The following is a 107,530-nucleotide window of genomic DNA, read 5'->3' as shown; positions in this document are numbered from 1 at the left end:
CTATGACATAGACAATGGGATCCAACGCACCCCTCAGATGATCAAGGGGCTGGAGCACCTCTCCTATGAAGAAAGGCTGAAAGAGCTGGGGATGTTCTGTCAGGAGAAGAGAGAGCTCCAGGGTGACCTCAGTGCAGCCTTTCTGTATATAAATTTTGCTTTTAAAATGATGAACAACTTTTTGCTAGGGCAGACAATAATAGAACAAGGGGGAATAGTTCTAAACTGGTAGATTTAGATTAGATGTTTGGAGGAAATTCATGCCTTAGAGTGTGGTGAGGCACTGGAACAGGGTGCCCGGAGAGGTTCTGGATGCCCCAGCCCTGGAGGTTTTTCAAGGCCAGATTGGATGCAGCCCTGGGCAACCTGATCTAGTGAGTGGCATTCCTGCCCATGGCAGGGGGTTGGAAGGAGGTGGTCCTAAAGCCCCTTCCAATCCCATCCTATTCTATAATTCTAGATTCTATGATTCATTCCAATTCCATTCTATTATTCTATATTCTGAACTGCCGATCACAATGCTTTCCTAAATGTCCTAATTTTTTCCTCAATGTGCAGCCCTTACACAGATTTTATTTTAAAACATCACAGACCATATTTGTCAAAAACAAACAAACAAAAAAAAAAAGCATCCCCCCAAGCTATGGCCAAATGCTTGGATCTGCCAGCACATCTGGCATATATTATTTGTGCTTGTGCCAAAGTAAGGTGTGCCATGTATTGCTATACACTAGTTGTGCAATATGGCTTGGCTAACTTATGTACACATAGGAATACACTACAAATAATGTGGCAAGTGATGAAAACATATGTATATAAATTAATCACTTAAAATTATCAATGAAGCTGCCACTAATAAGTAATATTACTGGGCTTAACATCCTAAACATCCAGTATAGTGTAAGAAATCGAAAATATATGCACTACACAACCATAGGGCTAAAGAAAAGGGAGAAAGGAACAAAACCACAGGCGAAAACTGCAGTATCTTACAGTAAAAGACCTGTATGTAAGCATTTACTTCAAGGCAACACTGTTTTTGCCAACACCCAGTATAGGAGTGATTTCATTCTTTATTTTATTTATATTTCACTAGCCTGGGAAGGTATAAAAACAGTTAAATGAAACAAAGGAACCCCTCAAGGCCAAAGGCATCTAATAGGAAGCAGAGCAGTTAAGCAGGCAACTGAGAAACTTCCTAAGTCAGAAAGGTTCTACAAACTGGAGTGTGATATATCCAGAGGCATTGAACTTACACAGTGTCCCATGGATTTTGTTCTGAAACAAAACTTTTTTCCCCTCAAAAAAAGAAAAAAAAAAAAACAACTCTAAGCATTCTGTTGTCCATCAGACCTCCCAGAAAAAATATCTGCAAGTAAATACATATCTCCCCCAATGTCATGCTAATTGACTGATGAATACAGTCACCTTCAACAAAGCTTAAAATGTTATTATTTCAGTTCTGTTTATTTTTATTTTTTTCTGGCTCCAGCATCAGTGCTATTTTTCCAGCATACTTAGAAGTCTACAGGCACTATCATTATGGTCGTATGTTCTCAGTGAGAAATGCATCACAGATGCAAAAAACAAATCTGAAACATGGAAATGGACATGTCTGAAAAACACTATTAGGACTTGCAAGGTATTCTTAAGAAAAGACAGACTGATGGCTACTGTAAGCAAAAAGGAGCAGCTTCTGCAGGAAAGGCTTGACTGAGATCAAGATTATCAGGTAAAGAAAAAAAAAGAAATTTGATATGGTTAATACAAAAGGAAACAAAATGAAAAGAGGAATTTTCTAAATGACATGTTTTCTAAATACTATATTAATAAACCTGTTAGGAACAATGTTGTGCTATGGGTAGTAGTATTTTTTTTTTTTTTGACATTTGTCCAAGTTTAGAAATAACATTAAATCATTAAACATAAACAAGTATAGTTCTTCCATATGTGGACTTTTTTTTTTTGCCTTTTTTTTTTTTTGCTACTACTGTTAAAAACAGATATATTATTGTATTTCGTTTTAAATGCTCTTCATCTGTGACAAGTGAAAAAGAAGATTCACACAAACTAACAGCATTTGGGGTACTTCTCCCTTATTTGTCACTCTCACTAAGTCACTAAGGTCTTTCAGGTTGCATTCTACCTTCAGCTGAATTTGTGAAACCCTTCAGGAGGACAAATCAAAACCAAACACTTGGACCACCACACTGACTCATATTTAGTAATTTCAGACCCAGGAAAGAATCTGACACTCACTACTGTGGTTATCCAAAGAAAGATTTTTGGTTGCTTTTGTGTTAAACAAGAAGCACTTTAACATTACTTAAAAAGCAGCCTTTTAACTCAAGTTGGTGGAGAATGTACATCTGCAATCATAAAAAAAAAAATCAGAATTAACTACATTGAATATATCTTGACATTTTCCTATAAAACACTATGTTTTACATTAAGCTGCTGTGGGAGGTTTATTGAAAGACAGAAAAGCAGAGCCTTGTTTTTTGATGGAAGTGATTGAACTGTGTGGGATCAGGGTCTAAACAGTCATAGCCAGACTAGTGCACCAGGGTCACCTGATTTGTACAGTACTAGAATAGTCAAAGTATATAACTCATTATTTACATACTTTAACTGGAATTATTGCACTATTTTTTTCCACATCGATCTCTGGAGTTTGAAGAAATATTACACTTAGATGGAAAACCATCAAAAACAAGAAGGTGAAGCATGTGTTACAAGCAGGCCCATCTGAATGAAATATGAACAAAGCAATTACTGAATGTCTATAAGTTAATCAGTGTTATAAATTATTCCATTTTAATTGAGTTATAAACAACTTGAGAAATAAACTCTTACCTACCCCACACTGCATGAGAACAAATGTTAAAATACATTTTCAAGGTGGTGATAAATCTTAATGCTTCATCATCAAAAAACTACTGACATAAGCGTATAAAAACTACTCCCAAAAATATTATGACTGAAAGATAATCAAGAAAAAAAAACATAGAACTTTGAGTCAGTCTCCAAATTCGTTTTATCACTATTTGTCAAGTTCATTATTTAAACACAGGATTGTATTTTGAATATACATACTTGTACAATGGTTTAAATTAAGGCATAATCCAGCTGGCTGATATTTTCAATAAAATGTCTCTGTTGCTTTTGAATCACTAATTGGTTCAGATTACCCCTGGCAAAAGTAACATAGTCCGTTAAAGAGGAGATAAAACAGAAGAACAAAAATAACCCAGATCTCTCTAATCCTACTATCTAATCCATTTCCTACTATCTAATCCATTTGGGCCATTCATAAATTAATGTGGTGCAGGCCTTAGGACTCAGTAAGCCTTTCAAGAAACTCACCACTAAAAATCAATCTATCAGACAGGGCTTGAAGCTTTAGGCAGAAGCTGGTAAAATCCTGAACCCATGGTGTGGTTTTACAGAAAGCCTTTCACATTCTGGAGAAAGAATATTGTCCACCCAATGCAAAACAGATAAAGAGAGGTTAAACACCCAAAAAATACACGGCAAACTTTTGGAAGACCTAGCCAAAGAGATAATGGCTGAAGTTTAACAGACAGACATTCAAAGGAGAGCCTTTCAGCATTCAACTCAACATGCCAACTGGAGACTCTTAATTTAAAAGCATTGCCTCAGATCATGACACAATGATGATACTTTTGTAAATGACATTTTAGGCTCTTGAAATACTCTGAAAAGCATTTCTTCCATGCAATTTGGAATCATATTCTATATGTGATATTCAAATCATATTGCCTTTTTCAGCTTTAATGTAAAATATTTGAATTTTGAAATTTTAGGGAATTGCAATTTAAGTGTAGAACACAGACACCTTTGATGAAGCCAAGTGTTCTTAAATTGAATAAATGATATGCAAATCTCATCATCTGTGTGTATCAAAGCTGATGCGTAAACGGTTCAACCATGTTATGTAAGAAAATGCACATTTTCAGGAATATAAATTAAGACCAGCTGTACCTCAAATAGTTTTGCACCTCAAATAGTTTTAAATTCATCAATTTAGTCTTTCACAATGTCATTTAGCAAGAGGGGCAAAATAATAGGCTAGATCACAGCCTCATTTTGGAACCTGACAGGCCACACTTAGCTACTCTTGGGACAAAACAAAACATTCTTTGAAGCAGCTGATTAGTTACTGAGCAGCAAGAAACTCTAAATCACGAGTGACTATAGCACCATGTGTGTTCCCTTGGGAATGAAAACACCCTTTTCTTCAGAATTAATAATCACAACTATATTCCTTAAAGTTCAGCAGTTTGGATTTTTGAGCTTTTACTGATTCTTTTTGCTGTTTTACTTTAACGTTTTTCCTAGTGAAAATACTGCCTATTAAGCTTCGTATATAACGCTTATATAATTACCTATTTTCTTATTTATCTGGCTTGTATTTTATTTCTAAAGCAAACATTCTTAATACACTTATTCTGTGACAAACACTTTATTTTCAGAGACAGCCCCTGGAGTTCATAGGAGTGCTTAGAGAGCTTCCTGTAGCTCCGTTCATCCTGCCTTTTTAAACTAGACTAGTAGCCAACACAGATACCTGGAAGTAAAAACAAAGACAAAAAAGTTTAAGAGATGCATTTAATGCACCACGGTAGTATAAATCCTTTCAGAGGCTGGTAATTTAACCATCCTCTGCATTTCCTGAATGTCAGCTTATACTAAAGCATTCCCTTGCATCAATGGCTTTGACAAGTAAAACGTGACAGTAGGCAAAGTGCTAAAAACCTATGTTTCTCTCAACTAAGCATTGTAGCAGACTTGTTCAATGCTTTTCCTCCGTGTTAACCTACACTATGCTAAAGCAGCAATAATAGCCACACAAGCACAGAGTACTGTGTAAAGAAAGACTCTTAATACTACCCCGGTATAATGAAAATGCATCAGTCAAAGGCATTCACTTATAAAATGATCGCTGAAATCCATACATCAGAACCCTTGTAGAGCACCATATTTCTGAAATATATTTGAAGTGTATAGCTGTACCGAAGCTGGAGGCAGAACATTCTGCATTGTGTTTGATGATCAGACTCCCAATGAGGTTCCTCAATGAAGGTGAATACTACTGAACCAGTCTAAATACATACTGGCTTTACATGGATGTTTGTGACAGAAGATACGGAGTTCCTATCACATTGTTTATTCCAGCTGTTTTTGCTCTAGGTTTAGGCATTTGCTTTCAAGGTCGTCCTTGTTATGCCCAGCTGGTTCCTCACTCTGTGTGATAGAAATTTCTGACTGTTCCGTCTTTGTGTCATTATCAGCCAGCTCCTCTGCAGTCAAGGTGGGGCCATGCAGCTCCTTCACATGGAGGGTGGGATTGGTCATTTGCTCTGTCTCTTGTTGAGAGGCTGGTACATTGCTATCTTTGGGAAGCTCAGGGCAGTTGACAGGAGCTATCACCAAGGGAGGCTGAGGTAGGTCTTTCTGCAAATGGAAGACCACAGTTAGAATGAAGAAAATCATTAATTGTTACACTGCTGTCAAGAACGGTATTAACTGTATATAGAGATACATTAGGGTTTGCAAAAACTGTATTCAACTGCGTCCAGTTATCAGGTGAAGTGGTCAGATCAAATGGTCACACAAGGTGAAGATAAAAGGCACTTCTCTTACTATTCTTCAGCAGTGGACACATGCATAATGTGATCCTATTTTTGCATTATGCATAATGTGATCCTATTTTTGCATCTTAAAATGCACAGGAGTTTTTTCTTCCACGAACTTGTCTAATAATTTTTAAAAACCCTGTAAACTTTTCTTATTCACAACAATTTTGGCAAAGAATTTCATGTCTACACAGAAAAAAAAAAGTTACTAAACTTCTAAAAAAGGTTTTGTTTTAAACTGTTGTTTGAATTCATGACTTCTAGTCTAAACCTTCAAGACAATTTTGTTAAGGCTAAGGAAGGGAAGGTATTATTACATGAGATGGTCCTAAAGAAATAAAGAACAACTTCCAGATGAACATTTAAAAAAAGTCAAAATATATATTTCTAAGAATGGTAAGAGGTAGCTGCTTGCTATGCTATACATCTGCATTGTACTTCTGGTAACCTTGTATGTTAAAGCTCTAGCTAGTCATCTGCACAATGGATTTTTTTTCCCCCACCACCTTTTTATAAGCTCCAAATTCAGATATGTGGCTACAATGTATTGGCACCCTTAATACTATTAAAGTGTCTTTGTGCTAGGTTGCTAACGCAGAACAGTAGTGAAATGCCTAAAAGTTTTGTAACCAGGAAATACTATTTCTCTAAATCAGAGTTGCAGGAATTTCTGAATTATTTTTAAGTGTTCTCTGAAGAGGAAGAACTTTTATTTGCTAAGATCCTCCTGGGTCTCTTGCTATCACATGTCCGTAAGAAACTGACAATGCCTTTCATTTCTTTGATTGCAACCTTTCTGTCACATATTAGTAGCGGTTTTTAGTCCCTATTTCTTGATTTATCAGTTGTGACAGTGTTCCAGAAACATGACCTGTGTGAGGCATACAAAGGACTGCAATCCCAACTCAACTAACTTTTAAGGAGTTACTTACCACAACAGTAATAATACTTTCAACAAAGATCAAACCACTAAAAATTGTGTCAGAATGAAGGACAGACAGGGTCTACTTTACTTTTCACTAGCTAGTTTACGTGGCCATTAATATTAACATTAATATTAAAAGAAAGAAAATGAAAACATCACTGAAGCAAAAAAGTGTGTAAAAAAGAAACAATCAAGCAAAACAAAAATCTTTGGTTTTGGTGGATAATACTACAATATTTTACTCAACTTTAATTCTAGTTAGGTTTTTATAATAATAGTATTTCTTGAAGACACTCATATCAAACTGGTATTCACCGCAAAGCCGCTGCCTGTCCAGAACATTGCAAGCTCCTTTCTCCAAAGAGCCACAGCAAAACTCGTGATTAGAGTGCAGGGCACCAAGTAGAGGAGAGCTGGCTGGCCCATCTGCATCAATGCCAAGGCGACAAAGGTCACAAGAAGGCCTATGCCATATGCTGGAAGGAAACAAAATAAGAAAAAAAATTCAGCTATAGCTCTGCTGAATCAAAAACAATTAAATAGCTAAATAAGCATTTTAACAGGATTTTTATTTTTTTTTCCCCAGTAAGTACATAAAGCAACTTCTCCAAATTTTTTTCTGGCTTTTAAACAGAAGCATTATATATACACTATAAACTTCGACTACCTACTTTGAGATACTACTCTCTTTCTATTGGTAGTACAATGTGAAAGTAGTGTGATTGACCTAGTCCATACTGTGTGATTAAATCAATATCTTAAACAGTTTTAGAGAAGCAAAGTAAACAAATATTTTATTTCTCCTATTATATTTATGAATTCAGATAGAGACAATTATTTTGACCATATTATATTATATACTTGGTTTGGCTTTGACTGCTTCTTACTACATGGCAACATAACTTAAAACAGATGTATAATTTATTATTTTGTTTCAAATTACTGCTTGTATTCTGCAGAAAAGCAGAACAGAAGCATTTAGGATTTTATGTTGTAATTATTTTCAATTGCATTTTAAGAAGGAAGCTAAAACTAACTGATTTTTGTTCACAAGTAAGATTATTGGAATACTCAATAGTTTTATCCATTTTTTTTTTTTTTTAATTATTGATAGTTCTTTGTATTTGGAGGTATTACATCCATTACAAAATAATTCATTACATCATAAATCAGATTTTTAGAACACACAAAAAGAACAAAGTCAATATCCTTGAACCTGAATTTTCATATGCCACCAACTCAAAATCTTTAATCGAGAAGCTAGAATGAGTAGCTAAGCACATGTAAGAATACATGTAGGGGTTACAGTTACACAAATCATGATCAGAAGTAGTTTCCTTTATTTATGTCAGACAAGGCAGCTCAAAAAAGTGATGTCATAGTTCAGGAGTAGAAGGTCTAGCCTTTAAAGAACAAAGGAGTTTTATTTGCTTTATTACTTCTGTTTAATAATGAATGGAGCATAATGATCAAAAAACAACGCAGTATGAGATCAACAGTATGCTTTTGAAGGGAGTGACTCCTCTAGATATCATGTTTAAGTGTCAAACATACCTATCGTGCAGGCTACAAAATAGACTCTGGATGACTGGACCTGAATATCAAACCTATGACAGTAGGCTACCAGTAAACCTAGGAAAGGAAAGAACAATTACATTTTCAACCCATTCATGCATTGAGATAAATGAAAACGTATATCAAATTATCTATGAACTTTTAAGATTTTTTTTTTCTAATACTTTGGTACTCCACTATTTAAGAACCATGGCAGCATCATTCAGTAAGCCCCACAGCTTACAGAACAGTTACATAAATAGTCAAAGTTACCCTTAACTTAATACTTTTTATTAATATGCTTCTGCCTTTCCCTCCTGTGGGAAGGATCCCTCTCCATCCCACGCCATTTAAATAGATTTTTTTCCATGAAACTTGTAGGAATATAATTGTCTAAGGTTTTGCTGAATTTTGTTGAAACCAGGGATTGCAGAAACTTTGGTTCTGTAGAAATCAAAGCTAAATGCACAGTACTTTTGTGTGCTTTTTTTTTTTTAAAAAAAAAGAGTTTTTGATTAAAATGAAACAAAGTAAGTTTCAAAGCAATGCACATGAACCTGTTTGTTCATGTATTTTAAAGAAAACAAGAAACAAAAACAACAACAAAAAAAGTAATTGCTCTGGCATATCAAATGCAGCAAGAGTTAACAATTGTACCACAGAAGATTATGCAGCTAGTGAAAAATAAGTTATTCACAGAAAGAATGCTGCTAGATGAATTGTCCACAGTATGTTTCATCACTAGAATGTAGATAATTCTCTTAATCTCAGATTATCCAAGTTCCTTGGATAATCAAGCTCCTTATGTAAGATTTAGTTCAACTCTTAACTCTGAAGCTTGGAAATAAATGATCCCGGGGACAAAGAATTAGAAAGCAGGCAGAAGGGAGGTCACAGTGCAAATGGGAAGCACTTCTTGAACTCCAATTACTGGTGAATTTCTTTTATTTTCAGGTGAATTGTCCATAACATCCACATGTACCCAGAGATGAGTTCTGGAGCTTTTCAAACCAATAGCAACTGCAAATCTACTCTGCCAAGTGCTGTAGCATATTGAGATGCTTTTGAATTGGCATAGTACTGGAAGAAACATGGACAGAGCACTCAGTGGCAGCTAATGCACAGTAAAGGTGGAGACAGCTCTCTGATGACTGACCACATGACAAGAGATGGCTCCAACCTAATGTTCTAAATGTTAATGTTGTAAATTGCTGTCGTCACAGCCTGTTTTGCATTTTAGCAACCTATGGATGGGGATGGCTTCAAGTGGCTTCCTAGATCATCAAGCTGACAAACTGGAAGCTTCATTTTAAGAATACAACCTTTAAGAACCAGAGCAGTCTTCAAACAGACCATTTTGGTGCTGGCGATGCAGGTAAGTAGAGAAAGTGAGGTAGTAACAGTGGACATTCATTGTGTGAATAACAAAACAATGAAGTTTTGAATAGTGAGGTATATGTGCACTCAAATCACGGGCAAATGGGCAAGTCACTTCCTCTATGATCTCACTATTAAAAATGTTTATGTTGTAATACTAGCTGCTGAATTAATTCTTCAGTTTTCTCTACATTTCTCAACTTGACTGTGTGTGAAACTGAACCATCAAATTAGTAGGCATTTAATTTCTTATTGAAAGAGTAAATAGTGCAGAAAAAAACCAGAAAGGTATACTTACAAATATATCAAGTTTATACATGTCAAATCAAACTTCCCACTTGAAGTGGAAGCAGAAGAATAAGCTAATATGACAGTGCAACAAGTACAATTAACACACTAAACAAGAAATACCTGGAACTAAAATGTCTCCAAATCCTAGGAGAGAAAAAGGCCTGTCACACAGAGCCAGTGGTGAAGAGTTCAGTCGTGGAACCTTCAGGACCATTGGGAGCTTAGAAAGAAAGAGACATAATCCTTATGAAAAGCTTTCTTCTCTACATACTGACACCAGAACTTGTTCCTGTTGTACTAGACCTAAAGGCTACACAGATATAGCAAAACATTTTATTTTTATTTTATTTTTTTAACATTATACATCTCATTACTGACAACAATAAAAATACAGTTAAGATGGGAGTGAAGAAATACTATTAAAAACAAATGGCCAAGACAACTTGTAGTATGATGCACATCTCAAAATACTCTATATTAATGTCAAAGTCCTCACATGTAGTAGGTATCAACTCTGGTTTAACTGTAGAAACAAAATTAGACAAGCTGCCACATGTATAAGAAATAGCTTTATATTTGGTTCTACTGGTTGCAATGAATGTATCAAAAGAGCAAAGACTTGGGAAACCCTTTAAAAAGTAATTTTTCCAATCACTTTGAGACTTTTTTTTTTTTGTTGTGTGTGTATTCTAACATTTCTGTTTATTACATAACTTGCAGTGTTGAGGCACAGTATGACAAGATTCAGTGCAGACATTTCTATATTAGACTATTGAAGAAAATATATTTTGCTTATATTAAAATAATTGTATCTACTTATAGTATAATTATTCTTCCATAAAATTAATTGTGTGTAAAATTTGAACTAAAGTGGGAGCAAAAGACTAGAGTAATTTAAAAAAAAATGGTTTTCCTACAGATTCACTTCATATTTATTTTCTACACTGTAACTCATCATTTTCTACATCTCACCTACTTTCTTCCTCAACTCAGCCACATCATGTTGTACAGCTCTGTGCATGCAGCTGGCTGTAGTCAAAGGGTACAGAAGTGTTGAATTCTGACTTCTGTTTTCTATCTCCAGTTTGTGTTTCTCTCCTTTGCCTAGCTTCAGGTTTTCATAAAACAATTGTCAAAACTCGGGGGGACTGGATGGTAGGAAAGAGACATCATATGCATTTAATCTCTTCAGGTTAAAATGGATATGCTTCATTAGAAATTCTATTTACAAATATGCTCACATACTTTTATGAAACTGAGCTAACCAGCTTCCTTTTACTGAAACTTCTACTGGAACTCTTTAAAAGCAAGATAAAGGAAGACCAAAGCTATCATGAAGAGTCACTAAAAGTCTGCTTGGTCCTGTTTCTCTTGTAGATTTCCAGAGAGCTTAGGAGTGCTTATTTCCATGCAAAATTCTTTTTTGAGTGGCATATCCATTTCAGACCCAGTGTCTTTGAATTTTACAGAAGTTGAAAGCTTAATAGCTAGAAGTTAATGCCATACTTTCAGACTACGTACAATACCTTTTCATGAGTGGCAGAATCAGATGGGCCCGCAGCTACCTCCACCATTATACTCTCCCCAGTCTAAAGAAAAAAATGGCAAAGTTTTGAATCAGCACATCAATCAGCAGGCCAGGGATTATTTAGGAATACAGTGAAACATATCATTACCTTTTGCTCTGTCTGCAGCAGTCAACAGAAAAATATTTTACTTACCTTTGTTAGAAAAGGTGTGATAAATACAAAGAATACATCATAGACAAAAAGAACCAAGAGGAGCAAGGTGCAACCCTGGAAGAGACAAGATACTTGGTGTGTATTTATATACTATGCATTAGTTAGCAGCAGCATATAATCAGCAACTTGAGTATTCAGAATAAAAAAAATAGGACTAAACAAGACACCCTAATTTTTCTCAATTCCTGAATATTTTAAGTGGAAGAATCTCATTTTGCATGCAGCAAGAATATAATTATCGGATACAAAGTTATATATTAGTCCCTCAAATTCTTTATCCTGTAAAATCTGAAAATTATGTTTCAATTTGTTAGGAGATACTAAAAACTTATGCATTTTCTCTGAATGATGCTAGGCATAGTTTGAAACAGCATCTACACTATCTCAGCCAATTTCTACAGGGGACCAGACTTATAGGTGAAGATAACTTGGAAAAGAGTTTGAAGAGCTGCCTAAGAAGCAACTAAATGACTAACGCTAATTTTTATTTTAGAATACTAATTAAGTTCAAGAAGATTTGAAAATTAGAACATTGCATCCATCTTATGTCAAATTAAGGGAAAAACAAAACAGAGTGGTGGAAACTACTCATATCTGATTTCCAGCAAAATGACATTGAGAAGGAGTGAAAAATCACAGCTGACAGATCTCAAGAAACAAGTCTTTATGAAGTAATCACATTTAGTAAAATCCGAATCATATGGTGCCTCAGAACTTTGTGTGTTTAAATCAAAGACCTGTATCATGAAATCATCACTGTATGGATGAGAAGTTCACTGGTTCACACTGCTGTAGTAGATAAAGTAAACCATTTTAAAGTAAACCGAAATTTAATATCTCTTTAACATCCATACCTTAAATGTAGGCAGGCGAATTGTTTTCAACATGTAAAGACAGAAAGCAATTCCTAAAGCATCTTGCAGAACCCAGGCCCACCTAAAGGAAGAGAAAATTTATATTTTTGCAGGAAGCAGCAGGACAGTCAGACCAAGCTGTTTTCACTAAGGACCTGCTTGGGGAAAAAAAATAAATCAAACAACAACCACCAAACCAAAATAAAAATTTTATTACAAGCTCTTGTTTGCAATCAACATTGTAGTCATCATGGACTTACAAATATGAAGTTGTACTGGACCATCACCTAAAGAAATAAATTAGACAACTTGTACCCAAACTTCTATACCACTTGTGGAAAGCTGCATGAAACCAGTCAGAGTATTGGCTGGGAATCCAGAACCAATGAATCCTGAATTTTATGGAAGAAACTCAGGTATAGTGAAAGACAGTTTCCTGTAACTTAGACCAAGGCGAAAAAGATGAAGTACATCAAGAGCAACTATGAATTTTATATCTAATTTTTTTAACACTTAAAATTACTCCGTAACAAAATGAATTAACGCAGATGGTACGCATCTTTCACAGCTTCCTCAGAAATATGAGAATGGAAGTTCCAGGGTGTTAAGATTGCAAGTTTTTTCTTTAATTTGACAAAAAGTAATCAATAGAAGTCTAATTTCTTCCAACTCCTAGATTCTGGATAGGTTTAAGCTTCTACAGATGGCAATAACATAGTATAACATAGATTATGGTCTTCTTGCATAGAAATTAAAATATACACTTACTGATCTTCATTTCTGAAGATTCCCCAGACTACACTGACAGAGATACAAAATACTGCCAACAGCAACATCCGGACCTGTGGACGCTTGTGAAAATAAGGCAAGTTGTTGTCTGGGATTCTGAAAACGAAACACAATTGGGTACAGTTACATATGTAGTTGCCCTCCTCCTTCATAAACATTTTGAAACACAAAATCACCCTGTAAATCCCTTAATTACCCTATACTATAAATTTAAATTTTCCCATTAAAGAACTTACAAGTTGTCACATACCTACACTTTCCCAAGGGAAATCTTCTTACAAAAGGAGACAGGCAACTGTAAAGTCCAATTGAGGCAGCCAGGCAGAATATTCCTATGATAACATAGACTGACAAATAAAAAATAGTAAGTCCACAAAGGATAAGGTAAGAGATGCTTTCTTTCAATCAAAAAGCCTGAATAAGGCTTAAATTTCATCAATGAAAATTAAACAGACTTCAAATAACTGTTGATTAGATTTATGCTCTTTAAATATCTAATTGCAGGTTAGTTTACTCAGGTACTTTATGCAACAGCTGCTTTAACAGATCAAAAGCTCCTGGCTACTATTTTTAAAGTAAGATTTAAATCAGAAGCCAGAGACAATTTACTGTGAAGTGTTCATCTTTTCACAATTGGTACACATAAATGTCATAAGGGAACAATTAAAATCACTCAGTAACAAAAGAATCAACACAGATGGTATGCATCTTTCATAGCTTCCTTGGAAATAGGAGAATGGAAGTTTCAGGGTGTTAAGGTTGCAAGTTCTTTCTTTAATTTGATAAAAAGTAATCAATAGATGCTTACCTTACGTATAAAGCTAGAAAAATCAACTTGAATAATAATAGAAAGGAGAGTATAGGTTTGAGAAATCCTTTGATAAAAATGCAGACTTAGCGTCTTACACCTTTATTCTACTTAACAGATTTTAATATTTGAAAGAAGTGCTATGAATACCAAATCCAACCTTACTAAAGTAGGTACAGAGGTCTACTCTGAGGATTTTCTTAAAGTGTTTAAATCATATAGCAATGAGAAAAGATGGTAGAAGACAGCTGTTTTGTAATCACTTCTACAGTAAAATTGTTCTTGAAGCAATGGCAGCCTAGTAGCATTGAAAATGTATCAATAGAAATATAACTTAAGAGTACCTAAGTGGTCATAGAAGAAATAAAGGAGGACCAGCATTGAGCAGCACATTACTACAAATACACAGATCATTATTGGAGTCACATCAACTGTTTCATCATCATGTTTCTCTGCCCCATCATCACGTTTGTGCTTCATGTATCGCCTGAAAGAGTAATATGGCTATAATCAGACCATTACTTCTGCAAGAAAATGGCACTGAAACTTCAGTAAGAGTTACATGGACTTGGAAAAGATGACACTACACCAACACCTGCACGGATTTCCACTGAAGTCAGTGGAATTCAACATTTTACATGTATGTATGAACACCAGAATAATCTGGTGTAATAGTAATCACAAAATTGTTATATCAAGAGTACTATTTTTCATTCACTTACAACTCTGAATCTTGAAAATTCCCACAGAATACACTGCTGACTTCAGAAGAAATCCTGAAATCAGCTTGCATGAAGTAAATGTTGGAAATGCATAGCATATATTTCCTCCCCATCTACTTGCTAAAAGTAACCATAAAATTTCAGTAAAACATTTATAATAAACATCATATGTTAACCATCTGTTTTACACTATACTAGTGAAATCAAATCACTATAATTTTCATAAAAGACCTTTAAAAATGACTCTTTGCAAAAGCCCAAATAGCCTATTCCAATCCAATTTCCCTTTCAAGTTTTTCAAATGCTTGGCTTTTTGAAAAAAGGCAAAACACTCAAATACTGTACATGAAAATTATACACCACGCTCAAGGGCTCTCAGATGTTACACTAGTATCTTCCCATTCCAGTTATGGAGAGCCTCCAATCAGCTGCACAGCTACCAGGATGTCTTTAGAGGACACCACCACCGTGGTTCCATCCCGCTCCCATCAAAAGCATAAGAAGAAGAAATCTGGCATATTATATTCCCCATACTCACTTTTTCACATCTCTGCTTCCCGCCCAGTAGCCTCCAATTGCAACAGTCCCCACGGCCATGACAAATATAATCACCATGTTATAGTCAAGCACAGGCTCATTTGGTGCATACATCGCCCCTTTCACTGACCTGCCGAAACTCTGCAGAGGCAAGCACAAATTCAAAGGAACTTAGTGACCAGTCTTCAGTTAGAACTACCCTGTTCTTTAAATCTCCCAAGTTTGTTTTTGATATCACTTTTTCCCAGGAAAGGTATTTTAAAAAAATAAAAAATAAAGGCTATATGTCAAGGGAATGCAAAGAACACCTTCAGAGATTCCAAATATAAACACAATTTAAGGAGACATCTTTCTCTGTGATCTAGAAGTACTACAGACATCTGCAGTTCTGCTTCTGCAAAACTGCCTTGGCACATCCAGGTCTTCCTCTGCTGCCTCAGTTCAAGAGAAGATAGAGATAATGATACTACAACAGTGAAAGAGCTTACACATGCTTTACACACGCCTGTTTTCTTTTACACCACTAACATACTTGTGAAGTTAGCTTCCTCATCACACATGGTTGAACTCCTTCCTGCTGAAGTGAACCAAGGTGATGTGTTCCCACTGCCAACAGGTATTCAAAGTACACTACCAGATTGCAACTATTCCAAAGCAAGGCTCCCCAAAATAAGTACAGGATGGACACTTCATAAAACATAACTAGATAAAACATAATATAACAGTCTTTGCAAGTATAACTCTACAGATCCAAAGCTCCTAAGATGAGCTTCACATACTGTTGACCAATAACTCATTTGAGATGGTATGAAATAGAGTATTTAGTATTGAGCTTACCTTGCCAATATCTAACATATCAGAATAGCTCAGCAGAGCAACAGGAATATCAATCTCTTCATACTGACTCCTGTTACCCCCAGGAGGAACCTGAAAGACAGTTCAGATCAGGCAAAAATATATTAATTTCTGCAAAGACTACATCAAAAGGGTAAAGTTTTTAGAATATTTTCTGAATTAAAAGGAAGCAAAAGGGGCAAAAAAAATATAATTTAAAATTATCTTTACACAGGCAAACCACAGAAGAAATAACCCAAAACACAACACAAAACAAAAAAATACTGCTAATGCCTTATCAAAAATCTTAAACCAACTATAAGGATGCTGCACTGGGGCCACGTGGCAAGGGCTTAGTAGCAGGAGGATGCAGCGGTGGCCTCTGTGAGCACAGCACAGCAGCTGCCCCAGGTCAGATCAGACCCAGTTCCAGCCAGCTCCAAAAGGGACCCACTACTGGCCAGAGCTGAGCCACGTGTGATGCTGGTTTTGCCTCTGGGAGAGCACGTTGCAGAAAGGGGAAATACTGCTGTGCAATAGCAGCTGAGAGAGAGAGGAGTGAGAAACAGCCCTGCACACACCAATCCTGAAGACCTCACCAAACTGAATGAGTGGGAAAAGATGGCCAATTCACTTTAGCACAAATATAAAGTAATGCAACTTGGAAAAAGTATTATAAACTATGCCAGTATGTTCCTAAACTCTGAATTGGTGGTTACCACTCAGAAAGAGATCCTGAAATCATTAACAGTTCTCTGAAGTTAGCAGCTCAGTATGTAAAGGCACCCAGAAAAGCCAAGAACCATAGAATGGCTTGGAATCTTTTTGATTCCAGTATTTCATAAGATGTGAGGAAAATTCTAAGCCTTTGACTTCATGTTACAGAGGCTCTATGCAGCACTCTGCCTACTTAAATTAATATATCCTCTTGTTTCATTAATATTTTCTTCAGCTGTATTATTTCCACACATGGCTAGGCAAGGCAGGAAGATGCATGAAAATAAACATAAATAACATGTGCGTATATTTAAAGAGGAGCATCTGATACCAGCAATAAGCACTGAAAATAAGACAGCATCTAACGCTAGAGGAGCATCAGTAATCTACAAAGACAGAAATAGACTTACCAGCCTCTCTCTGCTAACAATCAGCAGCCCACGAGCTCCATTTATCTGAGCAAGCCTCACTTTCTCATAGAAGGTGCAATTCCCTCGCATCACCATGGGGATTTGATTATTAAATCCCCCGTCAGGTACATCAGAAGGAGAACACAAAACAGATGCTGTCTGATCCTGCAGCTGCAAGAGTGACTGAAAAGAAAAAATATTTTATACATATATAAAAAAATAGAATCAAGAGCAAAAAAGCACAGGGTTTCTAAAAGACAACTTGGAATTTACAATAAAGTGAGAGTATTCTCAGAGAAGCAACAGTGTTGTTCTCTCTGTAGAGAGAGCAGGTAATATAGCGGGGTGGCTCTGTAACAGAGGGGCAGGATTGTACAGAGCTTGTAAATTGACAACCCAGCAGAGGGCCTCTTAGTAAGGATTAAGGGAAAAGCAAACAGAGAAGATGTCATTGTGGGAGTCTAGTATAGACCACCCAGCCAGGATGATGACACCGATGATTCTATAAGGAACTAAGGGATATCTCTAACTGCCTTTGTCCTTAAGGGTGACTTCAACTTGCCAGACGTTAAGTGGGAATACCACACAGCTGCTACAACAGATCCAGGAAATTTGAAAAGCACGTTGATGGTAACTGCTTGGTACAAGTACTAAAGGAGCTGTCTAGGAACGCTGACCTTCCAGATTTGTTGCTTGTAAACAGCGAGGGTCTCATGAGTGAAGTCATGAGAAGTGGCCACCTATCACCACCGAGTGGGAAAAAAAAAGTCATCAGCTTACACAGCTCTGGATAACACAGAACACACGTGACAGTTTGTATTTATTCCTAAACTTAACAGAACTATGAATTTAGGATATCAGGAAGGTCATGTGGTATCTTTTTGTATCACACTAGCATAAAAACTTCTTTCTAAGTACAGGTAAGTTCTATTCTCATTTAATTGATCATGTGCAAGAGAAGGATTGAACCTGAAATAGTTAACTCTCTGCATGCTGCTTGGAAAGAAGTACCGCCATCACAGCACTGTCTAGGGAGATCTTAACAGACTGAAAATATTTTTCAAAGCACAGCAAGCAAATTAGGTGTTTCAGATTCTACTAAATCCAAGATAGGAATTAGAAATTTCCCCTATAACAAAGGCATTTTTGTATATATTCTTTTCTTAATACTTAGCTAGGTACTTACAGCTTTACCCAGATCATGTGGCAAATGGGCCCACTGTGAGTTGAAGAGGATACAGTAGTCTTTTCCTTTGCTGCTCCCCTTCTCTGAAAGGACATGTACCATTCCATACTCACAGTACACCTGAAAGTATAACAAAATTCAGCACAAGAAGTTTGGGTCACATGAAACAGCTTGCTGTCAGCTCATCTGCTTTTTACTTAAAAGAAAAACAGAAGACTCTAAGAAGTTTCCAGGTCTGTGCGGGGAATACAGTGGAATTCGTTATCACTTCCATCATACTTCAAACAAAGAATTCAGATACATAAGGCAGATTCCCTCCTACACAGGAACTGGTCAGAGAATCAAATGAAGCCTCCCTGAATATGGCTTTAAAAACAACAATTCCACCACCAGGAGATTCTGTTCCCCTCCCTCTTCCTTCTGTGCCACTTCATGTCACACTGACCTTCAGTGAAAGGAAGTTGTGGGGAGCTGGGGGTCGGCCTCTTCTAATAGAGAACTAGTGATAGGACTAGAGGGAATGGCCTCAAGTTGTGCCAGGGGAGGTTTAGGTTAGAAATGAGGAGACATTTCTTCTCGGAAAGAGCAGTCAGGCATTGGGATGGGTTGCCCAGGGTGGTGGTGGAGTCACCATCCCTGGGGGTGTTCAAGGAAAGGTTGGACGTGGTGCTTACGGACTAGCCAAGTTCTGACCATTGCAGTCCCTGTAGAAAGCTTTAAATGCTTCGTTCACATTCAAGAGACTTTTTGTCCTGCTTTCTGAACAATTCACTTTTGATTTTTTTTTTTTTTAATTAAAATGCACAAATCCAGATCAATGCCTCTTTTTGAAGCTGGAAAGTCTTGATCTTTAACTGCTGCTTCAGGCCTTCAAGCACTTAAGTTTCTCTGCAAGAGGACTGTGAAGTACTGCTGCCAGGTAACAGACTATAAAAAGATTATGTGCATTGACACTGCACTGCTTGTACAAACTCTTAAGTGCCCTGAAGGGAAGGCAAAAGCATGGGGTTGATTTCCCATCACATAGCTGTGGTGGGCTGACCTCAGCTGGCAGTCAAGCCCCCAAACAACTGATCATTCACTTTTCCCCTGTAGCATGGGGGAGAGAACAAGAAGGGCAGAAATGAGGGGGAAAAAAAAAAGGTAGGTCAAGCCAAATACGGTTTAAGAAGCAGAGGATAAAAAGAGAAAAAATACAACTAAAACCAACAACAGCAAAGACGTGTGATGCAAAAGCAGTCACTCACCACCAGCAGACCAAAGCCCAGACAGTCCCTGAGCAGCAGCTGCTTTGGAAAAACTCTCTCAAGTTTTTTTGCTGAGCATAAAGCTAGATGGCATGGAACAACCCTTCAGCCAGCTCAGCTGTCCCAGCTGCATTCCCTCTGAGCCTCTTGCCCACCCCCCCAGCCTAGTTGCCAGGGATGCAGGATGGTAACAAACAGCAAAGGTCTTAACACCATGCAAGAGCTGATCAGCAACAGCTAACACCTACACTGTTCTGATCACAGACCTAAAATGCAGCTCCTCAGGGGTTTCACAGAAAGTGCAGATGCAGAGCAGGAAGAATGACTGGCAAGACAAAACCCAAAAGCCAGCATGACAGAAGGAGGAAAGCTAGAGACACTCTCTCCCTTAATCCAGCCTAGCAGTGCTTTTATAGCCCTGTGCTGAACAACTCAAAGCCAACTCATTTTATCTTCCTACCAACTGCCTTCATCTCCTACTACCCCCTACCCAAAGACCCAGCTCCTCTGTTCCCATTCTTGGCTATTTTTTCTTGTCCAGCACTCTATGAGCAGAGCTTTTCCAGCAGCCTGTATATTCACAAGATCCCTCCGTGTAGATACCCTAAAATGTGCCTCGGCATCTGAAGCACACGTGTCATCTGGAAGACCCTTTCTCTTTTAAACTTGGATGCATTGAAAGATTTCAAGATTATGAGAGAAACTCAACAGACTATCCCTAACCACACTGCTGTGCTGGTTTAGACTAACAATTTTAGATAGAAAGGTGTTGACAGATGAGCCTGTCACATCTCCTTCTAACATTCATATGTTAAACAAATTAATGGTTTGATAACAATACGCTTGTACAAATACATCTTATACATTTGTGTCTTAAGTAGCTGCTGAGAAACAAGATGACAGACACCTGGAAGCAAAGCTGAATCTTAACGTGCTTGTACTAAAATTCATTGGAAGAATCCCTCAGACATTTCTCCCCATTTATTTCAAACCTACTAAGTGAATGCTCCGCTGCACCCCTGGAAAACACTTGCAGCGAGCATGCTTTCTGGAACACTTTGAAGAATTGTCTTTAATTGTAAGCGAACTCCAAATTGCCTGGAGAATAAACTATACCATTTGACAGCAAAGGGGTAAAGAAAAAATCAACCCCAAATATGCAGGATGTAGAAATATTTGATCTTTAGCTCTTATGTATAATTAACTTTGGATAACTGATGCAGCAGTTTTCTTCTTCAGTATTAGTGTTCATTCGGTTCTCTAAAATACACCAGATTTGTCCTGAAGTGTGCTGGGCATAGCAGGCTACGCTGCCTATTTCAGTGCTGATTAAGGCCCTGCTGATTAAGACCAAAGTGCAAGTTTCAAGGCACAGCTGCTTTGGAAAGGGAGATATCACCATGCAGAATGGTGGTGGAAAAAAAAACAAACATATTTAGCAAAACCAAACAACAAGAAAGAGATACCTACTTGTCAGTGTGCTTCTTTAGCTCATATCTGAGCTATTTAACCACAGCACCTACACCACTTTCATTTCAACAAAAGGAAGCATCGCTAAATAATAGCCCACAGTCATTATCTTGAACTTGTCTTGCACGAGTAACATGCCACAGAGACCCTAGTATAGATATAGAGATGACCAGAACAAGAGTTCTTCCTGCTTATTGTTACAGAAACTGTCTGGGTTTAAAAAGGACTGCTGTGGTTTAACCCAGCAGGCAGCTCAGCACCACACAGACATTTGTTCCCCTCACCCTACCCCAATGGGATGGGAGAATCAGAAAGAGGTAAAACTCACAGGTTGAGAGAAATGCAGTTTAATAGGACAGAAAAGGAAGGGAAAATAATAAGTAATAAGAATAAAAGAATATAAAAAGAACAAGTGATGCACAACACAATTGCTTGCCAATGCCCAGCCAGTCCCTGAGCAACAGGGCCCCATCTCTGGCCAATCTCCCCAGTTTCATTGCTGAGCATGACAACACATGGCATGGGATACCCCTTTGGCCAGGCTGGGTCAGCTGTCCTGGTTGTGTCCCCTTCCAGCTTCTTGTGCACCTCCAGTCCTCTCACTGCCAGGACAGCATTAGAAGCTGGGAAGTCCTGAACATCATTAATTTTCTTCCTAGTAGCTGGCATGGTGCTTTGCTTTGGATTTAGGATGAGAATAATTCTGCTAACACACCAGTGTTTTAGCTATTGCTGAGCAGTGCTTACATGATCTCATCCAAAACCTGGACAGCTTGGTTTTGAATATTACATGCACAGCTATCTCTAAATGCTTCAGGCAGTTTTGCAGGTGCTAGCCACCTGCAGCAGGATGGCTTTATGCATTTGAACAACCATCAGCTTGTACAGTTAAAGATCTGGCATTTATAACAGAAACTACACATCTTTAAGAGGAGAGAATAGGCATAGGGTGCGTTGCTCCATTTCCATTTATATGACTGGAACTCATGAGAATCCCCAAGAGCCACACTGAAGACAGCAATACACAGGCTTTCTGAGCACCTTAATGGTTCTTAAAAGAAATACTAGGGGAGTAAAAGGTTCCTACTGTGCAGTGCTCAAAACACTTCAGAAAGCTGTGCACTTGTGTGCCAAAAGACAAGTAAAATCAAGGATGAGGGGAATTAAATTGAATATGATCAAGGCTGAAAGCAGAAGGTGTAAGGAGTTACAGATTGTCCACAGAGGACAGAAATGAACGGGGATTAACAAACATTTTTACAATGCAATTATCACTTAGCATCAAAGCATAGTTCTGGAGTCTGTTAACAACCACTTCGATCCTGTTCTCATTCTCTTCCACCTAAGGAGAATCATGGGCATTAGGGTTTCTTTTTGTCAGCACTGTAGGGCTTTGATGCTTCCAGTTTTGTTTTTGTTTACATCACTAGGCATCACATTGCCAGAGGAAGTTCAAAGCAGTGAGGTTGATGCACTGGGACAGCGGCAACCTTTGTTACTGTTCACGGTTCCTAGAGATCACTCCATATCCTGGATTAACCTATGAGGAAACAATCTCCTCCACAGATCCTGTACAACCTTCCCACAAGCCCAAGAAGCACTTTTCCAAGGGTTTTGGAAAAGGCTGAGCTTGATATCCAAATCTGCAGGAAAAAAATAACAGCTGGTATGATAAATTGTTTTCAGATTCTTGCTTCATACAGTACATATGATTTAGAAGATTGTGACAAGCTTAAAATGGAATAGGCTTCTTAGCCTCAAATAGAAGTAACTCCTCCCAGTTCAGTAGGGAATTATCCATTTTCCATATGTAAATAAAGAATGCTTGTATGGTAACAGAACATTTACAATCAGACATCCAGAGATCCCCACAAGCAAGATTTCTGCAGAGATGGCAACCTGCTAGAATGGTGGCTTTCTGAAAACTGCCCTACAAACAACAGAATTTACAATACAAAGCTGCAAAACAAGGTAAAGGTTCTCACACAGAAGCATGAAGTCTGCAACATGAGCAACTGAGCCAACCTATGGGCTCATTCTCGCTGTTTGCTCGTCTTTGCCATGTCTCCAAACTCACCTGGGCACCCCATACACCTTTAACTATCTAAACCTTTGTTTTTCCACAGAAGGAAGAAAGAGTCACAGCAGGACAATACAGCCTGTACAACGAAGGGATTACATTTCATGGTGAAAGTGTAAGGCAACACAGAAAAGGGCAAATTATACTATAAGGAGGTCACACAAGTCTGGATGCACATAGAGAGGTTGTTTTACAAGACAGGGCTATAAATTTGTACGGCAGTTATCTAGAGGAGAAGACAGGACTTATTCATGATCTGCCTCTGATTTCACAGCCCTCGCAGTTCTGCCAACGTAACAGGCTGGGGAGCTAGGCTTGAGTCAGGTCACTGAAATAATCAAAACTAAGAAAAAAAATCTCTAGAGCATTAAGTTTATCATTCCAACACTCCAGTTTCTAGCATAATCTAGTAATGCCAGCAGAAAAGAATGAGGCAGACCATGGTACAGGAACAGCAAGTTATTACCTTGCCCTTGCCTTAGGGACACTGGTTCATTGAGTTACATCATAAGCAGTACCTTGGTCTGTATAAATATATGGTTATATCTTGGTCTGTGTAAATATATGACAAGTAGAACTAGCACACAGTAAATACACACAACTCATTGTAAGAGCTGTCAGCTTTGTCCTCCTGGAATAATCCCATCCATTGGTCACTCGTGCTCACTTCAGTACAAGTGCATCACAGCACTCTTCCCTGCCTCCAGCTGAGGATGAGGTACTAGCTAGAACTCCTACAGGCAAGTACAAGAGATGTAAAGCACTGCAAAATCAGAGCTCTTCAAATAGTTTTTGAACAAGCCAGCTTGGACACCTGAAACATTAGTAGCTTACAATAGGTAAGTGACAGGTGTCACTTTTTCAAAGGTGATGGTGAACTCCATGCCAGACCTCAACCCCTTCTTATACCTTATTAATCTGTGGGCCTCATGTTGGCACTACCAGTACATGTGAAGCATTACTAGAAACTGCAAAATGCACAAGGCAGGTGAAAAATGAGGAGGAGAAAGTATTATGCAGATGTAAGAAAAAAAAGTACGTTAACTGGTAATCAGCTCATTCTGTAACCAAAGATTGCTTACAAGGAAACATTAAGGAGACAGTAAGAGGGAAAAATCAAATCATCACATTAAGATCTTGCACCAAGAAGACCCAAGACAAAATGCTGCTCTACAGAGTACCTGTAAGCATTTAAGATATCTTAATGATACTTTCAGAATGCAGAACACCCGAGCTTAAAATACACAAACTACGTACCATGCCACAACACAACAGCTAAAAAACCCATTCTCTCCTGTGTCAGGATTACTTGCACGACTTGTCACATGTGTTTGTAAGACCTGGGAAAGTTTGTCCCACAAAATTTATTTCTACAGGAGAAGAACGCAGGGATCAAAGCTCTCTGTGGGCTCAGGAGAAGCCCCGTTTGTTTTACTACGGGGGATTTCTCAAAGAACCATCGGCTGGGATGACCCCAACGCCAAAACCCACCCTGGGGGAGACCCCAGCCCCAAACCCATCCGCTGCCCCGAGCGCTGTTCCCAAGGGGCTGCCTGCAGAAGGCTCGGGCTGAGCAAAGCCACGACGCTTTAAGAACGATAAAGAACACGCTGACAACTGCGGAACAAAGTAATAACGCACGGACACTGATAGCTCACAGAGAACACACAGCACATAAGGGGGGGGGGGGGCTGCGGTCACGGCCCCTTCCCGTTATCTACCCAATGCCCCTACCCCAGCAGGGCACCCCCAGCAGCAGGGAGAGCCCAGGACGCTCTGGGGGCGGCCACCGACGGCTCACCTGAGGCAGCAAGAGGAGGAGGAGCCGGGCCTGGAGCCGGGCCCGCCGCGCCGCCATCCCGGGCCCCGCCGCGCCGCCGCCCGCTTTTGTTTCCGCCCGGGCCAGGCCGGGCCCCTTCCGCACCGGTTGCCTAGCAACCAGACCCGGAAGTCCCGCCCCTCTCCCCGCGGCCAGCCAATGGGTGTTTATCCGGGAGGCGACGTCACTTCTGGCGGCGGCAAATGAAATGGCGAACGTCGGCGGGGGTGGCGGCGGCGGCGGTGGCGGCGCGGGCAAGATGGCGGTGAGGAGGGGGCTGCGCCGCCACGGGGGGCGCTGGGCAGCCGCTCCCCTCGCTCCGCGCTCGTCCGTAGCTGCCTCGGGGTGATTTCCGTAGCGGTGCTGTAAAGAGGGTGGTGTAAAAAGCGCCTGAGTTGACCGGGAGGGAAGGGGGGTTGTGGGGGGTTGGGTTGGGGGAGGCTCCTCTTTAACCCAGCTTTGCCTTCGCTCCGCTGCTGTAGGATAAGGAGAAGAAGAAGAAGGAGAGCATCTTGGACCTCTCCAAGTACATCGACAAAACGATCCGGGTGAAGTTTCAAGGGGGGAGAGAAGGTGAGCCGGGTCCGGGCACAGGTACCCCCAGGGTGAGGTTCTCTGTGCATCTCCTCACGTTATGACTCCCTTCGCTTCTGGGGCTGCGTTCTTCTTTCCTGCTTTCTTTCAAGGAAAGGCAATGGATAACGGGTGCTTTCATTCATTACAGTTTGCTATTTACTAGTCCGAAGCGTATCTCCTTTGATATTTCTGTTAATTCCCTGGCTGAGATTTTATCTCTGTATTTCATCTGTGCACCTTTTTCCATTTTCTGTTAGTTCTCGTTCCTTTTTCCTGACTCCTTACATTTCAAGAGTGCTTTTAAAGCAGCAAAGAAACATTCTTAGGTGTTAGGATTCACACACCTGTCTTCCCTCTCATCTCTTAGCTTGCTAAAACGTGCCTGGAGTTCTTAGATTGTTTCAAGGTATTTCTATGTCTCTCCATCACTTCCAAAGCAGTTATGTTTCCTTCCGTATTTGCTCCTGTCGTATTTACAGCTATCCATCCGTGAGCATCTGATAGTGCCACCTGCAGGCCACCTGTTTGTCTGAAAGCTAACAAAATGCTGCGTGGGAGATGCTGGACGTTAGCTTTGCGAATTTGCAAAAATCTCATTTAAAGTCTGGTGGGCCCTGATACTTACAGAGTTTTGGAAGTTATTTGTACTCTACTGTTAAGTGGGGGGGTGGTTTTTTGGTAGTTTTTGAGCAGCGTTCAATTCTGTTGAGTCTAATGGTTTAGATTTTCTTCTCAGAAAAATCATGCTATTACTTTTATAATCTTCATTTAACATCTCAGATACAGGAGTCTGTTCCTTGGTTTGGGCTGGTAGCAGTGATAGTAATGCTGATAATCAAGTATTTTTCAATAAGAGAGATCTATCTGTGTAGTCCTGCAATTTTAGTGACCAGTCTTGAAGAACTGTGTTCTGTTTTAGAATAGAGCCACTGACTGCAGTGCATTCCTATAAAGCTAGTGCTTTTGCTGAAAAGGTTACATCCCAGAAAAGCGCCTAGAAAATAGATTGTCTGAGGGAAGATATTATAAGTTTTTCCTCCTTTTTGACACTCCACTTCTGTAAGGGGTCTTTGTTTTATTTATTTTATGTTTTGACTTTGTATTGATTTGTTACGCTGAGATATTCTTAAAATGCTCATGACACTGGCTGAAAACTCAAAATGATCTTTAAGGCATTAACACTTCTGTAATTAGTTGTAAAAACTGGAATACAACACAGGCTGGGTTCTCACGCTTCTGCATTTTGATAAAGTGTGCTGTTTAATATCTGTCACTCTTTTGATCCTCTTGCTTGAGGGAGGGAATGTATCTGGAGAACTGAGTGAGTTCTCAACCTCCTGCGTTTCTGTGTTCCTGGTTTTGGTCTTTAATTATTCTTTTGTGTGTGGTTTTTAATAGCAAGTGGCGTCTTGAAAGGATTTGACCCTCTACTGAACCTTGTGCTTGATGGTACCATTGAATATATGAGAGGTAAGTAATACACTAGCTCTGTAAAGCATCTTTCCCCCCCCACAATGATTCGCTTAACAGAAAACTTACGGCTCTGTGGGTGAATAACCAAAAATTGCAGGTTTAACATCACCTGAATAGAGAGTCGTTGACAGGAATGAAGCATGAATGGATGAAATAACACAGGTTAAGCCTATTTTCTGTTGCAGAGCATTGTTAGTTTTTGCTTGAGCTCCTGTATAACTCATTTGGTACTCCTGTCCTATAAAGCTGGAATGAAGAAGGGTTCTCTTTCAGATAGGCAGAGTGCCTTTGACCTGGAGGGTTGCCAGTCTTGCACAAAGCATGAGAAGCATTTTTTCAGCAAGAATTAGTATTTTATAGTCTTATAAACTGTACTGTAAATGCAATCTCTGCATACCCATGGAACTAAAGTCTTCTGTAGCTTCTTAGAGTTAATAGAGCTATGATTTTTTCAGAGTTATAGGATATTCTGAGTTGGAAGGGACCCGCAAGGTTTACCAAATCCAACTTCTAGCTCTACACAGGACAGCCTGAAAATCAAACCATATGTCCACGAGCGTTGTCCAAATCTTCTTGAACGCCAGCAGGCTTAAAACTGTGACTGTTTCTTCAGGGATCCTGTTCTAGTGCCTGACCAGTCTCTCAGTGAAGAACCTTCTCCTAATACCCAACCTGCCCCTGAAGCAGCTTTATGCTGTTCCTCAGGTCCTGTCACCCTTCCGGTCCCCATCATGAGGAAGCTATAGGCCACTATGAGGTTTCACTTCAATCCGCTGAAAGTGTTTGTCTGTAAGGTCATTTGAAATGGTATCAGGATCTTTTTTTTCTTCCTCTTTTTTTTAATGTTTGTATCTATGCTTTTGGTTAGGTGAATTAAAGAGTGAATTTGTTAAAAGATAAATTTGTTGCTTTGAAAGCTAATAAAGCAATAATGTGCTGAAAATGTCAGATGCTGCATTATTTCTGTAGTCTTCTGTGCTCAATTTAAAAAAAAAAAAAAGCAAGCTTGAAAGTCTGGAAAAATAACATCTGTGCTTCTTGAAGTTGAGGGAATTTGGTTTATCTTCCTTATGTTGCCATTGTAACTATGGATCTCTTTTTTTCAGACCCAGATGATCAATACAAATTAACAGAAGACACGCGTCAGCTGGGACTTGTGGTCTGCAGAGGGACTTCTGTGGTTCTCATCTGTCCACAGGATGGCATGGAAGCAATTCCAAACCCTTTCATTCAGCAGCAGGATGGCTAATGGCTTTGTGCTTTCTCTGAAGACTTCGGGGGGTACAAATCATGGAGGAAACTATCAGTGTATGTGAAGCTCCCTGATTTGTGGGAGGAGTTTGAACATGTGTTTGTTAGTGTGGAAAAACAGCTTTTATTTTTGTGGTTTTCCATAAGTGCAGGAAATGGTGTGGTATGCAAGAAGTTCTGACTTTTTTCAAATAAATGTGAAGCTCTACAGTGTTTAGAGCTGACAGGAGAGAATATGCTGTCTAGGAATTGTCAGAAATCCTCTTGATATTGTGAATTTTGAAACAACCACATTAAAATTAGTAAAGAATGCCCCAAATATTGTTTATATGTTGTGCATCTTTAAATACATTACAACTGTTTTTAAACTAAATGAATCTGGATAGATTAGAATGTGTTTTTCTTCCTCTTAATTTTCAGGACTCAGCTGGGAAGCATTTTGTGTTGTTTTAGTCTTCCTTCTTTAGATTTTGGTCTCTTTCCTGCTTGTTCCAGTGCATGCAGGAGAAATACTTCCATCATATGATACCTTATCACCTATACAAGCTACATAGCTAAGAAGATATTTTCTAGCACTTGTTGCACAGATCACAACCCAAAAAATCTGCAATTGGAAGGCTCCCACGCTTCTGCAGGAAAATTGGACTAACTTGTCACATGATTGTGTCTCAGCTGATTGATGTGAACCTTATGGAAGTGTCTGTTTGATAGTTGAAACTTTAGAGGAAGCGTGTTCAGTTGTAGGCAGTGTCTGGAAATACTGCTGATTTTTATATAACAGAACCACGAGGGAATGGCTATAATAATTTGATTTGTAAGTAAACACTTTATTTCTTTTATACTTCAAATAGCAGGACTTGTGAGTGAATAAATGCAAATTAACTTGTTTCTAAATGTCTGTTTGTTTGAAAAAAGGGTCTACATCTGCCATTGCAACTTCTCCATATTTCTAAACCTAAAAGACATTTGTTCAAGGGGTGAACAAATGTCTTTTGCTGGGCGAACACAGCAAAACAATAAAAGAAGTGACCAGATCAGAAATAGTGTTCCATTCTAAGGCAGGAAAGCAATGAAAAATGATAGCTTCAGGTCCCTTATGTGAATACATCTGCATTTGTTAGGCATTTTAGATTCTCTTATAGAAGATGCCTGCATCTAGCCTGTAGGCAACCTGCTTCTGCTACTTTCTGTTTCCTGTGGACCCTTTACAAGGAGGTTGTAGCTGGGTGAAGGGTTTTGGTGGCAGCAGGAGTCTTGTTCCTGTGCATCTTTGAGAAAGCATGGCAAGGGCAGGCTGTACTGGCTGTTCGCTTTGGCAACAACAACCTGTTCATGGCTTTTCCTGGGTCAACTCTAAAATGATTGGGAACTCGTAGTAGGTCGATCCAAGTTCAGTATATCAGAGTTGTCCAGGGAGCTGTGACAGTAGGGACCATTTGTCTAGTGTGATATAAAACCCTGTATAAACAAGTGCTTCTGGATTTTCAGCTCCTAGGGGTTAATTCTTCAAGTGTTTTCCATAGCTGTCTGTAGAGTCATGCTCATTCCAACATATTTTTGTAATACTGCAAAACAGAATAGTTCAGTTGGAAGGGACCTTCGAAGATCATCTAGTCCATCTGTCTGACCTACTCAGCACTAACCAAAAGTTAAAGCACATTGAGGGCATTGTCCAAGTGCCTATTGAATGCTGACAGGCATGGGCCATCACCAGCTTCTCTAAGGAAGCCTATTTCAGTGTTCAACCACCCTCACAGTGAAGAATTTTTTTCTTACATCCAGTGTGAACCTGCCCTGGTGCAGCTTTGTGCTATTCCCTTGTTCTATCATTGGCACTTCCCCCTGCTTACCTGCAGAGGGAAATAGGTGTACTAGATCCATGTAGCACTGTTTTGTCTGTTGAAAACCACTAAGGTAAGTAGCCCTAGTTCAAAGCCAGGGTGCAAATCTCTCCACTTAACAGCTTGGTCTAAATGCTCTGGGAAATCCACAGTGTGGAATCTGAGTGATCTGTTGCTCATTCTATGACTATTGGTTTAGTGCATCGAGGTTGAGGCTGGCTAGGTATGTGGCTGCCTTTGGTATTTGCGTGGGGGCTCATTCCTTCCCCTCGTGTCTTATTAAAGCTAAATATTTAACAAATACTGCAAGCAATCTGGAATTTGATATTAAATTGGTGAAGGATCTAGCTTTGGGGAAATTGTTTTTCTTGGAAAGTCTTAAGTTTTTGTTTTTCAGAAATAAAAAGCATTGTAGTAAGTCATTTTTTACTTCTACCAGCAGGTTCAACGATAATCTATAACTTCCTTAGGTGTAGTCAGTGCTTGGGAAGGTTTTGATTGTTTTACCTCCCTCCTCCTCCTCCTAGTCTAGGCTTTTTGCTTGGAGAACAGCTCCCCCGATTGACTTTGGTATTGCCTAGCAAAGGTGGGTGGTAATTAAATCTTTCTCTTTGTAGTTAAACAGCTTTCCTGCTATTGCTGCTCTGAAAGCAGCGGGAAAGGCTGAAAAGCAAAGCAGGAGGGTGGAAAACATATTCTATTTTTAGGCTAAGGTTGGCTTATCTTGTATTTATCCTGGAGCTGGGCGGATAATGTTTCCAGAGACCTCACATGAGTAAAGACTGCGTAGGGACGGAGTTAATTTTAACTGGTCAGCAGTCAACAGACATGGAGTCCATGCAAGAAGCGGAAGAGCTGGGACCTCAGGCAGAAATGGTTGCAGACACGGTTCTTGAGGTTGGAGAGAGACTCTTTCAGGTCAGCCGAAGGGCACTTTCACTGCACAGCCGTTATTTTGAAGCAATGTTTTTTGGGGGTGCAAGAGAGAGCACCGAGCACCATATAGTGATCAGAGGGATCGATGCAGCACCTTTTCAGGCACTTCTTGAGTTTACTCGCACAGCCCAAGTGCTAATAGGTCAAGAAAATGTGATCAGCTTACTGGAAACAGCTGATTTTTTACAGTTTGACAGGGTGAAACTGTTGTGTGAGAAATTTCTGGAGAGGGAGCTGCATGTTTCCAACTGCCTGGGCCTGATGACCTACTCACAGCAATTTGCCTTTGTAGAGCTGCATGCATCTGCTATGAATGTAGCTCTCACCCACTGGGGGGATGTGATGTGTCAGGAAGAATTTAAGGCTCTACCCAAAGAAACGTTGATGCACTTCCTAAAAAGTGATGAGCTATTTGTTCCTCGAGAAGATGTGGTTTTTGACAGTATTGTGAGGTGGATAATGGAGGACCCAGCAACGAGGGAGGAAGACTTTTTGGATTTGGTGGGCGAAGTCAGGGTCGCTTTTCTGAGTTTGTCCTTCCTCGATGTCTTGGTGAAACGCAGCAAGCGCCATGGACAGTCAGATACCTTCTCCAGACTAATAAAGAAGTTAGACAGCTGTCCTCCACCCAGCTGGCAAAATCTGAAGCTGTGTCCTAATGCTGGTCGGAGCTATGACACCTTATATGTCCTGGGAGGAAAGCATGACAACGAACAACAAGAATTATTTCTGTTTCAACCTAAAACAGGGACCTGGCAGGCTTGTTCTCCATTGCAGCGCAGAAACCTCACACAATACGCAGTGGCAGCAGTAGGTAACTTGCAGACCTGTACCTCAAGTGATGCCAACAAGTGGGACTGAGCAAACGCAAAGAAAAGCTGAGGCTTATTTAGAGTCTCAAATGCAGCAAATTCAGCTGCTTTTTCCTATAAAATATAGCATTGCCAAAAACCTCACTTGTGTTCAAGGAATGGCCTTGTTTTCCATAGCCCTTGAAGATTGTTAGGCAAAGCTAAATTATTTTTTCTTATAGCAGGAACAATAAAGGTATTGGATTCCTCACATTAGTTTTATCTGGAGTGAGTCTAACGACTCTAAGCATTTTTTTTGGCCTTGGTTTTGACAGGTGGTGACTGCTGATTAAGATAAATTTGCCTTATCTTAAAGTTGCCTTTAAGATAAATTTACCTGTGAATGTTGTGATGTCTTCATCCTTGGAGACTTTCAAGACAGCTCAAAAACCATGACTTCCCTTACTTAGTGTTGATGATAGTCCCGTTTCAAGTGGAAGGCTGGATGTGAGATCCCCAGAGGTTCTTTTCTGCTGTTCAAGAGTGGGAACCAACTTGGAAAGAGTTGCTTCATCCTGTGGGCCCAGCATATCTGGGCAGATGAGGAATCAAATATTGCCTGCTAATACAAAGAGCAGTCGTTTTCTTTGCTCATCCTGCAGCCTACTGGTACAGCTCAGAGGAAAAAAAAAATAATAATAAAAAGAAAGCCCTCAGGACCAATTTTTAGCCTTTGTGTAACTGATCCTTTTCTCTGCTGTCTTTCCAGGGAACTTCCTTTTTGTGACAGGAGGATATTTCCGGGATGAGTTTGTGTGGTATAGTGTCGATTGGGTGCTGATCTACAATTGTTTGAGTAATAGCTGGCTGGAAGGGCCTGCCATGAAGAAGTCTCGCAATAGCCATTGTGCAGTAGGAGCAGGGCTCTACCTGTATGTACTTGGAGGGAGCACAGATGAAGGGATAATCGCAGAAGTGGAGCGCATGGCTTTGGTGGACCCACAGTGGGAAAGCATGAGTCCTATGGTTCAACCTGTGGAGAGAGGAGATGCGGTCAGTGTGGGGACCAGGATCTATGTGGTCTGTGGTTTGGATGAAAATGGACACGTCTATGGCGGAGTGCAAAGGCTGAACACGGAGACAGACAGCTGGGATGTCATCTCATTTTCCCCACTTCCAAGGTAAGAAATCTGGGACCTGATGAGGAGAGATGCTCGAGAGAGAGGGCTGTTATTGTTCCCCTCTGCACCAATGAGACCACCTGGAACAGTGGCTAGCTTTGGGATTCCAGTACAAGAGAGATGCAAAGAACCTGGAAAGGAGTCAGTGGAGGGTTATAAGATGGTAAATCCAGCACAGATGATGATATACTGGAGAAATGTAGATTAAAGCCTGTCAGATATATTTTTATTTATATTGATTTCTACAAACATAAAGCAGCTCTGCTAGAATTTGAAAGAGTCAGAGAGATTCATGCTGTATTCCCCCATACCTGCAGGGGCTGCATGCAAAGCTACACGCTGGGTTTTGACAGCAAGGATTGAGCCCACAGCCTCAGGTTAAAGCTAAATTATTTGAGCAAGAGAAACGATCCACAGACTGTGGAAAACAGCTTAAAGTCACCCATATTTGAAATATATAAAGCTTGAGGCAGAGCTTCCTGAAGCCAGTGGCATCCTTTGCTGCTTTGGCTGCCAGGAGATGACCGGTTCCCATCCCTGAGCTCCGGGATCCATGGTAAAGGGCTGATGCAGCCACAAGTGTGTAAGAGCCAAGCTCTCCGTTACATCTCGAAGCAAACTGTCCCTGTCCTCCCTCCTTCCCCTGTATCAGCACATGGGACAGGAGATGGATGTTCCCACATCACCCATTTCCAGTCGTTTTTTGTGTGTGCAAGAAATTCCATTTCAATGGAAGACTGCTGGAGTTGTCCACTGTCCATTAGTCTGGTGGTGGGGATTTATTGGCAAGATATGGAACTATTTCTAGCAGCTTGCAGAAAAGCAATCAGGAGTGTTTTTTCTCAGTCAGGTCTAAGTGGGTATGTAGCTGAGTGAACCATGGCATCTCCTGGTAGCCTGGGTGCTTTTCTGGCCCTGCGGGACCCATCTGTAGCTGGTGCTGCTTTGGATGTTTTGTCCAGAGCCAGCACTGCAAACATTCTGCATGCTGCAGCAGGAATAAAGACACTTTCCAGCAAACATAATCCTGCATTATCTGCAGTGCCTCTGACTTCAAGTCTCCCCCTCTTAGTCTCTACTTCCTCCTCCACATCTTAAGAATTATCCAGGGGAGGAGGTGGCTCCTGACTCCTCTGCAGCTGCCTGGTGGCTGCCTGGGACCCTCCTGGGTGCTGGGAGCACACACAGGACGTCGCTGGTCGCTAGCTGGCACCCTTGAATCCTGCAGCTAATGCTTTCTTAATTTGCTCATCTGTAAAGTACTTAACATCCATCCACTGAATTATGGTTTAATTGTGCAAGCTTCCCTGATAATGCCGTTCACTGACATGAGGCTTAGTATAAAACGTTGATTTCTTGCTTGCTGATAATTGTTGTAATGATGCTCCGTAGTCATAGGACAGTGGCTGTGCTTTTGGGCAGGAGTAGGAGCACTTCATATCTTTGCAACCTGAGTAAACACGAGTAGGTAGTGTTCCTGCTGTCACCGGAGATGGGGAGACTGGGGCAGGGGATAGCTGAAGCTAATGGTGTGTACTGTGGATACTGATTATTTGGGAAGAGGTCTCAAGTCCCTAGACCTCTAGAGCCTCTGAGCAACCCTAACTGCCTTCTGCCACGCGGGGGCCACTCCATCACAGAGCCTTGCTGAGGTCACAGTGGCCACCACTGCCCCGTGGGCCCTATAAAACAAGCCCCCTGCCACTGGCCCACCACTCGCTCAGCGACTAGCTCTTCCGGCAGCCAGCGAAAGCGGCAGGAGGACAACTAGAAGCATCAAAGCGAGAAGCGGCCCTTCTTGGTGTGTAAGGATAGCGATGCCGTCCGAAACAGCACCAAGAAGGAATGCAGCTAATATGAAGGAGATGCGTCGTGGGTGGAGGGAGAGCGCCAGCAGCACAAGAGACATCAGTGCTCGAGAGACCTCTGGCGCCCACCCCACTGACAGATATCGGCGGTACCATTGGTACCACAATGACGCGGGGAACAGGCCGGCCCCTCAAGCAACCACCAAAAGGGGACCTGGGCCTTCCCAGAGGCGTAACGGTGGCATGGGGCAAAATCAGGAGCATCGAGAAGACAGCCACAGGGAGCAGAGGCGTGCCAACAGTCCAGAATGGAGCGTGGGACCCAGGCGTGGCCATCAAACTGTCAGCAGCCTCAAATCCATGCGTGAAAATCAGGCTGACAGCGGCATGGGACCTGCGGGCGGAACTGGACGACCACCTGGCTCGGCACCCTGGCCTGAAAATATGCGGAATGGAAGGCAACTTGTTTGGGCGGTCCCGGGCAAAGACTGGCTTGACCTTCAGCCAAGCACTGTCGAGCCCATGGAGCTGGGTCCACAAGAGGAGGTGGAGGAAGAAATGCAAGTGGATCCACCTCCACCGGAACGGACCTGGGACTGCCGCAGCCTGTCGTTGCTCTCTTCCATCCATGAGCACCAACATCAGCGCAGGAGTGCCCGCCCAGCTCCCTACTCGTTGCTCAGGCGCCATCCCAAGCGTTAGCTTGGGGCCACCGAACATCACGGACATCCCGCAGGCTCACCTGCAGGATGTCCCGGCAATAAACAACTCTTGCCGATTCTCAGAGTTTGCGTGAGTGCTTCTTTCCTATCCCCCAGCCCTTGTGCGAGAGGTGGCAGCCCTTCTGCACAGAGCCTCGAGGAAGAGCACGAGAGAGGACTGAGAGGACCCAGCTTCCTTCGGGCTGCTGCGCTGGGGGGACAGGAGGAGTCCCCAGAGGCCACCATGTGCCTTTAACATTTGTGAAGATAAACCGAGGGGTGAAAATAGTAGTGTGTGAGCAATTATAGGTGGCTAATTTCTTCTATTAGGAGTGAGTTTCAATAGCTGAGTAATTGGTAACGACTGACATGCAGAAGGCTGAGGTACTCAACAACTTCTTTGCCTCCATCTGCACTGGTAGACGGGCTTCCCAAGTCTTTCATTTCTGTGACACCATAGATGGAGGCTGGGGGATCAAAGTCCCACCCACTGGAAGTGAAGAGCAGGTTCAACACCACCTGATGCCTCTAAACAGGTACAAGTCTATGGGTACTAATCTATTTCCTAATGACATGTATCTCAGGGTCCTGAGGGAACTGGTCGATGGAGTCACCAAGCCTGTCTCCATCTGAGTTGAAAAGTCCTGGCATTTGGGCAATGTCCCTGGTGAGTGGAAAAATGGAAACATCATGCCCCTACTCTTCAACAATTTAAACAATTAGGAGACATTTCTTCTCAGAAAGAGTGGACAGGCATTGGAATGGATTGCCCAGGGAAGTGGTCAAGTCACCGTCTCATGGGGTATGCAAGGAAAGGTTGGACTTGGTGCATAGGGACGTGGTTTAGTGGGTGACATTGGTGGTCGGGGGATGGTTTGACCAGATGGTCTTGGAGTTTTTTTCCACCTTTAATTTTTCTGTAATTCTGTGATTCCCTCTCAGGTATGACCTCTGCATCACATCACTGAATAGTGCTCTGTACACCATAGGAGGGGGAGCTTTTCGATTTGATGTGGAAACAGATGAATGGACTCGTGTGGATGAGGAATGCTTGACCAAGAAGTTCTTCATGGGATGCAGCACTGTTAATGGACAAATTTATCTCCTTGGACAGAGAAAGGGGAACAGTGCCCTCCCCATTGTAGTCCTCTTTGATCCCTATGTTGATATGTGCCAGGTCATAGAAAACAAACTGCCTTGCCCCCTTCCTATTCGTGGCTGTGTCTCTGTGCGAAGGTTTGATACATGGGTATGAGTGATACCAGATCCAACATAACCATAAAGAAAAAGTCATGTGCTTTACAGATGACGGGAACTGCGTTGTATCAAATTTGATTTGCGATTTTTATTTTTTAATTTTTAATTTTAAAAATAGATCTGTTTCATTCCTAGCTGTTCTGTTTTCTACTTGGCAATTATCTTGAAGCAAAAGCCAGTGAAACCTTTGCGACTACATGTAGTTTGCAGGTTGTTACTGGAAATAGTGGTCAGTGTACACAAGAGTACACAAATGCCTCAGCGTTGATGCTACACAAAAGGCTGCTCTGTCCTCTAACTTCTCTAGTTTTCTGTCCTTTGAACAGTTGGGAGAGACAGGAAAGTCATGGCATCAGATAAAAAAAAAATAAAAATTGTAGGAGTATATGACCTGCATATACCCTGAATTAAAGATCGCTTATGAAGAAGAGGGGATTGATGGGCAGGACTAAGGATTTAGCACTGCTGTAGGAAACAGCAGGACAAGAGCATGTTGGCTCCAGTTCCTTCTGCCTTTCTCTCACATATCTTTCCTGAATTATTTATGTTTTTCTTTGATGGGTCAGATCTGGGAGGTAGACCACGGTTCTTAATGATAAAGTGTTCTGGGGACACCATCCTTCATTCCCCACCTCTTTGCAGTTCTCTAAAATGGTTTAATTTTCCCTAATGTTTGTGCAAAATATATCAGACCCCTTAGAAGCATATTCGAAGCCTATGTAGAAAACAGCTTTTAAAGATAGCATTTGTAGGTTTCTATATATTGCTTGTAGACAAACGTATAAGAAGATACATTGTCTGTCTGTAGTTTTTGGGCCTTTGAATTATCAGTGATATCAGACCTCTAGCAGGTTTCAAAGATTTGCTGATTGACACAAGAGCTGACATTACTGATATTTCAAAAAATGATGATAAAAAAATCTGCATCATGCAAAATCAAGGTAAAATGGGCTTGTTTAGGTGTAATAATTCATTTCTACATAAACTTTAAATCCAATGTTATACTATAAATTCTGAAAATGATATCAGATGCAATATATTACAAAGTGAAGAGTCATCCAAAATAGAGAAAACCCTTAAAATATCCCATTAAAATGTTTGCATTGTAGCACTTATTTTCAGAATTTAAAAATGAAACCTCAACAACATTAATACATCCCTATGGAAAGTTTCCATTTAGACTAGTAGAAAAGTGTGCCTTGAGAAGAATTTCAGTTGCTTTCAGTTTTATGACCATTTTCTCTAAATATGCATTCAGTTAGCAAAACCTTTTAGATGCATGAGCTATTTTGTATAATTCACGCAGCAAACACAGCTTGTCTCACTTGGCCAGGCTTTATGTGTGGAAACGGTCTGTCCTTGCCCCCAGACCTGACAGTTTTGGACTCTACAACTAGAAGCTTATTTGGCAGTTAAAACAAGTGGTTTTTACATGCAACTTTTTTCATAAGGTGGTTAGCACTGACTGCCAACATATTCTGAAATTGTGGTTCAGATAAATGTTCAGCAGTTGTAATTGATTATTTTATGAACCTTTTGGAAGGTTTTGAGATAACCACAGCTAAGTGTTATAACTTCAGCAGATTGTTTAATCCCTCTTACCCTGTTTTTAGTGAGAGTGTGGCTGATTGACAATTTTTTTTCTGGATAGAGTGTTAGTAAAGTGATGTTCCCAATAGGAGAGGTGAAGAAAACATCTCCTGAAGTTACTTGTTGCCTGGAAACTCTATGATGAAATTTTCTTTCTTCTAGATGTTGGATGATGCCTCAGATATACCGCTGCAAAGGGATCTGTGAGCCTGTCTGGTCTCTCCCTCGTGGTCCTGTTCTGCCTTCCTGCTTTTGAGAGTCTGTCTGGCTTTTTTATTTTGCAATGAGCCCCACATTACTCTTTGCTCTTTGTCAGATCTTCTGCTTCACTCCTGTCGCTTTCCTCGGTGTCACTTCTTGCGTCTTTTCTTTTCTGTAGGAGAGAAAGATGATTTAAATAAGCTGCAAATCTGATGTCTTGCTACATTAAAGGGGACTGGTTTTGCTTTCATTCAGAGCACTGGCATGTTAACCTGAGAGGTAAAATAAAAACAATAGCTGAGATCGTATCCTTGAAATCAGTGTGGTTGTCCCTGAATTTGGGAGATTGACTTAAACTACCTGGAGTTTGTTATGTGTTTTCCTGACTTTTGAATATGTTTTGTTTCTTTTTTTGGTGATTATTATAATAGTCTTGTAATGTAATTACAATTCTAATTAATTAATTCTACATATAGTTATTCCGCATATATGCCTCTCTAATTTTTTAATGCTGAAGCTCTGAAAGTCAATATGTATTTGTTCAGTCTACTGCTGCCCTGTGCTGAGGGCAGTTGGTTATTTGGGAAGGCGATAGTCATGGCTACTTCTTGTGCACTGAAAACTGAATTTTAATGACATCCCATAAACAATGGTATCTATACAACTCTCACCATGTGCCTTCAGAAACTTTTGGGCTGTTTTTTTTGAGTAGTCCCACTTCTCCCACCCCTTCCCTGCAGGCATGCAGGGACCACTGTGGATCTCAGGGTTGCTCATGAGTAATGGTGGCACAGAGGAGAAAAAGATTTTTCATACCGCACCGTGGAGGATGACACCAAAGACCATCTGGAGGATTAGATAGGACCAAAAAATGTGCAACAACTGCAGGATCATCAGGAAAGCATTTATCAGACAGCTTAGGAGGAACATCTGAAATTTTGTCACAAAGTAATAGTATGTGCTGTGGGAGAGAGAGAGAGGGAGAGATGAGTTAGTCTGCATGTCTTCACAATTACAAGGCTCAAAAGACTTTCTGGGCAAATAGTTGGCTCATGGGTTCCCTGGGAAGAACCAGTCTGTGCTAGGCCTGTGCAATCATGCTTCACGTCAATGACTTCTTGCTCTGTCCCAGAAAAAGACTTCACCCATCTTTCACAAAACATATCCCAGGTCTCAGAAGACCTGGAGAAGACCTATTAAAATTGCCTACCATGCAATAGTGTTTTCAAATAGGTCTGTTTGCAAAGCGTATCTGCAATTCTTCTGAGAAGCAGCAGGAAGCCACCATCTGACAGCGGTCCTCCCTGGGCCAGAGACAGAACTTGGCTTCCCAAGACCTTCACAGAGCATTCAGGGTTCATATTTTTGTACCCCAAGGCATTGCTTTTATACATACGGGCTTGACCATGCATGCAGACACGAACCACCCTGCAAGACCCTCTGTTCACATGAAGCTCTCTCTGCAAGAAGTCATGCTCCTCACCTGCAGAATCTCCAGCCCACTTCCACGGGTCCCTCTTCATGGGCAGCACTGGGAGGTCAAAGCACTGCCTCCATCATGGGGAGAGGCCAAGGGCAACTTGTAATACTGGCTTTAAAAGCTTTTCTGTGAATGTAGTAGTCAGAGAGACTGGGAGGAAAATATTTGGAGTACTGTGTCTAGTTCTGGGCTCCCCGGCACAAAAGACAGGGATCTCTTGGAAAGAGTCCAGTGGGGACAAAGATGATACAGGGCCTGAAGCATCTCCCCTGTGAGGAAAGGCTGAGAGACCTAGGTCTGTTCAGCCTTGAGAAGAGAAGACTGAGAGGGGATCTGATCAATGTTTATAAATATCTGGCTTGGAAAAGGAAATCAGACAGAACAGAACAGAATTTGGTGCAGGATGGAAATAACAAACACTGGCATGTGCGCTCCTCTGCAAGTATCTATGACATGAAATCTAAGATGTTACAAGCTGGGAAACATTTGGTGGATATAACATCTATTTGCTCTGCCTTTATGCTCCTCCCTAAACATCTGCTTCTTGCTGCTGTTGGAAACAGGGTCTGACCTCGACGGACCCTTGGTCTGATCCTGAACATCCATCTGCTTTGTTCTTCCATTATAATACAGCACGTCACTGGGATTTGTTTGACTTCTTGTAGACAATAGAAATCAGTGTTATTCAAGCTTGTCAGGAAAGTTGCCTCAAACTTTTAGTGCTTTTCCCTTTGAGGGAGCTGTTTCACTGCCAAAGAATCGGGGATTTGTTATGCAAAGTCAGCTTCACAGGCATCCAGACTTAAAGGGAAGCAGGACCAACATTCAAAACTCAGCATAGTCAGTGCTGGTACAGAGCCAGGGCAGGAACAGAGGACAGCAATGCAGACTGGTCCTTATGCATGTGTAACATGTCCCACTTCTTCTAGGCATACTAAGAAAAGCGTTTGGTTTTTGAAGAAAACTGAAACCTTAGACTATATATAATGCATGTATTGTGGAATGAATTTGTGGGAAGGTAAGTGAGATCAGCTTTTCTAGGCAAATTGGAAGTCGTAAAGAAGGGGGAACAATTTCAGCATAGTTAAAGGCTGGGAGCGTGGTCAAATGTGTATAGGCAAACACCGTTCTCCAAGACTGGTGCCTATGACTTCTGGAGATAATGCTGCTCTTACACTCCCAGCATGTCCGGTGTCTGACCTCCTGAATCCTGAGGTTGAACTCATCACTTCCCTGTTTTACTTCAAACAGATGCAGGGTCACCTTAAATTCCTACTTTTTTTTTTTTTTCTTTTTCTTTTTTTTTTTTTTCCCCTATATTAGTTTTATCTTAATAATGCTTTAAGCAGGACTTTCTTAGTCTGTAAAGAAATTCTTGGGAAATTCTAACCAGCATAATTTGTACCTTCCTTCTCTTGTACGAACCAGTGTTTGCAATAGAAGGAGGCCACTTCCTACTTGCTGGAAGAGTCACACCAGGTCTTGAGCAGGATTAGAGGAGATGAAGGATTACCCTCAGACTGTGGTGGGTGTGACCTTACAAGGATGGAGAAAGGTAGTCATAAAAAATTCCCAATGCTATGATAGCTCATGAATTGTCAGTTGCTGTAGCTGCATGTAGACATCTTATCCCAGCAAGAGAGACAGCTCCAGATGAGAGACAGTCCCTGCCTAGGAGACAGTGAGAGCCTGGAAATGGAGAGGCAGAGACTATGACTCCAGATTAATTTACATGTAAAAACCCTGGCTTTTTCTGGGGTTCCTCAGTTCTATCTGGATTCATCTTTGAGCTTACCTGTAGTGTCCTGTTCCCTGCCTTTCCTGCCCTCACCATGGAGGGTCATCTCTCCTGAAGTACAAATAGTCCATGACACCCATGGTAAGAGAACATTAAAATGTAACTCACATTAACGGGAAAATGACAAGCCGGGAACTGATGAACACCACAGCAAAAACAACAAAGACTGCTTCACAGACCCGCTTCCATTTCATGTAATGGAGCATCTTGGCCAGCTGTAGAGAGACAGATTGCCATTTATACCATGTGGCTGTGTTCTTCTTCTTCTATTACCACTCTCCTGAGAGGCTTCAGGGATTTCCCATGTCCTGCAAGGGTTACTGGACTTGTTGGAGATTGTCCCAGCCCTGTGCACTCACTCACTTTTCCCTAAGAACAGTAAATCTGATACTTCCTAAATGCCCTGGCACTAGAACACACATGTGTCCCACCTGTGTGGGTCAGCACAGTTCCCACCACTACTCACAGACAAGAGAATAGATGAGCATTTCTAGGCGAGGGTAACTCACCTCTAAAATATAATCAGAGGCATCATGGACCAGCATGACTATCATCCCAAATCGTATAAGGTTGGCACAATAGGAGACAAAGATCAGGGTGATGGTGGCGATGTGGTGGATGATCTGTTCCTTGAAGTCCTGGTATGAGAAGAGAGGTTGTGTCAGTCATTGAGCTTGACCTGGCAGCACCTATTCAAAGATGCTGCTGGCTTGCTAGGACATGGCAAACAGCAGTGCTCCCCACTGTTCTGTGGTTCTCTAGTGTTATGCATAAAGCCAAGACAAAGGAACAGCTTTACATGCAGAAATGTAGATAAATACCAGTGAGGTACACATAGGTGCAAGTGTGCTAGAAAACAGATTTTCTGTATTTTCCATGAATTAAACTTTCCTTACAAAGCTCCTCTCTCAATACTCTGAACCAGAGTCCTCTGGTTCAGGCTGCACTTGGGAGCAAGGCAGGGAAGGGCCACACTACCATGTCCACCTAGTGACCATCTCTTGGTGTCCCTTGGCCAGGCACAGGGACTGTCATGAGATGCAAAGGTGGGATACAAGAGAGTGTACGTGGCCTGGGGCCTTGCCTGCCTTGAGGCCTGGCAGAGCTCCGTGAGTCCCTGGGGTGCTGATAGTGGGAGGGGGGAGCCTCATGGTGGAGGCTGACCGAGCCAGCGGGTTGCTGCTGTGCTGCTGTCACTCACCTTCCTCTTCACATCAAAAGGCAGGGTGGCAACCAGTGAGCAGTAGAAAGAGAGCTCCAACAGGTAGAACCAGCCCAGTGCAGGCAGGAGAGGCTGCAACACAAGCAAAAGGCAGAGTGACACGCTTGCTTAGCCTTGGGGAGCAGGAGAGGGCAAATCTCTTCCCAGGCAAAATGTATTCATGAAAACTGCATCTAGGTCAGCAGGGCTTGGTCATGTCTAAATTTTCCTGTCCTTTGTGACTGAACCATTTGCTGGTGTGCTGGCAGCCTTCTCCAAAGCCAGGACAAGCCCCAGACTCTCTCAGAGGGACTGAGAGGAGCTGAGATCTCCCCTCTACAGTGGGTCAGACCCCTCTCATCTCTCATTTCTCTTCCTGTTCAAGAGTTCAAGGGATGTCCTGACTGCCAGGTCCCTTTCAAGGCCTCACACATGGAGCAGCTTCCAGCCAGGCTTGTATTACAGAGAAACTCTTTGAGGGGACTGTTCAGGGCAGAGAGAATCTCCCGCTGCTCTTTCATATGGACCGCCTACAAGGAGCTGGCCAAGGAGACAGTCAGGCTGTTCACATGGTGCATGGTGGTAGGATGAGAGACAGTGGGCATGCTTGGAGCCAGGAGGTGAATATTATGAGAAGCTTTTTCATCATGAGTGTCACACAGTGTCACACATCACGTGAGTCACACACTGGAATAGGTTGCCCAGAGAGGTTCTGCAGTTTCCGTCCTTGAAGGACTGGACTGGAAAAGACCTGGGTGACCTCGTCTGACCTCACAGCTGACTGCTGTGAGCAGGAGGTTGGACAAGAAACCTCCTGAGCCCCCTTCCAAACTGAATTATACCACATACATGCAGCTCACCTGCTGTGGAAAGCTCAGCCAGCACACGGTGTGGTCCCAAAACCAAGGCTTCTGTGCAAAGAGAAGGCAGCAGTAAGAACCCATAGCCATTATAACATATAATAAAGTACTCTTTCATGTTGCCATTAAGTAAACACATGATGTCAGTGTACCTGTGGTAGAGCCAATCTGCCTTTGAACTTTGTGAAAGTGCTTGGCAAAATGCATTTGTCGTCAGTGAATGTACAGAATGTTCCACGGAGGGTGTTGATACACAGTGGGTCGGATGAAGAAAACCATGGTCACATTACTGACACCTAGCCAGGTTTGTACCTGGATAAGGGGGCTGCTCTGCTGGATTTAGACTGGGTATGTTTCCATACCACATCCCTGAAATTTGTCCTTATTTGGTTCTGAAGCCATGGTCTAGCCCCTAGTCATGGCCACAAATGGTCAGTGGGTTTCTTGAAATGGCCAAGGACCATCAGACTTATTTTCCATGAATGAAGAACTCTGGAAAGGTGTCGCGTCACAGTGTCTCCCAGCTGACATACTTACATCATACAGAAGAGCCAGCGCAGAGAAGAATGATGTGAAATAGAATATAAATCTCCAGCTAAAATTGAAAAAGAAAAACAAGCAAACAAACAAACAAAAACATGGGCAATTAAAACTTCCTCCAGAATTGTGATAGCTCACCAGGCTGTGCCCAGGCCACTGCATCCAGCACCCAACTGTGTGGAAGTGGCTAAACTTGACACATTTAGGCACAATGGCTGCAGGCCAGAAACAGCTGGAGAAGGATGAAGTGCAGACAAACAAATGTGGTATCATGTCTTCCCAGGTGCTCTCCCAGCAGCTGCAGAGCCCATGGGAGAGCCTACTCGTTTGGATAAAGATTTGCAGTACCTCAGCTATATATGCACATGCACAAATGTGCTGTTAAGGCAATGGGGTATCTACAGCCCACCCAGGCTCCGCTGTGGTCCATGTTGTGCCCAAATTCCTGATGTCAGAAGGAATTTGGCCATTTTAAAAGTTCCTCTCCCAGCATTATGGCATGCAGTCCTTGTTGGAGGTTTCCGTGATCAAAAGCCTCAGCTGGCTCACCTACCTTGCCTCACAGAACTTCTTCATCAGTCTGGGACGGTCCTGGGCCCGCCGGTGCCGGAACCAGGTCTCCACTTTTTTAACTGGGAGGTCATTTTGCTTGGCCAGAGAAATCAGGTCCTCCTAGAAAACAGGTCAGGAAAACAGGACTTAGCCTTCCTGATGCTTTCTGCCCCCATGTGGGTGGAAGAGGCCACCTCTACCCTGTGGGCTTGTGTTTCCCTGAAGACCACATTGCTTTGGAAAAAAATTAGATCAGCTGTATTTGCAGTTGTGAGCTCCCAAATCATTTTGGACATTTTAAAACTCCAATCCAGCAATATGTAAATACAGGTTCAGAATTTACCACAGGCTCTCCCTGGTTAAATTTTGCTAGCTATGCACAATGGGATTCAACATCTGCGGTAAGAGCCTAAATACCTTTTTTTTTTTTTTTTTCATCTCTGATGTATGTTTAACATGATTATCGGCTACAGATGACAAATGAAGATTAAAAAAAGTTTTGGTTTGTGATAAGGAATCACTTGGTAATGTCAGATAAAACATCCAGCTGTTTGATCAACTGTGTATTCAGTCTCAAAAGCACCATTTCCATCATGCTCTATTTTATGCATAAAGTCCAAATAAAACTACCTAGTCTTATGATTTATAAACAGTGATTATGAATTAAGTTGACAAAGCTTCATACCTATTTAAGTCAATAATTATTTAAAAAATCCTGGAACATGCAACAATGTGAATAATGATTTGAAGGACTTGTGGTTCTGCTAAAAAGGAGTCCTATCTATAGGCACTACTCAAAATGGCTCGTTAGGAAAGCCAGCACCTCTCACACTATCTGCTCTATCTGATAAACTGTCAGTCAGGTGATGCCGAGATTGTAGCTGTTCAATATGTTGGAAGGTGCAGAAGTATCTGCTTCTTCCATAGCATGGTGGTTAGCAGTAACTGTGATGCCTGTGTGGCTGGTGTGCTTGGGTTGGGGTACCTGTAGGGGAAGAAGGTATTGATTAGCTGGGCTCTTGGGACACAAGCGACACTCACCTCCTTTGGGGTCCTGCCAATCAGATTGTAGAAGTCTTCCAGCGTGGCATTGGGCTGAGCTTTGCGCCTCGGCTTGTTTCTCACACCCAGCCTCCTGCCCAGGGGTAGAGCTATGGTTCTAGAATAGAAAAAGAAAGTTCAGAGAGGAGAGGATGTGGGCACCCTCACTGTGAGCTAGGGCCAGCCCACAGCAAGATTGTGCCAGCTCCGTATCCTGTGCATGGACCCCAGGGGTTCAGCACTGCTCTGGCTGCACACACTCTGCCAGAGAAGTCCAAAGCCCCACTGGGTGCAGACCTACCCAACCCCAGGGGTCCAGCACCGCTTCAGGGACACATACAAAGCCTAGTGCCTCTATTGGGTCAGTGCTCTTCTTTGAGAGACACAATGGCACCAAGGCAATGCTGAGGAATGCTGGATGTGCAGTGGAGACAACACCAACAAATATAATCAGTGTTGATGCCAGTTTTGTTTAACATTTTAATCAATGATCTTGATGAGGGGATTGAGTGCACCCTCAGTAAGTCTGCAGATTAAACCAACTTGGGTGGGAGTGTTGATCATGAGGGTAGGAAAGCTCTGCAGAGGCATCTGGATAGTCTAGATTGATGGGCCACATCCAATTGGGATGTGCAGTCAACAAGACTAAATGTTGGATGTTGCACTTGGGTCTTAAGAACCCCACACAGTCCTATAGGCTGAGGGAAGAGTGGCTGGAAAGGTGCTTGGCAGACAAGGATGCTGGTTGACAGCTGGCTGAACATGAGCCAGCAGTGTGCCCAGGTGGTCAAGGGCATCATGGTCTGCATCAGAAATAGTGTGGCCAGCAGGACTGGGCAACTGATTGTCCACCTGTACTTGGCACTGGTGAGCCCACACCTTGAGTGCTGTGTTCGGTTTTGGGCTCCTCACAACAAGATCTTGAGTTGCTGGAATGCATTTAGAGAAGAGCAATGAAGCTGACTAGAAAACAAAACATGAGGAGAAGCTGAGGGCATTGGGATTGTTTATATGGAGCAGAGGAGGCTGAGGAGAGACCTCATGGCTTTCTATACCTCCCTGAAAGGAGGTTGCTGTGAGGTGCATGCCAGTCTCTTTTCTCAGGTGACAAATAATAGGACATGAGGAAATGGTCTAAGGTTGCACCAGGGGAGGTTTAGATTGGTATCAGGAAGAATTGCTTCACAGAAAGTGTGGTTAGGCTGCCCATGGAGGTGGTGGAGTTGCCATCGCTGGACATATTTAAGAGATATGGGGATGTGGTGCTTAGGGGCAAGGTTTAGCAGTGGACTTGGCAGTTAGATGGGTGGTTGGACTTGATGATCTTCAGGATCTTTTCCAACCTAAATAATTCTATGATACTATGATTCTACGATACTATGATTCTATAATACTACAATTAATAACAGTAAGCAATAATTAATTATAATAATTATTGACTTGATACCAAGGCGGGGGAGGGATGGGGTTGCTACGCTCTCATTGTCTTTCCTTATAGCTCTTAAGACACTCCACATATGGAGTTAACCTGGAAGTGAGACCCTGTTTAGGAGTGCAGTGCTGGCCATTGGCCAGACTTCAAGATTCTTGAAACCCACAAATACATGGGGTTTGCTAAGCCATTGCAGGCCTTCAGGTAGCGGAGAGACGTTTTGATAATCCCCAGGACAGAGCTTTCCTTGGGGTCTGACTGCTTTGTGTTTCCCTGGCTCTTCCTACAGCCTGTTTTGCCAGAGCTTCTCACAAAGCTGAACACAGCAGCCAAAAGCCAGCTCTCCAGAGAGGTGGGACAGTGCTTCCCCAGCTCCCCCAGCTTCTCTGGGCCACAGGAGAAGGCCCATACTCCAGCCGAGGGCAGGTTTGCTGAGCACAGCCTTCCTGCTTCACACACACCATTGTCCTGTTCTGCCTGGCTGGCAGCATCTTGGCAGGCCTGCCCGTGTCAGCACCTGCCCTGCTTTAACTGATAACCCCTTGATTTCCTCTGGGTGAGGGCTGGACCTCTCCACATGTCAGTCTCACTTTCTGGAAAAGGGGCCCAAAACCCAATCTGGATCCATCTCCTGCGCTCAGCCATGTGGACCTGGATTGTTCCCACACGTAGGTTCCGAGGAGATGCCTGTCAGTTTGCAGGGTCCCCTTTGGGAGTACCATTTCTCTCAGCTGGGGAGGTGTGAATGCCCATAGCTAGGGCATTGTAGTACATGAACTGGGGACCTCTGGTGCCAGGAGGAGCGAGGAGGGCAGAACTGGCTGAGGGGAAGGAGTGGTGTGAACAGGGTGGTCCTACAAGAAGCTGCAGGAGCCATGGCTGCCCTCTCCTTCCTCTATGCTGAAGTTGGGGACTCATGCAGCATCTTTGGGAGTACCCTCTAAGACCAGGCTGAAGCCTGGCTCATCTGGGGTCTCCCAACCCTGATGTACCCAGCAAATTCCTTATCCTGTGCTGCATGCTCCCAGCTGGTCTCTCAAGAGCCCAGATCTGTCTCTCCCGGGGGAATTCCCCCACACAGCTGAGGTACAGCTGAGTGACTTTTCACTCCCAGTAGTACAGGTTATGTTACGGGTACAGGAATGAGAGATGGCAGGGCAAATTGCTGACATACAAATGCTATAAATCACAAAAAGTAGAAAGCTTCAGTATTCCTGGGGAGAATTCCCTGCCCCCTTTGTAGTGGTTAGGAGGTGGGTAAGAAGTCCAGAGCAACCCTTCAAGACACCGATGACAGCACAGAAGAGGCTGGATTTGCTGCACTCACCTTTCAAAGATGTATCGGACAATGATCAGGATCAGGGCACCAGGGATGCAGAGCAAGAGGTCCTGAGGTTTTGGGTAGCGAACATCAGCAGAATCCTTCATGTCTTCCCAGGTAGCTCCAGGTGGCAGCCAGTACTTGTGGTGCCAGAACTCCTCTAACAGTCCCATCCTGGTCTAGATTGTGGGAGCACAGCAGAGGCTCAGGGATTCAAAAAACAAATACAGCTGAGACGTAAAACTCACTCCCAAGCCAGGACTCCAGCGCTCCGGGACACCCAGCCCCACAGCTCGTCACTCACACTCCACACCTTTCACTCCAATCCATGACTACGACTTTAAACTAGTTGAAATAGCATCACTTGTTCTGACCTGCCCATGAGCTTAGAGGTGGAGTAAGATGTCCTAGTACAAGAAAGTCATTCAGTGGGTGTCAAGGAGGTGGCTGTCTTCAATTATACTTCAGTGCATAGACAGCTGAAGTCCCTTCCTAGTGACAATAACAGCAGGGGCATCTATCTCACCCCCTCTTCATACCAACCTTTTCCTTCCCAGGCTGCAAAGCTCTCACCTATTAATCAGCTCCCCATTTATGGGGCTTCTCTAACAATCATAATTGCAAAAAATTTGTTGGTCTCTCATGGTAACCTGGGGTGGATTTCATTAAATCTCTGGTGAGACATCTTTCCAAATGCCTCTGCAAAGCCACGCACTATCAACAGGTTTTCTCCTGTGCCTGTGTTCACTGACACTTTGGGATAACTCCAGTAAAGACATGATCTCCTCATACACGAACCAGGAGGATTTTTTGCCATAATGTCATGTTCATACACGTTTCCTATAATTCCATTACTCATGATATTTTAACCAATCTGACCAGTACAGGTGTCAAGCTACAGATGTCAGAAGCTCCTCACATTCCCACTTGGGACCTCCCTAAATTTTGGACAACAAGATGATTTGAAACAACAACAACAACAAAATGGCACTCCACAATGCCTGGTTTAACTTTTTCTTAAGTTTCCTCTTGACACTTGAGCAAATACCACCCAAGCTGGAAGGCTTGCTGTTACTCAGTTACTTTGCTATATAACATCTTCTCACCCATCAGTTTTGGATGAGTCCTCTAGAGACACATCCTCAGCAAGAAGACATCTGATATTGGCTCCCCTCTGCTTCTAAGCAGAGAAGTCGCAGGCAGCACTTTTTATTCTTTTTTTTTTCTTCTTTTTCTAGCCTGATCTTGTCTCAGCTTTGATAATCTTATGATTCCTACAGTCTTTCCAGTGTTTTTCAGAGATTGTCATTGCCTTTTAAGTTGTTTCTCAATATATTTCTTGGCCTGCTTTACTGCCTGTTCAGATTAATCTGCCAAAGTTACAGGTCCTTTCCACTTCCCGTGTTTAGACATGACTTTGACTTTTTGAACAATGCCTTGCTGTTTCTTAGGGACGCCCTTACCTGCAGGCACTGTGTCTGTTGCACACGTGCAAATGAGAAAAGCAATGCTGTTCAAAGTGTAGTCATCCAAGTAAAGGTTCCCTTGGGCATATGTCTGAATGATAAAAACATGGTGGATGCACATCGCCCATGTTTCCTGTGTGAAAGGGGAAGGGAAGGCATGAAGCAAACTGCTCTTAAAACAAGATCCAAAACAGTACTAGATACCTGTGTCACTGGAGTTGGTAGACCCATGTTAGCTGCCAGCCCTGGGGGCCATGCTTTGCCAGTCCTTGACACTCTTCAATGCATCTCTTATAGCTCACCTGCTGCTGGAAACCCCATCCCCACAACTGCTTGATGACATTTATGTGATGCACACCTTTCCTGTGCGCGTGGATGATTAAGATGCATTGAAAGTAGATCCTGCTCTGGTGCCCACTGCTTTATCTGCTTTGCTGGTTTCTTTAACAGACAAATCACAAGGATTCTCGCTGCAGGTTTTTACAGCAGCTTCTTTGTGCAGGGGGCTGTGATACTCCAAGAGGAATCAGCAGGTGATGGTGGTGGCAGTGAGTTGTTACGCAGCACTCATAAGCTTCCCAATACCAGAGCAGACGTAAGGAAAGAAGGTGGAGCCATTGTGGGGAGCAAACTGATTGCACACAGCTTCTTTAAGCCATAGCAAATAGCATAGGAAAGAAAACAAATTTTGCAGTGTGATCTGCCCTGGTGACTCATCACTCATACTCAGTTATTCAGTTAAAAACGTTTTTAATTAACCCCAACAGCCCTCCTGAATCCTTGATGTATCCTTTCACAATGAACAGATTTACCTACTAATGAGCCTGGCAAAAGCTTATCTCCATCTTCAGGGGGATAGCATAGCCCCGAGGGTAAAATTCAGCAGACATTAGTGTATATTTGTATTGGCTCTACAGTGCATCACAGAGTCTCTGGGAAACATTCTGCTTCTCAGGTGAGATGTGGTTTTACAACATAGATCTTTCCTACCCTTCAGAAACCTCATTAAAAAGAAGGCCAGGCATTCTTCTCCCTTCCCATGACCTTGCAGTTCCAAAGCATCTTCCCAGTGCTGCAGTCATGGACTTGCAATTGCCTTGGCAGTGCCAGGTAACCTGGACTGCCCCTAGCTTTAATGTAGGGGTGCCCCAAAGTGTCCTGATCCAGGGCCACACGCAGCTTTACCTAGTAGGAGTGAAAATAGGCAGCTGCTGTTCTTCACTGGCATGACTTACTACGGCTGAATGCTCTGGGTATGCAACATCCTCTCCATGGATGTGTAAGAGCCATGGCAAAGGAATCCGTATGTGTCTCCTGTGTCACTCTCTCATCCACCCAGGTGGTGCAACTAGCCAGGTTACCCCCTGCTAGTCAAAGAAATAGAAAAGAGCACAGACAATCAAACTTTTCAAAAGTAATTTATAAAGATCTTTTACATTCAGAAGTACAAAATGATACATATCCATTCCTCCTGAACACATCACCTGCAGAGGAGTGGCAAGATTGTACGTATGGATTAAGGAAACATGACAGTAATACAGAACATATACTTTGAACTTTGAATTAGCCCAACATTTCAGAGGGAAACTATCTTCAACAAATATGAATTTAAACGATGATGGTCTGCTCCAGAGCATGTTGCTGCCCTGGCATCACCTGTGCTAGAACCACTTTCTCCTCTGAAATTATCCAATGCATTTTGACTAAAATGTAAGATCAAAGGCTCAGATCAAATCTTTCCTGCATTTCAACTTGGTGGGCTGCTGAAAATGCTCTTGTCCTTCTAGACTGTCATTTGCCTCTTAACTTTAACAATGTGCACCATCTCCTTGAATCAGGCATTTTCTTGGTCCGTGTCCCCCCATTAGTGTTGAACCTTACCAGGTATATACAGGGAAGTATCCGCATGGCCTTGGCAGTCTAAGTCCCTACTCTCATAACAGTGAATCTGTTAATACTTTGGTTTCATAGTTTAATTGATCTATAAGACAGAAATCCATGCCGTACTAATTTAACTCTTTTAAGAGATTACAGAATCAAAGATCTAGTACTACACTGGATGATATAAAATACAGAACAACTAAAGGAACTAAATCAGAACTGCATCATAACTTCATGGTCCACTGCTTTAAACTTTCTACTTTTGACACATCTAGACAAAGGCCCTAGACTTAGAAGGCTAAGTTAAAGCATTATTTCATGAAGTTCAGCAGATCCTCTCTGGATCCTTTTTCCTCTGAGGACAGGGGTAATCGATTCCCTTCTTACCAAGCTGACTCTGTAAACATCTTCCACTGTGCCAATTACACTAGATAAAAACATGAGCACTTAATCAGTGTTGTCTTCTAGAGCATCTAGTTTCTTGTCCCCTCCCTTGTGACAGTGTTCCTTTCCAAGACAGGTTTAACGGATTACCTGGCAATTGAGACACAGCTGCCTGGATTTTCCAGCTCTTCTAACCGTGACTTGGGTGGGAACTGTCATCAGACTGGGCTTTGGAGTTTCCATCTTTGAGACAATAGAAGGGACTGAGTTCCATACAATTACAAAACTGGCACATGTACATGGCACACAGGAGCATTTCCTGTCAGAAAAAAAAAAAGTTTTCTCCTATGTCTTCCCAAAGCTTTTATTCCACTATGCACAGTTTCAATTTTACGAGTAAGTATGGGGCACTTGTCTTCTTGGAAGAGGTGTTCCTATAATAAGATTTAGAGTTTCACACTTACTTACTTTCCATAATCATTAGTGGCAATGGGCCAGGGCCTCCAGAGGCTGATCAAGAATAAACAGATTCCTACCAAACAACATTAGGCAATTAAGACTTGACATTGCCAAAGTTTATCCACTGTTGTGAGTATTTTTCAAGATTAACACATTTAACAGCTATTATGGTACAGTCTAATACAAGTCAAACCACTTTGATCCCTTTCTATCTGCTTCAAGGCAACAACCTATAGTAAGCTTTTATTGAAGAAAGACCAAAAACTTCCCTCAAATATCAGTGACTATAAACAATTATGTTTACAGGAAGCAGGAATTCAACTATGATACTGCAATGGCAATCCTTTATATCTACGCAATCAGCAGAACATTTTCTAAAGACGGTGGACTGGATTCATTAAAGACCAGATCAGACAGAACGTGAGCAGTAGCTATCTTTCCTTGACGTGGCCGTTGCTGAGATGGGCTCTGTTGGTCAGTGTCTCAGACCCATTCCTCTGGATATAATTGCTGCTAGTGACATTGCTGAAACACGTGATCCCATTTTTCTCCTTTTCCACGATCTTTTCTCTTTCTTCATCCTTATCACTTTCTTCTGTGTCACTTCTCATGTCCTTTTCCATCTAAAGAAATATGTAAATGAGAAACAATACAAATGCAGAAGTCTGCACAAGAAGCTGTGCTAGCTGATACACAGGCTAAAGACTGCAGCTGCTACTTCAGCCACCTGCCTTTGGCACACATTTCTATGATGTCTTTTTACATCACCTTTGGAAACATTTTATTTTCATCTACCTGACTTCTGTCTCAGTGGTATCTTAACTGTGATCCTGATAAACATGAAGAACTACTATACAGGTTGAGAAAAAGCACCAAATCACATATGCCCAGGACTGAGGACAACTGTATACAGCTGAGGAGATTTATGTTGTCTTTTGCATACAAAAGAAGGATGGGAAGAAGGAGTTAATCGAACTCTTATATTTTCCAAAAGGGACAAGGAGCTAGATTCTGGGTGGCTGCAAGTTGAGCACTCTGGTTTGGACAGCATATGCTTTCAAACAAACCAATAGCTCAACACAAAGCTGCTCGACTCTACATGTGGTTTTATATTCAGGTTTTTCCTCTTGCTATGAAGAGATCAGTAGTCCACTTTTGTGAATACTTAATTCCTTGCCTTAAAAGGAAAACAAAAAAGAAATAATGCAGTAAAAAGGCAAGTTAGAGAAAGCAGCTTAACACTTGCTGGCTTCTCAGGCTGTTTCTACTCTACAATACAAGATGACAAAACTGGGAACAAATTCACAGTGTCCACACCCATTGTTGGAAAGAACACGGAAGGAAAGCAGCAAACCCCTTCTGTGACCTGAGGCCTGGAAACTCCTCAGGAGCTTGTTAGTTCTGGATGTGATCTGTAGTCTCCATTTATTATATACATTCTTCTGGGGATAGCACTTGGATCATGTTAAGCAGACTATTTAGTCTGATGCCTTTTCTAAAGATCACCACACCCAAAAGCAGATAGGATTTGTAAGAATGTGAAGTTGTACTCAAGTCAAACTGCCTGCAAGGACAATAGAAACGGCAGATGACACATTTTGTGAACAACCTCGATCCCAGGTTGTTCTAGAATTGGCAGTTCAGAAACTATGTACGAAGACTCTTGCTCTGCAGCAGAAACACAAACAATAATCAGTATTCCTAAGTGCCTTTAGAATATGGTTTAGGTCTTAAACCTAGCAAGATTCACAAAGGAACTAGATAGCTGCATGAATTAAAAAGACAGCTGCCTCTACAAGGAAGTGAAACCCCTTACTTCAAGATCAAGGCTGAACTGTAAGTACTAGGGATTAGGAAACATCAAGTGAGAAGGTGGTGCAGATAATCCTGTAGTCAGGGAGGAAAATTACAGAGATCCGAAAGACCTATCAGAACAATCTGAACTTCTGACTGGAGTGAGAATTTCATTGCTCTCAAAAGGGAAGAATGTTCTGTATTTCTGCTGATACTGCTTTGGGCTACTAAATGTCTTAGAATCATAGAATATCCTGAGTTAGATGGGACCCACAAGCATCACTGAATCAGGCTCAACACAGGACTACATAAAAATTAAGCCATATGTCTGAAATGATCATGAAACATCTGCCTGGGACTGTTTTTCTTTGCTACTTATAGTTCAATATAACTCAAATATATATATTCTGCATCAAATATGGCAGATAATTTATTGTCATGGTTTTTGGCTTGAATGGAGTTAATTTTCCTTGTAGAAGCTCATGTGATGCTGTGTTTTGGATTTTTGATGAAAGTAGTGTTGATAACACACCACTGCTCTCAGCTGTTGCAGAGCAGTGCTTGCACAGAGCCACAGAGCCAAGGACTTTCCAGCTTCTCATGCTGTCCTGCCAGTGAGGAGGCCAGGGGTGCACAAGAAGATGGGAGGGGACACAGCCAGGACAGCTGACCCAGACTGGCCATATGCTCAGCAATAAAAGCTGGGGTAAAGAAGGAGGAAGGGGGGGGCAGGCATTCAGAGTGATGGTGTTTGTCTTCCTAAGAAACTTACACGGGATGATCCCTGCTTTCCTGGAAGTGGTTGAACACAGGCTTGCTGATAGGAAGTAACAAATGAGTTTCTTGCTTTGCTTTTAAGTGCAGCTTTTGCCTTACCTAATAAAACTGTCTTCATCTCAACGCACAAGTTCTCATACTTTTATCTTTTCCATTCTCTTCCTCATCCCATGTTGAGGGGGTGAGGGAGAGTGAGCGAGCGTCTGTGAGGTACTTAGTTGCTTGCTGGGGTTAAATCACAGCTTTTATAGATAAAATAAGAAAAAATCTGGATGTGCTTCAGTATATTTTTCCTGATGGATCATTTCTTTCTAATAACACTATCCACTACCTCATCATTTGACACTGGAATAACTGCAATGGAAGCTGTGGACAATATGGATGAAGATGAACCTTTCCTGCTTGTTCTCAGTTCCCATAAGACAGAATTTCCCAGTTGGATAGTAATAAAACAACTCATCCCAGGCTATGAGGTCAACTCCCACAGGGCATGGACTTGTTTCTGCTGGACTACATCCTTGGCAAGTGGCCACATTATGTCATGACTTTGATTCTGAGAATAATTTCATGCTGAGCAGCAGTTTGGTTTCACAGCAGATACTACAGGCTGTAGTCAGAAAGAGTCGGGTGCATGTCACTTCAGTTTATACAGCTGCATCTCAGATATCTAAGGTTGCTCTGTTACTGATAGCGACAAACAGGCAATGCCTGGCGCAACGTTGAATGGAGTATGCTTAGGACATGCCTGTCTGCTAGTATGTAAGGAGCCCAGACAGCTAGTTTAGACAAATGCATCTATTCTGCAGACATCTAAAGTACTGGAAGACAACCCCCATAAAACATACTTTAGTGACAGGGCAGAGTGCAACCTCAGCAAGTTTGACAACAACACAAAACTGGGAGGAGCGGCTGATATGCCAGAAGGTCATGTTTCCATGCAGAAGGACCTCAGCAGACTGGAGAAGTGAGCTGACAGGAAACTCATGAAGTTCAACAAAGAGAAGTGCAAAGTCCTGCACCTGGGGAGTAACAACCCCATGTGCTAATACATACTGGGGGCTGCTCAGCTGGAAAGAAGCACTGCAGAGAAGAACCTGAAAGTCCTAGTGGACACCAAGTTGAGCATTAGCCAGCAATGTACCTTTGCCGCAAAGAAAGCTAACGGTATCCTGGGCTGCATTAGGAGCAGCATTGCCAGCAGATCAAGGGAGAGGATCCTGCCCCTCTAGTCAGCACTGGTGAGGCCATGTTTGGAGTACTGCGTCCAGTGCTGGGCTACTAAGTACAAGAGAGATGGACATACCGAAGAGAGTCCAACAAAAGGGCCACGAGGATGATTAAAGGACTGAAGCATCTCTCCTGTGAGGAAAAGCTGAGAGAGCTGCAACTGCTCAACCTAGAGGAGGCTCGGGGGGATTTTATCAGTGTATATAAATGTCTGAAGGGAGGGTGCAAAGAGGATTGGAGCCGGGCTTTTTTCAATGGTGCCCAGTGCCAAGACAAGAGGCCATGGGCACAAAGTGAAATACAGCAGGTTCCATCTCAACATTAGGAAACATTTTCTCACCCTGATGGTGACTAAACATTGGAACAGACTACACAGAGAAGTTGTGGAATCTCCCTCCTTGAAGATATTCAAAAGCCATCCAGACATGGGCTTAGACAAGCTGCTCTAGGTGGCCCTGCTTGAGCCAGGGAGGTTGGACAAGACCTCCAGAGGTCCCTCAGCCATTCTGTGATTCTGTGACGTTAGTAACACTGTAATAAAAAATCCTGTACTGGAAATCCCCTGGAGAAGAAACTATAGGAAAGCACTTTTGCACTGGCCTCATCAATTGCAACAACACTCCCTGCCTTGATTTTTTAGTTTTGTTACAAATGCAGTACTGACCCAAGCGTTGGGATCCTCACTCAGATGTCACTGGCTTTGTTCATAGAAATCTCCCATGGAGTTCAATACACATTTTTTTCTTGAATACACACTTCATAAGTGAACCCAAATATTATATCAACTCATAAAAACTTTACTTCTTTTGTCAACTTTCACTAGTATCGAGTGACCCTTTTACCTCACTGTTAGGAGTTCACATGTATAATTTTACTAGGACAAAAAAGAATCCATCCCAGATGTATTCCCTGTGCTCCCAAGCAGTCTCAGGGGATCCTCCCTCCCCATATGATGTACAGGGGACTACAAACTGATTCATACCGTGCCCTGGAGGATGAACTTGTAGACCATGTGAATAATTAGGCAGGACCAGAAGATATGGAGCAGCTGAAGAGTTATCAGGAGAGCATTCACGAAGTAGTATCCAAAGAAGGGTTGGAATATCTCCATGGAGTAATAGTAGGTGTTATAGAGCACTCTGCAAGAGAGACAGAATTGCACTGGAGAGAGATTGTGGCTGTAAGCCCCCAAAAGCTATTGTCACAGAAGTTTCACTTCAGTCACTCTCTTCTTATACATAACACGTTAGACAACTCTCCGTTCCCCACTTGAAATGAGCAGAGTAGAGTTGTAAGCCGAAGACTCCTCTGCAGTATATTTCAGGTCTTTGCTATTACTCTCTGAACTCCAAGGAAGACCACCCTTGTTTAGCCCAAGGTAGGTACAACAGCCATGTGGCAATGCAGCCTATGCAGAAGGCAGGGACATGAGCTCAAGAATTGAAAAGCAAAGGCCACAGCAAAAGATTTAGCCCACAGCTGAATTATCCTGCCTCTGAGAAGACAGTTTTTTCATTTCCCTTGACTGCAGCAAACTCACGTGTAGGGGAAAATGATCAGGCGGCTGATGAGGAAAACAGCTGCAAAGATCATAAAGAGGCTGTCACAAGTTTTTTTCCACTTCATGTAATTGAATATCTTAGTTGGCTGGAAGGAGAAAGAACAATAAAACAAAGCAGGTCAAGATAGTGCATCTGCATATGCTCCAAGATGCTAACAAGCCAGATATGATACAATCCACATGCAGGTATTCATGTCTCCTCCTGGCTCTCTGTAGGGCACCCTAAGCTGGGTGAGGAGATCATCAATGAGTTATCAGTGAAACCCCCCAATGATTGTCCCTCATTGTGCTAGATCAAAAGACAGCACTTGGCTAAAGATCGCCACTGCCAACTAGGCCTTGCCAGGCACTTAACCTGTGGAGCTCACCTCTAGGAAGCAATCAGAAGCATCATGAATCACCAGCACCAGTGTCCCAATGCGGATGTAATTGGCACAGTATGAGAAACTGATCAGGAAGATGGTTGCAGCATGATGGACTATCTGCTCCTTGAAGTCCTGATGAGAAAGGGGACAGCAGAAAATACATTGCACTTTCTGTTCTAGTTTGAGCATGCTGGTAGCTAAAAAATGTGTCTACTCAATGGGGCAAGAAACCTCCCACTGTAAAGTTTTATCCACATTAATCTTTAACAAAATGCATGCCAAAATGTAGGCAATCAAGGAACCCACGAATTACGAGTTTATGGAGTAAACAGAGGATCTTGAGCAAAGAATACTCTGCTCTCTACCAGAAATGGTCCGGTGTTAGTGCAAATTGTAAGACAGAACCATGAGAGCTGATGATTCAGTACAGACAAACATAAAAAGAGCTTCCTTTCAGTCACAAAGCAATGCCCATACTCACCTCTGCTCCAGCAGAGGAATTTCTGCTTGGGGAAGTGAACCTTTTGAATTAGTTTGCTCCTTTCCATGTCAAGGTTTGTGTTCTCCACCTCCCAGAGGAGAGGGAAGACAGTGACTGGTAATGGAAATTCCTGGGAACAAGCAAGGACGAGTCCCCTGAAACCTCAGACTAGCATTATACACACTATACAACCTTGGAGAACACTCTCCTGAGTGTTAAGCTTGGATCATGTTTGTGCTTCATTTTTCCCAGGGGTTGTCACTCACCTTCCTCTTCACATCACAGGGCAAGGTGAAGACCAGAGACCAGTAGAAGGAGAGCTCCAGCATGTAGTACCAGAACAGAGAAGGCTGGAGAGGCTGTAAGAGCAAGAAAGAGACAGTCGTATACCCATCAGATAAAGTAAAGAAAGGGCTGGAAATTAAAACTCCTACCTATACAAAAACAACAAACAAACAAACAAACAAACAAACAAACAAACAAATATCAAATAAACCAAAATGACAAGATCTGGTTCCTGCAGCTTCATGGGGTAAATCCTCAACTGAACAGTCTAGTCACTTACCAAACATCATCTGTGCTCAGGTAAAAGCAAATAGCAGGGGAAACTCCACTTTGCCATACCATGTGAAACATTTAAAGAACCAGGGGGAAGATCCTGAATATTTTCAGGCGTTCTTCTGGGAAAATTCTTGAGCAGTCACTGTAGATCTCAGTGTGAACAGTAGTCTGTGCTGTTCTGGCTAATTTTTCTGGGATTTTACAGCTGGAAAACTAAAAGCTTAGACCCACTCACCAAAGACATGTGCTAGTTAACAAGTAATTTTTCTGTTGTGGCACTAGATGGCATCTTTAAACCAGAACCTATTTGATTAAAAAAAAAAAAAAGTACTATGACTACAGAGGCTTTGCAACAAGCATTTCCAAAGAATCTTGCAGTATGGTGCTCCGAAGTACCAATTTATTTAGGTTTCCTTTACCCAAAGTGCTGATTTCTGTCCTTAGAAGATAGATTTTAGTTTGCTTTTCTTTGATGCACCAGTGATTAGCCACAAGAGGAAGCATGGCTGGATGCACTTTTCCTACCAGAGGGGATATTAACATCTCGCAGGCTGGTATGTGCTGTTCATGCTCTGGGGGTTATCCAAATGATCCTCTGGATCTGAAGGGATTTTTTTGTTTTTGTTTTTTTCCAAAGATAGATTAGGTTATTAATGTTTCTTTTACCCTTGTCTGTAGCATACGACATGGCTTGTTTGGTAGAAATTGTGTTTAATATATTCATTGTTCCTGCTGTGCCACAGGTATGTTCTTGACCTTTTCCAGTGGGATGTTACCAGCTCTGGTTTGGGCATTTTCTGCTTACTACAGGTGTAGGAAAGTGTTCTGTTACAATGGCTTAGATTTCTCTGGAAAATACATGGAATGCAAATGTACAAAACAGGAAATAAGGACCCAAGAGATCCTCTCAGCCTTACATTCCTATTCAAACACCACCTGTTTGTATGAATCACAGTTAAAAACTGTGCATTACAATTACAGGTTTGCAAATCTTAATGTAAAATCTGAGGGTCTTGTTCTAACTTTGACTACCAGACCAAAAAGCCCTAAAGGTAGTTTTCACTTTTTTTTTCCAGGTAGTTTTCACTTTGTCATGCTACTGTGATCAAGCTGTATCTCAGCCTCTTCTTCAATTAATGAAAGATTAAATTCCCAGCCAGGAAATTCTAGTATTGTAAAATCCTGTGCACAGGAGATCCATGCATGATACTAGGAGAAACTGCTATCCTGCTAGAAACACTTACCAGGCTTTTGGATTGGAAAGGGCAAATACAGAATCATCACAGTCATAAAACAGCTTGGGTCGGAAGGGACTTTTAAGATCATTCAGTTACAACCCCTCACTAGAGCAGGTTACCCAGGGCCTTCTCCAACCTGGCCTTGAACACCTCCAGGGAGGGGGCATCCCCAGCTTATCAGGGCAGCCTGTGCCAGCGCCTCACCACCCTCTGAGCGAAGAATTTCCTCCTAACATTTAATCTCTATCTACCCTCTTTTGTTTTAAAATCATGATGCCTTGTCCTATAATTACAATCCCTGACAAAGAGTCCCTCCCCAGCTTTCCTGTAGGTCCCTTTTCAGAACTGAAAGGTTGCAATGAGGTCACCCCGGGGGCTTCTCTTCTCCAGGCTGAGCAGCCAAAGCTCTCTCAGCCTTTCTTCATAGGAGAGGTGCTCCAGCCCCTTGCTCCAGCCCCCTGATCACCTTTGTGACCCTTCTCTGGACCCATTCTAAAAGATCCACATCCTTTTTGTGCTGGGGACCCCAGATCTAGATGAAGCACTCCAAGTGGGGCCTCACAAGGGCAGAGTAGACAGGAACAATCACCTCCCTCCACCTGCTGGACACTTCTCTGTTGATGTAGCCCGGTGAAAAATGTCCGTTTTTAGAGCAGGAATGAAATGGTACCCAGGATTTTCATCAATTTATTCATAATGCTAATTAAGCCTGTAGAAGGCAGCTGTTCTAACATGATAAGGAATCTTTTCCAAAGCCAAAATCAGATCTTTCACTTTAATGACATTTATCTCTTTGTAATATCTTATATTGGAAGGCTGCTGCTATACACAAGTCATAAAAACATAAGGGGGAAAAGTAGAGCAGGTAATGGTTCCTGTGTCAGTGCATGAAGACCCATTCTATGAAGACAGGCTGAGGGAATTTGGTTTGTTCAGCCTGGAAAACAAGAAGGCTCCAGGGAGACCTTATAGAGGCCTTCCAATAGGCATGCAGACCTAAAGGGAGCTGAAGGAAAGCTGGGGAGAGATTCTGTGGAGTGCAGCAGTAGGACAAGGAGCAATGACTTTAAACTAAAATAGGGTAGGTTTAGATCAGGTATAAGGAAGAAATTCTTTACTCTGAGGGTGGTGAGACACTGGAACAGGCTGCCCAGAGAAGTTGTGGATGCCCCATCCCTGGAAGTGTTCAAGGCCAGGCTGGATGGGGCTTTGAGCAGCCTGGTCTGGTGGGAGGTGTCCCTGCCCATGGCAAGGGGATTTGGAATTAGAAGACAGAATAGTGATGGAGGCAGCTGGGTATACAGTACTAACAGTACTTCACTTTTTGTTGCTGTCCTTGTTCCTTGATGACCTAGGAGCATATTTTGTGCCTAGCTGGCAATTTTCTTTGAGTTTATTTTGGAGCGTATCACTCAGAGCATGTCCTCTGCTCTACAGGCTTTCCACCGAAGTCTTTGCTTCTCCTCTCTGGACAAAATGTCCTACTCTAACCAGTCTCCTCTATAAACTAAACTTGGAGCATCCCTATTTTTTAGTTTCTAAGGTCACCTGGTCAGAAGGCTTGCTTTTCCTTTACTACTGTAGAGTCGTCTTCTGCTGTACTGACTCCTCCTCTATTGTGTCTAGAGTAAGCAAAACATTAAGATGTTCTCTGTTGATAGGGATCTGGTTTTGAATTCTTATGGCTTATCAATCTGACTTTCAATCAGTGCCCTCTCTTTTGTCCCTAAAGTAATCTGATTTTGAAAAGATATCTAAAGAGAATACATGATTTATTACAACAATTTTCACTCCTGGACGACTCACCTGTTGTGGGTATCCTGTCCAGCACTCTCTATGGTCCCAAAACCAAGGTTTCTGGAAAGAAAATATAACATGAATGGGAAGATCCCAGACGAATTCTCTTATCAACCACCTAATTCCTGTAGCTTGTTACTACTCAAGATTTGTTGTGTTTTATTGGAAACAGAGAAATAGAAAATAACCTTTTATTTTGATGTAAAGAATCAAAAAGCACTATAGGTGGGATTTAGATACCTCCACTCCACTGCTAGCTCATCCTGGAATCTGCAGACTCACAGAGTGCCTTAAATTCTGTCTTAAAAGTTGCTAAGTTCAATGCTTCTTCAGCTGTTACAAAAAAAAGCAGGTGCAAGTATAGTCTATGCCTCCTGTCTTGGGATCAGCAGATTTTCCATTATTTACCATATCAGGTCTTGGTGTAGAATATTTTTGCAAAGCCCACCCAAGGAATTGGGTTCAGCAAAAGAGCCAGGGTAACCTCTAAAATACAACCAGAGGATAACAGGTGTCCCTTGTCCCAGCTTAGTGACCACAGGTCTAGATTAGAGCATATGGTATACCTCTTCTGCCTCAGAGATTCAAACTCATATCATTCAAGTCTCAGTCTTCTGTTGAGGCTGTTCCATTTGTATCAAGAGAAATCATTATTTATCAAATCAGAGAAAAGGCAGAGGCATTAACCTCACCCTCTCACGTCTTGGGTAAAGAAGAGGAAACACATACATAAAATTAATAAAATGCAGACCATGCTCCAAAGGAAGCCTAAGCATTTTACCTTAAACAAGTACTATATACAACACAGAAACAGGCCCTGCAGCTCCTGTCTCAGATAAATGTTTTATCTCCCATATCACAGAAATGTATTTTTACAACTGCTGACAGCATCTCACAATCCTAGTTGTCTACTGCATTTCCACAGGAAGAGCAAAAGTCTTGGTTTTGAGTTGGAGTTCTTAAAGTAAGCATGATTCGATATATTTATGTTCTCAGAAGATTGTGTGCTGTGCAGAGGACAAAGACATGATGGGAAAATCTCTGAAAGAAAGTTTGAATGCACAGGTTTGGCAACAAAATCTGCCATTCCTGCCGGCACTCCCTGGAGAACAGCAGGTGGCACTGTTTGCATACTCACGTCGTGCAGGACAGCAAGTCCAGTGAAGAAAGCAATGACGTAAAATGTAAACCTCCAGCTACAAACAAAGAAAGTGTGTTAGTACCCCATTAGCCACAAAGCTACAATTCTGTGTACCACTTTTGTTCAAAAAATGACACTACTAAATAAAAGAAAAACATCAATATGCTCAAAGTTTGTGCAGATCACAACAGGAACTTTTTTTTTTTTCTTTTTTTCCATGCTGGTACATTCAACAGATTCCATGAAGAGCAATTCTTCTGCTTTAGACGATAGAAGCTATGAGAATATCTCTGAATAAAGTTACCTAGATAATCATCCCAACTCTTCACAGTACCAGTAGAGGCACGTGTAGATTGAAACAGTGCCAACTTCACTCATAGGCTTTTGGAGATCAGGCATGCTAAATTCATTATCATGTAAAGCAATTGATTACTGTCATGTTTCGTCTCAGTCAGAGCTGCTAATGATTTATCCACATTAAATCCACACAGAAGTACTTATAAAATATGTTTGCCATGTCCAGTGGACAGAAACCCGTGGTACTGAATGTATACACATACATTAAGAAATTAGAGGAATTTTACCCCAACAGAATAAATGAGTAATAATAGATTAAAGACAGGAAATCTTTACAGGAGTAAAAATGCCTGCAACAACCCTTAAATTACCAAAAATCTCCATAACAAATCAGAAGATACAACATTTTTAGAGAGAGACTCAGTCTGTCAGTGAAACAGGAGCTTCAAGAAAGACATAATCAGTGAGAGCAGAAGTTCTGTTTGTTTTGTTTTTTTTTTTCCATTAGGGTCTATAGGCAGGATTTTTGAATTAGAGGTTGAATATTAAATGGACAACGAGGTGATTAGCTCAGAAGTGATATCTACCCTATAGGTACGCACTTCTAGTCAGATGAATGACACTGTAAGTATTCTCTTCCTTCATCTCTGTGGCCTTCCTGGATGAATCTACTTCCTTACAAGCATAGCAGAGCAGCCACTCATAAGTAAGGCACTTCAACTAAGATCAGGAGAATCCTTTTCCTCTGTGGAAAGCTGAGACAAAACTAACATTTCTAAGAGGGGCCAATTTCTGAATTTTTATCAAAAGATTCTTGACATTCCTCTGAATGTAATTCTGTACTATGGGTTAATTTCTACTTCTACCAAACCCCAACATGCAGGAACTGCTCTGACTGTTGTGCAGCACACCAGTTGCTGGGTGATGGTCTACTATGTGATGGGATAGAGATCTGTAAAGACCTCAGGCTGCGATTTTAAAACACTGCCCCAGCATGAGGACCTAGTGGGGCCCCCACAAGGGATCTGGGAATTACAGACTCAGGTAACTATCTGGGACCTGCTCACAAGGGTATGGACATTAGTGTAGACCATTAGTTTACTGAAGAGCTTTGCAGACTTTGATTTCTTGGTGTAAAATGACCCTGACAGTGACTCATTTGGCGTCTTGTGAGGAGGTAATCCCAGCTCAGAAAGATTGCGCAGGCACAGGAATAAGGACCGACAGCCACAGAGCTACAAGAGCTTACAGCTCAGTTGTACAACAGGCTGTCAGGGGTCATGTCACCACAGCCTCCAAGTGTTGCACTGAACAAGTAAACGTGTGTCTAGATGAAGTCTATCAGGGTTATTGCTCTGCAATATCTGTGAAAAGCTCAGTCAAGATTAACATTTACAGAAGTGGCTGACGTGAGATTTTTTTTTTTAATCTGCAGAAGTTAAAGTACTTAAAAAGTGAGGAACCCAATGATGATCTGCTTTTGTCAAACCTTCTTGTGCCTCCATATAATGAGGATTTCCACACAGCTGTTTCCAAGTTTTGCTCCCAGGAAAAGATTTCACATAGGCTTTTCTGCTATTATAAAAGGGTTCTGTTCTGTGACTTTCAGGGAAGCTGAAGTCAACTGACAGCAGAATATAGTCTAGACCAGTGTCTGTGACATTTAAAAGCAATACAAAGGAGAACAGTTGCAAAAAATATGTAGCAGAAAGAATCAGCTCACAGAGAAGCAAAGAGAGAAAGAGAGAGGCAATGGTAGGCTGTTTTGGAGGCATGGAAGCAGCAGCAAAGCAGCAGGAAGCAGTAGGAAGCAAAACAATAGGGAGTTTTTCAGATAGGATAGTGTTCTGAAGCAGAGCATCAGTCTTACGAAGTCAGAAACCGGTGTTCTGTAAGGATTAAGGTGAGATAGGAGTAAAAGGAGCCTTAGGAGTGAAAATAAAGGGGAAAAGCAAGGAATGATTCAGTAATAGAGAAGCAGCAGCAGAGCCAGAGAAAAATCAGGTAGGGCAGGGAAGACTCAGGATGCTATCTGTGGAGGAGTGCAGGGCAGGCTGGGAGGCAGCAAACTGCCCGCAGAGCTCAGTGCCACTGAAAGGCCCCTGCAGCTGATGGCTTCTGCTCCTGCTCACCAGGCCTCGCAGAACTTCTTGGATAGGCTCGGTCGGTCGGTGTTCCTCCGGCGCCGGAACCACCTCTCCACCTTTCTCACTGGCAGGTCGCACTGTTTGGCTAAACTGATCAGCTCACTCTGGAAAACAGGCGAGGAAGCAGGGTTCAGATTCAGGTTTGAAAGTCATCATGGGGACACGGCCATCTGGTTTGAGCCACCACAGAACAATCAGTGGAGATTCCCAGCAAGCCCAAATTTGTTCAAGCTGAAGCATCTTTCAGAAAGCTGTCCATCCCTACTATAAAGATTTCAGATAATAGAAAATCTTTCATTTCCCCTTGTAAGCAACTGGTTATTAATACTAAATGTTAAAACTTTATGTTTTATTGTTTTATGTAAACATCTCCAGTTTCAACTTTCAAACTCTGGTCCCTTCTCACAAGTGTTTCTTGTTCAATCACTTCTTCCCTCAGCCTTAAGAGACTGAGTCCCTTACATCTGTCACTCCAAGAAAGTTTTACTGCAGCTTAAATAACTTTTGAAGTTCTACACTGAATCTTGTCATGCCTTTCAGTATTCTGACGCAATATCAGGGAATAACCTGACCAATGTCATGAGCAGAGGCAACACCATTTTCCTACCGGATATTATCCTGTTGTGGTAAACCTGTAGGGATAATTTTTCAACAGGTTATTCAGAGAAATACTGCAATTACCTTCCTTCTTGTCCTTAGGCTCTTAAAGAATTTGGCGCGTGACACAGAAGAAGTCATCATGTTTTATATTCCTTTCTTAAGTGTCATCAATGATAATCTTATTTTTTAAGTAAAGCAATAGGTTTTCATGGAATGTGTTTACTTTAATGGTATCATTTGACAGTGATTTACATACTCTGAGAGTGCTGTAAAAAAGTGTGCCCATTAGTCATTTTCAGATATACTCCTTTCTATTTTTACTTAGTGACTTTTGTTCTTGCGGTGGAGTCAAGTGGAGACATTGATTTATATTCTCCAACTGCTCCATAATGCGGTATTCCTCCCAAGGAGATGGCTGCTGAGAAGAGCAAAATCACATCTTGTAAAAGCTGAATCATAAGCAGGAGTCTGAGCGCTCACAGGAGAGGGAGGAAGCTAAAAGACCAAGATGCAACCAGTGAATTGAGTCAGCCAGCTGCACAATTCTTTCTCCATGTCAGGAAGTCAGAATGATGTCAGAAGTCTCAAAGTCAGGATTCACTCTGATATCCTTACATTCAATAGGATAAAAGTGCAGACTTCTGCTCCTTCAGTGCAATGTGAGTGCAGGGACAGCTGTGTGGAAAGCCTGCTTCCGAAGGTAGGCCTTGAGTTAGATCTCTGCAATGGGAGTAGGTCTCTTGAGAAACTTGTGGATCGCTCAGACAGGCAAGAGGAAGATCAGGGACTATGGCAAGTGTTCTGAGAACATTCCTTCCGTCTGCTAAGGAAAAGGGCTGGCAGCACAACCAAGATGAATGCCTTCGTTTTTATTTTAGCCTCTATTCTTTTACTTTTAAGCAGGTACTGAATGTCCCAGGGCTCCACATGCCCCACTGCAGTATGAAACATGCTGCACCAGCCTCATCAAGGCAGTTACTTGTTTGTACTAGGACTGGAACCCCTGCTCATATGTCTTTGGTAGTGGCTAATAGCTTTTGCTTCAAGGCCAAAAAAGCCTGCAAAAAGGCACTGAAAATAAATGTGATTGCACTGGGCTTACGTGGCAAGGTTTTGGTAGTTGGGGGGCTGCAGTGGTGGCCTCTGTGAGCAGAGCCCAGCAGCTGCCACAGGTCAGATCAGAGCCAGCTCCAGCTGGCTCCAAAAGGGAACCACTGCTGGCCAGAGCTGGGCCATGAGCAATGCTGGTTGTGCCTCTGGAATAGCACATTGCAGAAGGGAAAAAAAAAACTACTCTGCCACAGCAGTTGGGAGAGAGGAGTGAGTGACTGTAACAACCCTGCATACACCAAGGTTGGTGAAGGACACCAGGAGGTGCCCCAGGAATGGAGCAGAAGTTCTCCTGTGGCCTGTGGAGAGGCCCCTGGTGGAGCAGGCTGCCCCCTGCAGCCCATGGGTCCCACATGGAGCAGATCTCCATGCTGCAGCCCATGGAGAAGCCCCCTGTGGAACCTGAAGGATGTGCCCTGAAGGAGGTTGCGACCCATGGAGAGCCCACACAGGAGCAGGCCCTGAGCCAGAGCTGCAGCCCGTGGAGAGGAGCCCACGCAGAAGCAGGGGGTCTGGGGGGAGCTTCCGCCCATGGGGGACGCATGTTGGAGCATTTTGCTCCTGATGGATGGCCCCCATGGTACGGAGCCATGTGGGAGCAGTTCTTGAAGAGCTGCTGCCTGTGGAAAGCCCATACAGGATCAGTTTGAGAAGGACGGCATCCCGTGGGAGGGATCCTACGCTGGAGCAGGTGAAGAGAGTGGCTGTGAAGGAGTGGCAGAGATGGAAGTGTTACAGACTGACCACCTCCCTGTTCCCCTGCGCTGCCTGTGAGGAGGAGGTAGAAGAGGTGGATGGAGGGAGATAATTTTAGTGTATTTTTGCGCTGCTCTAGCCTGTTAGTAATAGGTTATAAATTACATTTCTCTCCCTCTGTTGAGCCTGTTTTGCCTGAGATGGTGGTTGGTGAGTGATCTCCCTCTCCCTGTCCTTATCTCACCTCTTGAGTCCTTTTCCATCATAGTTTCTCCCCCTGTTCTATTGAGGAGGGGGAGTGAGAAATTGGTGGGGTGGAGTTTAGCTAGCCATCAGTGTGGAATCACCACAGTGATTCGCTTACTTACCACAGTGGTTACATCCAGGGTCTCCACTGACAAGGCTAAATCCAAATTCAGCTTAACTATATACTATCCTTCCAATGCTTTTTCCCTCAGCAGCAGCCATTATAACTGAATTATACTGCCAAGATCTTCAAGATTTATTTTTTTCTCCCAAGGGAAAACTACCTACCATTTGTGTTTGCAGTTTTCTAGCGCTCCTTACTTTGTCTCTAACGACAGACAGGATTTTAGTCGGCTTCCTAAAAGGCCAATCTCAAACTGGTGGATTGCACAGCAACAGAATGACCTGCCTCCCTGAACTAAGAGAATTACGCAATCCACATGTGCTATGCTTCAAGGACTAGCAACAAGGGAAGTCACTTCAAGGGAGTTGATGTGACAGTGATTTGCTAATATATGAAAAGAAGGCAAACGAACAAACAGGAGTTGTCATTATTTCCTTTGGGAGAGGAGTTTCCTGTCCAAACAAGTTCGAGATTTAATTTTTTGGAGTGCTATCTGTGGAAAGCTGTTATTCCCACATGTTCAGAAGCAGAGCTGATGGCTGATGGCATTTGCAGGAAGATCACCATGCCTAGTTGGTGTCAGGCGGCCAGTGCTACAGAGGTTCCTGCTGCTTTGTTGAGTTTCCAAGTGGCATCATCAAACTTCAGGATTCCAAATGTGATGCTATTTAGGTAAAGATACAAGGGCTAAATCTAGAGGAAAGCAAAGAAGAAAGACTCACTTCTTTAGGGTTCTTGCAGTGCGTACTGTAGAATGTTTCCAGTATGGGGTTAGGCTGAGCATTTGGTCTCTGCTTGTCCCTCACACCCAGTTTGGCACCAAGGGGCAGGGCTATGGCTCTGCAAGAGAAAAGATTCAAGGTTCAGCCCAAAATAGAACAGTGATTTCTGATACTGCAGCACTGTACAACATGGTGTAGTACATTAACAGTTGTGTCTCACAGTTATCTCCCACAATTTTGGGTCTAAGCACAAGTATTGTGTCAAGCAGGTAAGGAAAATAAAGAAACTTGAGTAAAAAATGTTACAATAGAAACAGTGGGGCTTCTATGCTATGGGCCTTGAGCTCAGTGTTGCAATACACAACACTGACTGAGGTTGGAAATGCTACATCCTGCTTTGTCAGCTTTCAAATCAACTATGTTTGGGCGTCCCAGATTATGGCATGAAGCCCAGGCTTGTAGAGACAGCCGTCATACCTGCTGTTGGTCTTTGGCTTGCTTGTAGCTTATGCAGAGTACCACATTGATGACAAGGCCTCAACACTGTTTAGTTTTCATGTTAAACATACAGAGGACCCATGTGAACTACAGACTTGGCTCAGGATCAAGAGGATCAATAAATATCCTGATAAAACAGGAGGCCCCTGTGGTGTTTAGCTGCCTAGCACGGTAAAACCACCACAGCCCCTTGGTCTTTACTGGAAAAACTTTCCTCAGTTTCTCTTAAAGCATGCCAGACAGTGGGAACATAAGAGCATAACAACTAAAAACATAACCACAAGGCATAGTTGCTTATGTTTGCTGTGCACCTTTAGCCTTTCATGGTGAAACAATGCAAAGAAAAATATCTGCATAAATAGAAAAAAGTTTCAAATGGGTGGCAAGACTAGGCATAGAATTGTTGTGCTCAACTAAACTTCTCCACTACAAACCCTCTTTTCCTCCTTAACCATAGGAAATAGCTTCATAAATGGTGTGAAGTGAGGTACCACATGAACACTGCACAAACAGGAAACTTGGCAAATCAGAATTGCAAAAAAGGCCCAGTTTAACTGCCTGCTCTTTGCATTTCTGGAGAATTAGTTCATAGTATCATAGAATTAGTTGTTTCTTTTAAGTCACTACCGTTTACACATCGCCACTGGCATGCAATTAATCTCATTAGCCAAAAAGAGTGGAGTGTCTGCCTAGAACTTTTCAGCACTGCTCATAGAATCCCAGCATGGCTGAGATTGGCAAGGATCTCTGGCCTACAGCCAGTCACCCAGGACCATTTCCAGACAGCTCCAAGGAGGGAGACTCCACCACCACTCTGGGCAACCTGGTCCTGTGCTCTGTCACCCTCACAGTGCAAAAGTGCTTTCTAATGTTCATACGGAACCTTCTGTGTTTGGACTTGATGATCCTTGTGAGTCTCTTCCAACTTGGGATTTTCTACAAGTTTATGATTCCCCATGTCCTCCTTCTTGCCCTTGTCAAGGACAGGAGTGACATTGCTTTCTTCTAGTCTTTAGGCATTTCTCCTAGTTGCCACAATCAATCAAAAAATATTGAAATTGGCCTTGCAATGACATCTGCCAGCTCCGCTCGGCACTTGCAGGTGCATCACATGAGGTCTTACGCATGTCCAGTTTGGTTATGTTTCCCCTGGCCTGATCCTCTTCCACCAAGGGCATATATTCCTGCTCGTGATCATCATACATGCAAAATCATTGGAAAACCTTCTCTCTGCATTTTGGAGAAAAAAGAAAATTTTGCTCTAAGTGCTAACAGCTCCCTTGAACTTAGCAACTGTAAATTGGCATTGAGGGTGGTTACGAGCTGATGAATACCATGCAAAGGTAGAGAGTGCTGAGATGCAGGCCTGCTCTGCCTGGTTCATCTTCATTCTGTACAAGCAGCAGCTCTGATCAGTTATCCCTAATAATTCAGAAACCAAACAACATTTTTTTTTTCATGGGAGCAATAAAGTTGTGGAAGTTACATCATTACATAGGTGTTTAAAGACGTTTTACTTAAAAACTGTATGTGGTATGTTTATAACTGGGATCATATGGTATGGTTGCCTGTGATCTCTTCTAGCCATGTAGCCACTCCATACATTTGTGTGTTTAGGGACTATTCTAGATCAAGTATCCTACCACAGCGTTCTTCTGACTTTTATCTTCATTTAGTAAACAGGTTTCAGAAGCAATTTTCTGAAGAGACTACCTACCGAAGGAATTTTGTAACTTCTATTATATTAAGGCATAAAACACAGAATGGTTGTACATTTAGCTCCCTCATGTAACAGATGATTTCAACCATTCTTTTCCATGGCCAGCTCCATATTCCAGTTGTTCTTTTCCATCTTCTCTGGGAAATTCCTTTAACATCACTGGCTAAAGAACCATTCAAAGATGTACCAAGACCACTGAAAAATATGTATTTCTACCATAAGAGGGGGTTCAGTGGTTACGTGTGATTGCTAGCTACTTTCTAACTACAAGACACACAGGTATCACACTCTGTGTAAGCTCTCATTAGTTTTAGTGAAACTCAGCAGCATCTTGGCATTGCTGCAACAGTTAACAGTGGTATTAGACAGCCCCTCCTGTGCTAAGAACAATGACAAAGTATTTCAAGGATATCCATAACTATACAGAAATGGAGAAAACATTTGCCCTAAGATCTGCACTAGGTCTTGGTTCTTAAGTGGTTCCTCTGAAGCTCCTCTGAAGATGAAGATGTAATAAATTTCTGCTGCTCAGGAAGAAACTTACTGCAGCTTCTTATCAGTCCACATCAGAAACTGGTCTAAAATTTTCCAAGCACCTTAAAGGGAAAGAGAACGTTCCTGCCAGGTGTCAGGGCAACTTGCCAACAAGTTTGGTTCTTTTTTTGAAAAACTATTTCAACTATTCTGCATGACGCCTTAATTTAGATTAATCTTTTTCTCTTTCTTTCCTGTTGGTTTGTTATGGTCATGGTATAAAATCTCACTGTAACAGAAACAAGCCAGTTGCAGTTGATGAGGACAGGGTGTGATTAACCAGAGCTACAATTACTTTGTTGTTGAGGTTTTGAGTTTAACCATGAATTATAGGACCAATCCTACTTTTATGAACACAATTGGGAAATCAAACCCTGAAATTCCTCCTAAGGGAGGTTTGTACATGTTGGATGTATGCTCTGACTCACTTTTTAGTTGAATCTTGTTCCAAACTCAGAGGATGATGTTTGTACTGATTTCAACATCACAGATTCATCACCTCAGTTGCAGAGATGGTCTCATCATGGAAGCTTATCATCTGTCCGGAATATGGAAGCAGAAAGCCTGAGGACTAATTGTACAGCTTTCCATAGCTAGGTAAGGCAAGACACAGTCCATGAGATGTCTTTTATCTCAAACCTATTCCTTCTTCAGAAAGGTTCAGGTGAAGATAGCTTCTCTAACTTCAAGGTTTACAAGGGGAAGTTCATAGTAAGGAATTCAATTCAGTAATCACCAGTGAACAAACTATTTTGTGCAAAACCTGATGAAGCTGAAATTAAATGGATTAATCATGGAGGGGCCTAAGTCCACACTCCCTCACCTTGCAAAACTGGGCTATGCCCCTTTGCAGAGGCTTTCAGAGATAGTATGAGACACAGGAAATAATTTAGCTTTTGTGAGTTTATTTTCCACAAATGGAATTGAATTTATAAGGGTGTCACTCTGCAAATATCTTCTAGCACCAAGAAATGGAGAACCAGTGTCTGTAGGAACCAACACTTCCACTCTTCGAACTGCACAATCTCTTGAAGACCCATACTTTCCAGTGGCAAAGTGTTACCTCTGTGATCCTATAATATCGTCAACTTTCTTGTGGTTACAAGAGGATGCTGTCAAGAAGCTGTCAAAGCTATATTACACAAAACAGCCAGCTTAAATCTTTGCACCAAATACATGCCTAAAGCACCTAAGAGGAAGTTGTTTTCAGATGCTTCTTGATTACTAATCAGTAACAAAAATCTCTGTGGAAAATGAATCGCAGAAAAATACATTTCAAAATTAAATACTTGAAAATGGTCTTCTCTTCCACCTTTCTTCTGCTTCTGAGTTCATCTGTTCTGAGCAGTTCAACGCTATTCCTTTCTTTTAATGCACAAAACATAGCTCATACACTATCGCAACCCTCCTAAAGAAAAGACCTAATCATTCTGACTAAACTGGGAGTATGTTTAAAATAACTTAAAATAGTCTTTTATTATTATTTTTGTTAATAGTCCGGATTTACAGCCATGCTCCCATGAGAGGTAGTAGCCATGGAGAAATGCACCAGTTTACAACAGGCACTTTGTTTTGTATGTAAATAGAAATTATCAATCATTTACTTACTTGGGAGAATTAATATTCAATGGGCTACAGTCTGCTGCCCTTCTTTGGCAATATGCTCTGCTACATCTGAATTAACAGGGTCCTGGAGATTTCTTGGACACTGGAGAATTCTGTTCTGGTATTTTGGAACATTTGCCCTAAGTTTTTCAGGTTTATACCATTCCACTTGGAGGAAAATACTTAAATATTGATTGAGCCAGAGAGGTAAAAAATTCCAGGTAACTTCCATCTACTTTACTAAACAAACATACCACAATTTAATTAAAATAATTATTTTGTAAAGTCTTACAATAACAGCTTATGAATACAAATATATATATGGATAGGAAACAAAGTTATACTGTTATTTTTGTGTATCTGTTAATAACACATTTCGTTTGTGAGTAAGACTGTTTATGATCTCTTCTTTCATTCCCTAGCATTTGATCCTCTGTAAATTACTGTGTTGATCCTTAGCCTTCTTGACAAGATTTAGGCCAACAAAACTTGGCCTAAATTACTAAGGAGCTTGAGAAGCTTGTTCTTAACTTCCACTATTGCACAACAGCGTAGAGGCAATTCTTATTTTTTTTTTATTTTGCTCTATCATGTGCATCAGCAGGGGAGCTCCCTTTTTCATATGCAAACTTGATGCCAAATCCTCCTCTTCCCACCCTGCTTTGTTGAAAAGCAGGAATCTCACAAGGAAAGACTCAGGAAGTGAGCTATTTCAGCCCTCTGCAGCAAGACGGTTAAAGCTAATGTCAAATCACAAACACAGAGCAGTTCACTATGCCTTTTAAGTAGTTCAGCTTGTTTTCTAAGAGGCTGCAATTAGTATGTTGTCCCATGAGGTTACCAAGGAAAGAAGCACAGAAAATCAGCAGATTTATGGATTTTGCCACCAGAAGGAACCAATAGGATAATCGAAGCAAGGAGAATAATTCCTTGCCATTATCAATCTGTCCTTAAATTGTCTTCATGCAGCTTGACTCCTACATAAACCAGGTCCTGGACTGAGACAACACTTCTTGCATTATACCTGTAATTTCTGAGACAAAGTGAATCTTTCAGGATACCCAAGCTAGACTTCCTTGAGGCTTTGTGCGTGCCTCCTTCCCATTTTAACATCAGCTTCCCTTTCCATTTGCCAGACTGGTCCGTGCTTCACTGTGACTCTCAGCTGCAAATCTTGTAAGCCTTCATTTTGAGCCCAGCCAGGGGAGATGTCTAGTAACAAACTCAGCGGCAGCTCACTGCCATTCAGCAGCTGCTGCCCAAACAGGCATAGAAATTCTAGGGCAAATGTTAGAGTGGGAGGGAACAAACTTCTCTCTGAACAAAAAGCGAAATCTCGTGTAGCTTGTTCTAACAGCTCTTACTGAAGAAGCTCAGGACACAGTGTTTTGTTTCCCCTGCTCTGCCCACAGTAACCTGATATGTTATCTGTAGGCTATTGTCTGTGGGTAGTACATATTCCAATTGTTTGTCTCTGTGTATAAAAATATCTCAGTGTCAATGCAGGAATCACAGACACTACAGGTCAGAGAACATAAGCCAGACTGCTATTAAAAGAGCCTCTGAATCATTTTTGAAGGGGCAAGCTCAGAGCAACAGCTTAACTGAAAAAGCAATTCCTTGTACTCACTACGTATCCTTTATCAGAAGGGCCCAAAGGCTCTTCACCCATGTAAAGCAATATGCTAACACAGATTTTCTAGGAATAAACTTGCCTAACAATCTGGTAGAGCAAGAAACAGAGCAAGTTATTACCATACAAAATAAAAGGAACAATACAACTGTCTTGGTTGAACGGTTCAGCAGAACCCTGGAGAGAGATGGAGCCATGGACTCATGCAGATAAGGAACTACCAAGAAATCTGTAAGGTCTTCTTGAGGCAGGGCCTGTTCCTTGAGGGCAATGACACTCACCACCCCTTAAACCTCACAGCAGGCCTGAGAAGTGCCTGTTGCTGGATACAGATTGCATTGGAACAGGTCTTTGAGAATGACCACAGGCAGAGGGAAAAACCAGGAGCTACCCTCACACAGAGAGCAGGCACAGGAGCAACCACCCTCATGGTTCAGTGCATGCAAAAGGGTGACGTGATCTCTATGGATGGTCTTCTAGAGTTAGGAACAAAACAAAACAAAGCAAAACAATGGCCAGGTTACAAGGAAAACACTCTGGTGTTCCTTAGGGGGTTTGGTGGAACAAGGTCACACGAGGTGACAGCAAGAGCACCACATTTTAGGTACCCCTGATGTCCACCCTATGGCTAAAAACAGTACCACAAGGATCTGTGCTGTCATCCCTCCATTGTAGCTGCTCGGCAGAGTTCCTAGGCTAGCCAGTAGTCACCTACCACTTCAAAAGCTGAGGAAGAGAAAGTCATTCAGGCTAATTTCATAAAGGAACATTGAAATTAGTCTAGGCCAGACAGGATTGGCATTAGTTTCCAGGGATGTCCTTCTAACCAGGCCAGAGTGTCCAAGTGCTGATTCAGATGTGGAGCACTCACGGCAGAGCACGGCTATCTCCCACATACTTAGCAAGATGTTGCTAAGGCATTTGTGCTCATTTGTCTCAATTCTAGTAAAATGCAAGAAAGCTTTGGTCAGATTTGTATATTTATCTTTGGAAATCAAACAGACTCAAATCATTGGACCACAGGAAGCGTATATGCAGCCCTAATTCTATAGCTTTCAGAGTACCTTTCCCTACATTTCTTCACCATATAGGACGGGAATCAAACCATAAAGTTATTGCTATGGGGGCTCCCCTCCCTCACGTCTGTTGAATTATGCAAGCTGCAGCTACAGCTAGGATGAGACAGGCTGCAGCTGAATGAGCTACTGTGTCTCAGAGAGTGAATGTGCTTTTAAAATAGGCATCAAACAGTACTTTGTGCACCATTTATCTTGAATTCTGCACAATCTGGATAAATTATTACTAGTTTTGTAGCATCATTGTAACTTTTTGCTACAAGGAGACCGAAATTCATCAGTGTTTTCAAATCTATGTCACAGGATCAGCAAAAGGGAAGACAGAAGCCGCTTTTCAACTTGAAGAGAGATCATTCTTTTTACTGGTTTTCTCTCACTTCTCCCATTCATGCTGCCAACCACTGGTAACAGCAGTGATGACAGACATCTATTGTCCCCAGCAGCAGCCAAGAAGTTCTGAAAAACAAGTCTACATCAGCTGAATTCTCCACCAGATGAAGAATGAGCAGTACACAAACAAATTCACCACTTGAGGAGCTAGACAGTGATATTCTATAAGCCAGGTTCACCCAGCAGCAATGTGGACAAGGGTCCTCTATATCCCCAACTGCCTATGGGCTAATTCTGAGTGCTAGTGGAAATCTGAAGCTCTGTACCTTTATACTCTAAAATAAAGCTTATATTGTACTCATCTCAATTGTACCTGAGTGTGTGCTAGTAGACAATTAAATAAATTGCATCATTATTTTTGTAGAAAGATTGGAGTAGTTGTTTTCCATAAGGTTTTATTCCAGATAATAAGAATTACTTTGTTGTAATAATAAAGTCAGTTGCATGGTTTGCCTTTGAAGGCAAATGGATTGGAAAATTCTGAGTGGATGTTTCTGCAGAAATTCACACTACAATCTGCAAGTATAAGCTATCTCCATGAAATACTTCTGTCCTTACTATAAATGCATTTATAGTGAGGTTGTAAAAGCTGAAGAAGTTGGATGTCTTATGAAGCCAAAACTGATCAGAAGGAAATCAGAAAGCTTCCTCAGAAGGTAACCTTTCATTGAAAACCAAAAGATACCAACCTTTATGGCTAAAGAAGATTGCTTGAAAAGATGGCTCAACAGGACACTGGAAGTTCAGGAACCAGAACTTCAGTTCCCCAAACACCTACACTGGGGCTCACTGCTGATCAAGGGGAGTAGCAGATCTGACCTAATTACTGATCTGGACTTCTTATGCTGCTCTCCCTGGTGTCCTGTGAAGATGGAGCATGAACTAACATCAAGATTTGAAAGGAAACCTCTAAAGCAGTGTGGCTTCAGCCAGAGAAACCACGGCCGCCAACAAAGATGAAGATGTCATTTCTGATTGACTGCAAACCAGTTTTCTGAAATCCACAAGGTAGGATTTAATTGGCAGTTCACTATCTGGCAAGATGGATGAAAATTAAACCACAAGACTGTGAACTGGCAGATCTTTGTTACAGTCTTTTGTGCTTTAAACATCATTTACCTTTTCATTAACCTCACCTGTCAGCTTACACAACATTAGATTCATCCTGTGTCAACCTGTGGTGAACATACACAAAAGAACAAAAATATTTTGTTTGAATTGAGGGAAATGGTAAGAGAATGTAGATATTAGAATAGGATCATGAAGCAGTAGCCTGAAGGAAATCTGAAGATAACCTGAGGTAAGATGCTGCACATCTCTAAATACTATCACATTCATAAACTTTTTTTTTGAAAAAACGACCCAATTCTTCACATCTACTGCCTTCAGAGATGCTGGGATGCCAGAATCCCACGTTCTCACAAATCTGAGTGATAATATGTATCACTTAACACTTTACTCTGGATCTTGAAGGCAAAGCAGCAGAATCACTTGTGAGAATAGTAAGAATATCTCACTGTGAGATAGTGTCTCCCAACCCCTGGTGATGAAATGGACTCAGTAAAGGAACACTTGGCTTTCAGAAGGCCACAGTTTGCTCTACCGGTACCGTTTCCATGCCAGACTTAGGGCAGAAGCACAGAGGCAGCCTAGCAGAGGATAATCAAGGCAGAGGGAGCTCCATAACTGAAGCTGCCTTTTTTCATTTCTGCAACTTCAAATAATTTAATTAAAACTGAATTGTCTCTGGCTCCTATTCAATGGCTTACCGTGCACCACTTCTGTCCTTGAACAGACAGAAGAGAGAAAGGTGTTATAACCTGGACTACAGCAACCTTGAATTTGCTGATCTTAATACAGGGCAGAGGAGAATCAGCAGGCAGAGTACAAAATGAGCAAAGGCACCAGATAGTATCACGTACAGCTTTGACAATAATGCAAGGCTTTATGTGAAGTTAATGGGGACAGGCTGTGGATGTAACAAGCTAACTTTCAGCTGCTGATTTTTAGCAGGTTTGGCTCTCCCTCACTGCATTCAGGACAGCACCCATTTCCCCTCTCACTTATTTCAGAACTGAATGAAAAAAAAAACAAAAAAACAAATAAAAAAAAAAAACAAATAAAAAAACAAAACAAAACAAAACAACAACAAAAAACAAACAAACAAAAAAAACAATCTCTCCATGACTTAAGACATTTCTTCACAGCCCATGCAGCTCAGAGGAAGCAGAATATACAAGTGCACCTGAAGGTTTGACAGAATCACTTGACAAATGTAAGAGAGCCTTTTCTCAAGTGCTGTTCTACATGCTACCAAACATCTGAAGGACCAGTTAGTAGGGGAACCACCCAGAAGTTCTCCATTTTGGCTCTTGTCATTGCATCTCCTTCCAAAGCAACAGTATTTGGCAACATGTTCATTCTTCTCCCCAAAACATCCTTACCTACAACACTCACTTCCCACTAGCAAAGTTGTTCTGCAAACAGGCATTGAAATCTATGATCACCACCTTTAAAAGCATCAATTTTGTTTATAGAACCGTATTTAAATGAGTACTAAATTATTACCAATGCTATATAGTCCAGGATTAAACTGATATAAGAGTATTAAAGTATGTATGCATATATGCAAACACACACATATGTATGCGTATATATAGTACAGATAATTTATTTATGCTGATTGTAGCTAACCTAGACTAGAACCTATGATTCTATTTACTAAAGATTTTAGAAGTTTAAAACCAAATAATTATCTGAGTCTTCTATTTTGTGCTGGTGACAACTAAAGATTCATGAGTTTCCTCAGGTTTTTGCTCAGACAGAAGGCTTTGATTTTGACATATATTTTATAATGACTGATATTTGTGTAACACCTGAAAGCAAGCCAAGTCCTTAAGAAACACTTATGAATCATGAATGGGTTCAGAGACTGCAGTCCAAGTAGAAAACGTAGAAATGAATGGACAAAAAAAACAATTTAGATTGAGGACTTGTAACAGCAATGACACCTACTGTGCGTTTGAACAGAACTCCATGCAATTCAGAGCTTGTTTTAGCCCTTAGCTTCCTTCAGAAAAGTGCTTCACAGGCTAGAATTTCAGGCTCTTGTACTTGTACCTGAAAATTGGTGTTTCAGCTATTTCTCAAAGAATCTAGAACCACCTTGGGGTGTGTAAGGTTTGAGATGTCTTTTATCATTTTCTCCTATTAAAAACCTTTTTCTACATTTACTGGCTCAGAGCAGGACCACTGCTAACACCAGATCAGGGCAAAAGAGACTTCAACATTAAGTCTTGTAAATGCAACACAGAAGAGTCTGGAGGACACCAAGCACAGAGATCCTTCACCTTTATGGTGTTAAGTTCCAGGACTGTACTACCCTCCCTGGAAAAAGAAATTCTTCCTGATGACCAAATTGAATTTTCCAAGATGCAATTTTCTAGCCTTTACCATTTTTCATACCACCTGACGACACCAAGAAGAGTTTGGCTTTGTTTTCCAAAGAAGTTAAAAATTCTTTGTAAAGCCCCTTCAAGTAGCTATAGGCTACCATCAGATTGATCCTTAGCCTTTTCTTCACTCAACTAAACCAACCCAGCTCCCTACACCTTTCCTCACAAGACGTGTGCCTCAGGTCCTGACCATCCTGCAGTACGCCCCTGGAACCTATCCAGTCTCTGTACTCTCCCTCTTTAAGTGGGGCCCTACCCTGGACACAGTATGGAGATACACTCCAAACAGTGCCAAGCTGAGGGGGAGACAACCTCTAAATATGCTGTCCAAACTCCTTCTAATACGGCCCAAGACGCAGTTTGCCTTACTTGCAACAAGAGTGTCTCCTGGCTGATACTGAACCTGGTGTCTTGAAAACCCTCCTCTGCACACAGTCTTCTCAGATATAATCCTCCTGTACCACAATTTGGAAGCTATTGGCATAAAAAAGCATTGACAATGACTTTCAGTTACCAAAAATCAAAGGTCAAATCCAAAATCAGAACTATTAAAATGTACATACATTTTGTTTGCTGACTTTTTCCCTTATTAGCCTGAAAGCACTTCAGTTTCCGTATTTTCTTAACAACATGGACAAGAAACACTGCAATAAAAGTTGTGATTTCTTCATAACCACAAACTCCAAGAAATTGACTTTGATGGAAAGAAGTCCATCATTTGAAAGAAGTCTCATTTTGGGGGTTGGACTCAATGATCTTTCAAGGTCCCTTCCAATCCCTACAATTCTGTGAAGTCTCAAACATTATAAAACTTGTCTTGTCTCTAAACTGGAGACATGGACTTGATGGATGGACCGCTCACTGGGTAAGGAATTGGCTGGATGGTCACACCCAAAGAGTTGCAGTCAACAGCTCAACATCCAAGTGGAGATCAGCGATGAGTGGTGTTCCTCAGGGGTCGGTATTGGGACTGGTGCTGTTTAACATCTTTGCTGGGGACATGGACAGTGGGATGAAGTGCACCCTCAGCAAGTTTGCCAATGACACCAAGCTGTGTGGTGTGGTTGACACACTGGAGGGAAGGGATGCCATCCAGGGGGACCTGGGCAGCCTTGAGAGGTGGGCCTGTGTGAACCTCATGAGGTTTAACAAAGCCAAGTGCAAGGTCCTGCATCTGGGTTGGGGCAATCCCAAGCACAAGTACGGGTATGCAAGAGTTTAAACTCAGGCACCAGATACAGGTGCAGGACATTCCTCATTCTCATAAACACAATCTGGAACTGTTAGAGAAAGGGCTTCTCAACTTCCAGGTCCTCTCTCTAGTCAGGACAGAACTACCGACCTCCCCCAGCATCTGCTTCAATATTGTGGCAGGGGCTAGGAGTGTGCATTCTGCTCTCATCAGCACCGAATGCCCCATATTTTCCCAACTTATCCAGAGCAAACAAGCTCACAGAGGAGTTGCTTCACAGAAGTGTGAGTTGTTTCTTTTCCCCTAGGGCTGCACCCACAACCTCCTTAGCTCTCCCAGGCCCCACCCAGCTACTGCATAGCCTCTTCCCACAGCCACCACCTAATGCACAGTAACTGGTTGTCAGAAGCTGCTGTCTCGGGATTTCCAAGTTCAGCCAGCAGGTGCCAAGGAGAGGAATAAACATGCTCAGGGTAGCAGGGTCTTTCCCGGGTTTAATCTCCAAAATAAGAAGATGGCACCATTAAAAACTGCCAAGCATGGTGTCTGATGCAGCTGGTGAATCAGGGTGTGCAGGACCTTCTCTGAACTTCCCGTTTCTTTGTATTTTCTTGGAATTCTGACCCAGGTAATGGTAACAGTTTACAGCAATTCTGAAATCCTAGGGCAGGCACCACAAGGAAGAAGGTGCACATCTAGAGAAAAAAATGCTGATGCACAGTTGCAAGTAACAGATGAGGGTAGAATCAACTGCCAGAGGCCAAGCTAAGGCCATTGAATCTAAACTTGTTAGCCTACTTATGTTCTCCGAAATCACACTCATATTGACCCACAGGTATATAAAGCTACAAAGTTATGGCCATCTACATGGAGAATAACACCCATCCTTTCAATCTGCAATTCTCAAAACTCTGTGCAAATGAGTTTAAACGGTCCTAACCCTATTGTATACGCAAGGTAACGGAGAAACAGAGGACTTGATTCATACCTCCCATTCTCTAAGGGAACCTTTCTTCTCCAGGATGAACTGAATGTGAAATGGTAATTATTAAGAATGAGAAAACTTCATGCTGAAATAAATGACTGCGGAGAGTTAGGACAAACAAGAATATAGCTCAGAACACTAGTTTGTAATTTGCATAGGTAAGATGGTGGTATGATTACAGGGTTCCTGGACCTGTAAAATGGGCTTGAGATATTATCTTTCCTAAGGGTGTGACAAGAAGCTTTTATTTAATGAAGTCTGTGAATCAAAACAGTTTTAAAATGCATGAGTAGGCCTACGCCTGTGGAAACTCTCCCAACTTAGGTAGAACTTGGAAAGGAAATATAAGAATCTTTTGATCTGGTCAGGAGCATCTTAAAGGAGATGGTAAAGATATGTAGGCTGACTAGGACCAGTATGGCAGGGGGGAGAGGAATAAAGGGACAGAGTTGCAAAAACACTGAATCATAGAAGCTGGAGGTGGCCTCTGGAGATCATCCAGTCCAACTCTGCTGCTCAGGCAGGGTCAGATAGAGCAAGCTGTTCAGGGCTGCATCCAGCTGGGTTTCCAGTGTCTCCACAAACGGAGACCATGCCCTCTCCAAGGAATCTGTTCCAATGTTTGACCACCCTCACAGTTAAAAAGTGTTTTCTTGTGTTCAGATAGAATATCATACGTTTCAGTTTGTGCCCACTGCCTTTTGTCCTGTCACTGGGCATCACTGAGATGTCTAGATCCTTCTTCATGTCCATGTCTTCCCTGTACTGAAGAGCTCACAATAGGACTATTCTAGCCAACGCAGAACATTGGGGCTTAATCTCTAGCTTCACAATGAAAGTGTGTCCAAGTGACCAAAGGACAGTACCTGCCTAAAGAAGTACTGTATACAGCCATGTCCTGCAGGTCAGCAAGAAAGAAATGTGATTCACTTCTGTTTTAATGGTTACCTACAGCACCTTGGTTCCCACATCAGTGGAGGTAACTGAGACACTTATGTCCTCAGGGAAATGCAGGATAAAAACCATGGAATTAATGGAATGCACACTAAACATATTATTTACAAAGAAAAGACTTGGATTCCAAGTTTGTATCATCAAAAGAAGTAATCATTCATGCATTTGTTTTTAGTAAAAACCCAATTTAATGCCAGTATTTTTACGTAAAAATATTCTCACAGCAGTGCTCAGAATTCTACTTCTAAACACTTTTTCAATTTGTCCTTGTATCACAGAGAATCTGGAGAAGAAACATGTTTCGAGCCCTCAGAAATGTCTATGACCATTTTCTTGCGCAGACTCTTTTTGAAAAGGAAAAAAACTTTTTTTTTTTAAATCTTAATTTTCAAAAATTTTCATTTAATTTTTTTTTTGTTTAAGATCTTTCCAAACTTAAAACCACTATAGATTTTGACTAAGCTATTTCAGAACACCTCTTCAGACAATTTGTAATAGCAATTTTTCAATCCAGTGAAGACCATTTGAGATAATTTTCAAAAGGGGTCTTACTCTGCAGCCCTGACAATGGCTGACACTAAGGTAACACTCAGTTAATCCACAAGCAAATTATATCCAGTAGTACACAATACTGACTATGGTTAAACTGCTTATAGCAACAGCAGTAGTTCAAGACCTTAATGAAAGTCAGAGCCAGCAAACCTTGTGGAATTTCTAGCTGTGCTTTCACATAATTCCCAATTTTACTGTGCTGAATAGTAATGTGTAAAATACTCAAATGGTTCTGGCCAGAAAAATCCTAGAGACAGAGTTACTCTTGTGCTGATCCTGGAAGGTCATATCACAGAATCTGCAAAAAGCAGCCACTGAAGCAGGTCTGGTAGCAGAAGGAGAAAAGGAAGAGAGATTCTGGCAGCCCAGCACTGGAAGTGGCTGTGGCAGGCCTCAACCCAGAGGAAGCTGCTACAAACATCTTTACATGGTGCTCCCAAGGAAATTACACTTCCTGAATCCAGAACAGTGGTCAGTGAAATGCATACATTCATGGGCTATGCCAGTACTCATTCTGAGGTCTGATGCCTCAGCTTATCTTACTGTATCTTATTCAGGTTCCTCTGTAAGGTGGGATATCCCAGATCCCCATTTGCCAAGATAAAGGAGATTTAACTGTATTTGGGTAGTCTAAGCATTATTTCCACTGAACCTGGCCAAGAAATAGCAAGTAATGTGCAATAGAAACTGCATGTCTGCCTTCTAGAGCACAAGCGTAAACCTAATTCTAGGGCTTGCTTGTTTTGAGTGTGGGAAGTCACACTGCTTCTAATTAGACCTTAAGGGTAGGATTTGTGTCCTATATTCAACGCGCTTCTTTAGTAAGTAAACAGAGCTGTATAGAAAGAGCTGAAACATTTACCTCAGCACACTTTATGACCTGGAGTTTCCGTGAACCTCCATAATCATATATTGGATACAGACAATAAAGCCAGCTTTTGGACCCAAACTGACAGTATTATCCCTAAAACACCCCAAAGAGCACTAAATAACTTACCTTTCAAAGATGTATCGAATGACAACCAAAATTAAAGCAAAAGGAATACTGAGCAGGAGATCACGAGGCTGAGGATAATGGATGTCTTCAGACTCCTTCATGTCCTCCCAGGTAATTCCTGGGGGGAGCCAGAACTCATGCTGCCATAGCCATTCATTCAGAGCGCGTGCCATCCTGGAAAGAAGAGAGACCAGAATACACTGAGGATAGTCTAGCACATAGCAAACCTGTCAGCACAAGCTGGCGAAGCAGAGGAAGGATTACACCCTAGCTGAGGTTGCATCTGGCTATGAAAGTAGATGAGGTGTGGAATGCATCAATGCCCAAGGACCTGATAAGCTACTCACAGATTTTTATCAGGTGCTCAGTGACTGCAGATTCCTGGCACGGAATCAAAAAAGGCTAACATGGAGAAAAGTGTTCCAAAAATTCAAAAGAGCACACCAGTGTCATGCTCAGCAAGATATATCAAAAACTTTTAATCTGAGTACTGTAACCTCTCAGGTTCATAGATCCCTTTCTATAGGAACAACAGCTTGGTATATGAAGATCTGGCAAGTCTGTTCCAAGGCTGGCTACTAGTTCTCCTTTATATGTACATATCCCTACTTTTTAGTCTTTGATCTTTTGTATTTGTTTGTTTCTATTTACATATTACAATTCCACTGTGCGTGTATGTGTACATCTGTGAGGTAATTAATACTATTCTGAGGCTTGTCCTTTAAAAAAAAAATAAATCTATATTCTGCTTTACATGATTAAGGAAAGTACTTCCAGGTAAGAATTTTGTGCTAAGTGGTAAATCTCAATGAATCTTAAAGACCATGACTGAAGGTATGATTTACATATATGATCAGAGAGTTTAGGAGCATAAAAGAGTGAAATGGGTTTACCAAACCATTCAGCATGAAAATACTGCTGCTTGGTAATTCTAGCTCACACACAAACAGGAGCTGCACTGCTTTCCAACACAGGCTTCTCACTCCGACTGGTAACAACAAATATCCCAAACACAAGTTCTAAATGTAAATCAAACAGACTCTGTGTAGGTACAAACTATGTAAGGGAATTAGATGCCCATTGAGATTATTTTAACAGCACACAGGAAATGCCATCTTACGAAAGCAATGGGAAAAAACATGTAATTTAAACCTGAATATCATAAGACATCTCATGCAGGAGAGGCCCAAACCCTGGCCCATTTTCTGCAAAGAGAATTGCTTAACAGATTGAAAACAAATCATACATTTTATTTTGAAGATACCTTTAATTCAGGATTAGTTCCTTTGTTAGCTAAACTGAAGATATGGCTTATTCCAGAATTTTGGAGAGTCTGAGGGATATCATCTGAAGCACAACCTCTCTTCTTGATTTGGTCTTTCTTATTCAGCTCAGCGTGTCTTCTGATCTGATTATAACAGGGAAGAACAGGACCCTATTTCTTCACATTTGACTCTCATTTCTCCTGAAGCATTCACAGCCAATTCAGTACGATGACAAAATTGATTGCAAATGTATATGTGTATTTGACACAAAGTGTATGCAATTTTCAGTGCATTTAAGATATGCAAAGCAAGAAAACACTTTCCCCTTTTCCACAAGGAAAAAAGAAAAACAACATACTAAAAATGCATTCTCTTCTTCCTCCCTGCATTCCCTGATTTCAGCATCTGATACCTAAATGCACAACACAAAAATGACTGAAAAATCTGGAGCTGTAGATGTGTAGCTGAGAGTAGAAGCAGTATGGCCACAGGAACGATATCCATTCTTGCTGCAGCACCCAACTTCACTAGCACTGAAAAGCACACAGAGTTCTTTTGCCAGATCTCAGTTTGACAATAATCACAGCATTTTCTTTCTCGTGCAGCTTCCAGGACTCTGCAAACTGCTGGCTTTTTCCCACTTCCAGGCTGTTCTCCGTTCTGTCTGCTAGCCCTTCTTCCAGTGCAATATCTGGACAAAGATCATTGGTTACTTAAAGTGAACATAAACACCTTTTATAGACTCTTCAGAATGTGTTTTAAGAACCTGCCAGTCAAGATGTAATAGATTTTAAACTGCCTGCCAAATCTCTTGAATCTCTCTGACTCTCTGGGACATAGATTATACGCTAGTTTCCCGCATTAAGGGTGTTTTAAGGTGGGAACAACCTGCTATCCACATCTGTCCCCTTGCCATAGGATGCTTCAGAGATAATTCCCTTTCTGTCTTGCTTTTGATGATTCAGCAAAGGCAGCTGAAGCCAGGACCACAGAAGAGTCATGACAGGATTCACTGTACATTAAAAAGAGAGAAGCTAGTTGAAGTACATCTTTACCAAACGGGTTAGGCGTTGGAATGGGCTGCCCAGGTAAGTGGTGGAGTCACCATCCCTGGAGGTCTTTAAAAGACATTTAGATGTTGAACTTAGCAATATGGTTTAGTGTTTCGGTTAAGACACAAGAATTACAAGAGGTGATGGAGGAAAAATAAGCTTTATAAGGCTTCCCTGGAAGTTTTCAAGGACACTTTGGGCAACCTAATCTAGTAGAAAGTATCTCTGTCCATGGCAGGGGGGTAGAACTAGATGATCTTTAAGGTCCCTTCCAACCCAAACCATTCTATGATTCTGTGATTCTAAGGTTAACAAAACAAAGGAAAGTTCAGAATATTTAGCAAGTGGGTTAAGACACAACCATTCAGGAAAGAAGCTGGTATTTCTTTGATCCCAGAAGTGGAACATAATTTCTTGTGATGGGCATGTACTGTTTATATTTTCCAACCATCCTTGTTATGGTTTTCATCCTTTCAGTTGTTACTGATCAGCAGCATAATGGGGGCAAAGGCAGAACAAACGTTCCAAGTATTGCTATGAAGAGAAGTGATAATTTTCTATTGTAATATCTATAGGTCAAAAGATTTACATGTGCCAGCAGCAAATTAAACATTCTGTTATCTTAAAAAAACAACAAACATATTTCATGGTAGGGAAACAATGAGCTTTTGAATAACATGACGTGTGCTACCAAAAGCAGAACACTATAGTGGTGCAGTTGTGCTTGAAGTCTGGAAAATAAGTTATTGGTTTCTTCTCTTGGAGCAGGCTAGAGTCACAGGACTAGTTAATGACCTACATACCACACAGATATGAAGAATATTAAAGCTAGGAAGTGTAGTCAGCAAGAGCACAGAGGCCTTGCATTTTGAGTTGTCCATGACAATAATTTCTGGAAAACGCCCTCCTGGGTTTCTCAAACAGCTACCAAGATGCTGTATGACCTCTGGCTGCCCATTATCATAATCACGCAGGACTGTGTTCTCAGAAAAGCTGGGTAGTGTCTGAAAAACATGAGCTAGCAGTTAGTATTAAACACATCCAGCTGTGAATTGTGGTGATACAACTGACCACAGACACTGCACAGCAAAAAGCAGATCTAACAGTTGGCCCCTCTTGTCATAACCCACATGCAGTTTCTAGCATATGGACATAGCGGGCTGCATTTCTTGAAGTTATCTGGTTGGTGGCCAAAAAAGCCTGGGTCTTATAGCTGCAGCTGCTGCATGCCTGCCTGGGGACAAGGCACCCGATTCTTCTACTCCGTCCTGGGATGGAGCAGAAAGGTTGAGTTACATCCTTGAAATGGAGTGTAAATTTGTGATCATTTAGTGACATAGCCTGGGAACATCTTCAACTTGCAGTTAGATTATTGTAACTAAGAAGGACATCAGCAATACCCAAGAGAACCCTAGAGAGAAATTACGTTTCGCCTCTTCCTCAGCTCTTCAGAAAACATTTCTTCAGTACCACGGGGTTATTCCAAAGGGCAGACAATAGGCATGTTAGGGAAAGATGCTATAATAAGTAGCTTTGCTTTTCTGAGGGTGCTCAAATGGGCATTTTAGAAACACAGCTTTTTTCCAGTCTTCAGCTTTCCAGCTGCCTCTGCTTGAGAACTCAGCCTGTCTAAATTGCAAGAAGTTAAATATGTTGCTTCATATCACAGAATCACAGAATTGTCTAGGTTGGAAGAGACCTCAAGATCATCGAGTCCAACCTCTGACCTAACACTAACAAGTCCTCCACTAAACCAAACTGTATCCTTTTCTATATTTTGTGATGTACAATGGTATCTGCATGATGCACAACCAGGAATTCTCCCTCCAGAACTCCATGTATCTGATAGCAAACACAGGCTTGGTGGAGGACAGCAACATAACTCTGCCAAATGGGGAATATTTAAAGTAAGTCCTGCAATTTGCTTAGGGGGAATATTCTAAGATTCAAAATACTAAAGAAGTAAACATCCATTATCTAATCTACTCTCATGTGCAAACTACACTCAGGATCACCTTCTTCAAAGTTTTCTTTATCTCAGCAGCTATCATTATACATCACAAAAATATAGAAGGTACAGTGTGAAGCAACATATTTATATTTTTGCAATTTAGACAGGACAAGTTTTCAAGCTGAGGCAGCTGGGAAGCTGAAGACCATGGTGCTTCTAAAATGCCCACTGAGCGCCCCCAGAAGAGCATCAACTGGCCTACTTCTTTTTCAAAAGTCCTTTACACCTCACAGAACATCCTGTGTTATTAGTTGTAGCTTTGTAATAATATACAGGAGGAAGCCCTCCAGCTCTGAATACAAGAGAAACAAAAAGCTTCTTTTACAAAGAAAAGTTCAGCAAGAACAAAGGAAAAAACAACACTGCAAAACACTCCCCCATACGTGACACTGAACAGATCAGCATTAGGATTTCACAGTGAGCATAAGAGTAAATGCTGAGAAAACAGCATTAAGTTTGAAGTAGAATATGCATGTGAAAATGAAATCAAAAACAGAGGATTATCACAGTTATGCCATGGGGACAGGGAGGTCAAGGCTTAGAACAAGGCTGAGTCTATACCATGACATGATCAGGCACTCAATGTATACATGAACATGGCTCCTTGAAGTCAACACAAGAAGGTCTTGAAGCAACTGGATTTAGCACAATCCAGCAGCCCTGCCAATTGCATTTACATTGTTAAATCTTACCTTTCTTGATTTTTTCTTTTTAACTTGACATTTCTATCTGAATCTTTAGAGTGACATAGGTCTCTCCTATCAGGCTGCACTTGAACTGCTGCTGGGAAAGCAGAAATTGCTCTGCTTTGCAGGAGGAATGCAACTGCAGTATCTAAGCACCGCAGCAGAGAACAGCACTACAGGGCTCCCTGAAATCTGAGCCGTGGATCAGTAACACCACTACACTTAATTCCCGTAGGGACGTATTTATATAGTTTCACTTTCAAAGCTGAACTGTTTGAGAAGCAGCACGGAATCTGGCTAGAAAGGTTACTCCTCGTCTCACAGTTAAAATGGCCAAGCAGGTTTACCCAGAAAGCATAACTGTTGCTTACATCTTCAAAGAGTCATTCTGCTGCTTCCCTTACAGAATCTATTCCCAAGCAAAACATTAGAATATAGCTACATGAATACTCAGATAAATTTGCATATGTGAATACAGGAGATAAGGGTGAGGGAAAAAGAGAGAGAAAAGACTTAAAAATCTTCATAAAGAACAGGGAAATTAGCTACCCACTCTGAAGAAAACTAGGTGTAGGTATCTGCTGTCCAGTTTTTAACTGCAGTGTCAAGCTAGATGTTACTGCATTAGCCACTGTTCAGAGGAAGATAATATAAAGATCCGTAATAAAAAAAAAAAAAAAAAAAAAGAGATTACACTAGAGTTTTTAGTTTGCTTTTTGATCAATATTCCCTCCCCTAAACCCTTCTGCCCCTGCCTTAATGTTTACGCAGCACATACTGGGAACGTAGATGCAGCAGTGATTTAGGTCTCTGCTGTAAGAATTCTGGCCCAAAATAGCACAGAACTTCCAATTTGTTTCAAGATTCCTAAATACAACTCACAAACTTGTTTCCTCCTCCTCTCTACCTCAGGAAGCAGTTAATCTTAGGAACATCCAAGACTGTGCTGAGTCACTTTCAGCTTTTTGCTATAAGAGGCAACAAAAATACCTTCTTACTGAAGGGTACCAAGACATATTAGAGGTGTCTCAACATTTTTGCAGCAAATACCTTGGAAGGTTGTTTACTACAGGAATGCCAGTGCTGGTTCCAGCAGCAATGTAGTTTTACCATGGTACTGCACTAACTACTAACAAACCAACTACAATCAAGAATTTAAATGCCATTTGTTTTTGTATTAGCACAGGATTTTACCACGAGCAAGTTCTTCTTACTGTTTATAGAACAGTACTTTTATCTAATCCTTTATTTCTAGGCTAAATAAGTCCATGGCTTCTAATTCTCTCCTAATATAACTAGCCATAGTTGAAAAGACAGAAAACCTTTCCTTGCACATTCCTCTGTTTATGACTAGACTGTGAACAGGATTTCCGAGAGGAGTGTCTAGCTTTAACACCCTCATTTTTAATACAAATTTCTCTTATTAGTCCCCAGATACACAACTCTGCACTTTTTACTATTAAATGCCACCTGACTTCTCTTACACTGGCTAGGAAGGCCTTCCAGTTCTTGATGATACCGCAGATGGTCTATTGTCTAGAGGTGGATTAGCTGAGTTTGTGGGTGGATAATGCCACAGGTACAAACATCCACCAAGTGCCTCTGGGCCAAGCTGTTTAGGTCTGTCAAGTCTGATTAGCTTAAGTGCAGCATCATGCTAACGACATTGCTGCCAGAAGCAGCACGGGTATTCCTGTAGTAGACTTCCTGGAATAGCCAGTTTTCCTAGGACTTAATTAACCCCCAGCAGCACATTAGTGCCACAGGGGAAATTACTAGTTAATGTGGAAGCACACCACCATACGGATGCAGTTATATTGCTTCTGGATTCAACTTGCTCTATTTTTTGCATGGGGCTATGACTGAAATAATCAAAATCCAAAAAAAGCCTCTTAAATCTTGATATTTTGTAGAGCAAAATGAAGAGGCTCTCCCTATTTTTCTGTGAATTACAGAATCACCAAATGTTAGGAATTGGAAGGGACCATAAAGATCATCTAGTTCAATCCCCCTACCGGAGCAGGAACACCTAGATCAGGTCACACAGGAACACATCCAGACAGGTTTTGCGTATCTCCAGAGAAGGAAACTCCACAATCCCCTGGGCAGCCTGTCACACTCACCATAAAAAAAAAGTTTTGGCTCATATTTAAGAAGAACATCCTCAGTGAGGTCACCACCCCTCAGTCTCCTCCAAGCTAAACAGCCCCAGCTCCCTCAGCCTCTCCTCATCAGGGAGATGCTCCACTCCCTTCATCATCCTCATGGCTCTGCACTGGGCTCTCTCAAGCAGTTTCCTGTCCTTCTGGAACTGAGGGGCCCAGAACTGGACACAATATTCCAGATGTAGTCTCACAAGGGCAGAGTAGAGGGGTAGGAGAACCTCACTCAGCCTACTACCCACATCCCTTCTTGGGGATGAGGAAGGCCATCAGCCTTCTTGGCCACAAGGGCACGGTGCTGGCTCATGGTCATCCTGCTGTCCACCAGGACCCCCAGGTCCCTCTCCCCTTCACTGCTCTCCAGAAGCAGCCGGGGTGTAGAAACAGATGCATATATATCCTATGCATATTCATAAAGGTTTCCTGTTACTTCAAATAGGAAGAGCCATTGTATTGCAGTCCTGCACTTATCCACGCTTTCTAAATTTGGGTTATTGTTATACGTTATGCATTTGAACCTTTATCTAATTTAGCTAAGAAATCAATTATTCAAAAATTCCATAGGTCAATTCCCTTCCAATAGCTTTTCTAGACAGTTTCCTACCTATTTGATACTTCCCATAATCATAGAATCACTAAGGTTGGAAAAGACCCCCAGGCTCATCTGGTCCAACCGTCCCCCTACCACCAATGTCACCCACTAAACCATGTCCCTAAGTACCCCATCGAACTACTTGCTACAGTTACATAAATTACAAGTTCAGACCTGAAATTTACCGCAGTTCTCTTCTAGAGAAATAATTTTAACAAAGAAAACTTAGACTAACGTGACATAGGCTATCTTTTCTGTACCCATGTTACCTTCAACGTCTTCATCTCAGTCTCCAAGGTTTTTCTGTCCCCAATTTTATTTGTAAAAATTTCACATTAGGATCACAATACTGGGATTATAGTTGGTGGGATGATTTTTCCATCTAACATACTGTATTAATGTACGGTCAATTTGTTAAAAATGTATAGGTAAAAAGAAATCTTTGCTCAAATATTCTTAAGTACATGTACTAGTATTTCCAGCATGCTGAGACAAAGATTACTTAAGTTCTAGTTCCCTTAGGGGAATACATTAAACTTTTCAAACTTTATCTCAGCTTGGATATGTTCATTTCCATTCCCTCATCCCTAGGGATATACCTGCTTTCTGATATCATCTTATCAATGTTTCATTTCCCAGAGATTGCTCCCTTTCCCTTTTCCCTCTGTTAGTTCTTCCCCATTTTAATTTAAAGCTTTCCTTATCTATCAAGTGAATTCAGCAACAGCCTGCCAGTGTCCAAGGGACTCAGCTGATATTTATTAATTAAGAACAATGCATAAGAATGTCCTCTGATGGAATAAATAAATACATAAATAAATAAATAAACATCTTTCCTTATTGTACCAGTCCATGAACAATTTATTAACCTTCACTCTCTTGGTATGCCTTCTCCTCATTTTATTTGTCAAAGTATCTTTCCTACAAATGCCATCGCCCTCTACACCACCACTTCTCTGAACTTCTTTCGGAGATCATTGTAAGACTGCTTGCTCTGACCATAACCGACACAGAACCTACTCCAAACACACAGGCAGATTCTAGTATGAATCTCTGTTTACCTGCAGCTAATTCTGCTTAATTTCTCCTGTGTTCCCCAGCCTTCTCATCTTTTTTTCTTGTGATTCTGAATGAGCTTTTATTTTCTCTAAAACCTCAAGCTCTGGCAGAATCTCCATTTTTTTTTTTTTTTTGTCAAATAAGATTTTTCCAACTGTGACTAGAAATGAAAAAATCTTGTAATCATCAACACTAAGTCTTCCCAGGCTTAAAAAAAAAAAAGGCTGAAAACTTGCAATGATTTATGCAGCCCTGTCTTGCCATCAATGATCAGTTATACTCAACTATGTCTGCTGCCCACTCAAGAATAAATTAATTTTGCAATTCATCTTTTTGAATTGAATTTCTCTATTTGTTTACTTCCATTACTAGTCCAACAGAAGCTTAATTTTTTACTCATTGTTTTAAAAGCCGAATGGCAAAACTTGCCTCCACAATCCTCTGACTAAGAACACATCTCTTTTCAACTCACTGGGGTTCCTAAACTTTCCAACTTTTCACCAATTTTAGCCCTACCTCATGCTTCAGTGTGGGCTGGTCATGTGCTGCTCTGTTCAAAGGCAACAATTTTCATCTACACGCTCTTTTGGGAGTCCCCTGTCCCCTCTCAAAAAAGCATAAAAACACAAAAGAAGTGCTAGAAGTTACAAATCAGCATTTAGCAAATAGACAAACTTCGCTACCTAGTTGTCCAGAGAACAACACTCTTTTCTTCCCTAGCCAATATAAATTACTAATTGCCATACCTTGTGGTCTGCTTGCCAGCTTCTTGCTTGTTAGGCTTCTCTGACTTCTGACTGTTTGACTCCACAGCAAACTGCCAGGTCTGACTGACAGCACAGCTTACAGACTGATGTCAGTCATCCACGTCAGAATGCAAATCAACAGCTCTTCTCACTCTATTATCCCTTACTGAGGTGGATGAGTAAGATTCCTTGATTTTACTCAGTAGAAACCAAGTACTGGTTTAACCAGGAAAAAACAAAAACAAAAAAGGCACTAAGGACCTCAGGCTTCTCCAGGTCTTTGGTCAGGAGGTACTTTTGGTCAGGAGGCCCAAATTTTTCTTAGCATGCCTTTTGCTGACAGTGTACTTCGAGAAGCCCTTCTATTTGCCCTTCACATCCATAGCCCCGACACAGCTCAGACTTTCCCATCTCAATTCTTGCATGCCACTCCCATTTCCACCTTCCTGATACTTTTATTCCGTGTTTGAGCTCCATCAACAATTTCATGTTCATCCCTGCTGGCCTCCTGCCATTTTTGTTTGACATTTTGCATGTTGGCATAGACTACACTTGTGTTTAGAGGAGACCAACCTTGAAGACCAACCAACTGTCCAACCCCTTTACCTACCAAGACAGTCCCCCATGAAATCCTACCAAACAGATCCCCAAACAAGCCAAAACTGTCCTGAATCGTAAAAAAAAAACACAAGAACTTGTCATCCTTACATGCACGGTTAGAAATAATATCATGGCTGTTTCATCCATACTGCTTTTCCAGACCCTTGGGGATGCTTCCCTACTAAGGCTGAAGAAACTCATGGTGAACTGCAGCACCTGTTAGTCAAACAAGTCGCAAAAATAAAGTGGTATGTCACCAGCGTAAAAAGCAGCAGAGACGAAAGTTGAAGACCTTTGCAGACTCTGTCTGGCACTTACCCTAGGGTCTCTACTATTAAATGAAATAATGTTCCTTTTTTTACTTCCTGGGTGGGGTGAGGTAACATCAACTTTGTTTTTCTGACACTTTGGAACAATCACTATTCTGCTACTGAATGCTAAGTTTACAAACAATTTTTCAACAAAAAAAAAAAACAAAAACTGCACACTGATTGTTTCGGTGAGGCATAAGAGCACTACAGAACCATCACAGAATGGCTTGGGTTGGAAGGGGCCTCAAAGATCATCTAGCTCCAACCTCCCTTCCACAGGCAGGGCTGCCACCCACTAGGGTTGCTCAGGGCCTCATCCAGCCTGGTCTTGAACACCTTCAGGGATGGGGCATCCACAACCTCTCTGGACAGCCTGTTCCAGTGCCTCAACACCCTCTGAGTAAAGAAAACCATGTTCTACCATCAGTGCATAGAAGACTACACACATATTACTTCTTAGAAAGAACATCAGACACTACTAGTATCCAAGTAAGGCAACTCAGGCATCCAAAGTACCAGCGAGTACATCCCCCCAAAATACATACACAGGTATTAACATCTTTATGTGTGTTTCTTGAAAGCATACATTTACCAACATGAAATGCAAGAAGGAGGCACTTATAAAATCCAGACCAGCTACTCAGCAATTTCTTTGGATTTTTTTTCCTTCATTCTTTCTTCTAATGCCTGCTATTTCCTCTGGTCTTTCTGTAGAAATAGGATTCATTGGATTACATCACTTGAGAGAACTAAGGAAGAAAATCAAGTTATTGGACTCAGGCCACAGTAAGCTAAGAATTCACGCTGGGAGATCACATAAAGAAACCAAGAGGAAACTTAGTTTGATCTTAACTACTCATCTCCTTTCTCTCAATTTCAATAAAGCAAGAGTATGTTAGATGCTTCTTAGTGAGGCATCTTCCTTCAAACTGAGTTAAAAGACAATAAAAAACTGCCAAAATGCTCTCTAAGCTTACTTATCCCCAAAGACCGTACAAACAAGTAGTTTGTACACTGATAGAGACATTTTCACAGGTTTTGGAGGGAAACAGAAAACAAAAGAAATCACACACTGAGAATACACACTGAGTAAGGCTCAAAATTTTAAGCCTGTAACAGTGACAGCTATGGGAGATACACAAAATTCTTCCAAAGGCAAGTTCTTGTTATATAACCTAAAGTCCTGTGCATGATGTTTGTATGCTGGAGAAATGGGAACCATCAGCCCATACCTTTCAATATGATACATACCCCAAACATCTTTTCTACTGTCATATGAAATTTTTCAACTGATTATCACTGTTCCTGTTACTCAACAACTACACATCAGGCCTCAAAATGTTTAATTATAACAGTGAAACTGAAAAACTGTGAAAAACAAATAGAGGGTAGTAGGTTCAAGTTTCCAAGGTCATATCTTAAGTCTTATCTTCAAACTTCTTGATGTAACCACATTTGTTAGGAAATTTTCTTGCCATATAAACTGAAATTTCAACACAATTTCTAAGTCAGGATTTGAAAGGAAGAATTAAAATCCTGCACAACCCTTGTCAAAATCTTTTTCATGTACGTTCATGTGACAATGCAATGCTTGTCCAATGTGTCATCCGATTCTTCAGCACTTCCAAAGCACATTACAAAGCAAATATTGGTATGGTTCTGGTCTGATGGCCCTCTCCCAATCTGTTCTCTAGGAATCACCTTTGGCAGAAGGGGTTTGTGTTCTGTTCCGGAACAGAAAGGCCTTCCTGCTCTGTTCTGCCACTCTGGCCACACGGTTAGCTCTGCACAGTTTGTAGCAGCTCTCACAAGGTCTTCATCCCTAGCATTATCCAAAGTTCCTACTGCCCTGAAGTCCAAAGCTTCACCATTGCTTGTTTGTACAGTCAGTCCCTGCAGTGAGTCAAGCCCTATGTTACCCTTCACTCTACCACAAATGGGGCACTTCCCCAAATATGTGTTTCTCATTTTTCACCCCAGCAGTAAGAACATTCAGCTAAGCGAAGCACTGAACTCCTGAACTGTTAATCTTCAGACAAAATGAAAGAAACAGTTGTGATAATAAGGAAACGGTAAGACAAAGGAACAAATACATGTGACTTCTATGCCACAGATCTAACAAAGATAAAACATCAAAGTGGAATTGGATCATTCTGAATGCCAACAGAGACTAGAAAAGTGCTTATCTATCATCCACGCTAGGTGAGCTTGTTTGCATTAGGTTGAGGGAGGCATCCTTTATTATAACCTAGCACACCTACAGATGCAGATCATAACTTTTCACACAATCTCCATTCTCCTCCCTCACGCAAGGAACACACAAGCTTTAATTACTTTCTACCAGCTGGCTTTGAATTTCAGTATCAACAGTTCCATCAGTTTCCCAGGTTATTTGTTCCCACAAACTCCCCAGGCTGTTTCAAAGCTTAGAGAGAAAAATGAAATTTTAATTACTAAAATTAAGATTTTAAAAATGACACCCTTATACTTCTAAAACTAGTATGTTTTCATTATTTTTCTTTCATTTCAAAACATAAAACCTAAAACTTTATCTGAGAATAGCATCTACATTCCCAAAGTTACAGCAAAAGCAAAATACATTTAAAACATTGTCTGAGAAACAGCAACCAACAGAAAGATTTCCCTTTCTCCACAACTAAAAGAACTGACTCACTTTTCACAATCATTACTGCTTAATGAGTAATGCAATCTACTGTATGATGATATTTAGTTTTTAAAAAAAATTGCATATGAACTATGTGAGCTCAGACAATTACACCTCTACCAGTTACAGTGACTGGATAAGTGAACATAACCCAGGCCAGAGTGACAGCCACAGCCATTTCAATTTCCCTGTACAAAGTTAACATCTCTGGCTGTCACACCACAGCCCTGATTCATGTTAGCTGAGCTCAGGGTTTATTTTTAAAATACAGATACTCAGGGTCACTTTCTCCTTTCTTCAGTTCACCACAAATCGATGTAAATACTGGGGGAAAATAACTTTACAAGATAAATCACATAATAATTATTTATTAATTCTGATTTCAAGATGTTTTTCTTTAGTATCATCTCTAAACAGAAAAAAAAAACAAAACAAAAATCAATGATCTTTTCTTTAAAAATATTAAAAACAATCTCTGGCATAACATCTTTCAAATCCTTCAGAAGAAGGTTACCTTTCATATACGTATGAAGACAGATGGACGATAAGGAAGCAGTTCCCCAGAAAAACTATGACAGTACCCCAGTGGGTAAAAATAACCCTTGTTACAGAAAAATAACCCAAACAGAGCCTGTTTCCCTCTTTCATGTTTTTTTTTTTTTCTTTCTTTTTTTTTCATACATAATATATATTTTCTCGTGTGCCCGGTGATAGGACGAGGGGGAATGGGCTAAAGTTGCACAAGGGGAGGTTTAGGTTGGATATTAGGAATAATTTCTTTACCAAAAGGGTTGATAGGCATTGGAATGGGCTGCCCAGGGAAGTGGTTGAGTCACCATCACTGGAGGTCTTTAAAAGATGTTTAGATGTAGAGCTTAGGGATATGGTTTAGTGAAGGACTTGTTAGTGTTAGGTCAGAGGTTGGACTGGGTGATCTTGGAGGTCTCTTCCAACCTAGATAGTTCTGTGATTCTGTGATATATATATGTAATAGAGACCCACAATAAAATTAAAGCCTTTACTTCAAACAGAAGGACAGTCAAGGATGTGGAACAAAGCCCTGCAATATATTTCAGCAATCTGAGGAAAACAGCCCACAGCTAGAAAGCCTGTGTGTGAGGTCTGGACCATGACTGTCTAGCAGGACCAAGGAGAGTAGCTCCGTCTCCTTCTGATAGAAACGATGTACCTGGTGGAGAGCATTGGCTTGCTCAGCTTAGCTTTGGTAGCTTTTCAACAGATATCAGCTCAGGCTAGGTAACAGCTCCTGAAACTGATAAACCCAACATAACAGTACAAGAACCTGCACTATTTATGCAGTACCCCAGCTCTTGGTAGAGTTTCCTACATACCTGTTCATCAGATGCACTCCAGATCTAAAGACTGTGTTAGCTGGAGCTTTTACAACACAACCTGCAGTATGTTGCATTGCAATCAAAAGCATCACATAAATTCTACACCTGTGACATGTTACATTGCAGATGTGCCTGAAACACTCAATTAATATATTAACTAGAATAATTCAGTTTACTAATAAGAAATAATTACACGATCTGTTTTTAAGTTCTTGTGTCAGATAAAGACTCTTGCTTTCCCCTTTCTCTTCAGGTGAAGACACAGGTTTTCTGCTACAGGAAAGAAATTTGGAACGGATATCACGAATACAAGCATGAGATAAAACACAGGGTACAATAAACTGTCCTGACTCTGTAAATCTCATTACAATTTTGTTCTTATCTATATACTATCTATAAACTATCTAGTTCACAACTGAAGTAGAGTCAGCTCAAAACTGCTCTCACCTGTTTAGATTGGATATTACCATGAACTTGTTATATCATAGTAATGTTTGGATGCATACAAAGAGTCAAAATTAAAAGAAACAAAAAAGCGATCTTCCAGATAGTGCTGTGAGTTATGGACTCAATCTTCAGCATTTCAAAGGCAAATATATGTTAATCAGTGCCCAGAGTACAGAAAACAAGACAGACTATTTGTTTTGATTTGTGGATGTTAGTCCTCTGAAATTTTATAATCTTCCCTCTTGTGAATTTGGTTTCACCTGAACAAAGCCAGATTGCAGCACAGGAGACCACAGTGAGGGAGGAATCAGACGTTTCCTTTAAGATTATATCAATGGGTTGAGAGATTCAACACAACCTCTTAAACTTTGAAATGAATCTACTGCTCTGTCCAGAGTGAAGTGATTCCTCCGCTGTCACAGGTTTTTGATAACTTAACATACAGTGTTAACAACACTGCCAACTGAAACCAACACTGCCAACTGGGAGTAGGCACCGGGCCTCCACCCATTCCTGACCAGCACTCCCATTTATGTGTTAAATAAACGTGTTAAAACATTTTTTTTTCTTTTTACTTGGGTTGATTTCACCTCACACCAGTTCCTCAGTGCAATTTACCACATGGTTTCAGGATCATTTGTGCAGGCTAAACAAGATAGGGAAGAGAAGCCCAAGTGGCTTGTGGCAGGACAAAGGGGTTCATTTGTCGTTGACCTCAATCTGATCAAACTGTAGTGCTGCAGAAAACGTCTCTGCTGAACAATAAAAACCTCCAACTGCTACATCATACCTGGTAATATCTGGATTCATGTCATCAAGTCCTTATTGCCTTCTGGAAAAGGAACCTGAAAAAAAAAAAAAAAGCTTAAATATTCTATATGCATAGCCAAAAGTAAATTCTGAGTGTACATATTCAAATAAATTGCAGAGAACCTCAGCATCACATCACTCCATCCGTATTCCTCCCATGTTTCTCCTAGAGGCAAGTAGGAAGCTTACAAGACCTTCCCTTACTCATGTTTGACTTGGAAAAACAAACAGTACATGATAACACCCTAGATGTGTTTTATCCTCTTAGTGAGAAGATGGCTATGAATTAAGATTTCAAAATTTTATTCTATTAAGATTTTAAAATTCCCTGAGAGATCTTTCATTTTAAATAATTACTTCCGAAGTCTTAACACGGCGACTCAGCTGCTAGAGGATGGATGTTAGAATCTGTTGAAGTGGTCACAAAAGAGTTGTAAAATAAGCAAAAGTCAGAGCTATGTCTACATGGCTATAGCCTTACCACCTGCTACAGAGATTTTCTGTTCCTACACTAGTCTGTAAAGCTCAGCTGTACCTATTTCAGAAAATACGAATTTGTCTAGATCTATGAGACAAAAAGCAAATTTATCGCCAAAAACTTTGCATGGGAAGGTTCTAGAATAATTTAGAAGCTGGTGTTACAATACAGAATAAAAATTTAGAAAACAGTGTTAGTTTTCTTGTCTCATAATACTGTGTTTCTAAAGGACCTTGTCAACAAGTACGCAAAAGCAGGTGGATTCTTTGTTGCATAGAGAAACTTTCCTGCACTCAACATTTCCAAAGTTTTGTTAATGATCAGAAACAAAACAAAAAAAAAAACGTACGAGCAATTGACAAAGTAGTTATTGGATGGTACATCCTAGCTTGATCCTATTTCTGTTCAGTGAAAACTTAGCGGAGTGATAAAGTAGCAAGACAAATGACACATTTGTCCAAGGAATTAAGAATGCATCTTCATCTGCCACAGCTCTGAATTGCTGCCTTGAGGTAATGCTCAATACAATGTCCACATCTGGGAGAAAGACTTTTAACGGGCCAGCAAGAGCTGTCAAAAGGTCCTGCTACAAGTAGAAATTTATTTTTGGGTCTTTCTTTACATATTACATGTATTCCCAAATCTATGATAGTGTGGAACAACATGTGAAACAGTCATGGCAGTTAGACGATGTCCACAGTGAGTAGAAAAAGCAAAACAGCTCACCTGCTTTAAAACAGAGTAGAAAGGAATGGTCTTTGATACATTCCAACACAATATCCTTGTGTCTAAATTGGAGAGAGATGGATTTGATGGACTGGAATTGGCTGACGAATAAGGAATTGGCTGGATGGCAAGAGTTGCAGTCAACAGCTCTATGTTCAGGTGGACATCCATGGTGATGCTTTATATCTTTATTAACAACATAGACAGTGGGATCAAGTGCACCCTCAGTGAGTCTGCTAATGATGCCAAGCTGAGTGCTGCAGATGACACAACAGAAAGAAAGGATGCCATCCAGAGGGACCTGGACAGGCCTGAGAAGTGGGCATACATGAAAGTCAGTAAGGCCAAGTGCAAGGAGCTGCACCTGAGCCAGGGCAATCCCAAACACCAGTACAGGCTGGATAACAAGTGGATGGAGAGCAAGCCTGTGGAGAAGGGACTTGGGGGTATGGGTGGATGAAAAACTCAACATGAGCCAGCAGCATGTGCTTGCAGGCCAGAAGGGCGATTGTACCCTGGGATGCATCAAAAGAGGAGTTGCCAGGAGGCTCAGAGAGGTGATTCCCTGCCTCTACTTCAGTCTCTTTAGACCTGATGTGGACTACTGCATCCAGCTCTGGGACCCCCAATATAAGGACACGGACTTGATGAGGCAGGTCTGGAGGAAGGCCACAAATCTGATCAGAGGGCTGGAACTCCTATGAAGGAGAGAGCTAGAGATGTTCAGCCTGGAAAAAAGAAGACTGGGGAGACCTTATTGTAAACTTACAATACCTAAAGGGGGCTTTTAAGAAAGATGGAGAGATGCTTTGTAAAAAGGTGTGTAGTGTTAGAACAAGGGGTAATGGTTTTAAGCTAAAAGAGAGTACATTTAGACTGAATATAAGGAAGAAATTCTTCACTATGAGGGTGGTAAGACATGAGGTTGCCCAAAGCCCTATCCAATCTGGCCCTGAACACTTCCAGAAGTTGTTCATCCATAACTTTCACTGATCTACTGAAAGATGTACCTGCCCATGGCAGGGGGGAAGGACTAGATGGTCCTTTCCTATACATATCATTGCATGATTCTATGAACAAAAGATAGCTGAACTTTTAACATGGGTATCTATCTCAAAGAACAGAAAGCTATTAGACTTTCCTGAAACCTTTTTAATTCTTGAGCCCTCTTAGGCTCAGGAACATAATCCACATCAATCATCTTTCTGAAAAACTCTCAATTTCAGGAACGATTGATAAAGTGATTCTTGTGTTTACTGGACACCACTAAAATTGGCTATCTTTGTGATACTAACCCTTCAGAACTTGCTCTCTCCTTGAGACCAAATACTATTTAAATTCTGAATAGAAAAGGATGTCAGAAAAACCACAAGTAACCTTCAAAACCACAATAAAAATGCCTTCCATCAAGCTTGTGACCTCGTGCAGAGAAGAAAAAGAACTTCCTCAAGTGAAGCCCCAACTTCTGGGCTTCAGATTTCAGACAGGTCATTGAGTGTCCCCAGGTAAACTTGGGAGGAAAGAGTGGACAGCTTAGACACCCCCAAGCACCACCACTGTCTTCACTTCTTTGTAGACTAGGGTGTCCTTAGACATCCTCTAAGAACAAGCAGAAAAGGCACCAGCCCAGAAGGGACATTTTTATTTAGATTAGAGCTGAAATATATCATTAATTCCTCAACCACTGCCTGTAGAGATTGCAGCAGGAATCTCATCTTTCACTTGTGCATAGAGAAGCTGAGTCTCTCTGAATTATGTGAGTGATAGGCTACAGTAATAAATCCAATTTCTGTGGAGTTAGGTGGACTGCAATGGAAGGGCAATGTAATAATTACTTTTCACTGCATATATTTGCTCTCCTTCCTACCGGAAGCAACTATCAAACTGAGAAATCTCTTCTCTTTGCTTTATCTCCTTAATGCAATTCTAGCAGAAGAAGGGAATTAATAAAATTAATATTTTATATGAATTTCATCCGTTTGTTACAGCTAATAACCCAGAACAGGTATTCCTCACTGGGTAGCATTGATTCTAGATAAAGAGAAATTTTGGCTTCATATCAGATGCACTGTTCAGTTTTGCCAGCTTTGATGCACTGAAGCATCAGCATATCACAGTCTGATTTTTTTTCCAACATACAGCATTGGGTTAACAATATAAAAGAAATTGGAAAAAAAAAAAAAGTTCCTTTGTGTTTTTAAGTCTCCGTACATCTCCTGAATATCTTGATAAACTTGAGCTTGCAGATAGATGAGTCACCAGCACATTTTCATATCTTGCAGTTGTCTCTGGTCAGTCAGAAGAAAGACTGGCTCCTTTGGAGGACAGAAGTCTCCACGTTTGTCCCCTCAAACACACTTTCTGTCTGAATTTTGCAAAACTTAAATAAGACTTCATGTTAAAATTGCAAAACATGAAAATTTTGTCTTCAGATGTAGATAAAGGTGTAGGTAAGAAAGTAACCATATTCAAATCTTGCTAGCTAAAATTTGGATGTCTGAATTCATATAATTCATCCTCATCTATCTTGGAAACATTCATTTCATGCTCTGATACCTAACTTGATTCAGACTGAACCATCACTGCTTCATAAACTTACCATACAAGCTGACTTTAAATGATTCCAGAAGTGCAAAGTACAGTCTAAATTTTTTTTTCTTTCAACTTTAGCCTGTTTTTTTTTTTCTTCATTTTACCACTTGAATTTTGATGAACAAACAAATCATCTTTAAAAAGATTTATAATTATAAAAGATTTATAAACGCATTCATGCAGCCCTGTGGGCAGCTTTGCCGTATTTTTTTTTCTTCTGGGAATAGTTTTCATTGCCACCAAGGAAAATCTTTCTTTAATTTGATCCTCCTTCCATGCAAAGGGCTAAGAGTGAAGTACTGGAGACTCAACCAGCAGCTACCTAGAGGAAGGCAGAATGGTTTCTCAAAAAGTACCATTGCGATTGCCTGCTCTGACCTTCTTCACCGCAAACACAGCTCAACACAACCCCTTATTTCTATATTGATTTCATACTAACTGGCCGTGCTCTACCAGAAGAACTGCAAGCTCTCCTTTTACAACAGAACAGCACCAAGGCTTTTTCTTCCCCTCCGGACTGGCAGCCAGCAGCAGGCCGGCCAGCACCCCACCCGGCAGCAGGTGAGACACGGCCCCTGCCAGCTCTTCCCACAGCACTGCTCTACTGGGGCAGGGGGCTGCCGTGAGGGGGCTGCCGTGAGGGCACCCTTTTGGCTGCTCCTTGCAGCCCCAGCAGGAACCCGTGCCTCAGCAGCCCCTCGCACCGTCACGGCGACCCCTCCCCAGCCACACAGGGGCCGCCGCCCGCTGCTCGGGCCCGGCGCCCGCGCTGCCCCCGCGGCTCCCCGGTGCCCCCCACCTCCGCCCCCGCCACCCCTCCGCTCACGGCCGGCTCCCCGCGGCACCGCCGGCTGCATGGGTACCTGACCCTCGGGCGCTGCCGGATGGCTCCGGCACTGTCCCTTCGCCCCCCAAAATCACTGCCCGCTCCCCCGCCAGGCACCGTCCGACCCCCGCTCCGCCAGCGCTCACGCACTCTCCCCCCGTCCCCAACACCCCCGCGGGCTCCTTCAGCCGCCACCTGCCGGGCTATATCCGCCCCTCACCTCCACCTCCACCTCCCCCGGACCCCCTCTTTTTCTCTTTCTCTTTCTCTTTCCCCCGGGGCGGCGCCGTCCCGGTCTCCGCGGAGACCCGAGAGGCGTCCGGGCTCTGCCTGGCCCCGGGCGCGATGAAGGAGGCGGCGGCCTCGGGGCGGGGCCGGGCCGGGCGCTGCTCCCAGCGCGACGGGGAGGAGGACCCCGGGCGGCGGCCGGGCCTGGCCTCCCGGCCTCGAGGAGCTGCCGCGGGGTGGTCCCGGTTGGTCTTTTCCAACCTTAATGATTCTATTCCATGAGCCGTGTGGGATGGTTCTGGGCTGAGCCCCGCGGGGAAGCGTCTCCAGGGGCCGGAGGGCTTTGATCATGGAATCAGAGAAACACAGGGTTGGAAAGCACCTACCAGATCATCTAGTCCAACTGTCCTCCTGTCATCAGTGCTACCACTAAGCTACTAAATCATATCTCTCAGCACCTTGTCCAGGCACTTCTTGAACACAGCATGGGACGGTGACTCCATCACCTCCCTGGGCAGGCCGCTCCAGTGCCTGACCACTCTTTGAGAGATAAAGTTTTTCCTGATATCTAATCTAAATGTCCCCAGGTGCAACTTGTGGCCGTTTGATGGACACCCAAAGCCAGGAGGCCATGAGCAGGGGCCAGGACTGCAGGGGCCAGGATGTGAAGAGAGTGTGGGGGTACCAGCAAGGGAGGAGAGGCTGGTTCTGGTGACCTTGGATGAGCCTTGCAAGGTGTGACGCACCTAGGAGATGACAGGACCATGATGTGAATGTCCACATGTGTTTCAACATTAAAGGGAAAACTTGGCCTGTTTGCCTTCCCCAAGAGGGAATTAATGTCTCCAGGAAGAGAAGCAGGTGTCATGAACTGGAAGGAACAGCTGTGCTAGGACAGAGATGCCGTGACACCTGTAATACAGATCACAGAATCATCTAGGTTGCAAGAGACCTCCAAGATCAGATGGAGTACCACCAGAACAAAGACGCTGAATTCCTTATTTTCTCTCATTTTTCACTGCATGGCAATACTGTTCTTTGCATGGTACCATTTATAGCTGTTGAAGTGAGAATTAAATGCTAATGAATTAGCCTAACTATTACTTTACATGCACTTTTCATGAGTGCAAATTAAAAGATAACGAAGGTGTCATGGGAATCTTCGTCATGAGACTCCTGCTCCTGCTGCAGTTCGATGTAATGACAGCCTTCCTGCCACTGACCTTATGAACCAGATCCTGCTCCTTTTCTCATCATACATGTTTCCCCCTTTTCTTTTACTTGTTACCTCTTTTACCTCCACTACTCTCTTAGATCAGAGATTTGCTAATTTCATGCCTGCTCTATCACTTGTGTAAAAATACATTTAAAAATGCACACATATGAAAGTATGTATATGCC

General features: G+C 41.8%; 5 protein-coding genes across 9 annotated transcripts; 2 read left to right on the top strand and 3 right to left on the bottom strand.

Annotated features, from left to right (window-relative positions):
* Window positions 1-1,448: 1,448 nt before the first annotated feature.
* Window positions 1,449-25,159, bottom strand: SPPL2B (signal peptide peptidase like 2B). Of its 2 annotated transcripts, none has more exons than XM_027472018.3 (15): window positions 25,005-25,159; window positions 18,407-18,526; window positions 17,221-17,403; window positions 16,097-16,186; window positions 15,261-15,400; window positions 14,345-14,487; window positions 13,443-13,539; window positions 13,172-13,288; window positions 12,404-12,485; window positions 11,529-11,603; window positions 11,334-11,396; window positions 9,928-10,027; window positions 8,140-8,217; window positions 6,901-7,061; window positions 1,449-5,478 (listed from the first exon to the last, which is right to left on the bottom strand). In XM_027472018.3, the coding sequence occupies exons 1-15, from the start codon at window positions 25,059-25,061 to the stop codon at window positions 5,191-5,193; spliced, it is 1,794 nt and encodes a 597-aa protein (XP_027327819.1). In that variant the 5' UTR covers window positions 25,062-25,159; the 3' UTR covers window positions 1,449-5,190. The 2 variants fall into 2 exon arrangements, with proteins under 2 accessions (XP_027327819.1, XP_027327820.1); XM_027472019.3 differs by having other exon boundaries at window positions 6,833-7,061; window positions 25,005-25,134.
* Window positions 25,139-29,216, top strand: LSM7 (LSM7 homolog, U6 small nuclear RNA and mRNA degradation associated). The gene is made up of 4 exons (XM_027472020.3): window positions 25,139-25,287; window positions 25,505-25,595; window positions 26,997-27,068; window positions 28,178-29,216. Exons 1-4 carry the CDS (start codon window positions 25,231-25,233, stop codon window positions 28,318-28,320), a joined length of 363 nt encoding a protein of 120 aa, XP_027327821.1. The 5' UTR covers window positions 25,139-25,230; the 3' UTR covers window positions 28,321-29,216.
* A 1,241-nt stretch (window positions 29,217-30,457) lies between these two features.
* Window positions 30,458-37,211, top strand: LOC106015769 (kelch-like protein 23). The gene is made up of 3 exons (XM_013095901.5): window positions 30,458-31,913; window positions 32,660-33,071; window positions 36,523-37,211. The coding sequence occupies exons 1-3, from the start codon at window positions 30,935-30,937 to the stop codon at window positions 36,833-36,835; spliced, it is 1,704 nt and encodes a 567-aa protein (XP_012951355.4). The 5' UTR covers window positions 30,458-30,934; the 3' UTR covers window positions 36,836-37,211.
* A 45-nt stretch (window positions 37,212-37,256) lies between these two features.
* LOC101790516 (ceramide synthase 4-like) lies at window positions 37,257-51,589 on the bottom strand. Of its 2 annotated transcripts, XM_072029336.1 has the most exons (11): window positions 50,678-51,589; window positions 48,860-49,032; window positions 46,101-46,218; window positions 45,061-45,179; window positions 44,505-44,562; window positions 43,968-44,018; window positions 43,108-43,200; window positions 42,416-42,544; window positions 42,015-42,121; window positions 39,445-39,589; window positions 37,257-38,800 (listed from the first exon to the last, which is right to left on the bottom strand). In XM_072029336.1, the coding sequence occupies exons 2-11, from the start codon at window positions 49,024-49,026 to the stop codon at window positions 38,723-38,725; spliced, it is 1,065 nt and encodes a 354-aa protein (XP_071885437.1). In that variant the 5' UTR covers window positions 49,027-49,032; window positions 50,678-51,589; the 3' UTR covers window positions 37,257-38,722. The 2 variants fall into 2 exon arrangements, with proteins under 2 accessions (XP_071885437.1, XP_027327831.1); XM_027472030.3 differs by having other exon boundaries at window positions 48,860-51,589.
* A 132-nt stretch (window positions 51,590-51,721) lies between these two features.
* Window positions 51,722-106,279, bottom strand: CERS4 (ceramide synthase 4). 3 transcript variants are annotated; one of them, XM_027472028.3, is made up of 12 exons: window positions 106,122-106,279; window positions 101,260-101,314; window positions 85,519-85,692; window positions 69,928-70,045; window positions 66,415-66,533; window positions 63,983-64,040; window positions 62,854-62,904; window positions 59,515-59,607; window positions 58,771-58,899; window positions 58,382-58,488; window positions 57,824-57,980; window positions 51,722-53,666 (listed from the first exon to the last, which is right to left on the bottom strand). In XM_027472028.3, exons 2-12 carry the CDS (start codon window positions 101,277-101,279, stop codon window positions 53,475-53,477), a joined length of 1,218 nt encoding a protein of 405 aa, XP_027327829.1. In that variant the 5' UTR covers window positions 101,280-101,314; window positions 106,122-106,279; the 3' UTR covers window positions 51,722-53,474. The 3 variants fall into 3 exon arrangements, with proteins under 3 accessions (XP_027327829.1, XP_071885436.1, XP_038025126.1); XM_072029335.1 differs by lacking the exons at window positions 101,260-101,314; window positions 106,122-106,279 and adding an exon at window positions 95,092-95,241; XM_038169198.2 differs by lacking the exons at window positions 101,260-101,314; window positions 106,122-106,279 and adding an exon at window positions 90,539-90,668.
* Between the last annotated feature and the right edge of the window lie 1,251 nt (window positions 106,280-107,530).

Source organism: Anas platyrhynchos, chromosome 29 (assembly GCF_047663525.1).
Source record: "Anas platyrhynchos isolate ZD024472 breed Pekin duck chromosome 29, IASCAAS_PekinDuck_T2T, whole genome shotgun sequence".
Classification (NCBI taxonomy): domain Eukaryota; kingdom Metazoa; phylum Chordata; class Aves; order Anseriformes; family Anatidae; genus Anas; species Anas platyrhynchos.
This window is presented reverse-complemented; position numbering and strand designations above follow the sequence as displayed.

What these genes read in the sequence shown, in the direction of transcription:
- LOC101790516 (XM_027472030.3), bottom strand. Translation starts at nt 49,026, where the DNA reads ATGGGACTGTTAGAGGAGTTCTGGCACCACAAGTACTGGCTGCCACCT. An exon ending in GTCCGATACATCTTTGAAAG is followed by an intron (nt 46,219 to 48,859) that starts GTGAGTGCAGCA and finishes TTTCTATTCTAG; the next exon opens with AACCATAGCTCTACCCCTGG. An exon ending in CCTCTGATTATATTTTAGAG is followed by an intron (nt 42,122 to 42,415) that starts GTGAGTTACCCT and finishes GTCTCTCTACAG; the next exon opens with CTGGCCAAGATGCTCCATTA.
- LSM7 (XM_027472020.3), top strand. Translation starts at nt 25,231, where the DNA reads ATGGCGAACGTCGGCGGGGGTGGCGGCGGCGGCGGTGGCGGCGCGGGC. An exon ending in GCGGCGCGGGCAAGATGGCG is followed by an intron (nt 25,288 to 25,504) that starts GTGAGGAGGGGG and finishes CCGCTGCTGTAG; the next exon opens with GATAAGGAGAAGAAGAAGAA. An exon ending in TACCATTGAATATATGAGAG is followed by an intron (nt 27,069 to 28,177) that starts GTAAGTAATACA and finishes TCTTTTTTTCAG; the next exon opens with ACCCAGATGATCAATACAAA.
- SPPL2B (XM_027472018.3), bottom strand. Translation starts at nt 25,061, where the DNA reads ATGGCGGCGCGGCGGGCCCGGCTCCAGGCCCGGCTCCTCCTCCTCTTG. An exon ending in TCCTCCTCTTGCTGCCTCAG is followed by an intron (nt 18,527 to 25,004) that starts GTGAGCCGTCGG and finishes TTATACTTTCAG; the next exon opens with GTGTACTGTGAGTATGGAAT. An exon ending in ATCTTCAGAAATGAAGATCA is followed by an intron (nt 12,486 to 13,171) that starts GTAAGTGTATAT and finishes CTCTTCCTTTAG; the next exon opens with GTGGGCCTGGGTTCTGCAAG.
- LOC106015769 (XM_013095901.5), top strand. Translation starts at nt 30,935, where the DNA reads ATGAGTAAAGACTGCGTAGGGACGGAGTTAATTTTAACTGGTCAGCAG. An exon ending in ATACGCAGTGGCAGCAGTAG is followed by an intron (nt 31,914 to 32,659) that starts GTAACTTGCAGA and finishes CTGTCTTTCCAG; the next exon opens with GGAACTTCCTTTTTGTGACA. An exon ending in TCATTTTCCCCACTTCCAAG is followed by an intron (nt 33,072 to 36,522) that starts GTAAGAAATCTG and finishes ATTCCCTCTCAG; the next exon opens with GTATGACCTCTGCATCACAT.
- CERS4 (XM_027472028.3), bottom strand. Translation starts at nt 101,279, where the DNA reads ATGAATCCAGATATTACCAG. An exon ending in ACTGCAAGAACCCTAAAGAA is followed by an intron (nt 66,534 to 69,927) that starts GTGAGTCTTTCT and finishes CCTGTTTTCCAG; the next exon opens with AGTGAGCTGATCAGTTTAGC. An exon ending in CCTGTGATGTGAAGAGGAAG is followed by an intron (nt 58,900 to 59,514) that starts GTGAGTGACAAC and finishes CTTTCTCATCAG; the next exon opens with GACTTCAAGGAGCAGATAGT.